Here is a 137,352-nt window from a genome sequence, read left to right on the forward strand (position 1 = left end):
AGGCAGTGTTGTCTAGTGCCTAGAGTGAAAGGGTCTGCCCTAATGAGAAGGAGCACAGGCAGCTTCAAGCCTTACTGACTTTTGGATCACAAACAGGAATAAACAACGAAGAAAAACAAACAATACTGAAATTAAATGGGAAGAAATAAACGTTGCTGCATACAAGTTCAGTTGCCTTAATAGTTCTTAGAGGAAAAATAAAGGAGATGGGCAAATGTAAGAAGCGTTCTTTCTATTCCTTAAGACCTTCCTTGATTCTTCTCCTGTATGAGTAATGGAAGGGCAAATATGTGGAAGGCTAAGAGGTCTCTTCCAGCCCTGAGGGTCTAGGATCCTTAGATAATTTGGAGTGTTTGCCTCCGTGGCTACAGAAAGTGCCAGTTGGGCAGTTTAGCTTCCAGATCTTGACGCTGTCAACTGATGAAGGAAAGAACCTGACAGTGACGGAAGGGATCATCTAAGAAATTTCAGGGCTCTAATGCTGAAAGGGAGTTTGGAGGTTGTTTAATAATGGCATATGTTTTTAGTGGGTTTTGGGATCTGAAAAAAACTGACCTTGAAATTCAACCACTTCCTCAGTTACTTTGTTTGCAAAATAAAGGAAAGAGCTACTTCGTAGGATTTTTATGAGGAATAGAAACAAATATAAAGCCCTCCTTGTAGTACCTTGCATGTGGAAGGTACTTAGTGCATGTGGCTATCATACGGCTCATTTTCATGAGGAAATGGGCTCCGGGAAGTGAGATGGACAGCCCAAAGTCACAGAACTTCTGAGTAGCAGAGCCAGGCCCTGGATTTAGACTTTTAGACTTTTGGCTCAGTTTCCTTTTTAACACCCCACAATGCAGTCTTTGTTCATTCTTTTCTTTATTAAACGAAAAAGCATGCTGCTCCCCCCTTCTTCTTTGTCCTTCTTCGTTTGTAGAGAGATAATCGGGACAGGGACTCTACAGAGGTGCAGGATAGGAGGACGTATTCTGTTGGAGAAACTTAACTGACCTGCTTATCAAAATGTCTTACCAAGCTGATGGAAAACCGGTTGATCCTGGATCCAGCTCTGGCTGTAAGCAGTGAGAAATGTACTTTGAGCTCCTCCACTCCCTCCCCCCTTATTTCCTACTGTGCCCTCAGGCTCTGGTTGGCCAAGACTTGTGAGTGGACGAGGCTGATTTGAGCCAGGATCCTATTGGCCAGCTCTGTTTCCTCCCAACTGGGAGCTGCTGAGAGGAAAATGGCTGGTTGGCCTTTGGGATGTTTCTGTAATCTGCAGAGGGAAGAAGGGAGGAGGGGGTGAAACTGGAAGGTCCAAGGCCGAGAGTCTGACGTCAGCAAAAAAATGCAAGTGTGTGGGAATCCTTGGCTCTCCTGTTGCCGAATTCTGTGCAGAGATTGCCCTGGATGGATAGAGTTGGCAGCACTTAACCCACTCTTCTTCCTGAGTCTCCATCAGGGACTGCTGTATCCTGTGCTGACCAGGATGGCTGCCAGATCCCTCTTCACCGTGACACCCTGTGCCCTGGACCTTTACCTGCCTTTCTCAATAGTATTTTATATTTTCCTACTCCCGTTCCCAGAAGGCTTTATTTCTGTTAGGAGACAGTAAATAAATGAAACCAGCTGATCTTTGCTAACTAGTTTGATTTCTCATTGTATCCTTCTCAGGTGACATAATGCCTGAACATAGGTAAGAGAAGCATGTCTATGTGCAGAAGGCTCTACGTGACTCCGGGCATGGGCAGTTCGGGCAGCGTGGTACCTATAACAGGCAGCATTTGCTAGGCACACACTGACTCTCTCTGACCTCTGCTTTTTCTAGTAGGCACTGTGCTAGGTGCTGGCATAAGACACAAACTCTGGCTTATGGAAGAATTCAGTTTGGAAGGGAGTTGGGCATATTCGAATAGTCATTATGATATTGGGTGTGCTCTGGAGCAGACCATTTGTGTAGGGTCCTATGTAAGGTCAGCTGGGCAGATCCATTAGACATGTTAGGGAGATTGCAGAGCCTCAGTCCAGACCTGCATGGTAGCAGTGGGGGGGCCTGCCCTTTAGTTGTCTATAGAATCAGAATCATGTGGAAAGCGGATACTGTGGTGGAGGCAGAACTCTTCAGGGGAGTTTATGTTGGAACAAGCATAACCTGTGTCTAAGAGGAATTTTTTTTGGTGGAGCAGAAGCCTTGATAGCATTGTTGAGTCACATCCAGGGGTGGGGACGATCTTCACATGCTTTCACCCAGTTCTGGTGTGGCATAGTGGCAAGAACTCTGGGGAATAATATGACGTAGGTTGAAGTCTTCAGTTTTCTTACCTAGAGCTAGAACAATTATAACTTTACTGAGCACCTACCATGTGCAAGGAGGGTATGGGAATCAGGCGTATAGACTCCTTTCCTGATCCCAAAAGACCATAGTCAAGGTTCGGGGCAAAGGCTGCATGGCCTAAAGAGGAGGAAGGATAAGCAATTCAGTAATTACTATTAAAACAACTTAATGGCAGGAACCAAGTTACCTGTAATTACTTTTTTTAAATAGGTATTCTATAGCTCCTTGCTTGGAGCTAGATACTTAGCAAAGCCCTTGGTAAATAGTAGTTGACTAAGATTTGTCATTGAAAGGAAATCCGCTTCTGAGGGTCTTGGTGAAGTGCGTTGCATCATTTGAGAACAGAAACTCCCTCAGCTCTTATATGTGTCTGTAGTGCTTTAGGATCCTTGGAGGGAAATGGTGAACTAAATGCAGATGCCATCATTAGTCCGGCCATGCCATTGGGAAACCTTTGTCCCATCATGAGATGTGACATGCCTATGACTTCAGTCTAGGCCACTTTGGGGTAGAGGTGAGTATCTTGAACCATGAGTCAGAAGGCCTGGCTTCCACTCCCACTTCTGCCGTTGCCAGCTGGGTGAATCTGGGGGAGTTGGCCTTGCAGTTGCTGCGTAAAGGGAATTACATCTACCCTACATTAATATAGTAGTACCCCTTTATCCACAGTTTCATTTTCTGAGGTTTCAGTTACACGCAGTCACCTGCAGTCCAGAAGCAAGATGATCCTTCTTTTGATGTACCATCAGGTCAGTACTGGCCTAGTGCCGCATCACAAGGTCTGTGTCATTCACCTCACTGTTTCATCTCATCAATAGGCGTCTTATCATCTCACATCATGGCAAGAAGAAGAAAGGTAAGAGAGACCACATTCATGTAACTTTGAGTATAGTCTATTGTTATAATTGTTCTATATTATTATCAGTTATTATTGTTCATCTCTTACTGTGCCTAATTGATAAACTTTGTCATAGGTGTGTATGTATAGGAAAAAACATGGTATGTGTAGGGTTTGGTACTGTCTGTAGCTTCAGGCATCCACTGGGAGTCATGCCAATATATCCCCTATGGATAAGGGGGGGGGGGGCATATGGAACAGAAAATCTCCAAAGCAGAGCTTAAAGGATAATGTGTTCCTATCCACAAAGGTACCCTACTCAGAAGCATTCACCCTCTAAAGTATCCCTGCTCTATAGATGAAGTAATGAGGTCTAGAAATGCTAAATGACTTGCAGATTATGTTTTGAGCTGATCATATCTTTGTTTCAGAGAAAGAGATCTTTGCTCAAATGTCACCTTCTCTGTGTTTAAAATTGCCCCTTGCTCCTCCCTCTGCACACACCCCAAAATAAGGCACATACTTCATATATATATATTATATATCAATGTAACGAATCATGTATACAGAGATGGCTTGCCTGCTGGACATTGCCTGAGGGGGCATTTCAGAAGCAGAGGAAAGAGGTGTGGTGTAGTGATTAAAGTTGGCCCTAGACATTTGAGCCATCAGCTCTGTCTTCTGGCTGAGGAGGGATTCTGCCAAATAAATGGATCTTGGAAGCTTGCTTAGCTGGTTTCAGCTTCTAGGTCAAGAGTAAAGCTAGTAGTAGGTAATGTTTGGAAAAAGAGATCTGAGAAATAGGGCTCTTGGGTTCTTTTGCTTTTACACTTGGTCCTGGGTTCTGTCATACTGGTGGTGGCCAAGAGGATCCTGGGGACTCAGCTTCCTTGGAGTGAATTTTCCTATAGGCTTGTCCAGTTAGGAACAAGGCTACTGTATTAAAGCTTCAGGTTTATGCAAGATGTAATGATTAATGAAAGAGGGATTATTTACTTATAAAAGGATTCTGGGCATTTGTGTGCTGTGGATGACAAAACCCTGGACTAAGCCTTAGCAGCCCTAGGTTCCAGTCTCGGCTTTGCAGCTAATTTTCTGGGTGATCTTTGGTCAGGCACTATACTTCCTTAAAGCTCTAGGTTTTAAGAATCATGTAAGATTGCAGCTTTAAGTCTTGAAAGCCTATAAAGGAAGGAAGGAAATTACTGTTAGCATTTATTAGGTGACTCCTAAGAGCCAGCTACAGTGGAAGATGTTTTCATCAGGAAAATCAGCTCATTTAGCCTTCACAACCATTGGAACCATTTTACGACCATTTTATAGATGAGGGAATGAGGCTCAGGGATTTGTCTTCAGAGGGTCGGTAATGTTTTCAGGGTTCTGGGTCTACTGCGTGGGCTCCTACCTTAGATGTGGGTCTTTGCCCTCAAGAGACTTCCAGGTAACCCCACCCTGGCTCCTCCTTGGTTCAGCGCTGCTTGTCCTAGCATGATTCTCTACTGAACTTTAAGGTGAAAAAGTAAATTGTTTTTGTTATTCAGTGGCATTAAAAGGGGGATCATGAAACACAGCAGTCCTAAGCAGTGTTTTCTGTGTCAGCAGCCTGCAAGGCATATATTAGAGTGGTCCCAAGATCTTAGCTTTGTCCAAACACAGCGGGTCTCAACATTTGACCTGTCGACCTCTTCTTCTTGAAACTCTTCTCTCTTGGCTTCTATGACACACTCTCCCATGTGTCTTTGTATCACTCTGTTCCTTCTTGGTCTCTTTTGGCACAGGCACCTCTTCCACCCCTTATATGTTAAGGTATCTTACGAGTCTGCCTCTTCTTTACTTCTCACTCAGCATTTTCTCCCTGGGTGATAGCATTCATTCCCAAGGTTTCAACTCCACCAATTGCCTGTTAATTCCTGCATCTCTATCTTTGGCTCCGATTTCTCCCTTGAGCTTCCAGCTCCTCTATTCAAAATATGCTTGATGGAGCACCTGGCTGGCTCAGTTCTGGTACAGCCCACAACTCTTGGTCTCGGGGTTGTGAGTTCAAGCCCCACATTGAGTGTGGAGATTAATTAAAAATAAATCTTAAAAAAAATCTACTTGATGGGTGTGTCCACCTGGATGATCTAAACAAACTTTAGCTAGACTTCTAGCTTCAGACTTGTACTTTTAGCTTAATTTGTAAAGTCACCTCCATTTTTTCCTCATCAAATCTACTTTTATTCACTCTCCCTAGTAACTATTTCCACTCTCTTCTTGATTGCCAAGCATGGGACCTGAGCATCTTTCTCGGGATTTTTTTTCTTCACTCACCCCTATATACCACCAGTTAAGGAAAGCCGATATTAACTCTCCTATTACCACTGTTTCTGTTCAGTTTCTAGTCATCTCTGACCTCAGCTAGCTACAGCCTCCTGTTATCCCTGCCTCTGGTTTCGTCCCCATTCGAATCTGGCCTCCAGTGACCCTCCACAGTAATCTCTCTGAAGCACATATCTTACCCTCATCTCCTGCTTAAATCCTTCCATTGCCGTCAATAGCCTTCAGGGTAACATTTGCATCTGCAGATGTGGTATATGTACGTGAAGGTGCTTTCTGCTCTGCCTTCTGCATATCTTTGCCTTCTCCTTTATGCTGTGTAACAGCAGTCTGCTCATAGTTCCTTGTGTTCATTAGCTAAATGATAGTGAAATAGCAAATGTGAGACCCACTGGACTAGAAGTATCCCAGACTCAAAACTTCTAGAATAGGATATCAGGGAATGAACTTAGCTAGGGAGACTTAAAGTTTCTCTGAGGGTATGTGTAACCCCAGTGACTTTTCTGCTCTTGATTCCGAGTCCCAGCACTGTCCTGAGATTCAAGAGACTTAGACCTAGTCTTGAATCTGTCATTTAGGGCAACTCCCACCCCATTTCTAGTCCAGAATCAGTAGGTGAGCAAGGCAGTTAGGAGAATGGGCTCTGGAGCCCAGGCTGCCTGATTGGAAAGGACTTCAGCAGCTGGCTCAGTTCTGACTCAGCTCCTTTTCAGTCCTTAGTGGTGGGATTAAATTATGACTGAATAACTCAGTCTTCCCTGTCTATGGAATGGGCAGGAATAATGCTTGCCTCCAGCAAGTTTCCAAAGAGTGGAAGATCCAAAGAAGAAAGAGAAAGAACAGAGGTGAAAGAAGACCTAATGGGTATTCCCCATCCCATTTTGCCTCCTCCACCTAGATGCTTTTACACATAGCATCCCAGAGCCCTCATCTTGTTCCTAGGACCCTGGGACAACTATGCTATCCCTTCTTGCTGCTGACTTGATTCCATTGTCCCAAGTTCTATCTTGAGGATCCAAGAACCTCTGTGCTGAGGTTTGATTGATGGTGATGATGTCACCCCTTTGGGAACATCTGCTTGACAGTCACTGTTCCTGGACAGAGTTGCCCTAAGAAGTAATGCCCTTGGTGGCAGAACATTGAGTCCTCTTCAGTTCTGATCATGAGAGCCTGTCTTGGGCAATAGTCCGGCACTTGGAAGCACTCCAGCTGAGTTGAGTCCCCGGCCACTCGCCTGGTTCGTGCTAGATTTCCCCACATACAATAGACAGAGGGAGATACTTCCATCATTCTAGACATGCTCATTTTCATCTGTTTACTTGCTAAGAGGAGATATTTAAACTTAGCACCTAATTTCTGAAGAAGCTATCAAAAATAGAAGGTTCAGAGTTAGGACATTCTGGGACATGGCTTCACCTTAGCTCCACGCTGCTGCCATCCTCTACTTCCTCGGTTTTTTCCATATTTCTCTAAGTGCTGTTTTAAATTTTTGTAGCTCTATGGAAAGAAATTGGCAAGCCTTACAGATCCATTTCTTTTGGTCCTAATCCTAGGCAGAGCCATATCCTGGAGTTAGGTAGAATCAGAGCAGAGACAGCATTAAGGCTCACTTAATAAGTCTCCTCGCTCTCTGTCTGCACCGAAGTTCCTCACAGTGTGGCCCAAATAACACCTGTCATGATAGTCATCTTGAGGGTTGGGGCAAGTTGTTAAAAATGCTTCCCTGTTTTATTGAATCAGTCTCTGGAAGGTAGTCTAGCAGTAAGTGTTACAAGCTTATCAGGTGATTCTTATGTTTACCCAAGTTGGAGTATCATGGTGTTAGAAGTTGGACTTTTAGTCTGGGATGGCCTAGAATGGGGTCCTGAAGTATGGACCAGAGGTGACCTGACTGAGTGCAAGTCGGGAAGGTGCTTGGGTTCAGCAGTAAACATCTCACTTAAATATCAGGTTTTCCTGAGTGGCATGTTCTTTAAGGCTATGATGAGAATGGAGGAGGATATGGGGGCATCCACCAGCCATCCTGCTTAGAAGGTAGAGAGCACTGAAATGGCAACCCATCTCTCCCTGCTCCCATCCCCAAATGTGAGGTTAGTCAGATAGGTCTGATCAAAACATACACCATTCTAACCTTAGCTTCATTTTTTCAACAAATATTTATTGAGCACCTTCTATGCATCAGGCGCTGTTATTGGTGCTTGGGATACATTCACGAATAAAGCAAATATCCTGACTCTTGTGGGGTTTACATGCCAGAAGTAAGAAATAGAAAATAACAATATACATAATAAAGTCAATTATATGTTAGAAGGTAATAGACGCAAGAGAAGAAAATAAAGAGTAGAGCAGGGTCAAGGGGCTGGGTGGGGGAAGTGTCTGTACTAAATAGGGTGATCAGGTAGGCCTCCTGGGCAAAGAGCACCTGTCTAGGGAAATGTACACCAGCACAGAGAACAGATAGTACAAAGGCCCTGGTGTGGAGAGCAGATCTGGTACAGCCTTAAGTCTAGGGCTCAAGGTCTTAAACCGTTTTCCTAGAAAACTTAGTCCTATGACCCTGTTTCCATTTGGGTGTCAGGCCCTAAAAGAAATGTGCTCTTTAAAATTTTTTTTTTTTTAACATTTATTTATTTTTGAGAGACAGAGCAAGACAGAGCATGAGTCCAGGAGGGGCAGAGAGAGGGGGATACACAGAATCCAAAGCAGGCCCCAAGCTCTGAGCTGTCAGCACAGAGCCTGACGCAGGGCACGAACTAATGGACTGCAAAATCATGACCTGAGCCAAAGTGGCTGCTTAACCGACTGAGCCACCTAGGCGTCCCAGAAATGTGCTTGCTCTCTTAGAAGATGTGCTAAACAGTTGAATTAGAGAAGGTTAATGCTGGACTGAAGTTTAGGTACATTCCCTTCTCTTTAATGCAAATACTGGGAAGTTAAGTGCCATTGAAAGCCTGGCAGAGGGGCGCCTGGGTGGCGCAGTCGGTTAAGCGTCCGACTTCAGCCAGGTCACGATCTCGCGGTCCGTGAGTTCGAGCCCCGCGTCGGGCTCTGGGCTGAAGGCTCGGAGCCTGGAGCCTGTTTCCGATCTGTGTCTCCCTCTCTCTCTGCCCCTCCCCCGTTCATGCTCTGTCTCTCTCTGTCCCAAAAATAAAATAAAAAACGTTGAAAAAAAAAAAAAAAAAAGAAAGCCTGGCAGAGATGGGACTAGAGTATAGGCCCCCTTCCTGTTCGCCATTGTTAGACTTTTCTAGACAGCTTTGTTTAAGACTAACCCTCCAGAAGAACAAGTCAGGACAGAGCCTGAGGAGTCAAAGTAGGCTGGTTCATGTTGGGGGCTGTAGAAGGGGTGGGCTCTGAGGACTTCATCTACCCCAAAGTTTCTGGGCCCCTTTGTTTTTCCCTCTGCCTAGTTTCCCTGCCCCCCAGGGCCATCACTAACCATATCTCCCTCTTCTTTGCCACTAATGGTGGAAAGCTTAAGAGAGTAGCTGTCAAGCAGAGTGATGTTTCTAGAAGACAATATACAGTTTATCAATATTGAATTTTGTAGCTCGCCTCTGCCACTACTATTGTAGGAAGCCGGCCGGGCTTGGCAATGTTATTTGATAATAGAATAATCATCATTTATATCGCAGCTCTGGAGAGCTTCTGCTACTGACAGTGGCTTGGTGCCTGGGTGTTAGAGAGGTAAAACAGGCTCCAGAAGGGAAAGTGAACCGGGTTGAAATCCTTGACCCTGGAAAGCTAGACTTTGGCCTCTGTCACTGACCACTGAGAGGGGGTAATTTAACAAAGATGGCACCCAATAAAAGCAGCCCCAAAATGCTTTCTTTAAAAATGTGTCCTATGAGAACATCTAAGTTTACCTCTGGCTGTCTAGTTGGGTAATTGACTCTACTTTGTCCTCCCTTTATTAGATGGTCCCTCAGCTGGAGGTGTAGCTAGCAGGTGGACAGTGGGTCACACTCAAGTGGCTCTGTCAGCCCAGGGCCAAAGGGTTATCCTGTCAGAAACATGGGAAGAAAGGAGGAATTGGGGTTAGTGGGCGTGTTCATAGACTTTTAGAGCTCCAAAGGAAGGACCTTATCATTCCTGGATATTTTTTTTTTAATGTTTATTCATTTATTTTGAGAGAGAGAGAGAGAGTGTGTGTGTGCATGTGCCACCCAGGTGCCCCATTCTCAGATATTTGGATGTAAATCTTTTTTGGCAAATCAAACTTGTATTTCACAGCTATTCTCTCTTTAAAATGGGGGTGGTGAGTATCTTGTGAAGAGTGTCATCAGTCTTGTGAAGTTGTTGGGGCCGGGGTGGGTGTGAAGTGGGATGGATTTCACATATAGGACCCAGAAGGCAAAAGCAATTCAGTAATGTTCTTCGACATTTGAAATAAGCTGGACTCCACCTTTCTCCATTGTTTCCAGTTCCCTGAAGGGCCTTGCAAGAAAAGAGGGGCTCACACTGTAGCAGGAGGGTGGATGTTCAGAAGCTCAAGGAGGCTGTGGGTCCTGGAAGGTCTCTGAAGCTGGCTCCAGGGTCTCCTCACTAGTGAGTCATGTATCCCTGCAACTTGAAGACAGCCTGCCCTCTCAAAGACTCTGATGGAGAAGTTAAGTGACCTCAGGGACTCCATATGCCAAAGTGAGAAGGAGAGACAAAGGGAACGTTGCTAAGAATACAGTAGGAAATGTCCCAGGAGGCATTTGGGGTTTCTTGACCAGAATAAGGTTAAGGTCATGAGAGAGTAGAATCTTTGGGTTGAAAGCAATAGTATATGGGGGCAGGGGGAGCAGGGACAGGGCACCCTAGAAGACAAGTTCTGAATCCAGGGTATCAGGAGCACTTGGGAGCTTTTGTAAAACACAAACTCCTGCCCCCATCCCCACTTCCACAGAAAGATAGGTTAGACTCTCCAGAGGCAGGGAAATGCTGCAGGGTTCCAAAGGTGGGGGTGAAGAGAGGGGGCAACGGGGGAAAAAGACTAGGCCTGGGCCTTAGTCAACAGAGAGAAGGAGTCTGGGTGAAGCTCTTTAAGAGCATATGTAACTGATAAATCCTATGTCGGGCTGGTCCTAGAGTTTTAAGTCCTCTCCTATTCTAAAGGTCAGGAAATTCTGGTCCTAATGTCAGTGCTGTCATCTAGTGGCTCTGTGATCTTAAGCAAATCACTTCACCTTTCTGAGTCTCAGTTGCTTCTGTTGTAAAATTAAGGAATGGTTGCTAAGGTCTCTTTCCAGCTCTGAAAGTGTAAGTCTATGGTGCTAAAGATTGTTATGGCTTCTCCATCATGAGCTGGTGTATCACATTCAGAAGACCAGAGCCTAGGTGCTCTTCCTTTCTTTGTGGACTGTTGGGATTCAGCTGACCTGGGACCAGCGAGTCTGTCTGCCAGCTTCCAGGCCAGAGCCATGCCTAATTACTTGATAGAGCTTTCCCCAAAGTGGAGCACTGCTTCTGTGTGAATAGAATTAATTAAATTAGAAAATATAAAATGAGGGTTCCATGGCCCAATGAATTTGAGTATCTGGGTTAAACACATTTAACATTTTCTTTTTTCTCAGGACTTTTCAGAGCATCAACGAACCAATATGCATTTTGAATCTCTTAAAGGGGGAATAAACAGAATTTCCCAAACAAATTTGATCGTGGGATCCACTTTTCTAAGGAGCAACCCTTAAAAACAGCAACAACTCCAAGTTAGATGGTCCTTACTCCCTTTTTCCCCAAATTCTTGACCTTCAAGATGGGAAGGAGTGTTTCCACTCTTCCTCCTCTGGAATCCCAAAGGCAGTCAGTCTTTTGTCACAGTCTCCCTAGCGCAGCCTTGCAGGCAGTGCCAATGATTTTTGCTAATTGCTATTGAATTCCCATTGAATTGACACCCCTCACAGTTCCCCATGTCAGTCCCCCATGCCTCCCTGCAGCAGATGCTCACAGATTGCCCCCTTTACCTCAATATCTGAGAGGTAGAGACAGACAAGTCAACATGGGCTCCTCTGAGCCCAGAGCTTCCTCTTGGTGGCTTGGTCTGAGGATCACTGTGGCTGGATTGACAGGTAGTAGCTGTTGATTCTCTGGTTTGGGGTTAATTTTCTATAAGAGACAGGAAGAAAGCTGCCGGAGTCCCTCACCTTAGGAATATATACGTCCTGGGATGGAAAGGTAAGCTTGGTGAGAAGAATTGGCTCTGTCTTATTTGGGCAGGAAAGGTGGGTTGCTCTCCTTTGGACTCCGTTTTTACACCCCATTTTCCGTGTTCATGTCTCATCACTCTGCCCTCTTTCTCCTTCATCCTTCTTGGGTTCTTTTCATCTTCCCCCTGCTCTTCCAAGCAGACTGGCTCTCCTTCCTCTTCCCCCATCCCAATCTCCCAATCCCCTCATCACACCCCCGCTGCCCTCCCAGCCTGGCAGCGTGCCCTGTAGGAATGTTAATTAGCATTCACGATTTAATTAATTCAGTAGCTAATTAATGACGGGGGGTGGAGAGCTGGGGTGCCGGGGAGCTGGGGGCTGGAGGTGGCAAGGAGAAAGCGGAGGCTGCAGAAGGCATCGCAGATGGCTGTGTGGTGGCTGGCACAGTGCCCACCGCCATGGATGCAAACACTCACACGCACGCACACGTACGTACACACACACATACACACACACACACACACACACACACGCACGCACACCAAAAAAAGGAAAGGGTGATCGAGGAATAAAATCAAAAGCAGGGAGAGAAGGGCACAGGGGCCCTGGGAACTGGGGGTGGGGAAGGCTCTAGATCTATTTGAATCTGCTCCGGAAGTGGAAGAGGAGAAAAAAAAAAGAAACCACCACAGGCGCAGAGAGAAGAGAGCTCTCCCGATACCCCACCCCACCCCCACCCCACCCCAGCCACCCCTCCTCCCTGGCATGGGATTCATGGGCACCAGCTGAGGACAGGGTCCCCTCCCTCTGCTTGCCATAAATATTGGCACCGAGGACCCAGACTCAGAAGGACAGGACATTCCCAAAGAAAAAAAAATTTTTTAAGTTGCTTTTTAAAATATACATGTATATATATTTTTAAAACATTGCACCCGTTTTGGTATGAGGGCGAAGGCGAGTGAAAGAAGGTGGCTGAGCCAGGAGGAGAGAGCACAGATGGCTTGGTGGTGGTATGGTGTGGTGAGTTGTGGGGAGGAGAGGGGGTCTGGCAGAGGTTGGGGGTGGGCGGAATGAGGACCCTGTTTTCTTCTTTTCGGTTTGCTGTGGATGAAGGAGGGAGAGAGAAAGAGAAAGGGGGTGGGGAGAGAAGCGAGACAGATGGCAGAGTGGAGAGGCGGCAGCCAGTGCCGGCACTGCCCAGCCTGGGCGGACCCAGCTCCCCCCCCTGCCAGCTTTCCAAATGCCACCCTTCCCCCATCCTCCCCTCACCCCATCCCCCCAGCTTGGCACTGATCTCCGAGAGAGAGGGAGAGAGGCTGGGCAAAGAGCATCTGTTCCCTCCATTCTCCCAGCTCTATCGGCTGCCAACCTAGGGCCATCGCCTGCCTCCATCACCCCTCCGCCCGCCTGCCCGCCCGCCTACCCACCCAATCCCAAACGGGTGCTGGATCAGGTGCCGAATCTGGCTGCCTCCTCGGGTATACCCGTCACTGTGCATTGCTGTGTGTCTGCCACCGCTGCCTGGCACTCATGGGGCCGTGTGTATGTGTGTGTGTGTGTGCGCATGTACATGTACGCATAAACGCGTGCTGTATGTGAGCCTCCTGGGCATGGGTGGGGGTTGGCACTGCGGTTGCCAATCTAGTGTCCAACCAGAAGGACAGGGGGATGGAGTGGAAGGAGGGGAGAGGGTTGAGGCCTGGGAGGGCAGAAGAGGGTGCATGAGTTGCTTCAGGCTGCCTGCTTACACGCATTGGCACTGCAGCTGCCACCCTTGTGCCCGCGGAGATGGGAGGAAGCGAATGGGGAGGGGGACAGCCGCAGGAGTCCTGGTGGTCTGAGAGGGAGACTCGGTACCTGGGAGCCATTGGCATCACACCCGTCAGGCTGGTGCCCCGAGCTGGGGCAGTGGGAACAGGGGCCCCAGGAGGCAGAGAGGAGGGGCAGAGATGTGTTAATGATGTTTCTGTCTCTCTGGAGCTCAGCTCTGAGAAACAGTTGGACTATGAGGTAGTTAGCCTTCTTCTAGTCTGGGAAAGTGAAGTGGTGGAAAGAGTAGCCAGGGAAGTGCCAAGAAAGTGTCTAAGAGCAGGAGAAGGGATCGTGCCACTGCTCCTTGGGGGAGCTCCTCAGGGCTGGCCTTTGTGAAAAGCACGGGGATGTGGGCGTGAAGCAATGGGTGCTGGCACTGCCCATGGAGCCTGGCAGAGGCTCTGGCATTGTGTGGAATGGAGGAGGGTAGAAGTGCCTCTTGCCAATCTGGTTGAGAAGATTGCTGTGTGCCAGGAATGAGAAGGGAGGTGAGATGGTGTGTGTGTGTGTGTGTGTGTGTGTGTGTGTGTGTGTGTGTGTGAGAGAGAGAGAGAGAGAGAGAGAGAGAGAGAGAGAGAGAGAGAGAGTGAGTGAGTTTGGGAGAACAGACTTGTTTTCTGCCAGGACCTCCTTCCTGTTCCCTCTTAGGCATGGGGAGCGGAGCGACAGACGGAGAGAGGCTTGAGGACACAAAGGAGGAAGCGTGCCATTGCCAAGACCCCAAGGAAGAAGGACAGAGAGCGCTGGCAGTCCTGTCTGGCCCCCAGCCAGTTTCCTGCTGAAGATGGCCAAATCCTCTTGCCTGGTCTGTGTATGTCACCGTGCGAGCATGGTGGGAGCGGGGGGGTGGCTTGCTTGCTGAGCTGGGATCTAGAATGGGAAGGGCACCTTTCTGTGGATCTCGTTTGGACTTTCCACTCTAACAAGTGAGGTATCTGATTTTCTCCCTGGTGCCTTCCTCTCCTCCCCCTCCCTCCACTCCACCCCTCTTTCATCTCTGTATCACCATCTGGGTCCTACTGCTTGGCACCCAACCAACTAGATGCCGCCACGCTTGGTAGTGCTGCACTGGCACGTGAACAGTGTCTCAGATCCTGGCACTGCGGCAAACCCAAAGCCGCCAAACAATGCTCACGACCGCCACTTGGCGGCAGAGGGAGAGGGGGCAGCGCACATGGGCACTCCGGGCATCAGGCGGAGCTCTGCTGGGGAGTGGCATGAGATGGCACCCTCAACAGCTTGCTGCATCGGTACTTGCCAGCCAGCCTCAAGTAGACACCCACCTCCCTCCTACCTGCCTCCAAGAAAGGGATTTAACTGCTACCACAGTCAGTGTTTGAGTAGCTATTTCAAGGGAACCTGGAGAACAGAGGGACAAGGGCATAGGCAAGAAACCAAATCCAAGGCTCCAGGCCAGTGGCCTTTACGCCTCTCTGGGCAGTGAAGACAGAGAAAATGCTAGCAGGGCAAATGAAAGCTGTAGAGAGGACAGCCAGCTATGTTGTCACAAAGCTGGTGCCAGAAGAGATTAGAAGAGAAGTAGGAAGGAGGGACCCTCAGGCCTTGCTGTTGGTTGTGGGGTGGTTTATGCCTGTATATATTTTGTCTGCCCTGTATCTTGTGATTGGCTGAGCTGTGGTTGAGATGAACCAGTTCTTCCTCCCTCATTAAAAGGCCCATATTCAGTAATAGTCCCAGGAAAATGAAGAGGTGCTCTAGGCCTAAAGAGGTAGATAAGTATAAGGAAAACAAAGGCACCTGGGACTTGTCCTTCCAGAAAGAGTGTTTGCGGAGATTTAGGAATTTCTCAATGGCACCGCAGTTAGGTAGAATTGGATAAATGTCCATGTCTTTGAAATTCACCCCTGAAAGGGAATCCACAGATCAGCAATGAACCCTCATAGAGAGGAAGGCTCCTAGAAGGAGAGTCCCCAGCATCTGTGGTGACACAGACCAGCCCTGTGCCTTCAGAGGCAGTGCCTTTGGCAGTGCCATAAAACTGCACCTTGGGCCTCAATCTGGAAGAAATTCCAATAGGTTGGGCTTTCCTTGCTTTCTGAGTAGCCAGAGGCTGTGGATTAGTAACTAGGAAGATCTTCAAGTAGAAGATTTGGCTCTGGGTAATGTTGGGGGAGGCTGGGTGGGTCCGATGGAGGAGAAGACCTGCCCAGAAGGAAATCAAATCATTACTATGTTACTGAGCTGCTTAGGGTTGGGGGGAGTTCTGGTTTCAGCATCTCTGGAAGTGGATGCGAGCTTCAGAAGAAGGGAGGTGGTTTCCACAGCAGAGGAGAAAGCAGGGAGACACTCAGCCGAATGGGTGAGTGGATGATGTTTCTTGTCTCCTGTTCAAGAACAGCCTGTTGGCAGAAGACACAGATTTCCCAGATGTTGGATGTGGGGGTGATGGCAGGGTAATGAAGCAAACATTTCCGAGGTGATGCTAGGCGCCTGGTGGGAGCCCCTGGTGTAGCAGGATAGGGCCCTGGGTGCTGGAAAGTTCCAGGCAGGTCACAGACGTATATGGGCTGAGCAGCCCAAATCAGGGGTTCTTAAACTAATCTGAAATGTGTTTCAGGAATGTGCATTTTAAGCCAGCACAGGTGACCACGATGCGGGTGAACAGAACTTTGAGAAACTGTTTTAAGAGACAGCAGTCACCTTGTAGAACAGTTACTCTAGATTGGATTTCTCTAGGCTTTTTGCATCTTTCTTCTTCCTCCCCAACCACAGGCCTGTCTTTATGCTGCCATGCATGTGGGGGGTGTGTAAATGTGTTTTGGGTAGGAGCAGCAGGAGGAATAGGATGGATTGTGAGGTCAAATCACGCAGGTTTAGCTTGTCAGAACGGTGCTTCTCCCTGGCAGTAGTTATCACAAAAGAATCCCTTAGGGAACACTTTCAAATTCTGATGGTAGGCCGCCCTTTGTTTCTGAAACTTTACCACTGAGAACCACCAGGTTAGGAGCATGGCCAGAAGACGGCTCTCTGTGGTCCAGCAAGATTTGTGTGGATTCTATGCTTGGTACAGGATGAATCCTAATTACTCTTCTTCTTGGAGACAGATCTGGGTCCTGGGTAGTGGAAGGAGGGGTCAGCAGAGTACAGGGCCTAGCCGACTGTGGATACTTAGCAAGATGCAGACGATACTGTTGTTTGAGCACTCGGTGGGAATGAGCACAGTGTGGGTCATTCTTCAAGTCCAGGTGAAAAGACATAGTACAAGGTTGAGTATCAGGGAAGGACTGTGGATGTGGGGCATGCTGAGCTCCTACAGATTACCCATTTCAGTGTTTTAGCCATTGTTTGTGTAAAAGTGTGTGTTTGCTTGGATAGGATTAAGAGTTAACCCCAGGAGGGCGCCTGTGTGGCTCAGTTGGTGGAGCATCTGACTCTTTTTTTTTTTTTTTAAGTTTATTTATTTTGAGAGGGAGAGGGAGAGAGAACATAAGCTGGGGGAGGAAGAGAGAGAGGGAGAGACAGAATCCCCAGCAGGCTTCGTGCCATCAGTGTAAAGCCCGACATGGGGCTCAGACTCACAAACAGTGAGATCATGACGTGAGCCAAGATCCAGAGTCAGAGGTTAACTGACTGAGCCAGCCAGGCACTCCACATCTGACTCTTGAACTTGGGGCCATGAGTTAGAGCTTCATGTTGGGTGTAGAGGTTACTTAAAAAAAAAAAAAAAAAAAGAGTCAATCCCAGGGCACCTTTCCCCATTACCTTCCTTCTGGTCCACATAAGCAGGTCCAGCCTGCTTCCCCATGAGTTTCTAGCCAGACAATTCTCTGGCTGGAGAGCTGCAGGAAACACCAGGTTCAGACTACTGACAGGGAATAATGCCACTTACCCCTTTGTGTGGAAGGTTGTCTGAGACCTCTGTATGATGGAGAATGACAGAATGGGACCTCACCCAATTTTATGTTCTTCCTGTATAGTCTTGCCTGGGAATCACTTCCCATCGCTCCCCAAACTTGACGAGTTACGGTCTAGGTCTTTTATGGATGTCCTCTATCTCGCTTTTCCTTCATCTGCCCTTTTCACAATGTATATAAGCTATAATCCTGCAGACTGGGTCTGTAGCCCTTCTTGTTGTAGCAAAGGTTTCCTTGGTATTTGGGGCATTTCTTCCTTAGTCCTAAATGACATCCTCACGGCTCACAAGTTTCTCACTAGTTGCTCCCAGATGGTGGTTTGAGCTTTGCACCACAGCCTAGAGAGAAAGGTTCCTCAGTGCCTACCCTTCCTATAACACAGGGTCCCAAACCAGTTTATTCCTGTGTTTCATGAGTTTTCCCTAAAGTTTCCTCCTGATTTCTCTTCTACCTCTCCCCTCCCTAGTGTCACAGTGCAGAGAAATTTAAAGTCCTTTCCCCATGGATTATAACACTTGGTCACCCTTTCTGATACTGGTTACATATCCCCCTGTTCATAAGCTTTTCAAACCCACTGTTTTTATGTGAAGAAAATGAGTATGTCCTGGAGGGTGGTTCTACTTATGTGAAGTGTAGGTGATAGGTCTGAAGGCATGTCCTTTGTGCCTCTGTGCCCATGGGGCCCTTCTTTAGGGCATGTATGTATCCCTGTAGCTCTCTCCATGGTTCTGCTGCAGTTGCTGACAGTGTGTGTGCTTGTTCCATTGGTGCAGTTATACAGACAGAGTTCTGTATTTCAGGTGCAAGTTCCTATATATATTTCTATTGGATGGAAAAATGCGTCTTAAAACAGGTTGGTGGAGGTTTGGGGGATTGGTGATCTGATTGTTAAGCCCTGAAAGTGACTAAGGAACAAATAGAAGGAATTAAGTAGATGGGTGCTACCATGGCTGGAATACTTGGCTTTCTTGGTTCTTGTGCATGCTTCTGTAAGTACACTCCAGGGGCTAGAGAGCTGGAGAAAGAATGGGTTTCTTTTAGTGGTCCTATTGCACATTCTACCCCATTTGGCTGCTGCAGCTTCAGATTTTGCCATATTCTTGCAGAAGACTTGGAGTTCTGTTCCTAGTTGAGAATGGGGTACCTTAAAGCCATCCCATAATGATTCTGGTTTAGAGCAAAAACAGCCAAGCTCATTTCCACCTCCTGTCTCCTGGTACTGATCCTAGCGGTAAGTAGGGTAGACCAGAATTTGGATGCCTTAGGACCCATGTGTGTCAGACCCTAGACCTTTGCCCCAGGCCGTGGAAGACCAATCATAGGAGCCATGGATTGAAGCTCACTTTAGGGTTGTTGGGGTGGAGCCTATACTACAATATAGCTGTTGATGTGCCAGGTGCTTGAGTTGGGTCTACTGCTCCCCAGGAGAAGCAGCACGACCTGGTGCTCACCTCTAGCATTCTGCATAGGGCCTACTGACTTCTGTCTACCAGAGTGGCCCACTGCGCATTTCTGAAGCAGGAGCACTGCTCCTGTGGACTTCTGGTCTGAGAATGGGGTTAGGGAGGAATGCTTCCGGGCACTGGGAACATGGAACGGGAAACCTAACTCCACAGTCAGCCCTGCTCTTTTGTCTCAAACTGCAGGGTTCCTGGTTAGGACAGTTGCTTAGAGTCAGTTGCTGTCTACTGCTATGCATGTACATGGTGTCTCCAGACCAGGGTATCCAGGTGTAAGGGAACATGTTTGAGGGCAAGAGGAGGAGGAGGGATATCTGGCTCTCTTAACTCCCACTAAAAATATACACAGTTCGAACTGAAGCCAACCTGTCCTGGTTGTGAACTCGTAAAATGCATGACACCACACCCCTAATCATCCCATACCAGGTGTTTGCCATGGTTTTCTTTAAAATGTTTCTTATCTTTTTTTTTTTTTTTTTTGGTTTTCAACTTTTATACACAAGTCATATTCCCTGAAAGCACAGAGTGAAAAAGCTTCTTTTCCCCACACATGTTGCTAAGAAAGTAGTTTTATACACAGAATCTCAACAAGAGAAGGTAAAGGATAGGGAAGGAGGGAGGGCGGGGTGTAAAAGAGATGCTGAGAGGTGGGAAGGTTGGCAGCAAGATTGAGACCACAGTAGGGCCTGCATTTATACCTGACATCATCAGAATGACTGGCTCTGCCCCACCCCAGTTTGCTAGAGTAGGAGCTTTTAATTTTAGAAATGGACCAGAAGTGCGATTCGCAGAACCTGTGGGCACTAGGGACTCAGCTGACTTTTCCCTCCCCCACTCTCCCCTCCCATCTTCTGGGCACATAAGCCACCGCTTTGGTATTAACCAGTTCACAGGGTGGAGTGACGGGCCAGGAAGTCAAAATCCTAGGGCTGACTGAATTTGTGTGTCTGCATATTAAATGGATGATGGTAGCAGAAGAAGCCCGAAGGGAGAAAGTTTGCAGAGAGACTCCCTTGAGAGGGGAAGTCTGGGGCAAGGGGAGTAGCAGAAATTACCTGGAGGACTAGGAGCTTTTGCAAGCTTTTCTTTGTTGAAATAAAGCACCTGCTTTTCTACCCTGTGCCAATTTAGCTGGGCTTTGGGGTGGCCAGTTACCACCTGATCCTGGCAGGAACAATGAGGTTAGAGGTGGGGGACTCTCTTCTAGCTCATTCCTCTTTCGTTGGTCCCCTTGGTGACAGCACCCTATCAGACATTCTTCACCTTGTGCTTCAGTCACCTCCTTGCCCACCCACCCCCTCATCTGTCATGAGCTCCAGAGCCGTGTGGGCCTCCCAGACAGCCTGACTCCTTTGGTGGCACCTCCAGCAGCTGCTGCTTGCTGGTGGGAAAAAAGGCAAGGGCAGAGGATGAGGGAAGAACACGTATGGAGAGCAAGGGACCCCACAAAGGCAAGGAGTCCAAGAAGTGACCAGAAATGGGAAGGGAGATAGAAGCGTTTTGTGAAAGAAGCAAAAGGAAGTGGTGGTTAGCTGCACAAAAGAGAGGCTTATCCAACTGCCCTGTCCACCCCTTTCTTCCTTGGACCTCCGGGATACATCTGGTGGTACTGACTTTTCTAACTAGCAGCTAGGAATGAGGGGATGTTACCTGTCCTGATAAATACTCAGTTCGGGGGCAAGGGTAGGTCTCCCCCGTGTCTGAGCCCGTCTCCCCATTACCAGCCCCCACCTGAGGCTGGGCATGGCCAAGGCCAGGCTGCATGGCTTTCCATCTTGAGGATCACCAAACCCACACAAGGACTTAAAGCCATTAGATCTTCCAAAGACCAGTGGTTTAAAGAAACCCTCAACATGGAGGGGAAGGTAACACAAACAGGAAAAAAACGCTTGTTTGATGGGAGACTTTTCAGTTTTTTTTTTTTTTTTCTGTATTTTCCAAGTTTGTGTTTTACTTTAGTTCATTCCTCTGTCTCCATTTCTCTCCCGTGCACATGTGCGCGCGTGCTCTCTCTCGCTGGTTTTTTTTTTTTTTTTTTTTTTTTTTTGGTCGTGTCTGTGTTTCAGTTTTTTTTTTTTTTTTAAATAAAAGAACTTTGGATTTGCCGTTGGTGGGCAGCGCCGGTCCCGGAGGCTGGACCCCCACGTGGCAGGGATGGGACAAGGGGCAGGCCCACGGCTGCTGAGAGGATCTCTGTGTTTAAAGCCTTTGAGAATATGCTACTGCAGTTCCCAGGGTGCAGGGTGGGGGTTGGCAGAGGGGTTCCTGGCGGCGGCTTCCCCTAGAGTCCAGGCCACAGGGGCTCCCCTGTCAGGCGAGGAGAGGGTTAGGAGGGAGGGGTGTGGGGAGAGTGAGCTGCAAGCACTTCTCCCCCTGCCAGCCTCCAGTTTGGTTCGAGTTTTGTGGGCTCCCTGCCCGTCCCAGGCTCCAACCTTGGGAGCCAACTGGGTATTTGGAAAGTTTGTGAGCTGTGTGACGCTCTAGACAAGGGGGTAAGGAGAAGGGGGAGTAGCAATGTTTGTTTTCCTTACCCCTTCTTTGCCTTGGGTTTTCTTTTTTATTTTCTTCTTTTTTTTTTTTTTTTTTTTTTTGGTGTTTTCTCAGTCAGTAGAACAGCATGGGATAACATGTACTTGTGTGTTCGCAGGGGTTGACTGTGTTTTGGGGGGGGGGTGACTGGGAATTCAGTGGGGAAAAGGTTGTAGGAAGATGGACTCAAGGATAGATCTTGTGTGTGGTGCGCAGGGCAGAGATGAGTGGACCATCAGGATGACAAAGTGGGTGTCTGTGAAGATGGGGCAATGAGCCGCAGAGGATCAGTGTGTGTCTGGGGGCAGGGGAGGAGGCAGGACTCTGCTGGAGGTGGGGTGTGTGAAGCCCACTGAGGGTGGGAATTTAAATATTCCCGTGAGGTGGGCGGAGCCGAGGGTTGGGGTGAGGGATTTGAGCTCCCACCGAACACCCCTTGGAGTAAGGGAGGGAGCCCTGAGGCCTTCCCCTCTCCCCCCATCTTGGTTTATCTGTTTATAAAGCTAGAAGTGTAGAGGTAGTAGTAGTTTTTGGGTTGGAGTCCGTGTGAGGTAATCTTGCTTCCTCTTTGGCAAAAGCCACGGCAGCCGTGGCAGCAGTGGCGGCGTTGGTGACGGTGATGGGTGGGCCCCCTGGGGGTGGGGCCGCCTTGCGCCTGTGGGCCGAGGAGCGCAGGTGGGAGGCCAGGGCTTCGTGCCCACTCAGCAGCACCTCACATGCCAGGCAATGGTAGGTGCAGATGGGCACCCGCAGGGGGGGGGGCACAGAACCCCCCGAGCCCCGCCCAAAGAAGCAGAAGGATCTCTGATGAGCCGTGGCCGGGGCCTCCCCATCAAATGCCATCTTGCACTGGCGGCACAGATAGCGATGGGTCACATCCACGGTGGAGATGCCGGTACTGCCTGACAGCAGCTCATCCGCCTCCCCGGCCTCCCCCTCCCCTGGAGCAGGCAGTTCGGGCGGCTTTGGAGGCGCTGTGGCTGTGGGCTCAGGGGGCTGGGGTGGTGGCTGGAGGAGGGCGTTGGGGAGCAGTCCGATGAGGGTCTGAGGTATCACGGGGTTCATGGGAAATAGCCCCTTCTTCATGCCATAGAGCTGTTGGAAGTAGGCCCCCTGTAACTGGGGGCCAAAGACAGCTGGTGGTGTTGCCCCCCCTGCGGGGGGCAATGGGAAGGGCAGAAATTGGCCCCCCAACAGGGCTGGGACTGTAGCCTTCAGTGCTTTGAGGTTCTTGAGGGCGTCAGTGGAGGAGTTGGTGGGCGCTGCAACTGGCTTGCGCTCACCAGAGACCTTGTCCCCGGAGGGCTCAGTAGGGGGGCCTGGGGCAGGGTCAGTGGTGCCTGCTGTGGAGTTGTTAGTTTGTTCGGGCACAGGTCTCTGAGGTAAGGGGCAGCCTGGGCCAGCAGTCTGGACCACTGTGGTAGCAGGCAGGACTGAAGTGGCGAGGCCCAGGAGGCCCGAGGAGGCTGCAGGGCCTAGGAAGACGAAAGGAGGGATGAAGGGTTAGCCACCTACTGGCCTGGTGTCCATCCTGCCACCTCCAGCCACACCCTCGCCCATTCCCACCACCTAGCTGCCTTGCTCCCTTCCCTCCCTTCTCTCCCCCAAGAGCTTGAAACTAAGGAGGCAACAGGAGAGTGGAGGTGGAAGAGTCCAGGAGAAAAAAGAGGGGCATGTCATTAGAGAGAGATGCTTTCTGAAGTCCAACCCCTCCCAACTGCCCACTCACCTGAATTGAAAGGAGCTAGGCTGCCCAGCGGGGGTTGGGCCAGAGCTGGACCAGACAAGAGGACCGGGGCCAGGCGAGGCAGGGCCGGGCCAGCTCCAAGGGGCACAGAGGCAGGTGTGTTGGCTGGTGGGGCCTTGGGAGCCGGGGGTGCCTCAGGTGCTGGGGCCAACTCGTAGCACTTGCTTTCACTCTTCAGCTGGGCTCGGACTGCCTCTTTGAGCTTGGCCAGGTGCTGGCGGGAAAAGAGATGGCCTCGGCAGGAGACATAGAAATCATACTTGACGTCACAGTAGGGGCAGTCGGTGCGCTGGGCTCCCAAGGGGCCCTCACCGTTGCCCCCAGCCCCACCAACTGCCGCCCCCTGCAGTTTGGCCTTCTTTTCCTTGGCACGAGCATTCTGGAACCAGACCTGGATGACTCTCTTGGGCAGCCCAATCTCCTCCCCCAGCACCTCGCACTCCTGCATGGTTGGGGTACGGTAGGCTTCATAACAGGCTTTCATGATCTTCAACTGCAGGCTGCTCATCTGGGTCCTGTAGCGCCGCTGCCCCATTCCATCTGGAACCCCGACCCCACTTCCTGTTCCTCCACTGCTTCCCCCAGCCCCAGGAGACTCTGGTTCGGCCAGACTGGAAGCAGACGAATCGCTGAGATCCCCTGCAGATGGACTGCAAGCCTCGCTCTCTGGTGAAGCTTTAGAAGGTTCCTCTGTAGCCTCTTCCTCACTGGGTGGAGGGGGAGGTGGGAGAGGTAGAGGTGGCTCTGGTGTTGAGGTGGTGGCCTCCTTCCCAGGTGGTAGGAAAGCCAGGGGCCCGGCAGCAGGAGTAACTGGTGGGTAGGGAAAAGCAGGTGCTTCCCGCTTTGGGGCTTCCCTCCCAGATCCATCATCTACCTTGCCCAACAAGAGGTTGAACTTGGGGAAGGCTGCAGGGGCAGGAGTGATGGGGGGCTTGACTGCTGGATTGGGCACCCCACCAGGGGTGCTTCGAAACTGGCCTTTCCTCTCCCGGGCCCTGGTGTTCTGGAACCAGACCTGCACCACCCGCTTTTTGAGTCCCACCTCCTCGGAGATGCAGTCGAGCATCTTGCGCGTTGGGTTGGAGTCTTGCATGTACCAACGGTACAGGATCTCCAGCTGCTCGGGCAGGATGGTGGTACGTAGGCGCTTGTCCCTGGGGGGCTCACCCTCCCCTCCACCCCCTGCCTCACTGCCCGTTGGGGACAGGCTGCCCTCCTCATGCTTCCGTTTCAGCAGTGGCCCTGGGGCCTGTGGAGCACCTGCCACCAGGGGGCTTCGCTCCCCAAACACCAGCAATGGCAGATCTAGGAGGTGGGGTGCAGCACCGGGCTGCAGGGATGGCATGAAGTGTAGCCGGCGGTGACTGGTCAGGAGGTCTTGGCTGGGGAAAGACATGGTGCACTGGTCACAAGCGTGGACTGGGGAAGGCGAGGGAGGGGCCCTCCCTTCAGGCTCTCTGCCTCCTGGGTTTGTTGCCTCTGCTTGGCTCAGCTCTTCCCTGTCTGCAGGTTCAGGTGACGGGCCCCCGGGCCGTGCGGGGGGTTCCAGGCTCTGTTCCTCCTCTGCATCCTCCTCCTCTACCTCTTCTTCTTCTTCCCCCCTCTCTGCCTCTTCCTCCTCCTCTTCAGGGGGCTGGTCATCATAGCATTTCTTGAGGTGCCGCACCAACTCAAAAACACAAGAGAAGGTGGCATGGCAGCGCCTGCAGCCAGAGGCTCCCCCGCTGCCCCCTCCGGTCGGCACAGGCCCCCCCTCGATGGCATTTTTGCGTGCTTTCTGGCGGGCATTCTGGAACCACACTACCACCACACGGGTAGCCAGGCCCAAGAGACTTGCAAGCCGCTCCACTTCTCCGTCCTTGGGGTAGGCACTGGTCTCGAAGAAAGACTGCAGGGCTTGGGTCTGGAACTCTGTGAACTTGGTTCTGGAGAACCTGCGGCCTGCAGGCAGTAGGGGAGGCAGATTCCCTCTGGAGCTTTCTTCCTCCTCTGGTGGCCAGCGTCCTCCTGCCCGGCTTCGCTCCTCAGAGGGACGGGCCCCCCCTGCCTCAGACTCTGGGACCAGGAAGGGAGGGCCCAGTTGGGGAGCTGGTGAATCCAGGGACCCATCAGGAGGTTTGGGGGGCTCTGCAGGGGGTGGGTATAGGCTATCGTAGCTCTTTCGAAACTGAGCAGCATAACGGCTCAGGGCCTCAAAGGGCAGAAATCGGCGGTGGACATGCTCCTCATGTGTTTTGAGGATAAGCATATTGGAGAAGAGTTTCCCACAGGCCCCACAGGCCAGCTTGTCTCCACCCCCCAGGGCCTCTGGTGGGGGTGGGGTCGGGGGAGGGGGCACAGCCTGCTTCCCCTCATTGTACTGGATCACCAGCTCAAAGCCAAAGTTTTCTAGAAGGGCTTTGGCTGCAGTGCGGGCTGCTTCATTGGGCGTGGAGTTGGGGGGCGAGGTGGGCCCCGCCTCATTCCCCTCTTCCGCCATGGGGGGCCGCTCCCACTCCCGCTCAGCCAGCTCAGCCTTAGAGGGCGGGGGAGGAGGAGTGGCAGCTGGCAGAGACAGCAGAGGTGTGGGCCCAGCCAATGCCAGCTTGGGCCCCACCTTGAGGTCATGGAGGTAGAAGGGCAGGAGCAGCTGTTGCTGCTGGAGCTTAAGCAGTGATTCCGGCACCAGAGGGAAGGGGGGCAAGACTGGTGGGGTGAAGAGGGGTGCTGGGAATCGGTGTAGGTCCAAGGGGGGTGGGGGAGGCGACAGGAAGGGCAACCCAGATACGAAGCCACCAGGGTCAGGGCCCTTCTTCTCTGTGCCAGTCTCCCCCTCAGTCTCACCCTCCTTGGGCTCTTCTTGGCCACGCTCTGGCCCCTCGGCCTTGGCGTCAGTCTTGGTCCCCCGAGAGCGAGTCTGGTGGAGAACTGAGCGCATATGGATCTCTAGGGTGGAGCTCTGGTTGTAGGAGACTCGGCAGACAGTGCACTTAAAGGGCTTGTCTGTGGCAGCAGCAGTGGGAGGCGCAGCACCTGCCTCTCCTCGGGCAGGGCCGGACGGGTCAATGGCAGCCTTCTTCATCTTGTGCAGGTGGGAGACAGAGTTGTAATGGACCAGAAGGATATTCTTCTGTGTGAAGGACTCCTTACACACAGTGCACTTATAGGGCCGGGCAGGGTCAAGAAACTTGTCCAGGGCAAAGTTGGTGGTCTTCCGATAGGTCAGAGGGTGGCGAGAGTCAGATGGAGCTGGCTCTGCAGGGCGGGGCTCCCCCACACGCCCCTCTTCCTCCTCAGCCATGGTGGGTGGAGGGGCCAATTCTTCCGCCAGGACATCAGGCCGAGAGGCTGGAGATGGGGCTGGAGAAGGGGGTTGATCAGGGCTTCCTGGGGGCTTGTCTGGGGCCTCAGCAAAGGGCGGGGGAGGCTCAGGAAGAGGATCAGGACTGGCTTCTGGGGTCAGCTGAGGGCCTTCTGAAGGAAAGAGAAGGGTGCCATGAGAAGGTAACTGTCTGAAGTCAGACCCCACCCACCCCGTATCAAGGACAACTGATCCCTGCCTCAGTTGTCTTCATACCCTCTTGGTCCATGAAGCTCACGTCCCCTTTCTTACCTGCTCCTTGTTCTCTGCTGGGTTCGGGCTCTGGCCCCAGAGCAGGGGGCTCTGGGGCATCCCCCAGTGGGCATAGAGTGGGCCCAGGCAGCACTTTGGTCGTAAAGGTCATCTCTACAGTTGTTGCCTGCAATGGAAGAAAGCCCAGTGACTCCCCTGTGCTGACCCACCCTGCTACTCCTCCCGCCCTGCTCTGCACCTGGGCTTGTGCCCAGCTCCTGTCCAGGGCTCCAGTCTCCTCCTGGAAACACTCCCAGAACTTTGGCTTTTCCCCAGAGGGGAGGGCCTGGGCTGCTGCCTCTCCTGCACCAAAGCCCATGCCTCCCGTTGAACAGCTCTTATCAGGACCTAATGGAAATGAAGGAAATGCTTGGCTTCCTCACCAACATTGTCCCCGCTAAACCCATACTTGCCTGGACGCCCCTGCCTCTTCTTCCCCTCCTGGCCCAAACAGGGCCTCCTGGATGGGTCCTCACCCAGCCAGTACTCACCACAAGCAGCAGCTTCTCAACGCACTCGGGCACCACATTGTGAAGGTGGCTAAGGTGGAAGTGCAAGGCAGGTCGGCCCACCAGCTGCTCCTGGCACAGCGGACACCTGTACTTGGGCTGCACTGCATGCTGGGAGAGGGTGTGAGCCCTCACCTGTTCGGGCTCAGGGCTCAGGAAGCTGCAGTATGGACAGCAGAATACCTGGGGGCACATGGGTTGGGGAGGAGGTGTCAGAGAAGGATGGGGCCCACCATCACCCAGCCCTTTGTGTTCTTGGCCACAGCATGATCCCCCACTCCCAATTTAGGAGTGAGCCGCATTCAGAGGCATCAAGGCATCACCACGGATCCAGCCAGAAGCAAGAAGCTGGCTCCTCCCTCATTTCCCTTCCACTGGGACAAAGGCCTAGGCTAGACTTTCCCCTTGCCTGCCTTCTTTGTCCGGCCCTCTCCCTCCATCCTGGCCTGTCTTTCCTTGGTCTTTGCCTCTCTCTGCTGCCTTGCTTAGTACTCCAGCTACAGTATGACCCTGTACCTATCTCCCTGGGATTTCGTTTTCTTACCCACCCACACCCTGCCCGTGTCTTCCCCGTGAGATGGCGCCCCTGCCCTCTGGCACATCTGGACCCAGAGGCTCCTTTATCTCTGCCTCCCCAAGGTCCCTAACCTGAGTGTCTCCTGAAGAGGGGCCCTCCCTACCTGTCTGCTCAGAAGCCGGTTCATCTCCCAGCAGCTCAGCAGCTCCCACTTTCTTTTCCTTTTCCCTTTCTTAATGTAAACAAACGCCACAGCTCCCCCAGCGGCCCAGGAAAATTCTGTCCTGCTCTGCAGGCACATTCTCGCCCACACCTCTAGAGGGGTGGGGCCAAGGGAAGGCCCTGTCTCCACCTTCGTCACCTGACTGCCTGACCTCCAGCCTATCTTCATCTCCCTGGCTCAGTTCCTCTCCTGCCCCCTGTGCCACTGGTCCAGGCCTGCATACTGGGACAGGATGGCCATAAAGGAAGGGCATCCAGATGCTCATTTTAATGCAGTTGGCCCTGGGAACAGACATCTGGAATCGGTCTGCAGGAGAAAACACGAGTGAGGAGGGTCTGGCCAGCACTGCTTCAGTCTGTGGGAATGTAGTAATCCTGCCTGTTGAGGTCCCATTTGGAGAGCTGTGAGGGAGGGGCAGCATGGAGCCTCAGGGACCCAGTCTGAGAGTCCCCTCAGAATCCACACTCTCAGGCCACAAAGCTAAAACACACAGGTCCTGCCTAGGCCAGGCAGAGGCCCAAGGCTGGCAAACTTGGAGAGCTTCAGGGTTTGCTATCTGGGTCAGTCATCTGGGCTGGGGCCTCTACCCTCAGGAAGGAGGTGCCCAGGTGGTTCCATGCAAGCTTGGGGCCTTCTGCAGGAGATGACCATCCGTGTCTAGTTGTCTTTCTGCTCCTGACAGGAATAGAGAGCTGGGCAGCAGGCTAGCCTTTTGGTTTGGGCTTTCTCTTTTCATTTCTTCACTTTTGTCTTCCCTCCTCCCCTCCTTCCTCCACCTGCTTCCAGCTTTTCCTACCTTGGGACAGCTTCTGTCTTCACTTTTCCCTCAAGTCCTGCCCTCCCTTCTTGTCTTCTCCCTCTGTGCTCCACCCCTGGAGCCAGCTCTGCTCCCTGTATGGTGCTAAACATATAACTGACCCTAGGTGGCATCTCTTAATGTGTTTTGAGACAAGTCACAAGCATGACAAAACTAGGTCTGCCATTAGTCTGAAATCTGGCTGTAAAGCTCTACTGATAAGAAATTCAGGCTTTAGAATATGAACAAATTTCAGTAAAACCAGGCGCTACCCCACCCCCCACCCCCACCCCAGCTATTCCCAATTACCCCAGTTCTGACCGTGGTCTGGTTGGCACTGTCTCCTCGAGAGCCAGACTTGTTCTCGACCTCTTCAGAAGCTGAAAGGAGAAGAGATTAAGAGACTCTGACAGCCTTCCCTCTTTCTTTCTAGACCCCCAGCCCTTAAGATTACCTGACTTGTAGCAAAGAGCCTCCAGGGTAGGGGGCTGGGCTGGGGGGAAAGGGCAGGAAAGCACAAAGCTGTACACAGTACAGGGAAAGGAGGCCCAGCAGGGCTGATCCCAGGTTAGCGGGATGGCCAGATTTAAGCCTTTTGTGGCTCCCCCTCCTTTCCCTCTGATGAGCCCTTTCTTGTATCAGTTTGGCTCCATGCACCTAGGAGGCCTCGCTGGGCAGCTGGATTACTGCAGAATCCCATGTACACCTCAGAATGTATGAGGATGGGGCGGAGGGTGGGGGACAAGGGGCAGGGATAGAGGGAAAATGGACCAGATGAGCAACTCACCCAATTGCTCTGTCTTGTTCTGAGCGTCTTTTTCAGGGGTGGGCAGCTCAGCTAAGGGGGTGACAGGAGGCTTCCCTGTGTGGGATGAGGGGAGAGCCAACTTAAAAGAGTGAAGCATCAGGAAAGGGAGGACATAGGGCAGAGGAAGCAGGACACGCAGCCAGGAGAAGGAGAAAATGGATGGATGAGTCAAAAAGCTGCCAAAAAGAAACGGATGATGAAGAAGTGACAGGGTTGGAGCTGGGAGAGCCTAAGAGATTAAGTACCCAGCCCCCATCATTTAAAGATAAGGAAACAAGTCTGGCCATAGACAGCAGAGACAGGCCAACTGGGCTCCCTGCCTACTGGTCCCAGAAACAGGGAGCCCAGAGACATAAAGGGAGGGGCACTGAAGAAGGAAAGTGAAGTTGAGTGGAGGCAGGTGCGGCAAGCAGGAGGCGGCAGGTCTAGCTGGGAGAGGAGATTACCACTCAAGTAAGAATTGACAGATGTGTAGGAATTTATTTTCGGTGGCAGCCTAATTAAAGTGTTAAAGTTCCTTAACTCCATTCAGCCCTGCGCCAGGATCATTAGCTATTGATCTGGGCCCCTCCGGCACTTAACTCCAGCCAGCATATTGGCAATTCAATTAGCACCAGTCAATGCTGCCTGTTCCTGGTTCCTGCTGCCCGTACCCTCACCCTCACCCACCGCCAGCCCCTACAAAGCCCCGATGCCCATGCCCACCTCTGACAGCCCCTTCCAGGCTCTTCTCCTGCACCCTCTGGATCAATGACGCCTGGCGGGCTGTTCCTGGTCTCTGCTGGTACAACCTCAGCTGCCTAAGGGGGACCCTAAGCCCAGCCTTCGGGCTGAAGACCTCCTAGGAGACAGGAAGAGGCTGGGGAACTTGTCAAGGGCTTCCTATCCCTGCAACCTTCGGGCCAGGCCCACAGCTCCCATCTTCTTCTGACATAACCCTGACCCAGCACGAAGTGGATTCCATTCTTGTGCTTTTCTAGTTCTCTCCTTCCTGACCAACTCCTGCCGCTCCCCACACCCAGTATTGCTGGGACGCTGGTCATGATTCGGAATCAGCGGGTGATTCCTCCTCATCTGCTTTCCTGTTCTCTGCTTTCCACCCAGCAAAGCCCTTGCCCTTCACTGCCTCCTCCCTCCAGCAGCCTCTTGCTCCTTGCTTCACTGGGCAGCCTCACTCTTCCCCAAGTCCGGTTTTATCTCCCCTTCACAGCTGGCCCCTTCCCACTTGCTCTTGACTGCCCACAGACCCGTTTCTCCTCACTGGTATCACCTCACCACCCCCAGCTCCCACACCTGCTGCCCGCCCTGCCCCGTCCCCTCTTCCTCACCGGGAGTCCGGAGCTGCCCATGGCTGAAGCTCAGGATGCTCTGAAGAGCCGAGAGCCCTTCCTCGGCTGCAGGGCCACTCTGCAGCAGCTGCAGACGCCGCTGGGCCTGGGCGTCGCGGTGGGCCGGTGCACGTAGGTGCTGCAGCACAGCCAGGCGGGAGGGGGTCTCCCATGCACACAGCAGGCAGCGGAACAGCCCCAGCTCAGCCCCTGCCGCGGCCCCCTCCATCTCCAGCAAAAACTGGAAGCACAGAAAGAGGATGCTCAGGCCCAGAAGGGACAGACACCTTGAGATCTCACCTCCCCCAAGGGAGCCTGACCAGCAGCAGCCCCTCCCTACCCATCCCTTCCACCCTCTTCAGCCCCCTCCCCTTTCCCTCCTGTGGCCACCTGAATATTACTGCCTTTTCTCCCCTGTCTCCTCCTCTTCCTCCTACCAATCCTGGACTCCACCCTAGTAGGTGAATGGAATCTGGTTCCAACCTCTTGAACGGATGACAAGATGGCCTGAGCAGACACTCCCCTCCAGTCCCGAACATCAGAAAAGCCGAATAAAGTACTGGATTCATTTTATCAGAGTCCACCATCCTTTGGCCTCCCCTCCACGACTGTCTCCAAAAAGTTGATTATCCCAGTACATACTTGCCACTGTATCCAGTCCTGGGTCTTCCCATCGCTCTCCCACTCGGCATCTCTTTGATCCGTCCCCATGCCCTTCTCTTCTCTCCCCCCAGAGGCTCTGTGCTGCTCCCCTCAAGTCCCAGAGGCTCCCTGCCCCACTCTCACCTTATAGATCTGGCTATTTTCTTCATGGGCTGCGCCCCGGGCATGCAGCTGCATCTTCTCCTTGCTGTTGGACTCAAAGTCACAGATGTTGCAGCGCAGGTGCAAGGGGGGAACGGAGCCATAAGGAGCCCCATCTCCCAGGGGCACTGGGGAGGGGGTGCCCACGGCCCCACCCCCCTCCCTCAGGTGGGCTGCCAGCTGGTACTTTTGAGCATGTTTGTCAGTCTTGAGGTGGAGTTGAAAGTTGGCCTTGAGCTGAGTGCCATAGCAGCAGAGCTTGCAGCGGTGGGTGTCACCGGCCACCTCCTTCCATTCGGCCTCCGGGAGGCTTCGGCCCACGCTGCAGTGGTAGAGCAGCAGCTCCAGGTTGTCTGTGCTGAAGGCCTGGCACACTAGGCAGCGGAACACCTTCAGGGACGGGCTGTCATCTGGGGGTGGTGAGGTGGGCAGGCTGTCAGACAAGGAGCCCAGGAGCTGACTTGGAGGCAGGTGGGTGTCCGGGGAGAGGCTGCCAGGGGCTGGGGGACAGAAGCAGGTTAGAGGCCCAAGGAAGGAATGAGGCAGTTGGGTAAATGGGGATAGCGCCGAGGGAGCTGGGGTTACCCAGTGGGGGGATGGCCCTTAGGAGGGAGCAGAGGCTCGAGTCTGGCCCTGGGGAAGGGAGAAGGGGAAACAGGTGCAGACCCCAGGCTGCTTACCTGGTGGGGGGAACTTGCGAGCAGGGGCTCCAAGGTGGTGGAAGCCGTTGAGAAGCAGCTGGGCTTCCAGGGGCTTGTCTGGCCTCAGCCCGGGGCCAGGCAAGGGAGCCTGAGGCTGCCCCAGGGCCTGCGGTCCGAAGTACTGGAAGAGCTCAGGGGGGGTGGCAGGGGCAGCTCCTGCCGGGGGAGGGGGCCCCGGCCCTACCAGTCCAGGCGGCAGGCCCAGCGGCAGCCCCTGGTGCAGCATGAGGACATTCTGCATGTGCTTCTCAGAGGTCATGTGGATGCGCAGGTTGCGGGAGATGTTGGTCTCGTAGCTGCACACCTTGCACTGCCAGGATGATTTGGTCTTGGGCTCCTTGTCCCCAGCAGAGGATGGGAGTGGCGCCTCCGGGGGGCTGCCCTGCCCCCCGGGGCCTGCCTGGAAGCCCTGCAGGTTGGCCAGGTGCTTGTCAGACTGCATGTGGATGCTGAGGTTGCCCTTGGTGGTGGTGGAGTAGTTGCAGACATCGCAGCGGTAGGGCTTGTAGCCACAGTTGTAGCTCTCTCCACGGGCGAGGCGGGGGTGGGCGCCCCCGGCGCTGCAGTAGCTGCAGTGGCTATTGCTCTCCGGGTGCTTTTCCCGCATGTGCACGTCCAGGGTCTGCTGGTACTTGTAGTGCCAGTTGCACTTGGGACACTTGAGCGTCTTGCAGGAGTTGCGAGAGTGTAACAGAGACATGTGGCTGGACAGGCTGAGGCCCTGGAAGGCCGCAGGGGCTGGGGTGTAGTCTTCAGCTAGGCGGTAGGGCTGGGGTGGGTCGCTGGGGTCTTCGGGGGAGCCGACTGGGGCAGAGAGAGTGCCCCCCTCCTTAGAGGCAGGTGAGCTTTGGTTCAGTGGGGGGCAGAGCCCTCCCTCCTCTTCTTGCCCCTCCGGGAACCAATCTGGCCCTGCCTCGCCAGCTGCCATTGGCAATTCTTTGGCTTGGGTTGGGCTGGGGTCCCAGGTGGCGGGAGTTGTTGCGGGGGAGGGTGGGCTAAGTGCCCTGACTTCTTCCGCAGGCAGGATAGGAGCTTCTGCCTCAGGGGGACCATCCTCAGTCTGGGCTACATTGGCCTCTGTGTTCACCATGCTGCTATTATCAAGGGGCATTTCTAAAGGGGGGCGAGCAGGTGGTTTTGGTTCCAGAAAGCTTAGGAAGGCCATGCGGCCCTCATCTCCCACCTGAAGCACAGCTGCATTACTGGGCAGGCCCAGATGTTGAGCAGGGGTTAGCTTCACCCCATGAGACTGTGTGTGACCCATAAAGGCCTGGGCCCTGCTGAAACCCAGGCGGCACAGGAGGCAGAGCCAGAAAAGTGCCCTGTGGTCTCCTCCCCTGCTCCCCATAGGGCCATCTTTGGGATCTCCGGGTGGGTTTGGAGCCAGCTGGTAACTCCAGAAGGCTCCATCCCTTCCCTCACAGGTGGCCGGAGATGGCGCTGAGGTATCATGGGACAGAATTTGGTCAGAAGAGCTAAAGCCTTGGATTGGGTCAAAGCCATGTTGGATGTGAAGGGCAGTGAGGTGTGCAGAGGGTAGGTGGGCAAGGAGGGGCAAGCTGGGCTCCTCCTTGATTCCCACCTCGCCCCAGGGGAAGCCCTTTGGTAACAGGAGTTCACTGCCACCTGACAGGGACAGCTTGGCTACTAGGTAGGCCTCACCACCAACTGTGAAGAATAAATGGTTGCTTAGGTCCACGGGAGGGAGCCCTCCTCCTTCCTCCTCCTGCTCCTTGTCCTCTTGCACTCCTAGGTCCTTTGGTGAGAAGCCACCACAGCCAGCCTCTTCTTGGGGCTCCCCAGTCTCCTTTGGTGGGACGAGGCCACAGCCCGACTCCAGAGCCTGTCCCCCTGGCTCTGAGGGCCTCATGCTCTCAGAGGTGGAGGGGGCAGCAGGGGGATCTTTGGTGACAGGATCAGCAGGGGTGCCAGGGGGGGAGGTGTCCGGAGGCGGAGACGGGGCATTGTGTCCAGGGGTGGGGGTGGTGCCAGTGGTAGAGGATGAGTTAAGGGTGGCCATGGCAGACGGAGGAGCGCCGGGGGTTCATTTCAGCGTGACGGCAAGTACCCTGGGGGGAAACATGGAGAGAGCGGGGCTGTGAGGAGGCAGGAGACACCCAGACAGGCCCTTGACTCTCCAGGTACTCCAGCCCCATTCTCTTCCCTGAGCACCAGACTCAGCTACCCACCTGCCAACCTGAAGCTTCACCTTAGTGCTAACACACTTCAAACATAACATGTCCAAAATCAGAACTATTTCTCCCCCCGAACTCGTTCTTCCCATCTTCCCTATCTCAAAACTTGGGACCACCATTTATCTGGTTGCTAGGCTAAAGACCTAGAAGCTTCCTCTTGCCCGCTCCCCACATACAACGGGACAGCAACCTCTCAGACAGACAGGTGTCCTATCCCTCCGCTAGCATCGTCTCCAGTAGCATCAGCGTCGCCCCAGCCATGGTCTTTCCTGAACCAGTGTGCCGAGCTCCACGGCGGCTTCCGTTTCCACTGCTGCCCCTACAGCCCAGTCTCCTTCCATCCAGCCGCCAGAACGACCTTTCATTTAATTCTCAATTATGAAAAATGCCACACCTATATAAAAGTAGACCAAATAACATAAGGTACCCCTTTGTACTCATGACTCAGTTTCAACAGCCACCAACACATGGCCCATCTTGGTTCATCCATATCTTTACCCACTTTCCCTTTTCCTGTATTGTTTTAAAGCAAATTTCAGGTATCTTAAACATCTTTTAAAAGGTAAATTGTGGGGCGCCTGGGTGGCTCAGTCGCTTAAGCGTCCGTGACTCAGGTCATGATCTCACGGTCCATGAGTTTGAGCCCCGCATCGGGCTCTGTGCTGACAGCTCAGAGCCTGGAGCCTGCTTTGGGCTCTGTGTCTCCTTCTCTCTCTGCCTCTCTGCCTCTCATGCTCTCTGTCTCTCTCAAAAATAAATAAACATTAAAAAAAATTCTTTAAAAAAAAGGTAAACTGTAGGGTGCCTGGGTGACTTAGTCGTTTAGGTGTCTGACTCTTGATTTCAGCTCAGATCATGATTTCGTGGTTTGTGAGATCAAGCCCCACATCAGGCTCTGTGCTGACATTGCGGAGCCTGCTTGGGATTCTCTCTCTATCCCTCCCCTCGCTCTCTCATAAATAAATAAACCAAAAAAAAAAAAAAATGTCAATTGTACTATATCCTTAAGAACCCATCCGTGATTTCTCACTGTACAATGAATAAGATCCAAAAGGATTCTGATCTACAAAAGGATCTATCTGATCTGATGCCGGCCTACTTCTGACACATCTTAATACTCTCCACCCTGCCTGGCTGGCTGCCTCCAGCCCACTGGCCGCCTTTTCTTCAAACACACCAAGTCCATTCCCACCTTAGGGCCTTGCCTAAGCTAAACAGCTTACTCCGTCAGCCAGGAAGACTCTTCCCAGACTTCTGCATGGTGGCAAATTCTCATTCAGGTGTCTGCTTAAATATCACCTCTTCCAACAGGCTTTCCCTTCCTATGGAAGCTAACATGCTCCGGGGGTTACTTTCTTCAGAGATTTCTCACCACCTGATATTTCCTGGTTTACTTACTTCTCCCTTCTAGACGGTAAGTTCCATGAGAGTAGGAACCCTACTTTCTCTATCATTAGCACCAAGAAAACTGCCCGCCACACAGTCAGTATATGTGTGTTGAATGAATGAACTCTAGGAAAGACCCTCAGATTTTCCACTCACTGAAGGGGTAGTTTCCCTAAGTCAAGGTCCTCAAGCCAGAGAGGCCACAGTGAATTTCTGCTGGCCTGCAGGCCCGGTGCTGCTCTCACAGATGCCCTCCAGAGCCATCTCTGGTCACAAGCATGTGAAATAGGCGGAGGCTTCCCTGGCCAGTTGGAAGACAACCGATTCTATGTGATTAGCTTCCTCCCCCACAAAGACATTTAAAAAAATAATAACAGTAATATTACTAAAAGCTATTAAGGTACATATGCCATGGTCCTGGCACTGTGCTAAATGCTTTCATCAATTATTTCATTTAATCTTATTTTGCAGATGAGGCAGCCAAGAAACAGGTTGAGTGAGCTGCTAACTGTCACACAACTCCAAGGAGGGGAAACCAGAGGACTGGCGGGGCACAGAGACCTGGGCCCTCCATCTACCTGGATCGTCCCTCGGACCCAGGAAAGGCCAAATCAGCCTCCAGAGGTCTAGCAGTCAGAATTCCGGGGCTCCCTCCAGCTACTAGAAACGCCAGGCCTCCCACGCTGTTCCCAGCCTTTTTACCTTGATTACCACACCTTCCTCCCCCTCCGCAACCCCCCCCCCACCCTACTTCCCGTCCCCACCAAACTCACCAGTTCCCCATGCTTCACCATCCCATACTTTTCCCAATGTCCCAAGTGGTTTGCATCCACTCCAGGTCTTAATTATCAGCCAATCTCTAATGATTAAACCTTTAGCGTTCAAGCCCATGCTTCCAGAAGGGATGTGGTCTCTCCTCCCTTCCTTGGGCCACCTCTAACGCTCACCTTCAGAATCTTTGATTAGGAATGGGTCTTCAGCCTGGCCCCACCCAGCCTGCAGGCCCCCTTTCCCACTTCCCCCCCTCCTCCTAGGGGGCTAGCCAGGCGTGAAGTCAGAGCCATTAAGTAGCTCCGCGTGGGGCTGGATCAGCATGCTAATGAAAATGCAAATCAGCACCTGGGCAAGGGGTGGAGGGCTGGGGGGTGGGGGGAGGTAGCTGGAGAACCGGGAGGAAAGTAAAGGTATTAGATGGAGGGGTTATCCTAGATAACCAGAAAGCAGAAGCCCGAAACTGGGAGAAAGGTGTCTCTCCTACGGAATCCTTGGGGGTAGGGGGTAAAAGCGCTGGATCACGAGGGTCTGACAGTCCACTGTTACCCCTCACAGTGGGGGCCCACCACCCTTTTGCTGCCCCACCTGGTGGGAAGAAGTGAGGCTGGGCAAGCCGGGCTTCTCCCGGGTCCTGCCACCGAGGCCTAACCCGGGTGGTGCTTCATCCCCGCTGGGCCACCGCGCCTACATCACATCGATCAGCTGCTTCCTCCTGGCTCCTGATTCACAACTCCAGATCTAACTTCAGAGGAGGTGCTAGAACGACCTAAGCCCCAAATCCTCTCTCTAAAGCTTCTACTTCCCAGGACTGGAAAAAGACCCAGCTGATTCTTAGTTAGAAACCAAAGGAGTTTAGCTCTGGGCTAGCTCGTGGGTGAGACCCAGACCGCCAAGGGTAGGTCGGCAGCTGTTTAAAATTGCAAATCTCTTCCCCACCTCCCTCCTCCTCCACTACAGGAAAGAATTTCAATTGCAAATTTATCTCTGCCTCAGTGCACCCCCCCAGCTCCCCCCCTTTTCTTCTCCACGCTTCTCCCATCACCCTCTATTTATTACAAACCTTTAACTGCAGCAATGATTTTTTTTTCACCTTTTCTTTCCTCCTTCCATTTCCCTCCTCCTCAATCTTTTCCTCCTTCCCTCTCTGAATCTCTGTGTCCCTCTCTTTGCCCTTCCTACCTTGAACTCAGTTTTCAGCTCTTTCTGGAGATGATGCAGAGCCGGATGACAGACCAAGTCACCCTCCACCTACCACCTCCAGGCCAAGAGTCCTGTTCACCCTCAGACCACTGCCATTCCTCCTGTAGTTCCGGGCTTTCCTTAAGGGCGTCTCTTCTCCCTTGGGGCACATTTCAGAGGTGGGGAAGGGGAGAAGGCCACCCTCAAGGGCCCTGGCACTCCCGCCTCTGGGGAAGGGAGGGAGGAAGAGGGTGGTCCAGGTGTAGGGTGGACGTGGGGGGACCGTCAAAGGAGAGGTGGCTGCAAGGGCTGGGGCCCAGGAGGAGAGGGGTTAGGGGAGACAGCAGGCAGTGGCGGCGGTGTGATTAGAGCGGAGATTGATGTGAAGGGGCGCCACAGACGGCAGAGAGAGTCAATAAAACGAGAGGATCACATTAGAGGCGACAGAGAGAGCTTTAAATTACAAGGCTGCTGCCACCGAGGGGGATGGGAGGAGGCAGGCCTGGAGCCAAGGGAGGGTGGAGAGTTCTGAGGGTGTAGTCATCCCCTGAGATGAATCTTCCAGCTCCAAAATGGCTCAGTCTCCAGAGCTCCCCTGCTGCCCCTTCATTCCATTTCCATCCCTAATGTTTCCTTCCCTCACAGAGGGAGGAGAGGAGTAAGGGGAAGATGGAGAGAAAGCTATGGAGGAATAGAAGAGTGTGTGTGTGTGTGTGTGTGTGTGTGTGTTTTGTTGTTTTGTTTTTTTTTTTTTTTTACTATTGCCCTCTTCCTCTTTCCAGAGCCAGGTCCATGGTTATTGCTCAGGATGAGAAGGGAAGGCTGGAAGTGCTACTTTCAAAGCTCATCTAGGGAGGAGTTGCCCCCCAAACATAATCACTGAACTGCAAACATTATTCCATGGGAGGTGTGCAGAAATGCACCCAGTAAATAGCTGGACAAGAATTCCTCCTTCTTGATAAATGCTCCCTATTCGGGGGGCAGATCCACCGTGTTTAAAACAGGAAGAAGCCGGGGAGCTGGGAGGCTCCAAGACGGACAGTAGACCCAGAAAGCTACCGAGAGAGAGAAAGATGTTAAGAGATGGACTGAAAGGCTTGGATATGAAGTTACGGACGTCTGAAAAGGTGGGCTCTGAGACCGCACAAGGCAGGGAGAACACAGTGAGGCACAAGAGCCAAAGGAGCAAGGGCAAAGGAAGGACCGAAGAAACGCGGCCCGAGGACAGAGAGACTCTATCCCTCCCCGAGGAGGAACTTGGGCACGGGTGCAGCAAATGGAGGCAAAGCCAGCGACGTGAGCTCCCGTCTGGAGCCCGGCAACACCAGGGCTACCCTTGGATGGCGCCCCCTTCCGCCCCAAGCAGGCCACCGAGAGGAGAAGAAACACTACTGCTCCCTAGTGGTTATGGAAGGAACATCACCAAGGAGAAAACATGCCAGGCCGGGTGAACAGATTGCCTTTCTCGTCCCCGCTCCCCTCCTTAAACCAGAATCCCACTTAAAGCAAAATCCCACTCCCTTCTTTTCTCCAGACGCAAGGACATGGCAAAGACTTTCCCAGAAAGTCTACCAGATGCCACCAGCACATTTGCTTAACATTTGCATACAATGATTTCCACATCAGAGCCTTCCAAACAGTTTTGCCTTTCACTTTTCCAACTGTTGGATCTATCCCCTCTCCCTTACTGAAGAGTCCATTTTTAGGACCTTTCCTCTTCTTCCTTTCTCTGAAATTCTTGCCTAGGGCACTGCCCTCTTCCACACTCATTTTGCCTCTTGCCCCTTTTTGTCTCAACCTGTTGCTTTTAAGAGGCAGAAGCCTTGGAGAAGAGGGGAAAAGAAAAAGGAAATATAGAGTGCCCTGCCTAACAGGGATTGTTTGGTATAGACAATAAACTCTAACTTGATGAGCTTGATTTTTAAAGCAGTGTAAGAACATGGGCTATGGATTCATGCAGCCCCAGGTTCAGTGCTGGGCTGCTTCCCCCACTCACCAGCTATGCAACCTTGGTAAGTTACTTGCAACCTGGGAAAATGGGAAGAATGATCCCTTCCTTCCTGGCCTTCTGGGTGATCAGTCAGGCTGGTTCTTTTCCTTCTCTCTTGGCTAGCTCCTCCCACAGAGCAGAGTGAGGTGTTCCCAGATGGGTGACAACTTTCCTTCTGCTTCACTCCTTCTTGACCAGGACTCATCCTCTAATTTCTGCCCTTTTCAAAAACGGAGGGGAGAGTCTTCAGTGGCCAGGATTTAAAGCTAAGTCTGCCCAACAGCAGAGTTCATTTCTCACTTGGCCCTCTCGATTGCCAGGCCTCGAGACACCCCATCATCCGAGAGCAGAGAATGGAAGCCTTGCCCAGGCTCACAGTTGGACTGGGTGCAAAAGCGGCTAATACCTGGATCAAAACTATATGGCCACTCCCTTCATTTAAAACTATCATTTTCTCAGGGCGCCTGGATGGTTCAGTCGATTAAATGTCCAACTCTTGAGTTTGTGGGTTCCTTGCTGACAGTGTGATGCCTGCTTGGGATTCTCTCTCTCTGCCCCCTCCCCTGCTCTCTCTCGCTCTCTCAAAATAAACAAATAAACTATCATTTTCCCCCTCACACTCCCCCCCCCAAAAAACAAAAAACACTATCATTTTCTATCTCTAAATCTTCCCTTCCTATTCAAAAGGAAACAAGAGGTACTCCTATTCCTCCATTCTTTTTTTTCATATTTCAAGTTTTTATTTAAATTCTAGTAAATAACAGAGGCGCCTGGGTGGCTCCATCGGTTGGGCGTCCGATCAGCTCAGGTCATGATCCCACAGTTTGTGGGTTCAAGCCCCGTGTCAGGCTCTGTGCTGACAGCTCAGAGCCTGGAGCCTGCTTCAGATTCTGTCTCTCTCTCTCTCTCTCTCTCTCTCTCTGCTCTTCCCCCACTCATGCTCTGTCTCTCTCAAAAATAAAAAAATAAACATAAAAAAATTAAAAAAAATAAATTCTAGTAAATAACATATTGTAATATTAGTTTCAGCAGTACCTATTCCTCCATTTCAATCCTACCTACCTCTCCTAGACCTCTCCATCTCCCCCCACCCTAAATATTTGGGAGTGTTTACTTTGTGAAATATGTTTGTCCAAAAGACAGAAAATGAGAGCTGGCAGGGAATGAAGCACTTAGGCAGGAGAAGGTGTGTCATAGAGGGTAAAGAAAGAGACAGCTAAGGTAGAGAGGAAGAGGGAAGAAGAAGGGAGGGAAAGGGAGAGGCAGGGAAGTTGGGGGATGGGGCCAAATCTTGATCCACAAGTGTGATTACTGAATCTCATGGCAGCCTCCCGGCTTTGGCATCAGATTGGGCAGGTGGCCTGTCCCCAGTGAGAGGGATGGAGCCCGGGAACTGTGTCTTACACCTTGCAAGATGCTTCGGGTGGGCATAATGGAACTAGGTGAGATGTGAGGAGAAAGCAGAGGCAGAGAGGAGGAAGATGGGGATAGGCTGGGAGCAGACGGGTCAAAGGGAAGCCGTGGACTAAAACCACAACCAGCTAGTGGAAGATCCATCCACATTTGCATGACTTTGTTGAGTGGGCTGCAGGGTGTCTGCTGCTGGAGGGGTGGACGTGCTGGAGAGGAGTGGACCCTCTTACCCATGCATCTCCTTTAATGACACCACAAGCATTAGGACAGCCGTGTGGAGCTGTGTGATCTTGTAGGTGCCCCTAGGAGACTCGGGCTCGGACAACTCCACAAAGCCAGCTCTGAACCCTTTTATATGAGGGCAGGGAGTAGTGTTCTTGAGTTCAGATTCAGGAACCTATCTGCTCCTGGCATAGAGGACCTCTGTAGAAGGTCCCTGCACTTGAAAGGAATTACAATTCTTTAGAATTAATAGAAAGAATACCATTGTAATATAAATAAAACCTTCTGATTCTTGGAGTCTACGTGAACCTTGTCATAGTAATGGCTCCATTTAAATAGTGTTACAACAAGACAACTAATAATAATAGTATCCTTAAATGTTTACCATGTGCCAGCACTGTGCCAAGCCCTGGAAATTGCATCCCCTAATTCTCCACTACAATCTGATGAAATAGATACAGCCATTCATTCCCATTTTACAAACATGGAAACAGACATTGATGGGGAAAGGAATTTTCAAGGCCTCACACCTGGAAAGATGTGGAGTCTAGACTGGACTCCCGTAGCCTGACCCCAGCACTCGGCTCTTGGGTTAATTTGTTAGCTTCTGAACTCTGGCTGCTGTGCATTTTGAATAAGGTCTTTGAGGTTTTTGTGTGTTACTCTGTCCTATGTGTGTCCCCTTGAGCATATAAGCTGTCAGGCTCCTCTTTGAGCTTGAAGGTGTTAGATGGCTGCTCTCAGTTTCTTAGTAAAAGATGAGCCAGAACAGGACCACTGCTTTGTGCAACTCCAGGGGGTGCTATTCACATTGCAGTCAATGAGGGGCTCTGGCCATTCCTTTTGTGTGTTTGTGTTTGGGGGGTGGCTGGAGATAGAAATCAAAAGGTAGGGGATATGCGTATTAATTTGTGATAATGTCTCTTAAAGCTGGAGGTCTACACATATGCATCCATAATAACATATGAGCTTCAAGACAAGCAGCAGAGCATTCTTGTAGAACTTGGCCTTTAGGGTCAGACAGACCTGGAATCAAATTTTAGTTGTCTGCATTATGTAAATGACCTCAGGTGGGTTGCTTAAAAACTGTTTCTTCGTTATACAGAATGGGGAATAGTTCCTCATGGAGTTGTGTCCGTTGAGATGATCATTAACCAGGCCAGCACTTTGGGATCAATAAATAGAAACGATAATTATTCACTCACGTGCCTTATTTCCTGAGTTGGGGTGTATGTGTGTGTTCACTGCTTTCTGATTGCGTGCGTGGCTGAGGGCGTAGGTGTCTGTCCCGGCACATCTTCCGGGTTCATGAAGGCGCTAGCTGTCAGACCTCCAGCTGGGGCTGGGTTTCCCCAGGCCCTAGTTCTTGCCCGCGTGGGCCCGGGGCTGCTCGCTGGGCCGCGGGCGGCGGGGCTGCCCGGTGCGGGTGTGTTGCCGCGTGCCTGTTTGTGCTCGGCGGCCCGGCTAGCGCGGGCGTGTTTGGGGTGGTGGTAATTACTGGGATGGCCCAGCCCTAATGAGTGTGATCCCGTTACACTCTCGCCGCCTCTAATGGAGCTAACCTCATTTCACAGCCATTAGAGATGGAGATGAGACCCCGCCCACTGGCCCCGCCAGCTGCAGCTCCCGCAGCCCCGGCCACGTTCTTTCCCTCCGGCTCGCCATTTCCCGGTGCCAGCTCTCCTTCTCCCGCCCGGTCTTCTGCTCCTCCTTCCAGGCTTCCCTGCCCTGTTCTCCATTGTTCTTTTCCCTCCCGTCTTGCCGCCGCTCTCTCCTCTCCCCTACTCTTGGCGCGTCCCCTTCCCTCGGCCTCCTCCCTGCCTGAGTTCCTCCTCCGCGCTCGGGTCCGCTCGGCCCCCGCGTCTCCACTTCCCGGTCCTCTCCTCCGCGCCCCTCCCCCGCCCATGGCCCTCCCCTCCCCCACGTTGCCCCGTCTGGCCAGAGGACAAATCTCAAGGGGAAACCAGCAAAGACAAACAAGGAGCAGTGACTTCATTATCGTCGTTAATTTGCCACTTCAGTTCCTCCCACAAGGGTCAAAGCCAGCACGGCTTGAACTCAGGACTGCCACAGAGGCTGAGCCAGAGCTGCCTTTTCCGCCTGAAGCCTCTCCCCAGCCACTCTCCCTCCCTCCTCCTCCCCACAGCCTTCGTTTCCCGGCAGGGGGTCAGGCTCCCGGTTTTGCTCTTCCCATTTCTTTACCCGGCCGCGCAGTCTACCGCCCTCCTTTCTTTTTCATTTAAATTGTGGCCTTCACGTCGGCTCCAAGTCACATGGTTTTTACCTCGGACTCCCTTCCTCGGTCATACTCAGCCTGCCCCCGCTTCTCCCACTCCTCCCTGCCCTTATCCGTCCCACACTCCTTTCTTGGCCTGCCCGGGTCTCTCTTCCTAACCTCACGTGCACTCCTCTCCCGGAAGCACCAGGATTTACCTCTGGGTTTTGAAAATCGGGTAGCTGGGAGAAACAAGATGGAAGAAGGCATTCCGGCCCAAGTAGGCCAGTGGTCCAGAACCTGGAAGTGGCTGGACAGAAAGGAAGACAGTTGCCAGGGGGGCGGACAGGCCCATGAGTCAGAGGAGGTAGCAGAATCTGGATTCAGACACCCCACACCCAAGACACACTGGGCCCCAGAGAAACAACCTCCCAGAGACCAGAGAGAAAAAGGAGGACAGAGCCATAAGACTGAGCTGGGGGGGTGGTCACTAGCAAAACAAGGACTGAAAATTTTGAGGATAGAAAGGGCATGTATCCCATTCGTTCCTCAGGGAACCCCCATCTAACACTTCTGTCCCACCCTCTGCCTTCCTTCACTGAGAAGTCAAATGACTGGCAATTGACTCTTAACCTTTTGTCCGATCCCAGCCCCAGAGGGAGAGGCTGAGGGTAGCTGGCTGTGACTGGAGGAGGCACTAGGGAAATGTCCACACATGAAGTAAAAATTTCTGACCCACACCCATCCTGCCCCACTGCCTGCAGGTCAACACACTACACTGAACTAGACACTGCATACATTTACCTTCTTCTCTGAGAAGAGAGCTCTTGCTACTATGTCCTCCTAATTGCATAGGCGCCTGTGCAAGCACCATTCCAGTGGATGGCCCTGATGTGACTCCAAGGCTAGAAGCTTAGCTTTAATGTAATCCCTTATTCCTGTCCAAACACAGAGGCCGCTCCTGTTCTCTCACTTGACTTTGAAAGAAAAATTTTAAGGGATACCAAGCTGTGTCAGGAGGAATTAGAAAAAGATGTCTCCTTCCAGGGACATGCAGCCTGCACTTCAGTGGTATAGCTTGGTGACAGAACAGGTGGATCTTAGCCCTGTCCCCTCTTAACTGGGCATCCTGAATGACCTAACAGAGTCCCTGGTCTCTGGACTAGTTCCTACAAGAGGGGGCTACTGAGAGCCAATGGGATTACCTCGGTGGTTGCGGGGGGGGGGGGAGTGGGGGTGCTGGAAGGCCCTCTAAATCTTTAACCCCTGTCACATGAGCCTGGGGTGGAGGAGGGTAGGCAGGCAGTCCCCTGGGGCATTCCCCAGAGAGGCAAGGGGCTCTGGGAAAGTGAGTGGTGGGATGACTGAGAAGCCAGAGAAGAAAGATGGAAAAATCAATGAAATGAGTTTCTAACGGTGAGGTAAAGGACCGCCGTGTCGACAGCCTGTCGCCTGCTGCAAAATATGAGCTGCCCAAGTCCATGGTGGCGGCTGACAGTGCATCCAGCCGCCACTGCCCTCCCTTCGGGGTGCCCCCCTCCCCAGGACTCTCCAGTCACCCTGGCCTTTCTTATTATAGCCAGATTCTCTCCCCCAGAGCTCCCAGGTTGCTTGTTCCCTTCCAGGTCTTCTTTCCTAGAGTCCCAATCCATTCAGAGTCCTTCTGACTCTTCACCATAGAAACGGGACAGGTTATAATCCCTGACTAGTGCATCTTTCTCTAAACCTGTGTATTGAGACCTCTCTGCAGATTTCATTCAGAGTTGTGGTGAGCTCTGCATCACTTGCCTCCCTCCCCACCTTCCAGATACCTCTGGACTCTTTCAACAGTGAGCAATCAGGCATCAAGGCCATCCCTCACCGGGTTCTTACATCCAGGTCTGTGCCTCCTGCTTGTTGGCCTACTTGGCCAATGCTGATTTCCTTGGAGTTGCCTGGATTGGGACAAGGTGTTTAGGATGGCCCTGGTGTTGCTTTATGAACTCTTTGTCACATGGCGGGAAGGGCAGGGGTATGATGGGTTCAATTGTGGTTTCATGATTGGGAATGCAGTCGGCCCGGGATGCCACTTCCAATTCAAATCCACCCACTCTGTCTTTGGAAACAGCTCCCAACCTTTTCTGGAAACCACCTCCTTTCTCCACCCTCCTCCACATCTTCCTCTTGGGCTCCTAAGATTGTTCATTCATGTTTTCTTCCTATTATCTCTACAAAGATTCCCCGGATCAGACCCTGGAGTCAACCCTCCAAGTGTGGCTGCCCTGAGCTGACTCCGGGTGTGCCCCTGACCTAGTCTCTCCTCTCTCTACCTGAGATCTCAGTGTTGACCAGAAAACTCCCCTCCAGACCTTTCCTTCAGTTTCTACTTTCCCAACTTGCCCACTTATGCAGACTTAGCCTGAAGGTTGGGGTAAGAGGGAGGTGGGAAACTCTTTTCCCTAGCTTTTCCCTATTATTCAACATTCGATCAACAGATATGAAGCATCTTCTATGTGACAGACGCTGGGCGAGGTGCTGGGAAGACAGTCGGAAAGTAGATGGACAAGGCCCCTGCTCATAAGACCATCATGACTCACCCTGGGTCTCTCACCCAACAGCTTCATCTCTCCAACTTAAAGCAGCCCCAGCCAAATTCCACTGTGCCCGCTGCCATTTCAGAACCCTCCTCTTTATCCCTGCATCAGGTTACATTCACACAGCTCTGATCTCTTCTCTTTGCATTTACAGCTTCAGTCTCCACTCCTAAACCCAGAGCTAGGTTCATCTTACATTTTCAATAACTCTCCTCCCTGCTCATAACGCCCGTCTCATGTTCTGTAACTGCCATTTCCAGTTTTCTTCCTTTTTTGCCTGTCTTTCAGTCCTACAACCCAGTCTTCAATGCCCCCTGTCTCCCAAGTTCCCTTCTCTTGCTCCTGCAGGATCTAGTGAACCTTGGGCAATCAAATACAAGATCTCACTCTGAGCTAAGACCCAGGAATCCTACAGATCAGACTCTGGCCCCGGCCCCCATACGTGTACAGCTCCAGCAAAGCAGCAAGTTCTTCCTCTATGTGTTTCAAGGTAACACCAGCTGCTCTGACATCATGGAGGGAGGAACCCTGTCAGGTTGCCAAGGCAACACCAGCAATTTATGACATCAGAGGCTTGAGATCTTTGGTTCTCAGGGGGCTAGAAAGATTCAAGTTCCTGTCAGGTAAAGTAAATGGGATTTCTACTTTTTTCATCTCTTTGCTTGGGTCCCCCTGGCTTGGGAATGAAATGCAAAGGCCTCTGGTGGGGTAGTGAGGGATGTGCCCAATGGAATGAATGCTCAGAAGCTTCTCTTTCTGTCTCTCTTCACCAGTATCTCTGAGGGCTCTCTGCCTCTCCTTTGGCATCTCTCTCTTGTGGGGCTTCACCCAGTGGTATTTCTGCTATGCCTTTTTCCAAATCACCCCTCCTGCGGCGCTCTCTTTGCACCGGTCACGCTGTGTCCCCCTCACACCAGAGGCATTTGTTTCCTTTGATACCTCATCCTCTCCTTTTTTCCCCCTACCAAGCTCTGTGCAGCTCTGATCTGCTTCAGCACTCCTCCGCTTGCCTTCCATTTACCTTCTTTGTACCATACTCTTTTTCCACCTCATATTATTCTTCAGTTCCTCCCTTCCCCCACTTTACAATTGTATTCATTGCATATTGCCTTTTCTGTTGACCTCCTCTTGAGGAATACTCTATCATTTCTCTCCATCTTCTGTATCGCTATCATGTTTTATTTCATTCTCCCAATCACCCCTCGGTTCCTTCCCTGCCCCCATTCCGCATGGATTTTCTTCCCTTCCTTTTGCACATCCCTCACGTCATGCATTTCTCTACCCCATACATTTATTGCACCCGGCCTCTCCTTCCTTTCTGGAACACTGTTCACCTCGGAAATCTTCCATCTTCTGCCCCTATCTACCTCCTCTTTTTACCCTTCCAAGCTCCAAGGGCTGGAAAACAATGATGGGCTTAACACAAGGTAAACTCCCCAGACTCTTTATCCACCTTTCCCATTCTTTAGGCTGAATGAACCTGGCCTCTTGCACAACATAGCTTCTGTCATATGAATGAAAACGGCCACATAAAGGATCGTGCTGAATCCAAATATGATAATAACAGGGGGGCCAGGAAGAAGATGAACTAGAAAGTGAAGAAAAAGCCACTGATATCTAGAATGACCTGAAGGATGAGAGGCAACCAAGCAGGGTGGAGTTCAGAGTCCTAGAGAATGTCCCCTTACAAAATCAAAGTTGACAGTTAATGGACATAATGGCCCTGACTGACGAAGGGGTTATATGCCCCTGGAAGCCCATTAAATTGATTTCTTGGCCTGTTTATGTGCCTTCACAAACCATACTCCCTACCTCTCCCAGCCCCTTCCTCTCTGGTACCTTTTGCTGCTGAGGTTAAAATGCTCAGTGAGAGGATAAGGGATAAGAGGGAATTAGGGTGATCAAGGAGAAAAGGTAGGCAGAGGGCAGGTTATGGGAACAAAGGTAAAGAATAGGCAAGGGAGACCACGGGAGATAGGAATGCAAAAAAAGGGGTGAAACAAAACGGGGAAATGAAAAAATATACAATGGCCAAGTGAGGGAAGGGAGGAAATCAAGTCAGCAAGGAAGAGGTTTGTGGTGGGAAGCTCCTGGAGAGGCAGATGACACACAGGAGACCAAAGGTCCTGGTGGGTGAGACAGGCACATGGCAAAGGAGACAGTCAACAATGCTAGAAGTTCCAAAGCTTCCCGGGTGAAGGTGGAAGAGGAGTCGGTCCTGGCCATGCTGAAAGGGTACCTGAGTCCTTGGGAGAGATACATCTGCTCCATCCCTCAGACTCTTTGCAGGCCCCTGACCAGTGACTACCACAACCATAAGCATGAAAAAAGTAGCCTGAGAAGGCCAGAGATATCATAAGGACCCCAAAAGAGAGGGCATGGAGTCCTAGATGGTCCTAGACAGACAAGTTAGGGAGCCAAGGCATGACAGTGACAGGGACACACAGCGAGAGGATCACTCGGATAGGAAGAGTCACATGCGGAGACAGTGACACACAGACCCAGGGATGGATGGGTGGGGAGAATGAATGAGGTGAAAAAATGACAAAATCAAGAGGCAGGGACACATGGACAGAGATCAGCGGGGCTACAGGCACATCGAGACCACGCGTGGTCCAGCGCTCAAAAAGGATAGGGTTACTTTGAGAGGGGGGCAGACAAGAGCGCATGGAGAGTTGGGGGGCCAGGAGAGACACACTTCACCTTGAATGGAGCAGTGGCCTCCCCTCACCTACTCGCACCTTTCCAAAAAAAAAGGCAAACAAACAAACAAAAAAAACCCCAGCTCAACTTCAGGCAAAAACGAAGATCGAAGATTAAGAGTATCCATATCCCCTCCCACCCACCCCCACCCCCACCCCCACCCCCAGCACGCTAGCCCATCCATCAGTCCCTCCGCCTGCCGCGGTTCCCGATCCCGCAGCCGGCGGGGGGCGGCCGAGACCGAGGCCCCTCCGGGATGACAGTTCCGAGCCCTCACTCACCCGGCCTCCCCTTCCCTCCGGGACCCCCGCTACCCGCACACCTCGGCGCGGTCCGTCTAGGCTCTCGTTACCCTCCGTCTGTCCGGCTGGCTCCTGGACCAGCCTTGATGCCTTTCCCTTCGCCGTCTCTCCCTCCACCCCTGCATCTCTATCACCCACCCACCACCATCCTCGCTCGCACGCCCCCTCCCCCCTACCCGTGCCCCTCCTCCTCAGGCTCTCGGTCTGTCTGTCCGTCCGTCCGTGTCCCCTCCCCCAGCCCCTTCCCGTCCCTCTCCGTGCCCTCCAGCGGCAGTCTCCAAGCGCCTCCTCTCCCCTCCGTCTTCAGCTTCCAAAGAGCAAGGAAAGGAAGAAGAGAGAGAGGGAGAGGAGAAAAAAACCAACCCAGCAGCATCGGAAATCGATGCACTTACACCTCAGCTGGAAGCAGGGACGGGAGTCGAACCGCGGCCGCCGAGCAGCGCGAGGCGGGGAGGGGAGGGGGCGGCTCTTGGAAGGGACTTCTCCGATGTGTTGATTCCTTTTTTTTTTTCCCCTCCTCCTCCCTCCCTCCAGCGCTCACTCCGGGGCGTCGGGGACGGAGATGGAAAAAAATAAATAAATAAATTCACGGCGGTGAGGGAAGTGAAGGAAAATAATCAATGCTATTTGGCTGCGGCTGAAGTGTTTTCCCGGCTTCGTGAGGGGGTTTCCATTGATTCACCCTGGGCACTCGCTCGCTCCCTGCCTCCTCCTCCTCCTCGCCCTCCTCCTCCTCCTCCTCCTCCTCCTCCTCCTCCTCCTCTCTCCCTCCTCCTCCTCCTCCTCCTCGCCCTCACTCCTCCGCCTCATTCACTGGCTGGAGCCGAGGCGTCCCACACAATGGAATAATCAATACCCAGGCGCCCGGGGCGGCCCCACTGAGCAGGTGCAGCGGCCCGCCCGCCGCAGTGAATGCCGGTAGTTGTAGTCCATCCGTCCCCGCTCCCACCCAGCGGCCAGCGAGCGCTGAGTGTCTGCGCTGGACCTGATACCCCAGGGCAGGCCAGCCAGCGGGCGGGGCCACTTTGCAAGATTGTGGCGCCGGGTCCAAGCCAGTGCTTGCAAAGGGGGCCGGAGCCTTTAAACTCTTTCTGGTGTTTCTCTCTTTTTTTTATCCTACCTACAGAAACCATACATGTGTTTTGTTGTTGTTTTGTTTTAAATCAGCTCTAGAGCAAGCCCCGGCTTTTACCAGCCTCCCAAAGCCACCCCAGGCCTATCTCTCTTTTTTTTTTTTTTTTTTTTTTTTTTTCCACTCCCTTCTTCCTGCCTTATTTAGTCCCCCTCCTTTCCAGTTGGGTATTAGAAACTTCTCTTCCACAGCAGTTACTCTGAAGTCTCTGAGAGCTTGTCTCCACAGAGAGTTGGATGGGGGAAGGGGAGGTTCTGGCTCCTGGTCCTCATCTTCAGTTTATAAGCTCTTTTATATTGTAATAATAATAACTGCTAAGGTTTATTGAGTGCACAGAAACAGTTTCCAAGACCTTTTATGTATATTAACTTACTTAATCCTCACAACTAGTCCCATTTTACGGTTGAGGAAACCAGGACACAAACAAATTAATTAGGTGGCCCAAGGTCACATGGCCATTAAGTGACGGCTCCAGGATTCAAACCTCAATAGTCTGACTCTAGAGCTCACAATTGCTGCTATAACCTACTCCTCTTAAAAATAAAAAAATAAAAAGAACAGGAAGGAAGGAAAGAAAGGAGAGAAGGGAAAAGAAAAAGAACCCTTGAGTTCACAGGAAAAAAGGAAGTAGAAAGAAAGTAACATTTTGAATCTCTAGGTTGTGACAGTTTATCATTGGATCCTCACACACAACTGTGGCAGTTCACATTTTACCATGGAGAAATGAGACGTTTAGGGAGGTGGAGTAGCTTGCCCAAGACAAAACACCTGGAAATCCAAGCTGGGAGTCAACCTCAGGTCTGTCTGGTTCCTGAGTCTGGTCTTTCAGTTAAACTGCTGCCTCTGCCCGACTGGACTGGACATTGTAACCCAGGGAAGAGGACCTTATAATTCAGGGGAAGAGGTCTTTTTTCCCCAGGGAAGAAAACTGCAAAGCAAAGGATGCATGAAAAGTAGGCCAATGATTGGAGCTAGGGGCTGGAGGCCCTCCCCTCCCTGACTATTGGTGCCTGTTATGGGGTGGAGGAGGGATGCATCCAACACATCCCAAGTTCAAGATGTCATGTCTGTGAATCAGTGCCTTCCCCATAGTACTTCCCACAGGTCATTTGTTTCCAAAAAGATACTGGGAAGATGTCCAATGTTGAGAACCTGGCACTTCTCACCCATCGTAGGAGTTGACAAGAGCCACTGTTCCTCAGCAAGCTACCTGACCCAGAGTATCAGACACACAGTGACATCTCCAGGTTATCACAGTCCTCAGAGGAAGTAAGGAGAAGGAGCCTTCTCTATTTTGTCTCCCAAAGCAAAGGGTCACCCCAATGTCTTCCTGTATTTTAAGCGAACATGTGGGGCGCCTGGGTGGCGCAGTCGGTTAAGCGTCCGACTTCAGCCAGGTCACGATCTCGCGGTCCGTGAGTTCGAGCCCCGCGTCAGGCTCTGGGCTGATGGCTCGGAGCCTGGAGCCTGTTTCCGATTCTGTGTCTCCCTCTCTCTCTCTGCCCCTCCCCTGTTCATGCTCTGTCTCTCTCTGTCCCAAAAATGAATAAACGTTGAAAAAAAAAAAATTAAAAAAAAAATAAATAAATAAAATAAGCGAACATGAGTATATTGCTCCCACTCCAGACCAAGCCTGCTCAGGGGCCACTGGCAACTCAGTGACAAATTCCTCAGTCTGGCTGGCACTCGAGGCCATTTCCAACCTACTCTTCAACTGTATTTCTAGCCTCATCTCCTTCGCCTTACACGCTGGCCAGGTGCTCTCCAGCTTCTTGGTCTTTGCTCTTGCTGTTCCTGTCTCCATCCATGTCTCTAACTGTTGAAATCCCACAGTGTCTTTAGTTCCTATCCACAATACTAGTTCCTCCTCTGACAGAACGTTTTCCACCCTTAGCCTAAACTTTCATTCTAGGATGTATTATCCCCTCTAAACCTCCAGAGTAGTTAAACTGGCCTGAGTTATCCCCTTTTTCAACCCACTGCCACTGGCCTGTACTTGTGGGCCGCCATAATAGTCAATAAAATATCTGTTGGGACAGCAGCGTCTGAGTGAGTTACCTGGATTTCAGGCCCATCTGCCTAGGGAGTGTGAGGGGGAGGGAGACAGGACTTGGGCTCAGCTCCTTCCATCCGACTGTCCATACCGTCCCTTCTCGACTTTAGACAGTGTTGGGGCACTAATCACAGCTTTCCTGTCACCATAGCGACGAATGAGGCGAGAAAGCAAAATCTCCCTTTGGAACTACACCTCCCATCATGCACCTGGACCCCCCAGGGTGCCGGGCTCAGCCTGAGGCCTGAGACCCGGGCCGACCCACGGGAGCCGGGAGGGGTCGGACACGAGGAGCAGAGCGCGGGGGGAACCTCTGCGCTCCCAGCCCACCGCCGAGGTCGCGGCACCCCTATCACGTACCTAGCCTCTCAGGCCCCGGCCTGTCCTCGGCACCGCCACATCACGCCTAATATGGCCGCTCGTGCTGGGACCGGCCCGGTGCACAGAGAGCAGGGCCGAGGTCCGAGGCCAGGTACTGCTCCCGGCATTCCTCGCTGGCGTGGTGTGGGGTCCCCTCTCCATCTCCAGGTCCCCGGGGAGGGAGGCCCTCGGGCTTTGAGGTGAGACCCGGGGCTCCGCTACCGGTGCTGTGGCAAAGGGCGGGGTTGTTCCGGGAAGTGAGTCACCGGCCACCCGGGGTAGCAAGGTATAGAAGACAAGTACTGAAAGGAGGATACCCACTACAGTTCTCTAGGAAGCTCTTTGAATTGACATCATGAACGGTGTAAGGGATTACCTGGAGATCTGTCACTGTTGCAGGGCTTTAGAACATCAGAGACAGAGGGGACCATCCATCACTAGGCAGGGAGAAAGGGCTGTAGCCCCAACAGAGAGCCCTGTGACAGTGTGTCCCTCGTAAGTTCTTCCCCGGGGTGGGGGAGGGGGTGGTTACTGAATTGTCCCCCTGCAAGGCCAAGCATCCTTGGGAGCTCAGCAAATTGTTATTGACTGATTGCAGGTATCATGGCCCACGCCTTGATTGAGGTGGAGCGAAAGTTCATTCCTGGGCCTGGCACAGAGAAGCGGCTGCAGGAGTTGGGGGGCACCTTAGAGCACCAGGTCACCTTCTGGGACAGATACTATGACACGCCTGAGCTGAGCCTCATGCGGGCTGACTACTGGCTGCGGCAGCGAGAGGGTAGTGGATGGGAGCTCAAATGTCCTGGAACAACAGGTGTCTCAGGACCCCACCAGGAGTATGTGGAACTCACAGTTGAGCCTGCAGTTGTGGCCCAGCTCTGTGAGGTGCTGGGGACTGAGGTCCTGGGGGCAGGAGGTGTGGCAGCTGTGCTGGGCCCACTGGGGCTGCAGGAAGTGGCTAGTTTTGTGACTAAGCGTAGTGCCTGGAAGTTGGTGCTCTCTGGAACTGATGAAGAGGAGCCTCCACTCAGGGTGGACCTGGATACAGCGGACTTTGGCTACACCGTGGGTGAGGTAGAGGCCCTGGTGCACGAGGAGGCTGAAGTCCCAGTTGCCCTGGAGAAGATCCACAGTCTCAGCAGCATGCTTGGTGAGGGAGACAGGCCCTTGTGTGTGTTCTTTGCCTTCATTATCTGTCTTCTGGGTGTACCCACTGAATGGGTTGATGGGGAGGGTTCGTGGGGAGGGTCTTGGGGTTATTTCTGTACTGGGGATTGTTTGAGCAGTTTTTTGGAAGACCCAGTTTGCTTTTATAGTAGCTGCCTAACCTGAGTCAAGTCCTTCCAGGTCTCTAATCTCTCTCAGTCCTTGCCTCATTTAGTTCACACACCTCCAGCCACTCCAAGTTTGCATCAGTTCTCTGCTTTAATCCATCCACCCATCCTTCTCTCCCCCAAATCCCGTCCTCTTATTTTTACAACTACCTGGAGCACTCATTTAATTTGTCCTGTTGACTTTGACTAAAAGGCGAGAACAGTGTATTTATGTGACAGGCAGCAAGACAAGTGTTGGCTGATTTCTTTTTCTGTAGACAGTTCATCCACAGAAGTATGAGTTTGTGCATCCCATGAAGCCTTAAAGCCGTGGAATGCTGTTCTCGCTATCTCAACAAACATACGCTGAGTTCACCACTATATGCCCAGCATGCTGCCAGGCACTAACAATAAGATACTGACTTATTATGGTTCCATACCACCATTCTAGATGCTAGAATTCTATGTGAGTCCCACCCCACAGCTATAGCTACTTCTGTCATTTCTTCTATATCCCTTGGGTTCTCTGTGTGTACCTCTGCATGTGCTTCATTACCAACCCAATGAGCTTTGGCCTGCCTAGACGGGCTTTAATCTCAATTGAGGGATGGAGCAATAACTGAAATGAGTGGATATTGAGGCACCCTCTTGTCTTCATGGCACCTGAACGCCTCCTCACCATTTCTCCTTGCTGGAGGAGAGGCTCACGCTTGGCTTCCCAGCCCCACTCCTACTTGAAGTGGTCCTTGTAGGCCCCACTTCCACAGGCCAGTCAGGGTGAGGGCTGGTGGGTTATAGAAGCTGGTCGGGTGGCATTCAGAATCCCAGTGCTGCCTTGGAAAGAACTCTGGGGTCTGGCTCTCTGGACAGGGAGCAGAGTCAATGCATTTGAAGCTCTGTCTGGTTCTCTCTTCCTTCCCCTTTTGCCTGTAGGTGTGCCCGTACAGGAGACAGCACCTGCCAAGCTGATGGTATACCTACAGCGTTTCCAGCCTCAGAACTATCAGCGCCTGCTACAAGTACACAGACTCAGAGAGAAGCCACAGGGGACTAAAGATCCTGAAGGCAACTTGGGCTAGGGTGTCACTTCCTCAACAGGGAAGAGTCTGAGTCTAACAGGGTTCCCTCCTGGGCTCACTATGCCTCTTCCCCTGGCCTCCTTCTCACACTGACTCCCCTCCCTCCAGCCCTTCCTGTTCTTTCACCTTACCCTCAGCTATCCTTCCTTGAGCCCTCCCTGGCTGCCTCCTCTCCCTCATCTGTCAGATGCAATCTGTGGGCCGCCCCTCTCCCCTGGCCGCTAAGCAGCCTCCATTGATTTCCGCTCGTGTTTATAGGATTTCCACTTAGCTGTGATCAGTAGTTAAGCACGGGAAAATCCCTTGCCACCCCCCTCCCTTGGTCGATGCCATTGATTCTGCCAGCGGCTCCTAAACCGCCTTACAGCTGAGTTAGAGATGAGGGGAGGGATTTCCCTGCCTTGGGGTGTGGGAAATAGCAGCAGGTTGGGGAAGTGGGTGAGAATCTGTCAGAAATCTAGAAGTTCTGGTTTTACTTTTCGCTCCTGCGCCCTACTCTGGCCCAGATGGTAGAGTGTCTCCTATGGAGGTTTAGGGGCAGATTTGCTCCCCATCCTGGAAGGGGTAGAAAGAAAAGTCCTCGGGGCACCTGGGTGGCGCAGTTGGTTAAGCCTCCGACTTCAGCTCAGGTCACGATCTCGCGATTCGTGAGTTCGAGCCCCGCGTCAGGTTCTGGGCTGATGGCTCAGAGCCTGGAGCCTGTTTCCGATTCTGTGTCTCCCTCTCTCTCTGCCCCTCTCCCGTTCATGCTCTGTCTCTCTCTGTCTCAAAAATAAATAAACTTAAAAAAAAAAAAAAAAAGAAAGAAAGAAAAGTCCTCAATTGTTAAAACAGGTTCCTAAAGCTCAAAGGAAGATACATACTTTAGTTTCTGGATAAGAAAACTCTTCCCTTCTATGATTCATAAACACTTTCTATCTCAAATATACCCAAATATGGCTTTTGCCCTTCAGGCTTTATTGGGCTTTCATTATTGGGAAGGCAGGCCCCCACAGTTTTTGCAGAGGCAAGCACAGGCCCAGAGCACCACCTGCTGGTAGCCAATCACCAGGCTCCAAGTGGCTGGGACCCTGGGCGTGTTCAGGACACAGGAGGATTTCAGACCGTGAGTGGAGGCTGAGTTACTGCCATGTCTCCACAGGCAAGTTGTTCACCTCAAAGATCTCCTGCACCGACTGGCCAAAGTGGTTGTAGGTGAGGCGCAGCTTTAGCCTCAAGGGGGCCTAGGAGTATGAGAGTGGAGACCAAGGTTAGCACCTGTGATTTGTCCTGTCCCTGGGCCTTATCAACAGGAAGGGGTTATGGGTGGGTGCTCTTGAGCTCACCTTGTTAGGATTGAGGATTCTGAGGAGCTGGGTCACTGGAAGGCCACCCTGAGCTGGAAGTGTGTCCCCACTAGGGGCCTGTAGCTGCAGCTGGAAACTCTGAACACAGGAGATTGGGCAGAGCACAGTAAGGCAGCTAGCTGGGCTCAGGCAACCCCTCCACACCCGAGAGTCTCAAACCCTCTTCCCATAACTTCCCAAGTGCTTGTCCCTGCATTGTCATTTCCTTCTCGTTCTTCCTCCCACCCACCCCCTCTACTTAGCCTTTTCTCCTCAAGTGCCCAGGCCACCTCAAATCCTGGTCTTCCACAAACCTTGGGCACAGCAGCCTGGCAGATGAAGTGGGTGACATCAGCTCCTGAGGTGTTGGTAGCAGTGACCATGATTAAGAGCAAAGCAGGAGTTCCAGAGGGTCGAACAAAAGACAGATTCAGCTGTAGTCCTTCCCGCTCAAACACTCTGAGATTTGGGATGGAAGCTGGAATATGGAGAGAGAAGCAGCTCAGTGTATGGGTGAAGATAACAAACTCATTCATTCATTCAACAGAAATGAAGGGCAAAGATAACAAGCTCATTCGTTCATTCAACACTGGGTGCAGGGCAGTGCTTGAGATGCTAGTGACAAAGTGGACAAGAAGATGAAACTCATAGTCCAGTGGGCAGAAAAAAACAATAAACAAGAAAACAACCAAGATAATCACAGACCAATTTGTGCTGTGAAGAAAATAAACGATGTCAGAATAACTGGGGAGAACTAACTTAAATAGGAGTGGTGGGGGAAGGCATCTGACATTGTAGCTGAGGCCTGAGAAATGAGAATGAGCCAGTCGTTTGGTGTGCTGGGCAAGAACATTCATGTAAAAGGAACACAAACTGCCAAGGGCTTCAGATGAGAGGGTCTGAGATGCTGACGGGCCAGTGGAGGGGGTAGCGGGGAAAGAAGATGAGATGCGCTGGGAGAAAGCCGGGCCCCACAGGTGAGGGTAAGAAGGCTGGAACAAAGGGAAAGCATTGAGGGGTATCTGAGAGGGAAGAGGCACAAGCTAATGAACACTTACCTATCAAGAGGGGATGTGATTTTGGCAAAGAAGGAGAACCAGCACATTTCCACCCCTCCTTTTCTTAAGTCGTCTCCCATCTCCCCCTGCTTTCTTTTTTTAAAGTTTATGTATGTATTTTGAGAGAGAGCGTGTGTGCATGCATGTGCAGGAGGGGTAGAGAGAGAGAGAATCCCAAGCAGGCTCCACTGTCAGAGCCTGACATGGGACTCCATCCTGTGAACCTCGAGATCATGACCTGAGCCGAAATCAGGAGTTGGACACTTGGGGCACCGGGTGGCTCAATCAGTTAAGCAACCAACTCTTGATTTCCACTCGGGTCATGATCTCACGGTTCATGGGATAGAGCCCTACGTGAGCCCCGCATCGGGCTCTGTGCTGACAGTGCAGAGACTGCTTGGGGATTCTGTCTCTCTCTCTCTCTCTCAAAATAAATACATAAACACTTTTAAAAAAGAGTCGGACGCTTAACTGACTGAGCCACCCAGGTGCCCCTCCCATCTCCCCTTTGCTGAGGCTTACGTGAGGGTGGAGGTGCACCGGGAAGGTCGAGGAGGTGTACTAAAGCGCCTCCTGGGGAGGGATCCAGAGGGGGTGGGGGCTGGGCATCCCCAGAAGTGCCATCCAGGAGATCTAACAGATCCAAGAGCTTGGAGGCCTAGGGGAAAGGGCAGAAGGAGCAGGGCTGGGTGTGGAAGCCCGACCAAGTCCTCATCCCCCTGTGGCTTCCAGCCTCCTCACCTGGGGCTCTGTGGACACAAGGGCTGTTTCCGAAAGCTGGGCTTCTTTGCTTTCCTTTGCTTTCCCATCAACCTGAGACCCGCCTCTGTCCACAAGAGGCATCTTTTCCAGGATGGCGGCCCTGAGAGAATGGAATACAGGTGTGTCCCTCTGAGTGGACCCTGGGCTTTTCATAACAAGCATGGGGGAGGGAAGGGTGAGACCATGCAGAACCCTGGGCACATGGTGGGTCAGAGTGCCTTTCTGATTTCCTAAGAGGGCACACGGTTGCCAGTTTTCAGATAAGCAAGGAGGGTTGGAAGCCAACTTAGCTTCAGTGAACTACAGGCAGGAGGCTCTGACTGTGAAGGAGTAAGGACGCAGGTGAGGATGAGACCCTTGTGCCCAGAGAGGGGCACTGGGGAGAGGACAGGTGAGGAGGGGGCAGGGGTGTGGGTCCTACGCCAATCGCACCTCATGTGGTCATACTTCTGGAAGAGCGTGTTGTACTCCACAGCCCGCTGCTGCAGCTCCACGTCCAGGCAGCTCCCGTAGATGGACACCACCTGGCGGATGCGGCTGGGCCACAGGGTGGTGTGTGAGTGGGGATGCAACCTGCCCCGCCCTTCAACTCCAGGATATGGCAGGGAAGGGAAAGGCCCCACGGAGCAGGGGGATGCCCACAATACTTGGCTCAAAAAGAAGAACCTAAGGATTGGGGGAACTGGGATGTGTGTATGGAGAGAAACTCAGAAGCCGGTGGGCACAGTGAAGGGACATCTGTCCCTGGAGACACCAAGAAGAAGGTCTCTGGAGGGGCTGGGACCCTTTCTTACTTGCTGTCTCCACGGAGCCGGGTGCTGAGCTTCATGAGGGCTGTCAGGGCATATCCTCGGGTGGCTGGCTGGGACATGTGGGACTGCAGCACCTTTTCCAGCAGTGCCAACACCTCCTCTTCCTCCACCTTCAGCAGGGACAAAGGTAGTAGCCCTGGGGCATCTTGCCTCTCCTGCTGAGTCCCTCCTGGGTGTACTCCCAATGGAGGTCTTACCTGAAGGGGCTCTGTTTCCTCACAGCTCCCTTCCAGCAGGAGGTCCCCGTATTCTCCAATGCACCAGGCTGCCACTTGCACCAGTGGTTGCTGCATGGGATAAGAAACATGGTAGGCCAGGTTCTGGGTCCCCTCCTCAGCTTCCAACACCTGTGACCTCCCTTTATGCAGCACAGAGGTAATGGGGTTTGGAGGGGTGGGGAAAGGGAAAAGTCTTGCCCTGGAACAGTTATGTAAGTTTGTTTCCCCGCTGGCTCTGTCCTGGCTCTTGGACCACTTCTGCCCTCTGGTGGCCACGCATGAGAACTACATGGCTTCATCAAAAGGGGCTCAAGCAAGAGGGTCCTTCCCTCGAAGGGGTACCATGGTTTCTGCCCATTCTATTTGGATAATATGGAGAAATGACTACAGATAGTGGCTGGCTTCTGTTAATCCACTCGGAATTCAAGATAATAAAGCCTGATACATGAAGAAAGAACTCTATCTCATTTGACACTCAAGACTGCTCTGGGAGGTAGACAGCTGAGTACACTGAGCATAAGGAGACTTAAATAAGTCATCTGTAGTTACACAGCCAGTAGATACCAGAGCCAGTTCAAAAGTCTAGGTGCTCTAACTAAAAACAGGGCTGTGTCCTTGAGTGTCTCTGCGAAGTAGGTAGCTGTGACTTCCAGGGAGAAACAGTTAGGACTCCGGTGGAGGGAATAGGTGGCCCAGGAAGGGCTAAGAGGGTTGGGCGGCCCTGGGTCTGGGTGGTGGGAACAGTACTTGGGAGATGTCCTCTGCCAGGGCGCTGTACAGGCGGCGCACAGAATAGGCATGTAGCTCCTGGGCCTCCCCAATCAGCTGGGTCAGGTTGGCCACTGCATCATCCCGTACATAGATGCCTGCCTGGAAGAGGTGAATGGGGCCAAGTCAGGGTGGTGAGCCCTGCCCACTCCCTCCCAGCTCTCTTAGTCCAGTCCCTGCCTCACCGTTGTCAGCACGCGCAGGATGGTATCTATGTGCCACCGCTTGGTTGGGGCAAACCTAGGGGACACATGGCTCTTCAGCCCTGGTGCTGACCCTCCCCAGATTCTACCATCTTTGCTCCTGGTCTTTGCCTACTGGGCACCTGTCACCTCACCTCTCTGCTGCCAGCAGGATGCCTGAGGCACAGTCGGCCCGTAGATCTGGGGGGCAGGATTCCAGAAAGCTCTGCAGCTCTTGTGTCATAGCTCGCACGTTGGAGCTATTCACCAGAGCCAGGCTCAGTTCCAGGGCCCGCCTACCAAGAGAAAGAGGTCTGTCTATACGGAGTAGCCAGGTCACCCCAAGACATATCTCAGGCCCTCCCTTCTCCAGGCACTGGAGCGGCACCTGTCTCCTTAATCCCCCTACTTCAGCTGTCTGGTCCCATCCAGGTCTTGGCTACCAGGTGCTGGGCCCTCTGCCCCATCTTCTCTTTCGTCTGTCCCACTCACCGGCTGAGGGAGGCATCAGGTTCCCGCAGACATTCGACCACAGTGGGCCGGTGCCGCTGCACAGCGCTGTGATCAGACTGTACCATACGCAGCAATGACGTCAGGGCTACATACCTGGCCAGAGTGGGAGAGGCCCTATCACACCATGGCCATCAGCCCCCTCCCTGCCCCATCCTGCCCTGAGTATTGGAATAAGAGGTAGGTGAATCAGGAGGCCCTGGAAGAAGCAGGGGCGAGGGCCAGGTGCTCAGTGGCACAGCCCAGCCAGACACCTGGGACTATCACCTAATGTTCTTGTCATTGTTGAGCAGGAAGCGGCCAAGAATGTTGACGGCTAGAACCTATGGGAGGCAAAGGTTGAGGACAGTCAGGGAAGGAGCAACCGTCCTTGTTAAGGAGTGGGGAACTTCATGGCACAGGATGATGGGTGGGGAGGAGAAACCGGTGAATAGGACCCATCTGCCTGGCTGGGGCTGGTGAGTGGGGCCCCAGTGGGAGAGGCATATGGGAGGATACCCGAAGGCCAGGTGCAGAGCGGATGTCCATGATGGTCAGCACTGTCTCAAACAGGACTGCACTGCCCGCATTTCGGCTGGTATCTGTGTTAGTGGCCACCTGAGTGGGTGGGAGAGAAGGTGCAACTAGAAGGGGCTCTGTCCTCTCCTCAGGTCTCTGGAGGGTATCCACCGTGTCATCCCTCCATCATCTAACGAAGTTCCCTGAGCCCCCACGATGTGTCAGGGACTACCACACTGAGACAGACTGTGTCCCTGTCCTCATGGAGATCCCAGTCTAGAGGGAAATGGAGATGTGACTATACGGCCACCACAGAATGGGTGGTCACGTGAGGGATGCCTGGGGCTGGTGGGATCTCAGAGCAACACACCTAACCGGTGCCCCACTCCAGCCCCAACCTGAGCCAGCAAGTCATTCATGGTCTCACTGCTCTCTTCGTGGTTCCGGCCCAGAATCCGAAGGAGACGAAGTATCCGGACCTGAAGTTGGGTTAAAGGTTGAAAGGTGGAGGGGTTCAGAGGGTGAGAAGTTGGGCTAAGAAAAATCCAACGCTGAAGAAAGTATCATGAGGGGTCTGGCTGGTTTCCTAGAGCTTCCCTGCCCCTGCGTCCTTTGGGTCCTGGGAGATCAGACGTGTGTGAGGCTCAGGGATTTGGAGACAGGCTTTTTTGTTGTCATTGTTACCAAACTGGATTTTCTGACCTTTAGGTATCCCCGTTCCAGCACTGGTCTCGGGATGACCTGTGCAATCCTGTGTCTGCCATCTTCCTGCCTAAGATACTGACTGACCCAAAGCGTTCTCTGGGAGGTGACCGATAGCCGTGGGCTTACTGCTAAGCTCTCTGTTCCAGGGATACAGCAGGAAAGGATCAGCCCACCTGCAGGAAGGGGTCGCTGACTCCAGATATACTGTGTTCTGTGGAATATCCCGTTGTCACCAGAGTCCGGAGGATCTTCACCAGTTGGGGCACCACCTGGAGGGAGGGCACAGCCTTACTGGGCATTCTTCCTCAGCCTTTCAACCTTCAGCCCCATTCCAACCCCATTGCCCCTCTTTTCCTGGACCAGGGCCTGCCCCTTTCACCAGCCCACCTTTCGAAAATGCTTGAGGGCTGCAGGGCTTCGTTCACAGAGCTCCGTGATCAGCGTGATGGTGCCCAGCAGGATGCCTGGTGTGGGGGTAGGGAGTGAATGGTGGGCCAGGGGCACAGGAGAGCCTACTGCGCGTGTGTGTTTGTGTGCACATGCTACCCCTTCTCCTATGGGCTGGTGTTCCTGTCCCATTTTTCACTTCTGTCCATAGCCAGAGGTAAGGCAGGGGACAGGGAGCCCTGTGGCCTTACCATGGTGGCGTTCATGAAGCAGTTGGGCACAGGGTGGGAGGAAGATGTTGGAGAGCTCAGGGACCTTCCGGATCATGTGCACTGCAGTCAGAACAGCCTGCAGAGATCAGGGGGCTCAGAAGAGGGCAGGGATCTGCCAGGATGGACCTCCCACCTTTAACACATGGCCAACAGGACAGTTTCTGGTGGGGCAAGGGCCTGCAGTCCTGCCATCTCACCTTCTTGCGCACATAGGAGCTAGGCTGCAGGAGCAGTTTCTCCACCTCAGTGGCCAGGTCCCGGCACATTTCAGCAGAGCCCATAGTGCTCAGAGTGCACAGGGCCAGGCCTTGTACTGCCTGAATCCCCTGGCTCAGGTCACTGCAGAGTTGGGGAGGGTGGTCAGTCAAGCTCTGAGAAATCTACCCTGCCCAGTACCTACATTAGGCAGCCCCCTGGGATTTCCCAGTTCCCCACTCTTCCCATCTCCCTGATTCCAAGTGGTTCCCAGAACCCTCTCACTTCTTGATGCTGTTGGTAATGAGCAGGTGGGCATCCTGCCTCTCATCCAGTAGAAGCATGGCCCCCAGGTAGCCCACCCTCTTGTCTGTGAATCTGGGGGAGGCAATCAGTTTCAGGCACTCCATCTACAGGGAAGGAGGCAGAACAGGAAGGGGCAGGGGTGAAACTGGGAGGCACTAACATCCCTTTTCTATCTTCTTTACCACCAGATTAACTTATGGTAGCACCATTTCCCATCACCCTCCCTTCAACAAGAGGAAAGGCTTAGGAAATTCAGAGTTCGTGGGTAGTTTCGAGGAACCAGGAGTCAAGGAGGATGGGAGAAGAAAGGAGGTGACTTGAATGGGGCTGACCAGAGAATGAAGTGTTCAGTCCAGCTTATGACCCATAGGGGTTGTAATAAGGACGGCGGTCAGCAGTGCATGCTGTGAGGGAGGGCTCAGAATCTTTGTAGAATTAAAAAAACATAAAACAAAAAAACAAAAAACCCCACAACAACCAGGGCACAACTAGGTGAGGGTGTCCAAGACCCTGCTCTATTAGTCTTCCTCATCAAACTCAGAAGGGAGGAGGGCCTGCCCAATACCTGTCCAAAGTGGGCGGGGTAGCCCAACATGTGGACGTAGAGCAGTTTGGCCAGCTGGCGGTGCCTGTGCAGAGGGTCCCCATCGCGGAAGGAGGCGCGGATGTGGGCGCACTCCTTTTGGATCACCTCCCGCTCCTGTGCCTGGGTCTTGGCCCCACGTATCTCCTCGATTAGATCTTGAAGCTTCAGTGAAGTTACCACCATCCTGAAGGGGCAGAGCCCGGAAATGGAGAGGGCTTTAAACCCCTCGGGCCGAATACCTGGCCTTCTAGTCCAGGCTTGCCCTGTGCCATCCTGAGGGACCGGGCCCCGAAGCTACCCTAAAACCGAACCCATATTTACCTTTGCCCACGTGGGTCTCCACATCCCACCCCTTCCACACTGCGGGAGGAGATTCCACACCACGCATGCGTGCCCGCCCCACCTCTGCTCCCGTTCGTACTGAGCATGCGCCAGAGCCCCGCCTATTCCCCCCCCCCCGCCCCCAACCCAGCCTCCAGCCCCACCTGGTTTCCCATCCCTAGCTCGGCCATTCATTTCCTTTCAGGGCCTCGAGCTACCTCTTTCGTGGTATTCTTCCCCAGGGTCACACCTCAGGCGGCCTCAGCTTCACACCAGGGCGCCAGCCCTAAAGACAGCCTCACCTGCCTGGTCTCAACTCCGCTCCTTTCCCCCCAACGCTTCCGGGTACAGGGCCCGACAGGGGTTGGTCCTTCGACTGGTCCTTCCCTCTTCCCGCCCTCTTCACAGGACCCCGCCCCTCCCGGGCAGCCCCACTGAGCCGTCTAGAGTATAGAGTACTCTGACCTCAGGCCTCAGGCTTTGGAGTGGGGGGAAGGAGCTCTTCTGGCAGCAAGACTGCATGGTAGGCCTGGGGTTCCCCAAGAGGGCTCTTTGTACATTCTCATCACCCAGAGAGCCTCAGAGAGCTTGGATTTGAAGCCATCGCACCCCAAAGGAGATGACAGTCCCCCCCCTTTTTTGAACTTTTTTATTAATATATTTTTTGTTAAATTTCTTTGTATTTTTTTCCTGCAAGACTTGGTGTTGGCGGCACTGTTGTAGTTTAACTTCAATCCCAAATTCCATGAAATAGAAATCAGAAGTAAAGGTTTAGAGGGGAGGGAGGGAGGCAGGCCAAGGAGTAAACAGAGTTTGACTAGAAAAAAAGAAGAGGGTATGTATGGTGGGCATTCCCAGGCAAGGCCATTCCTTGAGGGAGGGGGTTGGCAGGCAGCTTGCGTCTGCCTCATGCAGGGGAGGGAGGAAAGATCCCCTGGGGACCCTACAGAGGGGTCCCCCTCTTCCTAGGGCTTCCTGCCCCCAGGGGAAAGCTATTAACAGGGATCAGCCACAATCTCAAACAGGGCTCTCCACCCACCTCTCACCCTGGTTTGACTGCCACCTCTGCCCTGCCTGGAAAGTGTGTGAGAGATTGGCTTCCTTTGATCCCTCTTTCTGTTGTTTTCCCATTTCACAAGATCCTGATGTGATGGGGGGAAGGGATATAACCCATTTAGACTACTAAACTTGTCACAGCTTCTGCTGCTCTGTGAGTTCCTCTTATCTAGAGTGGTTGTGTTCCCCAAAATGCCTCCCTGCAACCCGCACACCACAACTGCCAGAGTTGGGGAGTGGGGTCCTAGCTCAAGTGCCTCTAACCCTCGGCAATAGAAATGTCTTCTTCAGGCCCCTTAGAAGTCTAATCAAAGGCCACAAGTGAGTCCAGACCAACCAAATAAATTTTAGGTGGGGAGAAGAGGGTGGGAGAGGTCAGTGGGTAGACATGACTGCGTTAGACATTTTCTTTCCTTTACACATTGCTCTTGACAAGGCATGCCACCCTAGGGGGGTTGGACGAGAGGCTGGCTGTTGAGGAAAGGAAGAGGGAGATCCTAGGGAGTCATTCTACTTTTCATCTCCCCTATCTCCTTCAGGGAAGGATGGAGTTAGGCAAGAACCTAGTTCAGTGCTTGGAGGTGAGATCGGATCCTCCAAGGTCAGAGATGGAGGCCATACCTCCTCTAGCTCTTCCACTAGGCCTCAGAGGGACACCAGGCCCCTTGGGTCAGGGAGCCACAGCAGCTCAGCCAGTGCCTTGCCCAGTATACAGTCATCCCTTCTCCATTTTCTTCTTCCTTTCCACTCAGCTTCCAGGAGACCCCTCAGGATACCAAACCCCCACCCTCACCGAAGTTCAGGTCTAAAGAAAAGGCGGGGAGGACATGGGGCAATGGTCTGACTTAGATTTGTGTGTCTCAGAGAAGAGAGCAACTCTGAGCGAGAAAAGCCCTTCATATGTAAACAATCTAGAGAGAGAGGTGGGGCAGGGTGGGGAGGAGAGTGAGGAAGACAGACAGATCCAGAATAAATGAGAGAATCTGAAAGGACAGCTGGAAAGAAAAAGCAAAAGACAAAAACAAAGGGGGAACAGAAAAGAATGGGAAGGGAGAAGAGAAAGAAAGAGAGGAGAAAAAAACAACCAGGAGGAGGAAAAGAGAAAAAGGCAGGTCAAAGAAGTGAAGAGGCAGCAACCGAAGCCAGAACTAGGCTGGGCAGGAGCCTCAGGTGAGGAGCTGGGAGAACAGGAACGCCAGGCTGAGGTCCAGGAGGGCCACGGCTCCCACCACCAGGGGGTTGGCAGCTCCCTAGAGAGATAAGGGGAAGGAAATGCAGTCTCAGTCCCTAAGGACCGTGTCCAGCGACAGGTCCCAACTTCCTGCCCTGGCAAGTGGCAAAGCTGAAGGGTCCCAGGCACCTCTCCTCAGAGGTCAGAGCAGGGGCGTGTCCAACCTTTGTTTTAGATTGCAGAAACACCTCTCTTCTCCCAGGCAGGGCCCCGCCTTCTCTCAGGCTCCCTCAAGTCGGGAACAGCCCTTCCTCCCTCCTCCCTCCACTCCCCTCCCACTAGCAGCATGTCACGTGGCCCAGGCAGAAGGTGCCTGGCCTTAGTAGCAGACGCTGGCAGCAGCAGCCAGTACTGCAGTAAAGCAGAGAGGGATGAAGGGGTGAGGATGTAGTTGCTAGGAAACAGGAGAGGCCTGGCATCCAATCAGAGTAGAGGGTTCTGGGGAAACTCCACCCCTCCCAGTTTTCTGCCTCCTTTCCCATTTCCCTTCTTCCCAGGAGAGGGAGGGAGACTCAGGGTAGGGAGGGAACAAGCTTTTCCTTTTTTATTTCTGGGCACCAAAGAGAGAAACTGTGGAGGTGGGGTGGGGGTGGAGTAGGAAACGAGGAGCTGGAAATGATATGGAAGGAGAACAGGGAAAGATGTTTTGGCTCTACCATTACTTATTGGTAACCTTCGGCAAATTACTTTAAGTGCTCTGGGCCTCAGTTTCCCCATCTGTCAAACGAGGGAGCTGGAGATGAAGGTTTCTAAGGTTGCTTGCAGTTCACAAGTTCCCTTTTTTTTTTTTTTTTTTAAGGTGGGATATGGTCCAAGACTGGGCAGGCAGAAAGGAATCTGAGTCCAAATCGGAGCCCCTAAAGGGATCAGAGAGATGTCTGGAAAGGATGAGAGGCAAGGTTTGAGGAGAAAAGGGGCCACAAAGCGGGGATGGAGGGCATCTCACCGGCTGGACGGGCCTCTCTGTTGCAGCAGGCTCCTCAAACTCTTCCATCAGGCACCCGGCTTCAGGACCCCTTGAGAATGGGCCCCTCAGGACTGGCGTGGCCATGGGCTCAGGCTCCAAGCGCCCTGGGGTTCTCAGCTGGGGCAAGGGCTCTTCGTCTTCCCCTTCCTCCTCTCGAAGACTTCCAGAGCTGTCACTGCAGCCTCCGAGGAGTGGGGAACCGTCTCTGGGCCCTGGCCCTTGCATCCCAGCCTCATCCTCAGCCTCATAGCCAGCTAGTTCCTCTGCCTGCTCACCTGGCCCCCCCCACTCCTCAGGCCAAGCTTTGGGGCTGGAGAAGGGACCCCGGTCCCCTCCAGGAGGCAGTGGGCTCCGGCGGGCAGGGGGTCGCCAGGGTTGGCGGGAGGAGGCAGGACTGCTGGGCAGTTCAGGGGAGCCCTCTGAGGGGGTCAGTCCATTCTCGTATACCCCAGGGCTGTCCTCATCCAAGGGTTCTGTGTCGGAACCTTCTGAGTCTTGCCGGGGTCTGCGGCCTGCAGCAGGGATAGCTGAGAATCAGAGGGGCCTAACTGGCCTTGGGAAGCAAGAGCTATAGCTTTATCCCTCTCTCTGGGCACCTCCCAGGACTTTGCATCCCCAGGCTTACAGCCTCTCATAGCCAGACCCCAAGCCCCTAGTCCTTATTACTAAATTTCATAAGTTCCCGGTTGCACTCTCCAAACAACTGGGTCTGGCCCCCCTCTTCATCCCCTTGGACCCTCATACCTTGGCTTTTTCATCCCCAGTCCTCTGTAGGGACTTCCTTCCCTTTCCCCACACCTGAGCCCCTCCAGCTCCCCAGGCTGCCCACGCCTCACCTGGGGCCTCTAACATGGGTTGCAGGTCCTGGGCTATCAGTTTGGCCATTCGAGCTGCCTCCACAGCCTTCTCAGCGACGCTGCTGGCTGCCACTGCCTTTAGAAGGGCATCTGCCGCCCTGTCGGGTTCCAGGGGCAGGGACTTAGCAGACCTGCTCCGATGCTCCAGCCCCCTGGCCCATGTCCCTGCCACATCATGTCCTCTGGATTTGAGCTCACCTCTGGAATCCTCACTCTTGTTCACACACTGCTGGCTGCTCCCTTCCCTGGCCTGGCAGGGCAGCTGGCTTCTGGTTTCCTCTCCTAGACCTGGGCTGTGACTGCTCTCATCACACTTTCTTGCTCCTTTCATACCTGCCACCATCATGTCCTGTAGTAACACCTTCCTTCTTCCAGCAACAGGGGCCAGGCCCTCCCTGGCTGCCCTCAACTCTGTTATCCCAGCCCCATCCTGCTCCCTTCCCAGGGACAGAGGAGACCTCATGCTCTTAGCACATCTCTCTGTAGTTGCACCTGCTTGGTACTTCCCAGCAGCTTTCCCTGCACTACCCCTTGTTCTGGGCCATCTGCTCCCTGTGCTAGGAGCCTTTGCCTCCTTTCCCCTTACTGCTACTAACCCTGCCTCTTCATTGCAGACTTCCTAACATGAGAATTTCACAGGTTGCTTTTCTTCAGCCTCTTCTGTTATCACACTGTTCTTGCCTCTTGGTCATTGCCTCTGTCTCCCTGCACCATCACCTCCTTTCTGACTTCTGGAACTGGGATAAGCATGGGTCTCCCCTTTCTGTTTTTCCTACTTCTTCTCCCAGCTACCATGCATGCTTTCTCACTATGGTGTTTACATCTTCTGAGGAAGCTCTTAGTTTCCTTCCCTTTCACATGTCTCTCCCATTGTGCCCTGCTCTGTGGGTACAGGCCACCATGAAGCATGATCAGTCCTTTCCCCATGGTTGTTTCCCAGTTCTCCCTCTGATGTCAGATGCTTCCTCAATTTACCTTCCCTTTCAACTTCTGCTGTTAATCACAGATGCCCTGTGATCATTAAATTAGTTCTGTAATCCTGACTGAAGGTGGGGCACAAAGGAACAGAGATAAAGGTAATCAGATATACTTGGGCTTAAATGGATCAAGACCCCTCTGGCCCCAGGCTTGTTTCATCTGGCTTAGGAAGGCAGACTGGGTATGGGGGTAGGGAGAAGTGTGGTGGTGTTCCTTGTAGTCTTAAGTCTATCCCCTCTTGACATACCTCAGGAGATATGGTCAGCCTCCTCCCCTCAAATCTGCTGGGTTAAGGACTTTTAGAGCCTGTTTGGAGGGACCTCAGATAACCATGTTCTTCTGTCTTTGCACTGTTAGACTCTATATGGCTAGTCCCTTCCTGAAAGTAAGCTGGTCTCAGGGTTTAGGGCAGGGGATGATGATCACAGTCTTGGGTTGCATGGAATTCTATCGGCGGCCAAAAAACTGCAACACTGACAACTCGAGCCTGTTTCTGAGTTTGGAGGGTGTCGATGAGCAAGTCCTAGGCAGCAGAATCAGTCATCAGGCTACCTGGCAGAGGCACCTGCTGCTGAGGCTCTGCTGTTTCCATGGTAGCTGGCAACCAATCAGGTTTGCCAGGCCTGTTGCTGGGGAGAATAACCAGCCTCCGCCCACTGACTGATTTCTCAGCTCCTGGGATCAGTTTTTCCTGCCCATGCCTGTTCCTCATCTAGGCTAAAGTGCTCCCTGGTGCCCTGCCCTCCCCCTTCCCTGGCTTAAGGCTCTGGACTCTAACCACCCAGACACTGAGATGTATCTACAGATAGACATCTCTGGCTCAGGCATCTACTTTGGAAATGACACGTTCCTACACATAACTTGATCACCCATTATACAAACTCACTGAAGCGTATTTGGACATATCTCGACCTCTGATCCTCTGAAACAGTCTCAAATTTAAACAAAATCCTTCAACTGTACACTCCCCTTTAAAGAAAATCCAACATATGAAAATCTACATGTATGAGTTATATAAATTAGGGGCCTGTGAATCGCATTACAAATGGGTTTTTGGCTTTCTTTAGATCTGTGCTATCGAATCCAGCATTTATTTATTTATTTATTATTTATTTTTTTTTTTTAATTTTTTTTTTCAACGTTTATTTATTTTTGGGACAGAGAGAGACAGAGTATGAACGGGGGAGGGGCAGAGAGAGAGGGAGACACAGAATCGGAAACAGGCTCCAGGCTCTGAGCCATCAGCCCAGAGCCCGACGCGGGGCTCGAACTCACGGACCGCGAGATTGTGACCTGGCTGAAGTCGGACGCCCAACCGACTGCGCCACCCAGGCGCCCCTCGAATCCAGCATTTAAAATGTAGCTAGTCTGATTTGAAATTATGTGCTATACATATAAAATATATATACTAGATTTCAAAGGCTTAGTAAAAAAAGTAATGTAAAATCCCTCATTAGTAATTTTATGTTGATTATATGTTGAAATCATCAAAATTTGGCTATACTGGTTTAAATAAAAATGTACTATTTAGGGGGCACCTGGCTGGCTCACTCCGCAGAATGTGCGATTCTTGATCTCAGGGTCATTTGGGTTCAAGCCCCGTGTTGGGCCTAAGACTTACTTAAAAAAAAAAAAAAGTACTATTTAAATTCAATTTACCTGTTTCTTTTTATCTTTTCACATGGCTACTAGAAGACTTAAAATTATATATTTGGCTTACATTATATTCCTACTGCACAGTGCTGCTTTAGATAATAAGGTCCTCTATATGCATGGAAATGTAATCTGAATTACAGAAAGAAAATTTCATTTACAGGCAAGCCTCCTCCCCTCAAACCTTTATCAGTTGGGTAAAGGAAGGCAGAGGAGGCAAAGCTGACAGGAACTATCTTTTCATGTGGATAGATCAGCTGTACAAACTAGATCTCCTCAAGGCCCAAGGCTGGAATTCTATCAGTCTGTTGGGCACTCTAGGAGGTGGCTAGGAATGCACACTCCGTCTCCCTGCCCCAGGCTGCTGCCCCCAGCTGCAAGAGGAAGACTAGGGACATGTCTGACTTCCAAGAGGTTTCTGAGCCTGTATAAGCCAGCGCTCATTGCTACTCCCACACACAACAATGACACACATCCCCACAAAAGACACTAAGACACACTTATAGTCTAACACGGCTTCCCTCAAATACCCAGCCACCCACAGTTAACACCCACATCCACCTGTAGCCTCAGATATAAACACTCCCGGTACCCAGGGCTACAACTGCTTGGCCCTAGGCCTGTTCTTCCCCACCAAGCCCTAGGCCTTTGGTCATGGCCCTCCTTTAGGCACTAACTACCCATCCCCCACCCAATTGTCCCCAGGGTACCTTCTCCACTTAGCCCAGCTTTGGCCTCTGCAGCGGATGCCCACCTGGCAGCAGCGATCTCCTGACGCTGGCGGGCAGCGCTCACGGCTCGACGGGCGCCTTCGACAGCCCTGTCCACCTTCTCCTTGACTTTGCCCCGCCGAAGGGCCAGAGGCAGGAGGCTGCGCACGCGCCCCCCGTGCACCAGCCGGTTGCGCTTGTACTTGCCCTCCTCGCGGGAGCCGTCCGGGCGGGTGGTTCGTCCGTAGCCGTGCCGCCGGTTGCCCAGCCACTCGCCCTCGTAGCGCAGCCCGTTGGAGCGCTGGCTCACACCATAGCCGCTGCGCCGGTCGGCGCGCCATTCGCCCGCATACACCTCAGTGGCAGAGCCCTCGATGAGGGCGGGCGGAGCTGGGGCCGGGGGCCCGCTGGCTTCGGAGCCCGGGGGTCCTGTGCTGCCCACCTCACTGCTCACCTCGCTGCGCAGGGAGCCCCGCTTGCTGCCCAAGGAGCTGCGGCGCCCGCCAGCCCGGAGCCCGCTGAGCAGCAGCGAGCGGCGGAAGAACCCGCCGGCCGCGGGAGTGCGCTTGCGGGTGGACGCGCCTTCAGCGTCCCCCGGCCCGGCCAGCACGAAGCCGCCCCGGGAGCCTGAGGCCGGGCTGCCTCCCTCGTCGCCCGGCAGGGGCAGGGGTGGGGGCGGTGTCGGGGGGTCGCTGTGGCCGGAGTCCAGGGAGGTGCGGCGGGGCGAGCGCAGCAGCGCCGCCTGATGGTAGGGCACACTCTGGCGCACCCCGTAGCCGTGGCGCTTCCCGGCCTGCCACTGGCCCTGGTAGGTGCCTGTGGGCGGGGTAGGACGGGGAGAAAGGGTCAGGACCCGCTGCTTCCTGCACCTTAGGCCCCAAGCGTCCCCGAAGGCCCAAGAGTAGGGAGGGAGTGGTGGGGACAGTTAGCGTGGAGGTCGGGGATAAGCACTAGGAGCTGGGACAGGCCAGGTTGGGTCAGAAGGTGTGGGAGAACACGGTGAAGACCGACAGGTAGGAGATCTGTGGATTTGGGGCATGCAGGTAGACAAGGGAAAGGGGTAGGGACGAGCAGGCTGGGGTGTATGAAGGACAGATAGTCCAGAGGGTGTGAGGGACAGGCTGACGGGGTGTTTTAGATAGTCATGTGACAGGCAGACAGGACTATGAGGAGCAAGCTGACTGAGGAAATGTGAGGGGACAGGCGGAGCAGAGGTGTTATGGACAGGCAGGTGGAGAGGGGAGGTGTGGGACAGGCAGCAGGGGTGGAAGGGGCAAGCAGATGGAGGGTGTGAGAGTCAGGTAGATGGGGGGGGGGTGCGGTGTGAGGGACAGGCAGACAGGGAAGAGGTGAGGGCAGGCAGACTGCAGACTGGGTAGAGGGAGAAGCAGGCAGGGGCCAGACAAATGAGAGAGACGTGTGCGATGGGAGGAGAGGGCAACAAGATGGGAGCACGGGGCGCATATGAATGGGGAAGGCATACAGGAGGACAGCGGGGCACGGGTGCAGATGGTGGGGAAGGCGTACGCGGGACAGGCCGACGGGAAGGCGCACGCGGACGAGCAGACAGACAGTAGTGGGCCGGGCCCCGCACCTCCGTCGGAGTAGGTCTCGGTGCCGTAGCCGTCCTGGAAGCCGTCCTTCCAGAGCCCGGCGTAGCGCAGGCCCGACACGCTCTCCCACACGCCGCTGCGCCCCTTCAGCCCGCCCAGCCACTCGCCGCGGTACGTCCAGCGGCTCTTGCGCTCCACGCCCAGCCCTTCGCGCTTGCCCTGCTGCCAGTGGCCCTGGTAGCTGTGTCCGCCGGGCCCCGTGAAGACGCCCAGTGACTCGAAGCCGTGCGCCCAGCAGCCGCTGTACTCGCCCTGGGCGCCGGGCCCCGTGCACACGCCGTAGCCATGTGCCCGCCCCGCCTCCCAGCCCCCCACGTAGCAGCCCCCGTCGTCAAAGTCGAACTTGCCCCCGGGGGACATGCATGTAGTTGGCGCGGCCTCAGCCCCCCGGCGGCTCAGCGCATCCTGGGGCTGGAGAGCCGGCTGGGGGCCTGCGAGCGGGGCGAGGCCTGGGGGCGGGGGCAGTTAGACCGGGGCCGGGCGGGGGGGCCCCAGCGCTGGCTGGCAGGGCCGGACCCTCATCCTGAGTGGCTGCGGAGAAAGAGGGGGGAAGTGGCGAGCGAGGCCCCTCCTCTTTGCCCGCCGCTCCCTGGCCCAGAGGCTCTGGGGCATCAGCACCGCCCCCCAACCCCCCACCCTTCGGCAGCATCTTCCAGCAGCTCTTAAGCTTTGGGGGCATGGGGGCTCCCCCACCCCTCCCTCCTATTGAGAGCCCCTCTCAGGACTTGGGGCCCCAACCCCAAGCAGGAGTCCCGTTTCTCCAGCCTGGAACCCCAAAGTGTCGGGTGTGGATGGCAGTTGCTGGGGCGGGCGGGGGGGGGGGGGGTCCTGAGAGGGGGTTGGGCAGAGTCGTAGGCCGTCCGCTCCTCTGGCTGCTGTCAGGACCCTTCTGCCCCGATTCTCTGGCTTCCCAGGCAAGGGATGGAGGATGAAAATGTGGGGGGGGGGGGGGGGGGAGATCGGACCAAGGTGGGCAGTGGGTTTGGTGGGGGGAAAGATGGGGATGGAGGAGGCTCCGCAGGGAAAAGACGAGGGTGGGGATGGGCAGACAGGCGGAAGGGAGGGGGCAGGTTACTCACCATGTGGGCTGGGGCTCAGGCTGCCTCCCAGGCACAGCATCCATGGCAGGATACCTCCACTCCCACCTCGTCCCGGCAAGTCAAAGCCCCCTCCCCTTCCGGAGAGACTGCTCCTACCCAGAGAGCGAAGGTGGGGGAGCCGCAAGAGAGAGTCCCCTCTCTCCCCAGCTGGAGGAGCAGGCGATGGGGGTGGGGGGCGAGGTAGTGGCAGGGGTGGGGGGGGGATGAGAATAGTGGAGGGGAAAAATTTTGCCTTGGATGGAGATAGGGGAGAGGAGCTGGGAACTGGATGGGAAAGGAGAGGGGGCTATCAAAAGGAGGTGTTTTTTATTATTTTTTTCCCTTCTTATGGTTGGGAAAGGAAAAAAAAAAATCAAAATTCCGATTCCATCCCAGCACAAATCAATGTTTGCTCCATCCCAGCATCACGGGGGAGGCTGGGCCAGGCAGATTTAAAGGGGCAGGGAGAAGAGAGAAGAGGAGAGGGTGGGGAGAGAAGGAGAGGAAGAAGACACAGTGGCGATGTTAGCAGTGTGTGGGGGGGACCCAGGCAGGAAAGGATGGGTGCCGGCTAAATCTGAGGTGAAAGTAGAGGCAGGTAGAGAGGAGAATGAGGGGCACAGAGACCCCCCCTAGGGTGGAAAGAAACCCAGGGATGCCGGCGGGGAGTGGGGTGAGACCGAGGGTTGGGGGAGAGGGGGAGGGGAGCACAGCGAGAGGGAGGAGACTGAGCTGAAGATGGGGAGGCTGGGGGAGGCTGAAGGCAGGCGGGGGAGGAGAGATACAGGCGAGGCTGGGAGAGGGCGAGAGGAATACAAAGAAAGGTGCAGGGGTGAGAGCTAAGGAGGGGGAGATGCTGTGGGGGAGGGAGGGGGGACCCATTCTGGGACTGCTGAGGGTTGGCAAGGAGGAGAGAAGCAGGGGAGGAGGAGGAGGGAGAAAGAAATAGATAGGGAGAGTGCGAGTGAATAAGGGTTGTAAGGGAGAGCGAGAAAGCTCTGCACAGGGAAGGCCTGGCATGGGCATAGAAATCCAGGCAGCTAGAGCCCAAGCAGAGACAGGAGGGCCGGAAGTGGTGTTCGTGGGGCTCTAGGGAGAAGGATGCACCTGCCAGCCGCTTGGACTGAAGCCAGGAAGCCTTTGGGCATGGATGCCTGTGTCCACCAAACCCACTGTCCTCCAGAAGTAACTGCTGCAGGGGGCCAGAAAGCTCCCCTGCTTCCACTTTCTGGGGAAGCCTGAGATGGGGCCCTGCAGGAAGCCTGGCTTCACCAGTGCTTTTCCAGATCTCACCATCTTCCACCTCTGCTGACTACTTCTCCCTGGGTTGTCTCTCCGAAGGGGGAAGGGTGGTATGAGGGGTGTATTGTTTTTGAATGGTGAACAAGGGTTCGTCCTTGGTAGTGCCATGAAGACTCTGGGGCTTTGGAGCCTTTTGTAAACCTAGGGGCTAAGACACATAGACATGTTTGGGTGGGCCCTTATTGTGGTAAGCCCCCTTTGGTCGACCACCACTCCAACCACTCACTAGAGGGGCAGCACATCCTGGGCCTTCCTTTTTACAGACTGAAAAAGGCACATGCTGTCTTACTGCCCCTCAGCTTACTGATGCATCTATCCTGCACCTAAGCATTTAGGAGGGAAGATACTGTCCAATTACACACAATGGGGTAAATAGTCAGATATACCCAACTGCTTTTATTTTCATACAAAGTCAGGCCCATCCATTTTACAAAGAGAACTGAGGCCCAGAGGGGAAAGTCATTCACTGGAGGTTACACAGCTGAGGTGGCAGAGCTAGGATTAGAACGCTAGACTTCAGACCTCTGAGCCCTATAATTCTTCCCAGGATTCCATGTACTTGGGAACCTCCCTCAGACTCAGGAGCTCCGTTTTGAGTACTTTAGTAAAATAAAGAACATGAGGTTTGGGATAAACAGGAATTACCCTTGCAACGTATTTTCCCAAAGATGGATACAAAGTTGGAGAAATGTGTATATTTTAAGGGCAGGGATCGCATCTTCTAAGTGCTTTGCACAGAACAGGGCAGCTGTGAGTCTACTTGGGCCAAGACTACCAAGTCTACTTGGTAGAGAGGACTTTCCTCCCTCCCTCCCTGCCTCCCTCTCTTCTTTCCTTCCTCCCTCCCTCCCTTCCTTCCTCCCTCCCTTCCTTCCTTCCTCCCTCCCTCCCTTCCTGCCTCCCTCTCTTCTTTCCTTCCTCCCTTCCTTCCTCCCTTCCTTCCTCCCTCCCTCCCTTCCTTCCTTCCCTCCTCCCTCCATTTCGCCATTTAGCAGATATTTACATAGTTTACTGTGTACCAGGCACATTGCTAGGTGCTAGAGATCGAGTATCGTCCTCATGGAGCTTACTAGCAAAAAACTAACCAACTCACTAGTAAACTAACAAGTAACTCTAGTGTAGTTAGTGCTATAACAGTTTCGAGGGGTAGAAGTAGAGTAGAGATGGAAACTAAGTTAGGCTGGCTCCCTAGGGAAAGAGGTTTCTTAAAGGATGAATCCAGAAAGGATTCTGGAGCAGGCCAACCACCCTCGCATTCCTCACTCTCAGATATTCAGGACTTCCTTCTCCACACAGGGCCTCTTCCTACTCAGCCCCTAAGATTTTCCTGTTCTCCAAGAAAAGGGAAGAATAAGAAATCTACAGGACTGGTGAGACCTGTGCCCTGTTCTTTAGGGAGAAAGGGTGGGAGGGGTAAGTGGAAGGTAGGAATTGATGCCTGCTCGGTGAAGTGACTCTGGACGGAATTCCAGGCTGCAAAGCAATGTGTAGAGCTGATGAAGCCCTGAAGAAGTCACTGGCAGAACTACCCTGGAACTTGGCACACTGTCCCAGCCCCCATATCTCCCTGAGTGAGGCAGTCTTCCAGCCCCAGTCTGGTTTGTCCCTGCAGATCCTATAATCCCTTCTTTTAAATCAGAGATGCTTTTTTTTGGAGGGTACACTGGTTTGTTTTGCCACAATGTACCATTATGCTGAGGTCATAGAAAAGGGAACCAACCAGTAGAGCAGCTCTGTGCTTGGAGCCGGGCACTGTGTGTGGCACTTTACCTGCATTCAGTCCAATGGAAATGTAACTGTAGGGGCGCCTGGGTGGCTCAGTTGGTTGGGCATCCGACTTCGGTTCAGGTCATGATCTTGTGGTCCGTGAATTTGAGCCCCGAGTTGGGCTCTGTGCTGACGGCTCAAAGCCTGGAGCCTGCTTCAGATTCTATGTCTCCCTCTTTCTCTGCCCCTCCCATGCTCATGCTCTGTCTCTCTGTCAAAAATAAATATATATAAAAAAGAAAGAAAGAAAAAAGAACTGTAACCATAAGCAGACCAGGCTGAAGGGTCTGAGAACAGGGCTTTCAAAGATGGTCAGATCTATGTCTGAATCCCACCTGTACTGTTTATTAGATGGGTAAAACTGAGCACATTCCCTAATTTTCCTGAGCCACAGTTCGTGTAGTTCTTAAGATGGCAGTGCCCTAATCTACTCCAGAGCTTACTGTAAGGATTGAAATGACCATGTATGAATGGTGTGTGTGATTGTATATGCAGAACCTCCCTCAAGCATACTGCCTAGGACATAGTGAAGACCCAGTAAATGGTGCTTGAAAAATAGGTTGGTGTTATGCCAGTTTTATAGGTGAGAAATCTGGGACCCAGATGTGAATTTCTCAATGTTGCATGGCTAATACATGGCAGTCCTTGGAGCTGAATGTATCTCAGACCCCCAAGTTGGTATACTTCCACAAAGGCAATTTGGGGACCTATTTATAAAAGACATGCTTATTGTAGAATTAAGAAAATAAGGGACAATATCAAGAATAGAAATCATCCCTAGTCTCACTGTATAACAAACATGTTAGTGTATTTTCAGATAGTTTCCTTCTATGCACTTTTTATTTTTTATTTTTATTTTTTTAGAGAGAGAGCCAGCGTGACTGGGGAGGGGCAGAAGCAGAGGCAGAGAGAATCTTAAGCATTCTCCACCCTGCCACATGCCTTGATGTCACAATTTTGGGATCATGACCTGAGCCAAAACCAAGAGTCAGACACTCAACCAACTGAGCCACCCAGGCACCCCTATGCACTTTTCATTTAACATACTCAGTTAAATACTACATATGCAATTTTGATTCCTACTTATTTGCTTTGCATCACATAAGCATTTTTCCACATCATGAAAACACTCTTGCATTTTTAATGGCTGCATAATATCCCACTATTTGGATGCAGCATAATTTGTTTAACCATCCCAGCATAGCACTTTTTTTTTTTTTTGCCATTTGCACAGTTTTTGCTATTAAAAATTAACATCTTTTATACAAATCTTTGCATCTATGATGCTTTCTTCTAAAAATATCATGGCAAATTCACAGCATATAGCAAAGCAGACAAAAACAAAACAAAACAAAACAATAAAGAACTGTCATGTAATCATCATCCAGCCTCAGTGATGATCACGCTTGGCTTATCTTGTTTTTTCCTCTCCCATTTATTTCAAATTTTGGGTTTCATATTATTTGAGTATTGATTTTTTTGAAGCTGGATTCCTAACAGAATTACTGGGTCAGAGGATAGAATGCTTAGTAAGATTTTGGATTTATTTTGCTCGGATCACTTGCAGAAGGGTTATACAAATTTGTACTCTCACGAATTGTGCATGAGAGTGCTGGTCTTATTGCACCCTGGCCTGCATTAACTTTTAGTTACACACACACACATTCACACAGACACACACCTCTTTTTTAACACACCTTTTGCCAACTTGGCAGGTGAAAGGGCTTTCTTTATATACATTTGTTTAATTGGTCTCTGGACTTACATTGAGAAGGCACCTGGTGACCACAGTGGAGTAAACCCTCCTGAAAAACCCCTAGGAAACACACTTGTACTTCCTGGGGACCCTAGCCAGGACCTGTGGGGTGGGGGATTCATTTTTCCTGCTATGCTGGGACCAGGGCAGGGAGGAGCTTGGGAAGAATGCTCACCTCATCCCATGGGCAGCCACCAGGGGTCAGGATGGGGCCAGAGATCCTGATGGTGGGAGCGAGGGTAAGAATGGCCAGCAGCCAGACCCTGCATTTCCTCTGTCTGACCACGGCTGGCTGCACACACAGCTCCCCTCTGCTCCTCAGATGGTGATTCCAGAATGTTCTGGATGGCTGTCCCCTGCCTGATCACTCCTGCCTCTGGCTGCTCCAAGGTTTGGCTTGCTAAAAAGAGAAAGGATGTTTGAGAATTCTATTCTGTTTCTCTCTCTACACACTGTGAGACCAAGTTCACCAGGAGCAGGGCTTTTTAACCGGAGGGCCATAGACTAAGGGACTCAAATAAAATGGGCAAGTGGGGCATGAATATCCATTCCCCACCCCTCCCTTGGGGAGAGGACAATATTTGTTTTGTGAGATTCTCAGAGGGGGATCCATGCCCCTCTAAGTCCAGCATTTTCTGGTACCCCCACATGCCTCCTAAGCCCATTTGCTTCCTGTGGGTGCTGTGAAGGGAGCAGGTTAGTGTTGAAAACAGGGGTGGTCTTGGAGGTTATGCTAAGGGGTTGAACCTTCTGTATTATGCAGTGGAGCTGAGAGATAAGAGTCTGGGGGAGCCTGGGTGGCTCAGTCAATTGAGCGTCAAACTCTTTTTTTTTTTGAAAGAGAGAGCAAGAGAGTGAGAGCCGGAGAGGGGCAGAGAGAGAGAGAATCCTAAGTAGGCTTTGCACTGTCAGTGCGGAGAGCAATGTGGGGCTCAAACTAATGAACTGCAAGATCATGACCCAAGCTGAAATCAAGAGTCAAATGCTTAACCAACTGAGCTACCAAGGTGCCCCAAGCATTCGACTCTTGATTTTGGCTCAGGTCATGATCCCAGGGTCGTGGGATTGAGCCCCACATCAAGACCCACATTGAGCATGAAGCCTGCTTGAGATTCTTGATCTCTCTCTCTCTCTCTTTCTCTCTCCCCATCTGCCCACCCCTCTCTTTCAAAATGGGGAGGGGGGAGCTGAATTTTTCCTAGGGTGGGGTGGGGTGGGAGAAGGGAGGTGGACACTCTAACCATCTGAGCAGTCAACGGGGCTGCACTAGATTTGGGTACACACCGACGTACCCTGCCTCACACTGTGTTTATGTGTGTTAAATGACTGGCATGGTGAGCAGAGGATCAGGGGAAGGAAGGCTGATCCCAGGCCAGTGGTGGCCAGTGGATCTTGGAATCTGTACCTCTGAGCCATGGGTGGCAACAGGGACAAGATGTCCAAGGGGGAGATAAACCAGTCAGGTTATTATCTGCCAGGGCACTGCTCTGAGTCTTACCTCAGCACTGCTGGCTCTCACAGCCCCTGCACCTGTGCATCTGCAAGGTGGGGTTAGGGCCCCCTGGGATTCTCAGACTGGTGCTGGCTGGCCCCATGGGTGCAGCTGGGGTCTTGGAGAGGCTGAGAGTCAAGGCCAGAGTTACCCAGCACATCAGATATGAAGGAAAATTCATGAGCATTCCTAAATCCCACGTTAGTACTCCATTTTATTTCATAATAATGGTTTCAATTTGTATGTAAAGATAACCTGAAGATACAGCAAATTGTGATCATTACCCACATCCCTGTTTGGCAGCCATGGGAAGGGAAGGAGGCAACCATTTAAACTACAATGATCATACTTATGTGCATACAGGACATTTGGCTTCAGGCTTCCTGGTGTCTGGTCTTCATTCTGGACTTAGCAGTTCACCCGTCTTATTTTCCAGGGCAGAATTTCATCTCTCGAGGCTGCAACTGCTTCTTCTCACAGAACTTCCTTATTAAATGGGGAACGAGCACATGTGAAAGGCACATTCACATCTAGTTGACTCTTTCTCTATGATGAAAATAGAGAAATTGAAAAAATATTTTAAAAGTGACATCTTCGAAGTAAACTGGGAACGACTGTTCAAAATGCTGTGTGCCAAGAATAAGTGCGGGGAGATTTCCACACCTGGGAAATTTGTTTTCAGGTAAAGAGGTTCCTCCTTCTGGCCTGGGGAGCCTGCAGGGGCCCCACCCTTTCCTCCCTTGCCCTTGTGTGAGGCCTCCTTCCAGACATGGCAGCCGCAGATCCGGTTCCTGCTGTTTACACTCCAGGTTCTCCCTGGCAAGGCTGCTCTTGGTAACCATAGAGACCAGGAGGTGCCCCTGCACTGAGTGTTAGGTGGAAGAGAACAAGGGCTTTCACACCAGGAGGTCACCGTCACCCCCCCCCCCCCCCCCCCCCGCACATACCTCCCTAAGGAATCTCTGTTTACACGAGCACATTTACCTGTCCCATCTGTTGTTTGATTCATAGTCCTCCAACCACCCTGGAATAGGTTGAGATGGTGCAGGCTGATCATCATGTGAGGCACGGAGAAGTTGAAGGCGATTTCACCCTTCAGTGCGGACTAAGCAGCCAGCATGTCCCTGTTCCGTGGTGTGGATCGCTCGCCAAGCAAAACATGGGGCTGTATGCCTAGGTCAGCTCTAGAGTTTCTTATGTGGTATTATTTGTGATTGTGCTGCCCTCCACCCCCTACCCCTTGGCTCTGGAGGGCAGGGGCCCCAATTCAGTGCTAAGCAAAGCCTGAGGAGCAATAAGAAGCCAAAGGCAGTCACATGACCTCCGGTGTTGTTAGCCCCTTCCCAGGTCCCCCTGGGCTACTGGGTTCTCTGGATTTGTTCTAAAATTCAAAGCTCCAGCTACTCCAGCCAAATCCCCACGCTGGTGAGGAGGAGGCAGTCAGGGAGAGGGGAGATGAGGTGTGGGGGCGCAGCAAAGCTGTGACGAGCTGGGGACTGTTCCTTATGCTAGGCTCCAATGGCGTGGGAATCTGCTGCAGAAAGGAGAGGGAATGTTGGTGGGAGGCAGACAAAGAAGCCCAAAGCACTAAAGGTTGGGACAAACCTCTAGCAGCTGTGGTAGCTACGACTGGGCTGGACCCCCCTCCCTTTGGAATGCATTCGTACTAGTAAAACCCATTATCCGATGGGTTTGGGATGTGGCCAGTTTAGGGTGAGAAGGGCAGAAGGGTGGGGGTCCCTGTAGGAGACAGGGGTGGAGTGAGGGTAAGGGGTGAAGTCACTTGACATTCAACTGTCCAGTAACTCCTTATGATAGGCACAACTTGGATGTTAGCCGTGAGCTTGACCACAGGCTCCACACAGGTAGCTGGGGCCCTTGACAAAGCTGCAGGGGCCTCTTCCCAGCAGCCTCGGTGTCTGAACAGGCTCTGGAGTCTGTAGATCGTGTGTTTTGGGGAAAGTTGTGTGACCTCTCTGAGACTCAGATTTATTATCTATTAAGTTGGACATAGTCCTGCCTCATGAGTGTGAAGAGAGTTAAGCTGCACGGCCCGGGAAGAGCCTGGCAGAGTGGTTGCCACAAGCCTGGTCCAGCAGTCCTTGCTCCGGACCACCCCTTCCTTCCTGGCCTCTCGCTCCTGCCACTTAGAGGCCATGCAGCTAATACACAGCTCTCTGCCACAGCTTCTGGGCCAGGAGCTTCGTACCCAGCCCCTGTGGTCTCCCAGAGCCTTTGGCTGGTTGTGTCTAGTCTCCAGGACTCTGCCTGGGGCTCTGGAGCAGGAGGCTGGACACAGAGCCACAGACCTTTGGGAATCTGCAAGGCTGGCATCTCCAAGCTCTGGAGAAGGAACCTTTCCCTGCCTCTTGGCAGGGTAGAAACTGGCTCCAGTCTCTGGTCCAAATAAGCCACTTCAAGGTTTCATTCTCATTGGACCCAAGGCTAGACTGGGCCTCTCTTCTCTGTTACCTAAGAGGGAAGGAGATAGGGATTGGCTGTGAACCTGGACCTGCTCTGACCATGTAGGACCTGAACTTGCCAGGAAAAAAGGCCCTGTTTGGAGGTGGGACGGGGAGAAGTTAGAGCCCTCGACTCCGTGCACCATTCTGCCAACCCTGGCCCTGTTTATCTTCACCTGAGACTGAGACTAGGTTGCCAGTCCTGACCCAAACTGAAGCCAGTGATTTTGGGCTGTAGAGAAGTCCTTTGTATGGCAGGGCAGACATTCCAAGAGTGCATCTGTGAGAGGTGGAGAAAAAGCCCTCAGTTAGAGGGCAAACCAGAAGGGGCTAACAAGAGAGATTTGTGCCAACAGCAGACATAGCTCTCTAGGCGCAATTAACAAAAGATTCGAGCTCCAAGTCCTCATCAGAGACTCTCCTGTGGCACTCTTCATTAAGTTTTACACATGGTAGTTGCTGAATGAATGACAGCATTAGAGGCACAGCCAGAAGAGAAGGGAAAACAGTGGGAAAAAACACTTATGGAGAGAACAGGCCTGTGTGCAGCCTGGGCCGTGGGACAGGTGGGAAGCATTGCAAGCATAAGGCAACTGTGTGCTAGGGGGCCCTGTATAGGCCAAACGTGGCACAGAGTCAGTGTCCTAGTCTTCATGGGTCAGATGTCACATATTGCAGGATTGCCTGGTTTACCACACTACTGTCTCATGGTTGGGGTGTAGACAACTCTGACCTATAGCTTTTCTTCTATTATTCTTGGTACCCAGTCAGTTGAGCACCAGCCTGTATTTGTGGGGTTTGACTTTTATTCCTATCGATAGTAATATTGTTCTAAGAATGGAGGGGTCATCTCAACCCCCTATAGTGTCTTTTCCACACACTAGTCACTGTCAACCTTTTACAGTGAATATCAGATACATCGCTTCTCTGCTCAAACACTATTCTTATCTTCCCCTTCAGTCCATCCACTCTAGCTACACTGGCTTCCTTGCTGTTTCGTGGATGATACCACGCACCTGACTCTGCCTTAGTGTTTCCTGCTGTCCAGAACATTCTGTACTCTCCCACTTCCTTCAGGCCTTTGCTCACTTACTGCTTTATCATCTTTTGCCTGACCTGGCCTGATATGAAACACCCCATCCCACATTCCCCAGCCTCCTCACCTTGTTTTGTTTTGTTTTCCAGAGCACTTGTCAGCATCTGCCCTTTTGTGTTTCTTTCTTGATTACCTGTCTCCCTCCACAGGAATGTAAGCTCCTCCTTGAAGGAATAGACTTTTTAGTTTTTATTTTTTTTATTTTTTAAAAGTTTATTTATTTATTTACTTATTTTGAGAGAGAGGAAAAGAGAAAGAATCTCAAGCAGGCTCCACACTGTCAGCATGGAGCCTGACAGAGGGCTTGGTCCCACAAACCATGAGAGCATGACCTGAGCCGAAATCAAGAGTCGGACGCTTAACCGACTGAGCCACCCCTAATTTAATTTTTAAAAAGATTTTATTTTTAAGTAATCTTTGCACCCACTGTGGTGCTCAAACTTACAACCCAGAGATCAAGAGTAGTACATTCTACTGACTGAGCCAGCCAGGTGCCCAGAGGAATAAGTTTTTAAAAACTCACTGTTGTGGGTGCCTGGGTGGCTTAGTCGTTTGAGCATCCGACTCTTGGTTTCCGGTCAGGTCATGATCTTGTGGTTTGTCAGTTCCAGCTCTGCATCTGGCTCTGCATTGACAGTGCAGAGCCTGCTTGGGATTCTCTCTCCCCTCCCCCCGCCCCCACCCCCCACCCCCCCTCTCTGCCCCTCCCCCACACCAGCTCGCTTGCGCTCTCTCTGTCTTTCTCTCAAAAATAAGATAAACATTAAAAAGAAATAACTCACTACTATATCCTTAGCACCTAGAGTAGCACTTGGCACATAAGAGGTGCTGAATAAACATTTGCTGAATTAATAAGTCATGAAGACTTTGAAAACACCCCTCTTGCAGGGTGTTCCTGGCTGCCATACTATGGTTAGTCCTCTGCAGGGGCTGAGAGGTGGCCATTGGCAATCTGCCTGTGTTTGCCTATCCATAAGGGTGTTACCGGACAAGGGGCCATTGCCCAATGCCCAGTAAGCCAAACACCCACATGGATTTTGTGGCACCACATCAGACACTTCCCTCAAGCTGCCTGCTCTTCACAGTCTCCCAAGAGGAGGCCGAGTCTTTCTCTAGCTTGTTCCTACCCCCGCCATCCCCAGGGGCTGCTTCTGGAAGGTCTGGCCATTCTTCCTCTCCTCTAATCATCTAATCCCCTGGGCCCAGAGGAGCAGCCTCCCAAACCACAGAACAAGGAGGTGCTGTGACTCCTGTGTGGGTCTTTGGTGGCATGCACTTGGTGACCGTGCTGGTGTCTCTAAGGAGGTGCCCTTCAGTGGCTGTTAACGCCTAAATTGGGAGCCAGAGCAGGGCGAGCTACAACTCCTAGGCCAAGTCCGGCTGCCACCTATTTCTCTATGACCCGTGAGAATCTTTTTTTTTTTACATTTTTATTAAAAAAAAATTTTTTTTAAGTAAGCTCTATACCCAACATGGGGCTTGAACTCAGGACCCCAAGATCCAGAGTCATATGCTCTACCGACAGAGCCAGGTGCCCAAAGACTGAGTCTTTATAAGATCTGTGATCATTTTCCTCCTCTTTCCCTTCCCAGAACCATCATCTGGGGTTGAGCCACCATTACCTTTTGCCTAGGCTACAAATATGGCCTAATTAGGGACACTACTCCACGTGAGTTTCAGTCTAGTTCACCCCCTCGTAGTCACCAAGTTCAACTTTTGAATCATCATGTTCAAAGGTCCTCCCAGCTTCCTTTCGTATGGGTTGGCCAGGCATATACAGCTTTCCATATAGTCCAAATGACTACAATTTGGTTTCCCAACTTTGTTTTCTATTTCTTCCTTTCCTATACTTTGATATACGCCTTTCCCCCCCACCCCAGGTTCTGTGCCCTTTACACTCTCCTCTCTGTGGGAATGGATTTGGTACCCATGAAAATTAGTTCAGCTATGAGTGACCGAAAACCCAGTGTAAGGGGCCTGTTGAGATTGTACTGGATCCCCTTGGACCTGTTTATCATTTCCCACAGCTTCTGCATATGCAGAGGGCCTGGGAGCAACCTTTAGCTTGAACTAGTGAGGAAGGACAAAAGCCCAGTCCCTTGTCTCAAATTAAGACAAACTCTGAGGTGTAATTTGTGCTCTGGAGCTCCGTTTCAGGATCAGCCTGAGGCTGGCACTTTGCTTGAAAGCACACCCTTGTTTTCCCCTTTCCTGTCTTGCTTCCCACACTCCCTTACTTGTTCCTCCTGGGAACATTTAATAGTTCACTTGCAAGTGAAGCCTGGTCTCAGGATCTGTTTCAGGCAGCCCACCCTAAGACATAAACACAACAGCAGCTTAAACAAGACCACGGTAGGTCTCATATGGTCTTTATGATTTTCATGGACCCAGACTGATTCAACCCTATAGTGCAGCATTCTCAATGTGTAGCTTCCTCTTAGGTCAAAGGTAGCTGCTCCAGCTCATTATTAAGTTCACATTCTAGCCAGCAGGAGGGAGAGAAAGAAAGGAAGAGCATGCCCCCTGCTTTGAATACTTCCTAGAAATTGAATACCTCACTTCTGCTATATCCTTTTATCCAGAATTTGGTCATGTGGCCATGCCTGGCTGAAAGGGAGGCTGGGAAATGTAACCTTTATTCTGGGTGTCCAGTTGCACAGCTAAAATTTTGGGGGCATGACTACATATCTGATGGAACAGATATTAGGGGACAACGAATCATCTCAGTTACCCCCTCCTTCTTATCTCTGCCTGTCCAGATTGTTCAAAAGTCAGTACAAATGCCATTTTCTTCATGGATTCTTCTGTTAAGAAACAAAATTCAACTCAGTAAATTTGAAGATCAAATTGGCTTATTGAAGGATTCATGAATCAGGCAGCATCTCATCTAGCAAGTAGAGGAGAGCTCCACTGAGCTAAACAAAAGAAGGATTTTCAAAGGCATAAGAAAAAAAAGAAGAAAGGAATTTATTAGCAAGGAGTGCATTGTTTAGGCAATGTTGCCCTCCTAAAGGGAGGGGAAGGGAGCCATCAGGAAATTTTCTAGTATTGGCCAGGAAATTCTTTGTTGATTGGTTAAACATTACATTCCTGGAGGGTTAAAAGTGCAGTTAGGTTAGGCTTTAAGTCTTGGCTTACTGACTTGGGGCCTTAACCTGATTGATGCCGTTTGGGTCCTGTGTTTTGTTTTGTTTTTTAATGTTTATTTTTGAGAGAGAGAGAGGAAGAGAGAGTGCAAGCAGGGGAGGGGCAGAGAGAGAGAGAGAGAGAGGGAGACAGAATCCCAAGCAGGCTTCACACTGCCCAACGTGGGGCTGGAACTCAGTAACCATGAGATCGTAACCTGAGTTGAAGTTGGACGCTTAACCAACTGAACCACCCAGGTGCCCCTGTGGTTTTCTTTTTAACGTAGCCCTACTTGAGGATAAAATTACTCTTTTTTCCCTCAAAAAAAGTGCATCTCTGGGGGGTGGCTGGCTGGCTCAGTTGATAGAGCATGTGACTCTTAATCTCAGGATTGTGAGTTCAAGCCCCATGTAGGGCATGGAGGCTACTTACAAAAAAAAGTGCATCTGTCATACCTTGTCTTAATGAAAAGATATTTTATTTTCCCAGGAAGTAGAGATGCTTATCTTACTTTTAGCAGCTTTTATTACATACCTTAATTAGAATTCTTAACCCTTAGAAACCTTAATTTCTAAGTGAAAACTAATAAGTAAGTGGGACACCTGGCTGGCTCAGTCGGTAGAACATGAGACTCTTGATCTCAGGGTTGTGCACGCTGGGCATGGAGCCTACTTAAAACAAACAAACAAACAAACAAATAAATAATAACAACAACCACTAAAGAAGTAAGTTAATTGTGAGCTGCCTGTTATACTGATGAGGTTTTGGGGTGATGGTGGGGTTTGGAGCTATTGACCAAGAAAAAATTCTTGATGTCTTTGGTGGAAAGATTTTATTGAAGTGGGGATGGGGGGAGTGGGAGGGGAACAAGAGTTGCCCTGGGGTTGTGGAGAGTGGCTCATTATACACTATGGGGCTGGGGGAGGTAAAGACAAGAGGAAGTTTCCAAAGAAACTTTCATATGCTAAAGACTCACAGATTATTGGAGGCCTAGCTATTGTCAAACTAAGGTTGTTTTTCCCTCTAGCAAAGCATTAACATTAAGACAGTAGGGAGTTCCTGGAGAAATGTTTTACTCTGCCTGCCTCAAGTATTTTTCAATGGGCTGCAGGTTATAAGGAAATTTAATTTTATCTGCCATTTCCTTCTTGCCTCTGTTCCCCACATCACTATGGAGGGGAGGGTGATGTTGGGGTTCCAGGAAACTGAGTCTATAGGTTTCTGGAGATTAGGCTATTGATAAGATTGCCTTTTTCTTGTAATTTACCAAGACATTTGTAGACTGATGGAGACTCTGTCAGTTTAACCATTTGTTTTCTTTCCTTTCCTTTGTTTTGGGCAGCCAGGAGTGCCTGAGGAATACCATACATATTCTACCTGGGGGGAGAGAGAGTGGTGTGCTAGCTTGTACTTTGTCCTCAGCCCGCCTTATGCTCCCCCTCCAATACCAGCATTCTTTAAATTTGCAAATGTATAAATACCTTTCATAATTTTTAGAAGCATTTGTCTTTTAAAAATTTTCTAATATAGCACTAACACATCCCAATATCTTTTAGTTTCCCTGTAATAAGAGGTCAAAAGTAGATAGCCTATGTTCAGTAATTATGATGAAGTTTTGGTGTGATGGTGGGGCGCGGCGGGGCGGGGGAGGTGGTTTCATGGGGTCCAGAGCTGATGGTCAAGAATTCTTGAAGACATCTTTGGTGCAAAAATGGTGATTTTATTAAACCATGGAGACAGGACCCATGGGTAGGAAGAGTTGCACTGGGGTCGTGAAGGGGAGCTCATTATATACCCTCAGGTTGGGAGGGGGTCAGGGATTAAGTAAATCTCTAAGGTATTTTGGAAGCAAGGTTTCCTGGACCTTGAGGGGCTAGCTGTTGCTAGGGAAACACCATTTATCACCATTTAATAAAACCCCAGTCATGAGACCCCTCAGATGCATATGGGGGGCATGGGGCATAAACTTGGAGCTTGATTGCCAGCATATATCCTGGGGCAGTTGAGATAAAGGAAGTAGATTTACAGGATTCTCAAGGTTGGAACAATATTAAGCCAAGATTCTCTTTTGCCCCTAGCAAAGTGTCATCTTTGAGGCAGCTGAGCTCCTAGAGGGAGGTCAGTCACTCTGTTGGTCTCAAGGACTTGTCAATGGACTATAGGCAGTAAGGGAATTTAATTTTTCATTTGCCTTAGTTTCCCACATCACTCTGTTGGTCAGTCACTCTGTTGGTCTCAAGGACTTGTCAATGGACTATAGGTAGTAAGGGAATTTAATTTTTAATTTGCCTTAGTTTCCCACATCACCATGGCAAGCACTTAAACCCCTTTCCTTTGTTCTTGGGTAGCTAGGAGTGTCAGAGGAATATCACACGGATTCCACCTGGGGGTGGGGGGATGGGGTGCCAGCCTGTATTTTGCCCTCAGCTTGCCTCATGCTCCTACATCAATTAATGATTTATTATTTTATCTTCTTGGGAAATGGTGCTGAGATGGGGATATTCAATGATGTTAAATGAACTCACCACTTAACTTTTAAGTTTTAGGTTAGCAAAGATTTCAGGTTACTAAAAAGATTTGGGGAAACTATTTAAGTAGACATAAATATTGCTGAGAAGTTCATTGATAAACTTTTATGTTGCTTACATCTATTTAATTCACTTGTTTTTAAGAATTGTTTAGGTTACTGTGATGCCTGGGTGGCTCAGTCGGCTAAGCATCTGATGCTTGATTTTGGCTCAGGCCATGATCTCATGGTTGTGGTATTGGGCCCCCCACACTCCCAGTCGGGGTCTGCTCTGACAACTGTGGAGCCTGCTTGGGATTCTCTCTCTCTCTCTCTCTCTCTCTCTCTCTCTCTCTGCCTCTCCCCTACATGCACACACATGCCTCTCTCTCTCTCAAAATAAACAAACATAAAAAAAAAGAATTGTTTAGGGCACCTGGGTGGTTCAGTTGGTTGAACATCCGACTTCAGCTCAGGTCATGATCTTGCAGTTCACGAGTTCAAGCCACACATCGGGCTCGAAGCTGTCCCCCTCTCTCTGCCCCTGCCCTGCTTGCACTCTCTCGCTCTCAAAAATAAACATTGAAAAAAAGAGAGAATTGTTAGATTACACACAAAAGCTTTATTAAACATTAGACAAAATCAGTCATTATCCCAAGCTATTTTTTTGGCAGATCTTATAAGAGATAACATGAACTTATTTGGCTAGTAAACTCACGCGGAAAAGAAGTTTTATATTTGATGTTAACTCTAAAGACATGCCTGTTTTAATTAAACCAATGAGTTTAAACTTTAATTTACTGAAGATTATCCTAGATCGCATTGTTATGCCCAGAATTCGTGATCCCCAAAGGCCACTAGGGAGCCGAGTCCGATGCAAAAGCAAAAGAGCCTTTATTGGAGCTAGCTCGAGCTCAATCCCCTACCTGCACCGACGCAGCGGTGAGATACCGGAGGGGGGGGGGGAGAGAGAGAGAGAGAGAGAGCGAGTTTCAAAAGCACAAAGGTTTTATAGGGGTCTAGGGGCAGTTGGTGAGGTAATGGCTGTGGCCTCAGCTGATTGGCTGGGGAAGGGTCCGAGTCCTGTTACGCAGGTCGCTGGGCGTGTTTTGATCAGGAAGTTTGAACGGGTGAGCGGGAGGTTACTCAAGGGGAGGAGGCGTGGTCTAGGTGAAGGACACAGAACAAGATGGAGTTGGCCGGCATAGGCCCGTCCTTTCAACGTGAACTTGAAAGACTTTTGGATTAGTTTCTATCTTTTTGAGAATTTTATTTTATTTTATGTTTAAAAATTTTTTTTAACATTCATTTAATTTTGAGAGACAGAGCACAGGTGGGGGAGGAGCAGAGAGAGAAGGAGACACAGAATCCGAAGCAGGCTCCAGGCTCTGAACCATCAGCACAGAGCCTGGCATGGGGCTTGAACTCATGAACCACGATATCATGACCTGAATCAAAGTCGGATGCTCAACTAACTGAGCCACCCAGGTGCCCCTTTTTGAGAATTTTAGAACCTTCAAGTCTTACAAGCACTTACTTTCAAACCAACTAGAGCTCTTTAGAAATTAATTTTAGTAATGCCATCCAGAGGTAGAACAAGACCTCACATGTACAACATATGTATATAGACAAACACACAAACACATAGACAGATATAAAGACCTTATAGTTACTAATATTTGTGGATAAGATTTTTGAAGATTTGTATGTGTCTTTGGACAATGAATCTTAAGGAGGCTGTGCTAGCATTTGGAGACCACAGCCCTTTTAGAAGTTTGTGTTTTAAAAAGGCCTTTTCCCTCTTTTCTCCTTCGGTCTCAGGTGATTGTGGGCTGTGTTTACATATCCTTTTTTTTAAAACTTTTTTAAAAATGTTTATTTATTTTTGAGAGAGACAGAGACAGAATACGAGTGGGTTAACAATGCGAGTGGGTTAGGGGCAGAGAGAGAGGGAGACACAGAATCTGAAGTAGGCTCCAGGCTCCGAGCTGCCAGCACAGAGCCTGACACGGGGCTAAAACTCACGAACTGTGAGATCACGACCTGAGCCAAAGTCGGATGCTCAACTGACTGAGCCACCCAGGCGCCCTTGTGTTTACATTTCAAAGACGTGATAATGGATAGAGAAAGAATAGAAGTTCTTCAAGAATGACTTTGGTTTGCTAAGGCCAATGATTTCCAAGTCTTTTGCATTCAACAAGGTAAGTTTTGGGATTTGTAAAGAAGTAGGTGAATTTTGAATTGCCTCCTAGAGCTGATTTTTGTTTTGTCAAAGATTTGTTGCTCTCACATACTCAAAGAATCGGGTTGTAATTTAAATGCTATCATATCCAATGACATTATCTTCAATTTGCTTCTTTCCCTCTGGGTACCTAATTTTAATTTTAAATATTTCAGGCAATATTGAATAACCCTGCTTGGATCCAAAAAGACGGTGCAAAGGATATTAACTTCTCAAAACTCGGAGTCATTTCCAAGGATAGCCAAAATAAAGAACCAACAATCTGCAAATTCCAAGCCAGCAGAAAGCCAAGTCCAGTTATGCAAACAAGAAGGCAATAACTATTGTTGGGAGAGAAAGAACAAATAATGGGTCTGGATTTGCAAAGGGAGGGATGTGACATTTTATTTTCCTCTCTGGACTGGGTGCTCCAGACAGAAATTTAGAAGAATTGATTCTGGTAAGCATTTTTACCTTTGGCTGGCCTTTGCCAGTTTTTCCAGGATCCCCTCTGCAAGATCTGGTATCTACCAGCATTTCCCCTTGGCTGTTTAAAGGAATAATATAGCAGTTTACCAGGAAATCCTTCAGTTTGGACAACACTAGAAGGGGTTCAAATGAGGCCTCCCTTGAAGGTAGATATGGGGGTGTCTGTAAAGCCATGAACTTGGCAGATTTTTGTTTATGGTTGTGTAGTCTTTTCAGAGTGGAAAAACAAATCAGACAATGAATACTTGAAGGAAGGAAGAGGGGAGCAGTCTTTTCCCTTATGTGCCTTTTATATCTTTACTTTTTCTTTAGCCTTTTGCAATGAATCTTTTGTAATGCCTGAAGTTCCGAAACCTCCCACAAAAGACCACCAGAGTCATAAGTCAAAGCCAAGCGGCAAGGGTCGTTTATTGCAGGTTCGAACCTGGACCTCTGCGCACTCGTTGCCGGTGACGCTAAGAGGCCCCGATCAGGATTGGTACAGCGTTTTTATAGACAGAGACAAATAGCATAGAGGAGGAGTTCCAAATTATGAGGGGCCTGATTAGTTGATTTTAAAGTAAGGACATTTGTTGTTCTCTGATTGGGCGTCCTTTGTCCTTCGGTGGGAAGGCTTTGTCCATTACTTGTGGCGGGAGAAAAAGGGGGAAGGGGGAAGGGGAGGAATGTGTTAAACAAGCAGGTTTACAGAAGCGAGAAATGCCGGTTAGTTCATGTACGATCACTTATTCTATTACATTCCAGACTACATTTAAGAAGTTTTACAACTTACTCTATTATATAGTGGGTTACATTCAGGAAAGGTTTCACAACGCTCGTAGCAAACAGCAAGCAAAACAGACTTCTCAGCAATTGTATTTCTTATCAAAGATCCATAATAAGCAGAAAAGAGAACTTTGCTTTAAACTAAGGCAGGGCTGTCATTTGGATTTAAAGCTGTCCTTTTCATTCCCCCCTTTTCCTTGTGCCTAAAGAGCCAATCTTGGACCTTTAGTTTTCTATTTGTAATGTCTTGAGCGGTTGGTACTGAGTTGGTAAGACCATTAATTGCACAGCATTGAACCTGTCTTGGACAAAATTAATAATTTTGTTTATGATGCAGGGGCCTAATGTGAGAGCGAGAAGTAGAATGGCCAGAGGCCCGAGTAAAGCAGAGAGCAGGGTAGTTAACCAAGGAGACGCGTTGAACCAGGATTCAAACCACCCTGCCTCCTGTTCTCTTTCTCTTTTTCGTTTGGCTAGCCCTTCTCGGATCTTGGCCATAGAATCCCTTACTATTCCTGTGTGGTCAGCATAGAAGCAACACTCTTCTCCTAGTGCTGCACAGAGACCACCTTGCTGTAGGAACAGCAGGTCTAATCCTCTTCTGTTTTGTAAAACTACTTCCGAGAGGGAGGTTAGGGATTTTTCAAGCGAAGTGATGGCAGTCTCAATTCTTTCTATGTCTTTGTCAACCACTTCTCTAAGTATACTAAATCCCTTGTTTTGTATAGTTAAGGCTGAGATCCCTGTCCCTGTTCCGATGGCCCCGAGTCCGAATATGGTGGCTAGAGTTAGAGCCCCTGCAGTAATGAGTGCTCTCTTAGTTACTCTTTTGGGTGCTATCCACATCTGGTCTACATACTCAGTTGTGTGGTATATGATTTTTGGGAACACAATTACCATTACACAGAATTCTGACTGATTGAACATATCCTTATAGAGGCAAGGGGTTAATCCCGCATGAGAAGAAAGCCACCATGAGTTATTTGCTGGAATAATCCAGTTTTCTGAAGTATTGTATATATTTCTGTTACTTATGCATAAGTGGCTATATTTTGTTGGCACTGTTCCTATACATGTCCCATTTCCCGTAAGCACTGGTAGTGTGAGGCCGGGTCTTCTCTGTCCCCAACTGCAAGCGTCTGAGTTGTTTGCAGTGCTATAATTTCCTACTATTGCTACTGACTCGTAAAATGGAGGTTTTGTGGAATAGCACAGCCAACAAGCTTCTGTTTCATTGGGTTTAGTGTGGTTTAAGGCCTTATAAGTGGTATTCATCATTACCCATAAGGGGTCATCTTTGAATGGGATTTGAATTTTTTAGGGTTTTCTTGGAGTAGTCCCGGTTACAGTGACCACCTGAGTGGCCGGAGGATTAGTACCCTCATTTGTGGACCTCGGGGTAGTATTAGGCTTACTTGTGGGCCATACTGACTGGTTTGGCCCTGTTAGTGTTGGTGAAGCTTTGGGTTTTATTTTTAATCTTATCTGAATAACAGTTGCAAAGTAAGGCGGTCCCCGATACAGGTAAATTCCCCAATTTAGTCCCGTAATCCATCTCGTCTCCTTTTTTCCGTCCTCTAGGAATTTGATACGAATAAGGTTACAGGCACGGGTTTGCTTGGGACAGGGGCTGGCAAATTTCATGTCAATATAATGGGGTTTTACCTCCCATTTCCAGCTTCCATCATTGGTAGTGACACAACTCCAAGCCTTACAGTAGAGGGATTCGATTCCTCCACAGGTTTTTTTCATTGCTCCTGTTCTGAACCCGGGACATGCATAAAACCCACCAGATCTTATGCGCTTTTTTTCATTTTCTGGGGTTCCGGTCCATGACGGATTAGGACGCTGGTGGCTTCCGTTGGGGGGAAGTACCCCCATGGTTACGGCTACGTCCTCTAGGTTAAAATATAGATCAGGCCACCAGGCATTTAGGGGAGTATCGTCTACTGTGGTAGTATTATAGACTTCCTGGGTTTCTAAATTAGAAACCTCCCAAGTTAAAGTATAGGGTATATGGGGGTTGCTCGCAATACTTATCAGTCTGTAGGAGGTGAGCAGGAGCACGCTAATGAGTGTTCCTCCGATCATTGTGGGTCCGGAGCTGCTGCAACAGTCTTGGTATGGGACACCCAGGCCTTTGGTCTCAGCCGGTTTTCGAGGTCAGGTTTTCGACGCAGAGTCAATTTTAAAGGATGGGTCTTACTCTGGTCAACCGTCCAGGCGGTGTTGGCTTCCGGCACGAAGTCTTCTCGAACTGCAAAGGGATCAGCTGGCCGGGCGTGGGTGTAATGGATCCAGGTAGCAATCCTGTCGACTTTGAGAGCAGTGGGTGTGGTTAGGATCACAATGTAGGGTCCCTTCCACCGTGGTTGGAGGGTCTCTTGCTTGTGTCTCCGCACGTATACCCAATCTCCGGGTCGGTAGTGATGTGGCTCAGGAGGGGGCCCGTTCTCATAAATGGCTCTCAATCTGGGCCAAACTTCCTGGTGGGTGTGCTGGAGTTCCCTCAGGGAAATAAGAAGTTTATGATCATCAAATTCAGTTAACACATTAGACTGTAGGTTGGGAATTATGGGGGGGGGGTACTCCATACATGATTTCAAAGGGGGTTAATCCCAGTTTGTAAGGGGAGTTCCGCACCCTGAACAGAGCGTAGGGGAGTAAGACTACCCAGTTAGCGCCAGTCTCCATGGTCAATTTAGTTAAGGTCTCTTTTAGAGTTCTATTCATTTTTTCTACCTGTCCTGAGCTTTGTGGTCTATATGCACAATGTAGTTTCCAATCAGCCCCAATAAACTGCGCTATCCCTTGTATTACCTTTGAAATGAATGCTGGTCCATTGTCTGATCCTATTAGGGTAGGGAATCCGTACCTGGGCATGATGTCTTCCAACATTTTCTTTGCCACTACCTGCGCAGTCTCATGCTTGGTGGGGAAGGCCTCTGTCCATCCTGAAAAGGTATCTATAAACACTAACAAATATTTATATCCATATTTTCCAGGCTTTACCTCGGTGAAGTCTACTTCCCAATAGGCTCCCGGCCTGGTTCCGCGGGTCCTGGAGCCAGGGTTTTTCCCATGGTTGGTAGCATTAGTTAGTTGGCAAGCTTTACAGCTAGCAACTATCTGTTCAATTTTTGTCCTGGAGTCTTTAATGGTGATCCTAGCATGTCTTATTAAGTCTTGCATTTTTCTTGTGCCCATATGAGTGGCTCGGTGCATCTTGGATAAGACTTTATTTCCCATTTCTTCTGGGAGGATTATGCTACAGTCTGCTGCTCTCCACCATCCGTTAAGGCACTGAGTTAAAGGTAATTTTTGGATCCAGTTTAGGTCTTCTTTAGTGTAGGCAGGATTTTCTGGTAAACTAGCTGAACCGGGGTCTGGTAGGGTGGTCATTAAAGCACAGTCCACCTGTAAGGCCGCCTCTCGGGCCACCTGGTCAGCCAAATTATTTCCTCTGGCCACTGGTGTGAACGGTTTTTGGTGGCCTGGGCAATGTATGATGGCTAGTCGTTTAGGCAGCCAGAGTGCCTTTAAAAGGGCCAATATTTCTTCTTTGTTTTTGATAGTTTTCCCCTCTGCAGTTAACAGTCCCCTCTCTCTATATATAGCTCCATGTATGTGGGCCGTAGCAAAAGCATATCTGCTATCGGTATACACGTTTAGTTTCTTGTCTTTTCCCAAAGTCAGTGCCTTGGTTAAGGCCACAAGTTCAGCCCGTTGGGCAGAGGTGCCAGCTGGCAAAGGCTCTGCCCAAACAGTCTCAGTTTCAGTTGTGACTGCTGCCCCCGCGTACCTTTGACCCTGATGTACAAAGCTGCTGCCATCAGTGAACCAGGTAACCTCGGCGTCTGGTAGCGGGTGATCCTGTAAATCTTCCTGAACTCCATGAACCTGTGCCAATATCTCAGCGCAGTCATGGAGGGGGGGGGGGGGGTATCCAAGTCCGGGTCTGGTAACAGGGAGGCAGGGTTTAGTGTTCGGGGGGAGCATAAATGATTCGGAGGGGATTTAATAATAGTCCCTGGTAGTGAACCAGTCGGGCGTTACTTATCCATCGGTCAGGAGGTTGTTTGAGGACTCCCTCGATGGCATGAGGGGTTGTAACATGTAACTCTTGTCCCATAGTTAACTTATCAGCATCCTTTACCATTAGAGCTGTAGCAGCAATCATACGGAGGCAAGGGGGCCAGCCAGCCGCTACTGGGTCTAGTCTTTTTGAAAGATAGGCAATGGGCCTGGGCCATGGACCAAGGAGTTGCGTCAGCACTGCTTTGGCTACCCCCTTATTTTCATCTACGAAAGATGAAAGGGTTTGGAGACATCGGGGAGCCCTAAGGCTGGCGCCGACAACAGGGCGAGTTTAATTTGCTGGAAAGCCTGCTCAGTTTTCTCTGTCCACTCAAAGGGAGCCTGTTCTCGGGTGACCAGGTAAAGAGGCTTAGCTATCTCGGCGAACCGAGGTATCCACAAGCGGCAGAACCTGGCCGATCCCAGGAATTCTCTTACCTGCCTTCGCGTTGTGGGTCGGGGGATGCGGAGGACGGTTTCCTTCCGTGCATCAGTGAGCCATCGTTGGCCTTCTCTTAACAGATACCCCAAGTAGGTTACCTCGGATCTGCAAATTTGGGCTTTCTTTGCTGAAGCCCGGTACCCCAGGGCACCAAGTGTCCGAAGGAGATTTTTGGTGCCTTGCAAGCAAGCTTCGGCAGTCTCAGCGGTGATTAAAAGATCGTCAACGTACTGCAAGAGAGTCACTTCGGGGTTTTGATTCCGGTACTTACCCAGATCCTCGTGAAGTGCCTCATCGAACAAGGTGGGTGAGTTTTTAAATCCTTGGGGGAGCCGGGTCCAGGTGAGTTGCCCATTTATGCCTCTCTCAGGATCGGACCACTCGAAGGCAAAGAGTTCTTGGCTTTTGGGGGCCAGAGGCAGGCTGAAAAAAGTGTCTTTTAAATCGAGGACAGTATACCATTGTCTTTCTGGGTTGAGGGCACTTAGGAGGGTATAGGGGTTGGGTACTGTTGGGTGTATGTCCATAACTTGGCGGTTAACTTCTCTCAGATCTTGTACCGGACGGTAGTCTGCACTGTTAGGTTTTCGTATAGGCAGCAGGGGGGGTGTTCCAGGCTGAATGGCAGGGACGCAAGATGCCTAAGTCTAGGAGGTGACGGATATGTGGCGTGATGCCATTTCTGGCCTCCATTGACATCGGGTATTGTTGGACCCGAACTGGATCTGCCCCCGGTTTCAGCTCTATGAATAGAGCTGGGCGATGTTTAGCCAACCCCATACCCCCGGTTTCAGCCCATGCTTCTGGAAACTGCTGGAGCCAGGGCTCTATGTTTTGACTTTGTGAGGGTGGCCCCTGATGGAGTCGATATTCATCTTCTAATCTTAGAGTAAGTATGGTAATGGGTTGGTTGTGAGGGCCAGTCACTTGGGGGCCCCCTGGCGTAAAATGAATCTGGGCCCCCATTTTAGTGAGTAAGTCTCTTCCTAATAAGGGGCATGGGCTGTCGGGGATGACTAGGAAGGAATGGGTGACCTTTCCATTTCCTAGGTCCACAGTCCTCTGGGTGGTCCAGGGATATTTTTTTATTCCAGTAGCCCCTTGGACCCAGGAAGATTTCTCAGAAATTTTTCCATGGGGTCTGATCAAGACCGAATGTTGTGCCCCTGTGTCGACTAGGAATTGAACTGGGTTCCCCTCCACTTGTAGCGTTACCCTAGGTTCGGGGAGGGGATCCGAACCCCGTCCCCCCTATTCTGCATCTTGAGTGAAGAGGGCGGGTGTGGTTTTTGGTTGCCACGGTTTTTGATCATGACGTGGCTTTTTCTTTTTAGGGCATTCTCGGTCCCAATGACCTTTTTCTTTGCAATAGGCACATTGGTCCTTATCTAGGGGCTTTTGTTTATCCAGGGGCTTTTGGACAACAGCGGCCAGGACTTTGGTCATTTTCTCGGTGGCTTTAAGTTGCCTGTCCTCTGGAGTCTCTCTATTATAATAGACACGCTGGGCAATGAGGAGTAAGTCCTGAATCTGTTTTCCCTCCAGGTCCTCTAGCTTCTGGAGTTTCTTTTTAATATCAGTGGCTGCCTGATTTACAAAGGCCATTACAACAGCAGCTTGATTTTCGGGGGCCTTGGGGTTCATGGGGGTATACTGTCTGAAGGTTTCCATTAATCTTTCTAAATAAGCGGCAGGGCTCTCTGTCTTACCTTGTATTACTGAATACACTTTTGCCAAATTAGTGGCCTACGTGCAGCAGCCCAGAGACCCGCCATTAGAGTCTGGCGATAAATGCGCAGCCGTCCCCTACCTTCTGCCGTGTTGTAGTCCCAGCCATCCTGTGGGGGTCGGGTCAAGGGAAAAGCTGCATTAATGAGATCAAGGTTAGCAGTGGGTTGGCCGTCATCTCCAGGAACCAGCTTTCTTGCTTCCAATTGAATTCTTTCTCGCTCCTCGGTGGTGAACAGGATTCGGAGGAGCTGCTGACAATCATCCCAGGTGGGTTGGTGGGTAAACATAACGCTGTCTAAGAGACTTATTAAATCTTTAGGGTTGTCAGAAAATCGGGCATTCTGGGTTTTCCAGTTATATAGGTCACTGGTAGAGAAGGGCCAGTATTGAAGTCGGGGGTTCCCCGTATCATCGGGAGGCCCTATTTCCTGTAAGGGTAAAGCTACGGTGGAGTCAGGAAGGTGGAGTCCTGGCTCATGTGGGGCCCGCCTATGGGTATGTCCAGCTGGCCCTTGGACTTCGCCCCCACTAGGCATGGGCGCGGGTTGAGCCTCCCTATTCTCTAGTTCTCCTATGGGCTGGGCTACGGGAGGCTCTGCCGGCGCAGCAGGGATTGGGGCAGCTTGCGGAATAAGAGGAGGAACCTGGTAAGGGGGAGGGTCAAGGGAAAGTAAATCTTGGCTGTCGGGGAGAACAGGGGGTGCAGTTGGAGTTGGCGGCTTGGGAGGGTTGATAGGTTTAGCTGCTAGAATTTTGCATGGCCCTGTTGTTAAGAAAGAGGCCATCCAGGGAGGTGGGTTTTCTACTAAATCTTGCCACACCAGAATATAGGGAATCTGATCCGGGTGACCTTCTTTCCCTGGTAGAAAAATTCTTGATTTTACTTTAAGGACCACAGGGAGGCAGAAGGTTCCCTCTGTAGGCCAATTGACCCCAAAGGTAGGCCATTCAGAGCGGCAGTAGGTGATCAACTTTCTTTTGCGAATGTTTAGGCTTAAGCTGTGTCCTCCAGCTTTTACATCTTTGAAATTGGTGAGGAGGAGGGAGAGAGGAGTGCTCTGCGTTTGGCCCATGTTATGATTCTGAGGAAGAGGAGAAGAGAAGGGGGCGCGGGCAGCACGGACGTGGCGGGGGGGCGCCGCACGGAGGGGGCCCTGAAGCGGCTGAAATTAGCGGTGGAGGAGTTCGCACAGGCGACTTCCTCCGAGGGTGAGACCTCCGGTGGCCTGGCTGGGCCCCGGGCGGAGGGGCGGGAGGGAAAGCCGCAGGGAGCTGAGGAAGGAGGAGAGAGGAACAAAGGATGGAATAATTAATTCTGATCAGCCGAGAAAACACTTAATTCCAATAAAGCATCCGACCCATGAAAGAAAAACAAGAACTAACAAGAATCTTTCGCAGCGGTTCCAACTTTCTGGTGCCGTCTCTGCCAGCCCAACAGAAAGGGTTATGGCTAGGATGGCGGTAATTACAAGGGCCCAGTGGTGACAATACATTTAGACTGACACAGAAGCACTCGCGTACTCGTCCGTCCGCGTCCCTCGCGGGAGCTTAGGTGCCTCTTAGCATAGGCGGGCAGGTATAAACCCCCTGCTTGGATCAAAAAAGATTTTGACTGCCTTAAGCCATATGAGGATCACCGCGGAAATCGGGTTAGAGCCCACTCGAATCCCGTAGCTTACGCCGTGGGACTACACATAGGGTAAGTCAGGCGTGTGCCTCTGACTCCCAACAATCATTCCAGTCAATTCAACAGACAGACACACAGACACACATCACATCAGAACACGGGTAACAATTGGCATGCCTAGTGATTAGAGGGTTTTTCTTTTAGACGCCTAGAGATATTTCTTAGCACTCTGGAAGTTCATAGAGAAAATGAAAGTATTTAGTTCGCAGGCGCGTTGGGCGTAAGCAGCCCACGGAAAAGAATCCTGATGGGCCAAAAAGGCCCCCCTATGGACCAAGAAGGCCCCCAGATGTCAGTGGACGTCTCCAACTGACCCCGGCCGGGTGCCCTATAGCGCATCCGCCAGGGTCACACCAGCTTCCAGACAGAACCGGTTCTCCAGAGACACAGATCGGAGAGAAAAGGAAGTACGTTAGAGCCGGCTTACTTACTGATCGGAATCAGATACGACCCGTTGACCAGAAGTCTGGTGGGCTCAGGGGATATCTCAGTGGGACCTCCAAATGTAATGCCTGAAGTTCTGAAACCTCCCACAAAAGACCACCAGAGTCGTAAGTCAAAGCCAAGCCAAAGCCACTCGTTGCCAGTGACGCTAAGAGGCCCCGATCAGGATTGGTACAGCGTTTTTATAGACAGAGACAAATAGCATAGGGGAGGAGTTCCAAATTATGAGGGGCCTGATTAGTTGATTTTAAAGTAAGGACATTTGTTGTTCTCTGATTGGGCGTCCTTTGTCTGTCCTTTGGCGGGAAGGCTTTGTCCGTTACTTGTGGCGGGAGAAAAAGGGGGAAGGGGGAAGGGGAGGAATGTGTTAAACAAGCAGGTTTACAGAAGCGAGAAATGCCGGTTAGTTCATGTACGATCACTTATTCTATTACATTCCAGACTACATTTAAGAAGTTTTACAACTTACTCTATTATATAGTGGGTTATTTAGGAAAGGTTTCACAATGCTCGTAGCAAACAGCAAGCAAAACAGACTTCTCAGCAATTGTATTTCTTATCAAAGATCCATAATAAGCAGAAAAGAGAACTTTGCTTTAAACTAAGGCAGGGCTGTCATTTGGATTTAAAGCTGTCCTTTTCACTTTCAATAAAACTGCTTTGGAATTTTGAAGTCTTTGGAGGAGTGTGCTTGCCAATTTAAATGGGTATTCCATTCTGTTTAATTTGGGAACCCTTGCTTTCAAGTGCATGTCTTAAATGATGGAATTGAAACGTTCCCCCATAAAGGCCATTATAATTCCATGTTATTTTTAGTAAAAATTTCCATCTTGCTAGACATCCACAGATTCTAAAATGCTGGTCCTTAGACACAAAATAAGCAGGTGTGCCAGATAGGAGCTGGCCGTGGAGGGGCGTTGGGATTTGTGGGGTGTTTATAGTGTGCCTCATTACATGGAAACTTTCTTGAGATTGGCAGATGACCTAGTGTCAATCTAACCCGTTTAATCAGCTTATCCTAACATGGGAGTCTGAGTTAGGTGACAAGTGTTCTAATAGCTCTTAAATGCCCAACCTGAGCCCACCAAATTTTGCAGCTTTTGGCCTCTGAGATCCCCACTAGCGGTGGCTTTTATTTACACAAGAGAAGCAAACATGTGCAAACAAATCTTAACTCACCTCAGTCACCAAAACATGTCATTCAGATTGTCCAAGAGAAGACCATGCAATTGTGAACGTAGACTAACCCAGCTGACTCCATTATGAAGACTACAGACAGGAAATGGGGAAAGGGCTAATGCAGCAAACCCCAGTAAAGGGTAACTCTGGGCTGGAACTAGGACAGGGTTCCAACGTGGAATTATGGACTGAACCAAGGGTTAAGGAATGACACTCTGTTAGAGGCTCCTGTCAGTCTACACTGACCCGTTAATCCTGGGCTGGAAAGCCAATGAGATCGGTAGCCCAAACACAACAAGAGGATTTGAAACCCACAGGACTTACCAACGGCCTCATGGGGAGAAAGACTGAACTCAAAATGTTTCCTGGGGCACCACCCCTGTGTTTCTCATTGTCCTCAAATGCCGTCACAAGTTTGCATTAGATCTCAATGCTGCCGCCAATCTGTTAAAATACAAAATTCAGGGGTGCCTGGGTGGCTCAGTCGGTTGAGTGTCCGACTTAGGCTCAGGTCATGATCTCACGACTTCCCTCATCAGGCTCTGTGCTGGCAGCTCAGAGCCTAGAGCCTGCTTCGGATTCTGTCTCTCTCTCTCTCTCTCTCTGCACCCCCCCACCCGCTCTCTCTTGCTCAAAAATAAACATTAAAAATAAATAAAATAAAATATAAAATTCAGCTGAGTGAATTTGAAGACCTTATTAGCTTTATTAGATGATTCACAAATGGACAGCATCCCATCTACCACGTAGAGGGGGCTCTGAGGACAAGTACAAAATGGAAGATTTTTTTTAATTATTATTATTTTTTTCAACGTTTATTTATTTTTGGGACAGAGAGAGACAGAGCATGAACAGGGGAGGGGCAGAGAGAGAGGGAGACACAGAATCGGAAACAGGCTCCAGGCTCTGAGCCATCAGCCCAGGGCCCGACGCGGGGCTCGAACTCACGGACCGCGAGATCGTGACCTGGCTGAAGTCGGACGCTTAACCGACTGCGCCACCCAGGCGCCCCAAAATGGAAGGTTTTTATAGGAAGCAGGGTGGGACAAGAATGTTGCTAGCAAAATAAAAGAATTGTTTCAGGCCTGATAGCCTCCCCATAGGGGGACCAGCAGGGGTTCTTATCATGCAGATTACCTCAATTTGGTAGGGGGCAGAGAAGGAGAGAGCCCACGAGGCAGATTCACTGATACTGATCAGAAAATCCCTGACTGATCTGTTAAGACTACATTTCTGGAAGAGGTTAAAACTCCAGTTAGGTCAGGTATTAAGCCCTGGTTTGGGGACTCGGCCCAAGTGATGCCATTTGGGACCTGAGGTTTTCTTTCTAACAGTTCCCTGAACTTCAGTGAAAAGTTATCAACCCCTGAGCAGAACCTCATGGCACTTTGAGTGTCCCTCACTTGTGGTACTTATATTTTGCTACTTTGCTTCTTTGTTATTTGCATATGCATTTCCCAGGAGAGTGTAAACATCTTTAGGGGAGACGGCAAATTTCAATGAATTTCTGGTTTGAACCTAGTAATTCTCCAGTTCCTATACTCTGGAAATGAGGGTTTGGAGTCCAGACCACTCTGGCTCAAAAGCAGGCTTGTTTTGCAGCATTCATTTGTGTATCCTAGGGAGATTAATTGGTGCTTTTTCTCTGCCAGGCTCTGTTAAAGCTGCTATAGACATGGCAGAGGACAATACAAATAAGGGCCCCACTCTCTTGACGGTCATAAAGCAGGAGGATTAAAAGCACACACTTCACAGCCAGATTACTTGGGCTTGTATCCTAGCTTCACTGCTTACAAGCTGTGTAACCCCTGGGCAAGTTACTTTGCCTCTCTGTACCTGAGATTCATCCTCTGAAACATGAAAATGTTCATAGTGCAGCTATTCAGGATTGCAGTGAGGATTAAGTGAATGTTCATGTGTAAAGAGCTTACAACAGTGCCTGGTGCAAAAATAATTGCTACATAAGCATTACTTATTATTATGAGTTTTGCAGAGCTTGTGTCCTAGTAGGGGAGGTAATAAAGAAGAAGAAATATTAGGGGCGCCTGGGTGGCGCAGTCGGTTAAGCGTCCGACTTCAGCCAGGTCACGATCTCGCGGTCTGTGAGTTCGAGCCCCGCGTCAGGCTCTGGGCTGATGGGTCAGAGCCTGGAGCCTGCTTACGATTCTGTGTTTCCCTCTCTCTCTGACCCTCCCCCGTTCATGCTCTGTCTCTCTCTGTCTCAAAAATAAATAAAAAACGTTAAAAAAAATTAAAAAAAAAAAAAGAAGAAGAAATATTAGGCAGTGATGAGTGCTATGAAGAAAATAAAAGCTTTGCAAGGACGTGGAGAAAAGGAATCCTCATGTGCTGTTGGTGGGAAAGAAAATTGGTGCAGCCACTGTGGAAAACCGTGTGAGGTTTCTTAAAAAATTAAAAATAGAAATACCATATGATCTAGTAATTCCACTACTGGATATTTCCCCAAAGAAAACGAAAATACTAATTCAAAAAGATATATACACCCTTATTTTATGGCAGCATTATTTACAGTAGCCAAGATATGGAAGGAGCCCAAGTGTCCACCAACAGATGAATGGATAAAGAAGATGTGGTATATATACACAATAGGATATTACTCAGCCATAAAAAGAATGAAATCTTGCCATTTGCAATGATGTGGCTGGAGCTAGAGAGTATTAATACGAAGTGAAACAAGTCAGTCAGAGAAAGACAAATACCATATGATTTCACTTATGTGGAATTGAAGAAACCAAACAAATGAACAACCAAAGGAAAAAAAGAGACAAACAAAAAAACAGACTTAAATACAGAGGACAAACCGGTGAGTGCCAGAGGGAAGGTGGGTGGAGGGTGGAATAGGTGAAGGGGATTAAGAGAACACTCAATTATCACCAGGAACATTATACACCAGTAATGTATAGAATTATTGAGTATTACATTGTACACCTGAAACTAATATAACACTGGATGTTAATTATACCTTAAAAAAAAAAAAAGAAAAGAAAAGAAAAGAAAAGGAAAGGAAAGGAAAGGAAAGAAGAAAAGAAAGGAAAAGAAAAGTGGAGAGCCTGGGTGTCTCAGTCAGTTAAGTATCCGACTTCAGGTCATGATCTCATGGTTCGTGAGTTTGAACCCAACATCAGGTCTGTTATGACAGCTCAGAGCCTGGAGCCTGCTTCAGATTCTCTCTCTGCCCCTTCCCCTGCTCACACTCTGTCTCTCTCTCTCTCTTAAAAATAAATAAACATTTAGAAAAACTAAAAAAAGAAAGAAAGAAAGAAAGAAAGAAAGAAAGAAAGAAAGAAAGAAAAGAGAATGGTAGGAGAAGTGCTTCTGAGGGTCTACCTTGTGCCGGATGATCAGGGAAAGTCTCTACAAGGAGGTGACATTTAGGGACCATGAAATGTAGGTGGTGAGAGTTTTCAGGAAATAGCAAATGCAGAAGCTATGAAGGCAGGCCTGAGCTGTCAGGTCTGGGGTAGAAAAAAAGCCTGTGGGCCAGAGCATGCGGGCCAAGGGGAGAGCAGAAGAGATGGTCTCAGAGATACTTGGGAACCAGATTCTTCAGGGCTTTGCAAGATGGGAAAAAATTTAAGTTTTGGTTCTAAGTGCAGTGGGAAGACATTGGAGAGTTTTAAACAGAAGAGAGTTCTTTTTAAAAAGATAATTTTAGGGGCGCCTGGGTGGCTCAGTCGGTTAGGCGTCCGACTTCGGCTCAGGTCATGATCTCGCGGTCCATGAGTTCGAGCCCTGCGTCGGGCTCTGTGCTGACAGCTCAGAGCCTGGAGCCTGCTGTGTCTTCCTCTCCCTCTGCCTCTCCCCCACTTGCGCTCTCTCTCTCTCTTTCTCTTAAAAGTCAATAAACATTAAAAAAATAATAATAAATAAATAAATAAATACATAAATAAATAAATAATTTTAGCTGCTCCTGCAATGGTAGTATGGATGATAGAGAACAGAGAGGATTTGACACATGTTTTTGGGGCGAAATCAACAGGAGTTGCTGATGTATTAAATGTGGGACTTAAGGCGAAGAGAAAACTCAAAGGCAATTCTCAAAGTTTTGATTGGAACACCTTCCTGGGATAGGAAGATGTGGAATGACAGATTTTAGGGTGGATGGGAATCAAGAGTTCTACTTTGGCTGCATTCAGTTGGGCAAATCACTTAAGCTGTCTGTTTAAATTTAGAGTATGAAAAGAATACTAATGTCCCCATAGAGAAGGGTATTGTGGTTAAAAGAACAGATATCTGGGGTGAAATCCTGAGCCTGCCATTTATTAGCTCTGTGGCCTTGTGTAAGTTATTTTATCATTTGTAAAATAGGGATAATCAATAGATAGCACTTACTTCAAATAATGGTTGTATAAGGATGAAAATAATTAATGTTTACAAAGTGCTTAGAATAGTTTCTGACACATAGTAAAAGCAATACCAGTATTATGGAAATAAAAAAAACAAATAGGGCAGAATCGAGCCTTGTATTAGATAAGTGGCTTGCCTCCTCAAGATAATCATTAACTATGTGGAAGGAAGGAAGGAAGGAAGGAAGGAAGGAAGGAAGGAAGGAGAGAAGGAAGGAATGAAGGGAAGGAGAGGGACAGATGGACCTGTTCCTCTGAAGCATGGTATATAAATTCAACCAGTTCGACATAATCTCTTGTAGAAATAGAAAAGGAGGGGAAAGTTCTCCAACTTATTTTATGAAGCTAGTATGATCTTGATACTAAAATCAGAAAAAGACAATATTAAAAAAAGGAAAAAGAAAACTACAGCCCAATATCCCTGAATATACACACAAAAACCCTTAACCAAATATTACCAAATAGAATTCAGCAATATATAAAAATTATTATACATCATAACCAACCAGGGATGCAAGGGTTCTTTCAATATTCAGAATAAAACCCATGTAATTTACTGTATTAACAGGCTAAGGAAGATTCTTCTATGTTTTCTTCTAAAAGTTTTATAGTTTTATGTTTTACCTTTAAATCTGTGCTCCATTTTCAGTGAACTTTTGTGTATATATGAGATTTTGGAGGAGGCTGACTTACTAGATGTACCTGGAGCTGGGAACCCAGGAGGGGTGGGGAGCACCAAGGGTGAGCAGGGTCCTAGGACATTCCATATATTACATTGTAAATTAAACACTTCACTGATTCCTAGAGAATAATTTATGACTCAGCAACAATTTGTTGAGTCAATACCTAGAATTAACAGGGAGATTATATCCTCAGGAAAAAGGAGGGTGGAGATAAAATCTCCTAAAGGTCTTTGGTATTTAGGACATGTCCTCAGTCATTTCCCTAGTGACCTGTAATCTCCAGGAGCCTGGCCTGTATTCAACTGGGAAAGGCCTTGGGGTAAATAGGCTTTGATAGACCTTCAGTTAGGGTAGAGTCTCCTAGAGGAGGAAGTTAGACCTTCTTGCCTGTGGGGGTTGGTAGGAACGGGTAGATGTGTGGGGAGCCTGTTCTCTGAGTAATTTCCCTTGTACAGGACCTGGGTGGTCAGGATCTGTGGAGAGTTCTTGTCAAGGGGCCTCACTCCTCTGCCCCTCAGGTGGCAGAGTGGACCTCTCAGATCTGAGAGACAGGGTGGGAAGGCTGGCAGGGGCATGGCTTCAGGAAGTTTCAGGCGGGTACAGGCTGGCAAATAGGATAAAACCTGAGTGAAAATGGAGACCCCCCCAAATAGGCCTCAGGAAGTTTGGGGTAATGGCACCAGATTCCCTTCTCAGATCTTTTGTAAGGCAAGAGACTGCATCTTCCTGTCATTGCTACTCCCCTGCAGGGAGTTGGGGACTGGGCCTTCTCTGTGCTCCAGCATTAGGTGTCCCGAAGAATTGAGGCAGGCCACACAATGAAGGGGAAAGCAGGGGAAAGGGAATTGCCACCTGATCAATGCCTGGGATGCCTGCAAGCACGCTGCTTGGCACTTTGCAGGTATTACCTGATGAACTCACTGCAGTAGTCCTAGATGACATCTTCACCTCCATTTGCAAGAAATCGATGTGCTAAGAGTGTGAATATGCTCATTTTATCAGCAGTGTGTTCTGTTTGCCTGTGCCAACATCACTGTGTCTGATTCTGCAAGCCTTGTCGGAGTGGGTCCAGCATAGCCTTTCTGACCATGCTTTCTATTGATGGTGACAATCCCAGGGAGTTCCTGATTTATCCACATCCACCATCCGAAGGGCACTGTTACCCTGGCCTTTCACTCTTACCCACGAATCAGAAAGACCTATGATAACCACTAATTACTTTGATTTAGAATGCTTTTCTTGATTAAAAAGATTTTCTTGTATTGTATACAAAGAGATATGTATAAAGATGCTTATTGCAGCATTGCTTGTAGGAAAATAAGGGAATAAACAAAATGCCCATCAATAGGGGAATAGTTATATAAACTAGGGTAAGCAGCATTCTCAAACTTTTCTGTCTCAGGGTCCCTACATGTTCTTTTCTTTTTCTTTTTCTTTTTCTTTTTTTTTTTTAAGTTTTATTTATTTATTTATTTATTTATTTATTTATTTATTTATTTGAGAAAGGGTGAGAGCAGGGGAGGGGGGCAGAGGGAGAAAGAGACAGAGAGAGAGAGAATCTTAAGCAAGCTCCAAGGTCAGCATTGAGCCCAACATGAGGTTTGATCCCATGATCTGGAGGTCATGACCTGAGCTGAAATCAAGTGAGAAGCTCAACCGACTGAGTCAGCCAGGCACCCCAGACCCCCTATGGTCTTAAAAATTATTGAGGACTCTGAAGAGCTTTTGTTTATGTGAGTTATATCTGTCAATATTTACTATAATAGAAATTAAAACTAAGAAATTTAAAAATATGTATTATTTATTAAAAACAATAAACCAAGGTGTGCCTGGGTGGCTCAGTTGGTTAAGCGTCCGACTTTGGCTCAGGTCATGATCTCGCAGTTTGTGAGTTCAAGCCCTGTGTCAGGCTCTGTGCTGACCGCTTGCTCAGAGCCTGGAGGCTGCTCCGGATTCTGTCTCCCTTTCTCTCTGCCCCTCCCCTCCTCACACTCTGTCTCTGTCTCTCTCAAAAATAAATACACATTAAAATAATAATAATAATAATAATAAACCCATTGTATGGTCACATAAATAACATTTTCCAGCTTTACTGAGGTATAATTGACAAATAAAATTGTAAGATATTTAAGGTGTGCAGCATGGTGATTTGATACATGTATACACTATGAGAGTTATGTATACATTATGAGAGGGCTTGTCCCATCGAGTTAATTAACACACCTATCACTTCACATAGTTTTCTTTTTTTGTGTGTGAGAATATTTAGGTTCTACTCTTTTAGTAGATTTCAATTATACAATACAGTGTTATCAGCTATAGTCATCATGTTGTATCTTAGATCCTCAAAACTTACTCATCTTATAACTGAAAGCGATACCTTTTTAGCAACTTCTATTTCCCCCACCCCAGCCTGTGGAAACCACTTTTTTACTCTCTGTTTCTTTGAGTTTGGCTTTTTTTTTAGGTTCCACATATAAGTGCTACCGTTTAGCATTTGTCTTTCTGTCTGGCTTATTTCACTTCACGTTGTTGCAAATGACAATATTTCCTTCATTTTTAAGGCTGAAATATCATGTGTATTGCCCCATTCATCCACTGATAGACACTTAGGTTGTTTCCATCCCTTGACTATAGTGATCATATACTGCGATGAACACAGAAGTATAGGCATCTCTTCACGATAATGGTTTTATTTCCTTTGGATATTTATCCAGATGTGGGAGTGCTGGATCATGTGGTAGTTCTATTTTTAATTTCTTGAGGAACTTCCAGGGTGGCTGTATCAGTTTACATTCCTGCATAAACATTATTTTAAATGAAAAATGGCCATATTTTCTAAAATATGAAAATATGAAAATAAAATAAGAAAAATTAATGAGAAGAGTGGCATTGTTGTACATCAAAAAAATATCTTTGATGTCTGGTTTAATAGAAAACAGCTGGAATCTCATAGCTGCTTCTACTTTTAATGTTACGATGTGTCTATTTTAAAATTTTTTAATGTTTTATTTTTTATTTTTTGAGAGACAGAGAGAGACAGAGTGTGAGCAGGGTAGGGGCAAAGAGAGGGAGACACAGAATCCGAAGCAGGCTCCAGGCTCTGAGCTGTCAGCACAGAGCCCAACGTGGGGCTCAAACCCGCAAACCATGAGATCATGACCTGAGCTAAAAGTCGGATGCTTAACCGACTGAGCCAGCCAGAGGCCCCTGTGTTTATTTTTTTAAATTACATCCAAGTTAGTTAGCATACAGTGCAATAATGATTTCAGGAGCAGATTCCAGTGATTCATTCCCTATGTATAACACCCAGTGCCCATCCCAGCAAGTGCCCTCCTTAATGCCCCTTGCCCATTTAGCCCATCCCCCCTACCCACAACCCCTCCAGCAACCCTCAGTTTGTTCTCTGTATTTAAGAGTGTCTTGGAGTGCCTGGGTGGCTCAGTCGGTTAAGCATCCGTCTTCGGCTCAGGTCATGATCTCACGGCTTGTGAGTTTAAGCCCCGTGTTGGGCTCTGTGCTGACAGCTCGGAGCCTGGAGCCTGCTTCATGTTCTATGTCTCCCTCTCTCTCTACCCCTCCCCTGCTCATGCTGTCTCTCTCTGTCTCTCAAAAATAAATAAACATTAAAAAAAAAAAGTCTCATGTTTTGTCCCCCTCCTTGTTTTTATATTATTTTTGCTTCCCTTCCCTTATATTCATCTGTTTTGTTTCTTAAATTCCTCACGTGAGTGAAGTCGTACGATATTTGTCTTTTTCTGACTAATTTTGCTTAGCATAATACCCTCTAGTTCCAGCCATGTAGTTGCAAATGGCAAGATTTCATTCTTTTTGATTGCTGGGTAATACTCCATAGTACCACATCTTTATCCATTCATCTGTCGATGGACAGTTGGGCTCTTTCCAAACTTTGACTATTGTTGATAGTGCTGCTATAAACATGGGGGTGCATGTGCCCCTTCAAAACAGCACACCTATATCCCTTGGATAAATACCTAGTAGTGCAATTACTGGGTTATAGGGTAGTTCTATTTTTAACTTTTTGAGGAAACTCCATACTGTTTTCCAGAGTGGCTACACCAGTTTGCATTCCCAACCTACTTCTATTTTAGCATGTAGCACTCTGTACTACATTTGTTTAATTTCTCCATTAGACTGTAAGCTTCTCAAGGTGGACTGTTCCTTCATTATTTTGGTGTTCACAGTACTTAATGCAGTGCCTGGCAGGAAGTAGGTGCTCATTCAAATATTTGGGCCTAGGTGACAGCCTGGGGTGGTGGGTGGACACCTGAATACAAAAGTACATCTAGAACTCTACAGCCATCAGTCCTGTATAGTGCCTGGGGCCTGATCCCCTGATCTGGCCAGTAGGGCCTGTTTCATGGCTTTGGGGCTGAGGCCTGCAGTCTCTTCTCTGTGCTTGTAGAAATATCTTCATGGCTTTGTACCCAGTGCTGCCTCCCCAGCCGGCTAAGCCTGTAGGCCCCACAGGTTGGGGTCTGTCTGCTTCTATTGTGTGAGTGTCTGGGGACAGGTGGACTGATAGGATTGGCTTCCTGGTGAATGGCGTGAGGGGCATTCAAGTCCTGCATTTTCCCTCAAGCCACTCCCAAGGAGCTTCCTCGCCAGCTGTGGGGGAGGACTTTTCTCATCACTGCCTTTCATAATTCTAGGAAGGTAGATTCCAAGAATCCTTGAGTTTTTCAGATGGAGTAACAGTGCCTGAAACTCAGCCTGTTGTTTCCTCACATCTTCACACTCAGTCAGCTGCAGGCTCCACAGCAGAAGGGCTCCTGACCTGCACTCAGGAACGACGACAAGAGCATCGCCAGGTAAGACCAGAGCAGGGACAATGTGGCCCAATGTAAGGCTGGCTGGGCTGGGGTCCCTGTCACCACTACTGCCCACCTTCACCCTTTTTTTATTTTTTGTGCTGATGCTTCCTTCTCCCTTCTTCTGTCTGCAGCTGTCTTTAGTTCTTCTTTGATTCTCATAATAAAGCTCTTGGGGGCTATCAGGGCCCTTAGGGCCACCCAACTCAGCACCTCATCTTACCCAGGTGCAGATGGAGCCAGAGTGGGGAACAGACTTGCCCAAATCATGCACCTTCTGTTGAAATCTCCCTCATCTCTCTCTTTCCTGATTGTCAATGTTTCTAACTACTAGCTCTCCCCTAATCTTTTCTTTGCTTTTCCCTTTCCTTTTCTCTTTGGTGAGGGCCATCCATCTCCAAGATGGGACTAAGTTGAGGGTGTGTCCACTTGGCTTCCCCACCTCCACTTCTGGGCAACTGAACTGATCAGCATGGTAAGGGGCATCAGAGTGGGCAGTGCCAGGCTCAGAGACCACTCTAAGCTCCTGGGACCTGTGGTTGACTCTGGCCTAGCTGGCCCAGCTGACTGCTCCAGAGGAAAGCAGAAGTGGGGATGAGGGCAGAGTGAGTGGGAGCCTGGACCCTTGGAAGCTGCTCAGTCTCAGGGAAAGAAGGACCTGGAATGGGAAGGGGAACCAAGACAGACAGATGGGGCCTGATCAGTTTCTCCATGCTCTACATGCAATAGGCCACAGCTGCTTTTCCCTACAAGTAGGGAAGCTTTCCTGCAAACCATCTCGTGGCAAGTTTAGAAAGGAGCAGGGCTTGGTAAGGACTGTTGTAGAACAGAGGGGACAGCCACGGACTTGCTGGTATGGGAACAGCATCTCAGATGTGCCATAACTCTGGTCTTCCAGCAGGGGGCGGCCCGTCCTGACAAAATTCGAGTCCCTCTTTTTCCTGCTGCTCTCCCAGCCAAGGAGACCAATTCCCTTGACACTTGGTGGGGTTAATCTGTGCTCACAGCTGGGGGTAGAGAAGTCCCCCAGGGGTCATAACAGTGTTTAGAATCTGGTGTCCTGTTTAGGAAAAGTAGAATAATCAGAAGCTGAAACCCCTCATCCTCTGGAATGGAAAGGCTGTAGGTATGACCTTGCAGAAAAGAGAGAGCATGTGAGAGAGAAGAGAATGACAGCAGCCAGGACAAAAAGGAGAGGAGGTCAAGGACCTGCAAAGGGTGTCTTTGGAAATACGGTATCCGAAGAGACATAAATTTGAAACCGAGGCTGTCTCTCTTAAAGCAGAGCATTTGGTTACCTTCATTATGGCACTGATACAGACTGATATTTAATCTGAAATTTCTCCCTAATTCCTGAGCAGCACCCATTCATTTGTTATTATAGATAAGGACCCCTAACTGGAGGGAACTGGGTTATGTAAAGGTTGGTTGCTAAGGAACAAGGGAGATGGCAGGGGTTGCTTAGTAACAAGGAGTCCCTTGGTGTTAGAGTGGCCAAGGCAGGTCTGGAACAGATGAGGGTCTGCGGACGGTCAGCCCACACCAGAATCTCCTGAAAGTGCGTGTCTGATGGCCCCTGCAGTCCAAGCTGCCAGAGACTGCATCTCTTCAGCTTCCTGGTACTATCTTACACGAAAAGTACATCCCGAGTCGCTGTGTATCCTCAGTGACCCTTTTCTCCAACCATTCCTTCCCTCCCGCCTCCGCAGGAAACAGATCACACTCCTAGATTCGGGACCCCACAGGGCTCCTGGGCAGGCAAATGGGAATCTCACACTGCGGGGAGGCAGGAGCCTCTGGGCTCACATTGATGTGGAGCTGGGAAATTTGGGGTCTTGGCGAAAGAGGATCCCCTACACAAGCATCTCTCCTGTATTTCCAGTTCATAGACAGTGTCTGCATATGTGAGTCTCCCACGCCAGGTCCTCACCCTGCCTTCACACTTGTGCAGACCTACCCCTACCCACACTTGCGAAAGGCCTACCCCTTTCCTTCCTGAGGGTGTCCTGAGGGCATGGGTCTGCACCCTGCAGCCTGGTGTGGGGCTGCCTTGTCTGTCTCAGGCTCCTCACAGCCTCTATGCAATTAGCTTCACTTCAGCACAGCCTGGTGAGGACGTTATGCAGGCGCTCAGAACCTTGGTCTACTTTCTCTGGCATGTTGCAAGTGCTCAGTGCTTGGTCGTGGAATGAATGGGAAGATAACCCTGTCTGCTGAATGGTGGGTCTCACGCTCTAATTTGCCTGTTTTATAAATAGAGAATTTTCACAGAGTTTGCCTGACCTGAGGCTCACGTGTTTGAAATTCACCCTAACTAGCTTGACTCTCTCTGGCTCTCTGCTGCTGGCCTTGTCTGTCTGAAGGAGCTGGAGGTAGATTGCCATCACGCTCACTAATGGCATCAGTGATAGTTGAAGTTGATTCTCTCCTCCAGGGCCAAGTTCAGCAGGAAGCAGAGACAGGAACTGGCCTCCATGCTCCCAACAGTGGCCTGCATCCACAGAGGCTTGTTCGTTCCTGTGCTGGACTCTCTGTGCGCATGACCAGCAGGGGGATAGGCCAAAAGGGCATCCTGGCCAATCGGGTGGCCGTGGTCACAGGGTCCACTGATGGGTAAGTGCCCTGATTGCCCTATGGGTCTTGACCCCTCACAAGGATTTTCGCTTCCACAGAGAGACCTCAGGGTTGTAGATTAGGACACAGCCTTATTGGTTTCCGTGGGTCAAGGGACCACGGTGGCAAGAGGCTGAGGCTGTCTTGTTCCCTCCATTTCTGCCACAGGATCGGCTTTGCCATCGCCAGGCGCCTGGCCCGGGACGGGGCCCACGTGGTGGTCAGCAGCCGGAAGCAGCAGAACGTAGACCGGGCAGTGGTGGCGCTGCAGGGGGAGGGGCTGAGTGTTGTGGGCACCGTGTGCCACGTGGGGAAGGCCGAGGACCGGGAGCGACTGGTGGCCACGGTGAGGGGCCACAGGGGTGGAAGGACATAGGGAGGAGAGTGCACAGAGCCTTTCCCACTTTGCTCAGCCCTGGGTGGGGCAGGGACCCGGATCGGGGTTGGGAGGCCCTGCAACAGTCTTGAAACCAGGATTGTTCATGGTCTAAGCGGGTAGACCTCATTGTTCACGCTGGCTTTCTGGAAAGTGGCTCGTTCGTGAAAGGACCCTCACCCCCACCCCCACCTGGAGAACTGTGGTTGAGGAGGAATCTAAAGGGATTCCCCATCCCGGGTATATAGAAGGATTCCTGGAGAAGACAGACCTTCCTCTCCTGAGGCCCTCAGCTCTGCAGAGCCCGTCCTTGGGCCTACCTAGGGCATTGCCTTCACCAGTGTTTGGTTCTCACACTGGCTTTGTGACCATTCCTGGTTGAGACAGTATCTAATTAGCAAGTGTTGTCTCAATGCCCTGTGCACCTGGCAGCAGTGCTGGGCCGGTGAGGCCTCCTCAGGCCATCTCCACACTTATGCCCTTCATGTCACTCTTTCCCCCAGGTCGTGGAGCACTGTGGGGGTCTCGACTTCCTGGTGTGCAGTGCAGGTGTCAACCCGCTGGTGGGAAGCACCCTGGGGGCCAGTGAGCAGGTGTGGGACAAGGTGAGAGGCCGCTGGGGGGAGCTGGCAGAGGGTCTGAAGCGCTCCCCGGTTGAGCCCCCCCTCCCAAAGTTACTGTAAAAACAGGCACTGACCACTTGTCCCCTGGAGTGTGCTGCGGTGCTCCTTTCCAATTTGTGTGTTTTTAAAGTGGCTTCCTACATTCTTTCTGCCATCTTTTCTCTTCCCATCCTTTTTGCATTTATTCATTTAGCAAATATTTACTGAGGGTTTGCTATGTGTCAGGCACGGTTCCAGGCTCTAGCTTTACAGCTGTGGGAGTAGGTCTCTGCTTTTGGTAAGAGTCAAGAATAGTAAGGTCTCTGCTCTTTGTCAACAGCATATATATTTTCCTTTTTTTTTTTTTTTTTGGTGATTTTGTTCCTTTTTGGTGACCTGTACCTGCCGCTGAGATTCTTTCTTCACCCTTCCTAGATGAGGCTTCCTTACTGTCCCTCAGATGAACCTGCTACACCTGTCAGGCCTGGGCCTGGCCACTGGCTTCCTATGAGCTCAGACATTCCAACCCACCGTGTCCACCTAATGATCCTGCCACCTGAGCCACAGGGTCCAGAAGAGGCCTTGCAAAATGTCTTGAGGTCCATTTTGGGCTTTGTTATCCTATGACTTCTGTTCCATTCACTCCTGTCTTTGGTTCCTGAGTCTGTCAGACAAGACGGACTGCAAAGAAATCACCTTGTTAGCACCCCCCTCCCTACTAAGCATTGGCCAGAGCATTCCCTTCTGCCTTCCCCAGCAATCCGCGCTCTGTAGACATCGTTCTCCAGCCACCTCTCCTGTGCATCTGCCCTTGGCGGCTTGCCCTTTCCTCCATCCTCAGAGATGGCCTGAAATCTGAGCTCCCTGCAGCCGCTGCTAGCAGCCTCCCCAGGCTCCTCAGATTCCTGATGCTGCCGAACGACCATTTGTGATTAGGTGGCTGGGACTGCATGGCTGACCATCTCCTAATCCTCCTGAGTCATACTCCCTTATAGTGTCTTAGGTCATGGGATCATGACTCTCTTTTTCTCAGAACCTGTTTCAAATCTTCTCTCCTGAAGCCGAGCGCACTTGCCCACGGCCCAACCTTACTTTCTCTGCCGCTATCCTGTTTTCCAAGGTCTTGCTAGTCCACAAGCCGTCTGCCCCACTGGGCAGGAGTCATCTCCAGTCACATCCGCCACCACCTCAGAGGTGAAATGGTTACAAAACGAGTGTGACATTGACCTGCTGCTCTATCTGCATGCGGTTTTCAGCAGGTGTCCTGGGAGTTCCTTCTTGTTCACCTTATCCCTGGGCCGGTTTGAGCGCCTCCCCAGGCAGACCCCCGTTTTCTCCAGCTGGTTGGGAAATCTCCCACCTCCCATTCCACCGCCTCTCCTCCAACCTTCTCCTGCCTGAGGACTCTCTAGCACCCATCCTCCTCAGGCCCACAGTCTCTACTCAGGACTTCGTGGCACTCAGAGATACTCTACCCAATTTTCTAATAGGGCAGTCCTCTTCAGCCCGGGAGGGGCTGTAACTTTTCCTTGGCTCATGTTTGGTTGCCAAGTCTAGGAGTGGCCTTGTCTGAGCCCATCACCCAGCCTGACATACATGGAGCTTAGGGCAGCCCGATGGGGTGGTGGGGGTCTGTTTCGAACAGAGAATGACCAGGAATACCCTTAGTCTAACCCTCAATTCCTTCTTATTGGGGATCTCATGCTGGTCCCCCCTTTAGACATCTGAGCCACTTCTTACAGTTTTGGGGGTCATCCCCAACACTGGCAACTTGTCATCACACTGGCCTCAGCAGCTCTCCATCGAAGCATTTCCCCTGCCCACATCCAATGGGGTGGTTGGGTGTGGGATGAAAACGTGGGAAGGCATTGCAGATGTGCAGCCTCACTCCCTAGAGACATAGACGCACTGACCTCACTCGAGGTGGTGCCCCACAGGAGGGATCCTGCTCCCATGTTAGTCCCAACTGGTACTCTGGCCTAGCCCCCAGCCCAGTTTCTGCATCTTTCCCTGTCGGCTCCTCTCATACTTTTCCTCTGTCCCCAGTGCCACCAGACAGAGTTCCCAGACAGAGGGTCAGGGACCCTTAAGTCTGAGCCCAGATCCAGGTTTTAGCTGCAGGCAGGCCCAGCGTGGGCACCCAACTCCCAGAATGGCAATTCTCTGTTGTGTCTCCCTCTTTGTGGTGGCCGTAGGAAAGCTTGGAGCCAAGTTTGCAATAAACTGGCATGCATGTAGGCCCTCACAGCTTGCATTTTTGTGAACGAATAATAGACTAATGTTCAGTCCTTACCACATGCTGTGAACTGTGGGCACCAACCTTACTCTTGCTTTTTCTTATTTTTCTACACTTATTTTTTACTGTTCTCCATTTCTTCACACATAATACCTATTTGATTTGTTTTATGCTGTTGCATTGTGAGTACGCCTTTAATTCTATTGGGACAAGACAAGGACATAAACAAGTAAAAACACAGACAAAGACAACTCTTCCAGAAATCTCCTTTGCTCCCAGCACCTACATTCCCTCCATCTGTTCTACTTTCAGTCTTTTTCCAGTGGCCTCTGCTTATAGCTTCTGTCTGCACAACCAGAACATAGTCCAGTTTCTTTAAAAGGCCTGAACATTGCCTTCCTTCACCCCAGTCCTGAACAATTCACATTTTCAGGGCTCTGCTCACAGGCCTGTCACTTAGCCTGCCTGCCTGTTAAACCATTAGCAAGTGGGAAGCACCTCTTGTCCTGATCAGAAGGGGAACTGATCTCAGATCTGCACATATCTGGGTTTACCGCACAAATTCTAGGACCCCATGTGTCTTATGAGAACAGGTCCTGGGCTGAGGGCTGACTATGTGTCTCTGCCCTCCACCATGCCTCTGCTCTGACTTCAGATCCTGGAAGTGAATGTGAAGGCCCTGGCCCTGATGCTGAGCCAGCTGCTGCCCCACATGGAGAAGAGGGGGTAGGCTGCAGGGTGGGGGTGGGAACTGGTGGGGAGCCAGGGCATGAATTGAGTCTAGAGAACATGGGGCCATAGCTGGGAGGGGAGGACAAAAGAGGTGTCCCTGAGGCCTCCACATCCCCCTCCCTCTGTTCTGCCTCACCTTTTGTACAGCTATGGCTTCTAATTCTAGTGGCCGTATGATGAGGGTGATGTCAAGGGGCTCAGGCAAGCTCTCGTTGGCTTTGACATCACCATGTTTGGGAAAGGGCTGTGCTTTTAGCTCCTTAGCCTTGGGCAGGTCATTTTCACCCTCACCTACTCTGATTCTCTCGCAGCTGGACAATGCCTTTTCACCAACTTACAGTCTGGGACAGGGTCTGCCCCTTTGCTCCCGGCAGGGAGAGGTCCATTCCACGCCCCTCCTCACTCCCTGCTTCTCAGTCTCCAGGGAGCCTGCTGTTCTAGGCAGGACCTGTTCTAGGTCCTGCATATCTGACTGCACTCCACACATAGTCTCAGGGGTCTGAGGTTAGGGACTTGGGCCACCACCTCCCTCAGCACGTAGCTACTCCTCCAGTATGTCCTCCATGCAGACATACCCTTCAGGAACTGGCCTGGGGACTGTCTTGGATAGAAGGAAAAATTCCTGACTCTCATTTCTTGTCTCTTCCGGCCCCATCTACTTGTCAGAGGCCGCCCATTGATAGGCATTCACTGTCACGAAGGCCACTCTGCCCCCTTTTCCAAGCACCTGGCTGTCTGTTCTTCACTACCCCAGGGATAGGCAGAAGAATGTAATGGTTCAAAGTAGAGACATTGGGTCAGAGAGAGATAGGGTTGGAGTCCCAGCTCTGCCACTTATTGGCTCTGTTGCTAAGCCCTGCTGAGCCTCTGTTTGCTCAGCTGGGAAATGGGGATAATAACAGGAACTGTATGGCTGTTGTGAGGACTGCATTATTCAATGACTATAATCATTAAAATGTTATAATTTTTTATCTTTTAAAAATAATAGTGGCACCTAAGTCTGTGGTAAGTTATTGGTTTCCTGTCTCCCCTGTGTCTGTCTGTCTCTCAGGAGGGGGGCGGTCATCCTGGTCTCCTCCATTTCAGCATATGTACCACATGTGGTGAGTTGTTGCTTATGTGCTCCTGGTAGGATTAGGGGAAGGGGTCCCCACAACGCCACAGGGACAACGTTTGGGATAGACCCACACTTTACTCCTGCTGCCCTAGGCTGAGCTGATGCCCATGTGGCTGCTGGGTCCCTCAGATCCAGCTTCTGTTCTCAGACCAGGCTGGGGAGAGTGTGTCTGAGTTCTGTGCTTGGGCCAGGGTGGGATCATCTGTAGGAGAGAAATCCAACTGATGTGTTCCTCTGCTTCCCTATATCCTTTAAAAAAATTTTTTTTAACGTTTATTTATTTTTGAGACAGAGAGAGACAGAGCATGAACAGAGAAGGGGCAGAGAGAGAGGGAGACACAGAATCCGAAACAGGCTCCAGGCTCTGAGCGGTCAGCACAGAGCCCGACGCGGGGCTCGAACTCACGGACCGTGAGATCATGACCTGAGCCGAAGTCGGACGCTTAACCGACCGAGCCACCCAGGCGCCCCTAAAAAAATTTTTTTTAAGTTTATTTATTCATTTTGAGAGAGACAGTGTGGGAGGGGAAGAGAGAGAGAATCCCAAGCAGGTTCTGCACTGTCAGCACAGGCCCTGATGTGGGGCTCAAACCCATGAACCATGAGATCATGACCTGAGCAGAAGCCAAGAGTCAGACACTTAACCGACTGAGCCGCCCAGGTGCCCCTGCTTCCCAGTATCCTAATCACTGTCTTGATTCCCTTCCCAGGAGCTGGGTCCCTACAACATCAGTAAGACGGCCCTGCTGGGCCTCACCAGAACACTGTCATTGGAGCTGGCCCCCAAGGGCATCCGGGTCAACTGCCTGGTTCCAGGAGTAATCAAGACTGACTTCAGCAAAGTGGTGAGGACTGGGGCATGTCCTCCATTTCTCAGCCTGGCTTGGCGAAACCTCCCCAGTGACTAAGTGATGAAGGAGTGACTGGAGCCTCAGATCAGCATCCTTAACAGCTGAGGTCCTTGCTGTCCTCTGAATTCAGCCATGACTCAGTCCCTCTCCCCTGAGAAAGGCAAATCTGCTATGGGATCACCTTGGTTCTGCTCATCTCCTTGTTTTAGCTAGCACTGACTCTTTCATGTTTTCTCTTTGCCCAGGTGTACAAGAATGAGGTTTTCTGGAACAACTTCAAGGAAGATCACAAAGTTCAGAGGCAAGTTGGGTTTGGAACCTCGGTAATCTGGGTACAGTTGGGGAAGAGGGGCTGGTCTATCTCACTAGCTGACCCCTCCCTGGGCACTGGTCATTCCTTTAGCTGAAGTCTGGTTTCTGCAGAGCCCTGGAGGATGCAAGTAGCCCTGCTGGGTCCACCCTGTCCCCTCTTGGAGTCCACTCCCAGCAGAGCAGCAAAACCAGAGTCTGAGATCATTGACATGTGTTCTGTTCTCCTTCTGTCCAGGATTGGGCAGCCTGAGGACTGCACAGGACTTGTGTCCTTCCTGTGCTCTCCAGATGCCAGCTACATCACCGGCGAGAACATCGCGGTGGCCGGCTTCTCCTCTCGTCTCTGATGGAGCTAAGGGGGTCTGGGCCTAGGAGCCTGGGGCTCATGAAGGTCTGAAGCTCTGCCAGACAATAAAGCTGGGGGCTTGTTTGTGCCAGGCTCGAGGAAGGACCCCCAGTATTCTCATCTGCGTGACTGTTGTTGATTTAGCTGCTGTGATTCGACCAACATGTGGGTTCTTGGTGTGGGGCTGTGGAGCTGACTGAGTTCATGGGGCTGGCACTTCGGAGGAACCGTAAGGGAAAGGAACAGAGACTCCTCTGGCAGCAGGCCCCTGATGTATGCTGGCTTCTTCTCTCTGCCTCTTGTGCTTTAAACATTTTTTTCCCCAAATAAACTCAAATTTATCCTCGAGCCTGGAAACTCCTGGTAAGGGCAGAGCCGAGGGGAATGAGGCTGAGGACAGGCCTCTCCTGTCTCCTGACTTCTGCCTGAGTGCGTTCACAGACCCATGTTGGTGGTCAGTGAGTGTTCACAGCAGGCTCTGCTCCGTTCTCTGAGCAGGCTGGTGGGAGTAGCGGGAGTGGCAGGAGGGAGTGGGAGAATTCTGGAACTCCCGTCGGGATTCTCCAGGCTAGCGGTTCTTAATGTTTTCTGGGCCATACAAGCCTTTGAGACCCGAAGAAAAAAGTCCCACCAAATCTTGCATACGATTGCAGGTTGAGAACTTCTAATTTAGACAAAAGAGAGAAGTCAGTGTGAAGTTCTTCTTAAGGTTGTCTCCTCTTGGCAAAGGTTCTTTTTATTGTCCTGAGTCATGTTCATAGGCACCATCCTACTTTGTGTACATGTCCAAGGCTCAGCGGAGTTGGGGAGGAACAGTGGCACTGAGAACACCTCTCTTCCTCTCTTGCCATCCATAAGGGGTGCCTAAGCGAGGGCCTGAGACAAGGCTTCCACCCTGCCCACCAGCCTTCACCTCACCGAAGCCCCTCACCACCGCCCCCTCTCTGGACCTCTTGGGCATGGGTCTTTGTCTTGAGACTGATTCTATTAAAAGCTTTATTTATCCCTACCTTGTACATTGGACCACACAACCCGGAGAACATAAATATAAAAAAGACCCAACCTCCCTCAAGTTCCTTCATTGTGGTAGGAAAACAGGGGTTTAAAATAAGGCAGAATGTATTCATTCATTCATTCATTCATTCAATGAATTTAGTGCCAAAGCACCACTCCCTACCAGGCACCGTTCTAGGAACTCAGGGGGTGACTGTGAACAAAACAAGGATCATTTCCCTACAGAGCTTACACTCTCGTGGGGGAGGGGTACAATAAGCAACAAACATGTTAAAAAATAAATTATATAGTGTCTTAGTAGGTACAGAAGAAAAAGACTAAGAGTAGGGTAGGGGTACAATTCTGTAGCCAATTCTTTTTTTCTTTTTTAATCTGTGTAAATTTTTGTGCTTTTCGTTATTTTTTTTAGTTTGTTTATTTTATTTATTTATTTATTTATTTATTTATTTATTTATTTATTTTTCTCAACGTTTATTTTATTTTTGGGACAGAGAGAGACAGAGCATGAACAGGGGAGGGGCAGAGAGAGAGGGAGATACAGAATCGGAAACAGGCTCCAGGCTCTGAGCCATCAGCCCAGAGCCCGACGCAGGGCTCGAACTCATGGACCGCGAGATCGTGACCTGGCTGAAGTTGGACGCTTAACCGACTGCGCCACCCAGGCGCCCCTATTTTATTTATTTTTTGACAGAGACAGAGACAGTGTAAGTTTGGGAGGGGGAGAGAGAGGAAGAGAGAGACTCCCAAGCAGGTTCTGAGTTGCCAGTGCAGAGCCCAACTTGGGGCTCAAATTCATGAAACTGTGAGATCATGACCTGAGCTGAAACTAAGAGTCAGACGCCTAACCAATCGAGCCACCCAGGTGCCCTTGTACCTAATTCTTTTTTTTTTTTTTAATGTTTATTTATTTATTTTTTTTTTTTGAGAGAGAGAGAGACAGACAGACAGAGCATGAGTTGGAGAGGAGCAGAGAGAGAGGGAGACACAGAATCTGAAGCACCTTCCAGGCTCTGAGCTGTCAGCACGGAGCCCGACACGGGGCTTGAACTCATGAACTGCGAGATTGTGACCTGAGCCTAAGTCAGCCACTTAACTGACTGAACCACCCAAGCACCCCCCCTTGTACCTAATTCTAATGTGTGGGCTCTTCTCCCATACCAAGCAGTTCTCTAACACCAGCTACATGTCTCACAATTCAACTTAATTCTGACACCATCTACCTGGAGATAGGATGAGATCCCATAGGTCAAGGGTTCAGTTCTACAAGACCAGCCCTCACCCCACTAGCCAATCACAAGTCCCTGTTGTCACCTGTGCTCTGACTATAGCTTGGAGATTCCAACAGCCTCCTCCTTGGGTTTGATTAGTTTGCTGGAGTGGCCCACAGGACTCGGAGGAACATTTTTCTTGCTAGATTACCAGTTTATTATAAAAGCTTATCGCTCAGAAACAGCTGGATGGGGGAGTTCCATTGGGCACGGTATGGGGAAAGGTATGGAGCTTCCATGTCTGTTGCCACTCTCCCCAACCCAAAAGCTCTCTGAACCCTGCCCTTTAGGGTTTTATGGAGGCTTCATTAGGCACACTTGTCAACTGATTCAACCTCCAGCCCCTCTCCCCTCCACAGAGGTCAGGGGAGTGGGACTGAAAGTTTCAACCCTCCAATCATATGGTTGGTTTCCCTGGCAACCAGCCCATCCTTAGGTGTTTTCCAAAAGTTACCTCATTAACATAAACTGAGGTATAGTTGTGAGGAGGTTGTTATGAATATTGAGACACCTTTATTACTCTCATCACTTACGAAATTCCGAGGGTTTTAGGAATTCTGTGGCAGAAACGGGGACAGTGAGGTCTCCCTAGGGTTGGCACTTGTCCAGGCCACAGGTGCAGGGCTAAGGTGCCACCAGAAGTGTCCTGAATGAGGCGTCTGAGGTGGGGAATCAGAATACAACAGTAAAGCAAGAGCATAAAGCTCAGGCTGAAGGCCTTGGTTGGGAAGGTGGGGGGCTTGGGCATCAAGGTGTAGTGGGAAGATGCAGACAGGCAGAGCAGGACAGGATTCTACAGGTGAGAAAGCCAGGCCCCAGAGGGGAGACTCTGGAGGTTCCCACAGCTCTAGAATAGCCACGGCAGAGGGCAGAAGCTTGTTATGGGTTCTCCAGCCCCATGACCCCCTCTACACTCTGTGGGGGCAGAGTTAGAGAAAAACAGGGAAGTGGCCAGGCAAGCAGGGACAGTGCTCTTTAGGCCGGCAGGGAGGACACCCAGAGTGGTGCAGAGGATGACAGGGACCCCCAAGGGGAGAGAGCAGCCTGAGGGTGGGGCAGGGGCTGCCGAGCCCTCTCCCTCCCAGGATGAAAGCAGTGGAAGAAGGTGAGGGTATGTTACTGGGAAGGAAGGCCCTAGTTCTGGACCCAGTGCTGGAGGCAGGGCGTTGAGGCTGAGGGAGAAGAGAACTTTGCTTGCAATGGAGCAGTGCTCAGAGAGGGGATTTGGTGTCCCAGTGATACATGCTGTGTGTTTGTTATAGCGAGTGTGTGTCCCTGGTAGAGTGAGACTGACCTCAGCAAGGAGAAGGGGCTGGGAGAGAGAGCAGGTGAACATATTGGGGAGTGAAAGGATGGTTGGCACTCAGTTTATGGCTCTTGCCCTTCTTCTGTTGAGAAGTGTCTGGAAAAGCCCACTCTGGGCCCACGTTGCCCAGGGCATGCCAGGAATGGGAGGGTGCAAGGATGGAGAGAAGGACAGGCCCGTTGCTCTGCTCCCATGCTGTTCTTGCCTTACAGCCACACAAGTGGATGGGGGCTCCGGACTGGGTTGAGTAAGGACCAGGGCCAGACTGAGTCTCCCCCTCCTGTCTCCTCAGGCTGTTTCCAGCCAGGAGACAGCAGGTCACAGACACCTGAACATAAGTTCTTCCTTGGGATAAATAACCTCAGTATTTACTGGGTTCCCAACAGCCCTTGGGTGGCACTGAGATACTTTCACCTGGGCTAATAAATGAAAAACAAAACAACAGCAGCCAAGCTTGGCTCATCAGAGGGTTTCTACTGGCTTGGAGTACTTGTGTGCTTGAGGGACGGGGAAGGAGGGAGAGGAGGAAATGGAGCCGGGTGAGTGGGGACTTGTAATATCTGACTCTCCACCTGGGAGCATTTTGTCTGTATTTATACATTTCAAGTTAACCCCTTCTTCTCTGATTCTTAAGGAAAGATCTGGAGGAAAAAAGTATCAGGGTACTGGGGAATTCTAGGGTATCCAGGGATGGCCATAGGTAAGGATTATGATAAACTGAGTGATGGCAATCCAATCTGAGGATTCTGTGTCTTATGACTCTCGAGGGTACCCAACCTTGATTGGATGCTGTGGCCCCACGGGAATAAAAAGCTGTAGTCCCTGGCCTGGTTTTTTCTTATTTATTTTCCAGACCACACTGTAGTGGGTCTCTTGTCCCACCACACTATATATCACTCACTCCTGCAATGAACATCCAGGCTGTGTCTGTCCAGGTCTCACCTGTAGGCTGGGCTCACAGGTGGGAGGGCAGTTTGAAGGGCAATGCCAAGGCAGAGGGTCCTGGTGCTGCATTGGAGAAGAAGAGGTGGTTCCAGAGTGGCCCGAAGCAGTGGAGCTAAGCGGAAGTTTTGTGGAGGCTGGGTTTTGTGGGGTGAGGTGAGGACAAAAATGGGTGAATGCCCAAGGCTATGCTTGTTCACCGCTGACTCCACCAGCGAAGGTCTTGCATTAGATTTTACCAAGGAGATGAACTCTTTCCATCTAAAGCAAAAAGTCCCCTTGGCCAATTAAACAATGGGGTAAACATTACCAGAATAAACGAAAGATTGAGAGTAGGATGGAAATGGAGGAAAAGAGCAATCAGATGACACAAGTGCCCTTGGGTTTCCTCACCTGTGGGGCTGGGACCCTGGGAGCAGGGGTGAGGGGGGCACTGAAGTTGCTATGCAAGGCTGGGCTGCTGTGTGTACCCTCAGTGGCTGGACTCAAGTTTACAGTTTCTGTTCCTTTAGCCCTTGAAGGCCCAAAGATGTGTTCCTCCATGTAGGAAGGGTCCTCATGAATCCCAGTGGTAAAATGACTCCATATGCTGATCATTTTAATGGGGACCTTTGACATTTCCTAATTGCTACCTGCTCCAGAGAGGTTAGTTTGTGTAGATATGTGCATCTTGTAGGAAGGCATTGCTGAGATTTGAATCCGAGTCTGTCTCTCAACCACTTTCCATGACAAAATGATGGCCAAGGCTCTGTCAGCCTAATTCTCTCTGGCATATCTGTCTTAGTTTGGTTTCTCTTGTAAGTAGAGCCTAAGACAAGAGCTTTCAGACAGGAGATTTGCGGGAGCAGAAGCATGGGGGTGAGCAGGGAAATAAGGGGTCAGCTAGGGAGGATGCCACTGCATGCCATAAGTTCTCTCCATCTCCCAAGAAGAGCATAGACTCCCTCACAAACATACTTTAGAGTATGTCCACCCTAAAGATGGCAGGTGGAGCATTTATCCATGTGCTCTCACCTCCTATCCACTGAGGGCTGCCTCTGGGGATTATTAACTGGGCCACACTTCCAGTCAAAGAGGAAGGTGCTGTCCAAAGTGCAGTGAGTCAGGCCTACAAGAAATGGCTCACTCCAGCCATGTCAGAAGTCATGCAGGTGACAGCAAGAGGGCCTGAGTCAGGACACCGAAAGTGTCTGATACAAGGTCTTTAGGATGTAAGCACCCCAGGTCTCAAATTTGTTTAAGAACCAAAACTCTCAGGGTGCCTAGGTGGCTCACTCGGCTAAGCGTCTGACTTTGGCTCAGGTCAGGATCTCAAGGTTCGTGGGTTTGAGCCCTGTGTCAGGTTCTGTGCTGACAGCTCAGAGCCTGGAGCCTGCTTCGGATTCTGTGTTTCCGTCTCTCTCTCTCTGCCTGCCCCCCCCCCCCAAAAAAAAAAAAAACATTGAAAACAAAACAAAACTCTCAACCCTTTTGCTCTTGTGAAGCCCCAGGGAGAAACAGTCTCTCCTCTTCCCAAAATAACAATTAATCCACTTCCCCCAAGGGACGTCCATCAGAAATTTTCACTGAGGCTTTCAAGCTGCCAGATCTTAAATCTCCAGTTACTGGTTTGAGTGGTGCACGTGACTATTCCGCAGGGTTCCCAGAAGACTGAAGAGAGAGGAAGGCAGGAAAGGAAGATCAGAGAGGAAACTCTTAATAAACTAATCACACACACAAAGAGCTTCGGTCTCTCAACAACTGGATGTTCTACTTGTTAAAAAATGAAAATTTAAAATGTAACACTCAATGTCATTAAATTTACATACCAATTTAAAAACTCTCTTTACTTCTCCCTAAGTAAAAAATCAGGATGGTTTTAGAATGTGAGGTCCTGGGAGGGAAGGAATCCAGGGTCACCTTTGTCCCATTTCTGGCAACCCAGCTTCTGGAGGCAATTGACAAAAGATGCTGGTGGTAAAGATGGGTCCTTGGTGACCTGAAACACCACAGGTGTGGGGATGAGATGTGGGGCCTTGGAGTTTAATGAATGGATAACTCAGTGGCCAGCCCAACCTGAACACCAGGCATTTTGGGTCTTGAATGTCCTGCATCAGATTCTACCAAGAAGATGACGGTCTTCCATCCAAAGCAAGTGGTCCCCTTGGCCAATTAAACAGCTTACAGACAGCACTGTTAGCTCACATCTAGAGAGTGTCTTTCAACTGGCAGAAGGATGGAGTATGGAATGGCAAGCAAAAGAAGCTATTACCCAACCCCCAACTTCAGAATAGCCCACCTCAGATGGAGCCATTTCCAGAATTCTCTTCTACCTCCTTTCTTCTCTTCCCTGTCCTGAAGTTTGTCAGCTAACTAACTTCATGCCAATCCTTTAGGGGACGCTCAGTGCTCCTCCTGTCTTGCTTCATTTGCTGGGGGTTAAGAACTGACGCAGGTGTGGGGAGGTGTAGCTCTCTGAGTCCATGAGATCTAAGCCCACTCGCTTGTCATGGAGGCTGTTTTTCCTGCCAGATATGCTGGCTTCTCTCCAGTGCACCTGGTCTCTTGCTTTTACCAGAAGAAGTTGAAATGGGCTCATCACCTGCCTTTGGAACAGTTGTGCCCCAGAATCACAGAAAAGGTCATACAAATGATCTTTTACTTCCCCCTTCCCTCGCCCTGCCATTTTACAGATGAAGAGACTGAAGCCCATGGAGGGGAAGGAGCTTGGCCAAGTGGTGGGCTGGTGGGAAAACTGATCCAGAGACTAGATTCCCTGATCCTCAGTCTGGGCTTGCCATGAGAAAGTTCTGTGCCTGGTTCACTTTGCCCATTACCTGTCCAACTGATGATCCCCTAAGAAGTTCTCTTTCCCAGGGCAGGAGTTTCTGCATTTGAACAGGGAGTGCTGTGGACTGAAAGTCTATCTACCCCTAAAATTCATATATTGAAATCCTAATCCCTAATATGATGGTATTTGGAGATGGGCCTTTTTTTTTTAAAGTTTATTTTTATTTATTTTGAGACAGAGATAGAGAGTGAGCAGGGGAGGGGCAGATAGAGAGGGAGACCGAATCCCAAGGAGGCACCACATGACCAGCACAGAGCTTAATATGGGGCTCCAACTCAAGAACCATGAGGTCGTGACCTGAGCTGAAATCAAGAGTTGGAGGCTTCATCGACTGAGTCACCTGGGTGCCCCAGGAGATGGGGCCTTTGTAATTTGGGTTAGATGAGGTCATGAGAGTGTAGCCTTCATGATGGAGTGAGTGCTCTTATAAAAGGGACATGAGGGGTGCCTGGATGGCTCAGTCGGTTAAGTGGCTCACTCTTGATTTTGGGTCAGGTCATGATCTCACGGTTCGTGAGTTTGAGTCCCACATCGGGCTCTGTTCTGACAGCGTGGAGCCTGCTTCGGATCCTGTCTCCTTCTCTCTGCCTGTCTCCTACTTGTGCTTGCACTCTTTCTTTCTTTCTATCTAAAATAAATGTTAACAACAAATTAAAAAAACGGGGTGGTGGTGGTGGGATATGAGATCTCTCTCTCTCCACCAGGTGGGGATAGAGCAAGAAAATGGCCATTGGAAACCACGAAAAGTGCTCTCACTAGATCCTGACTAGGGAGGCACCCTGATTTCAGATTCTGAGCCTCTGGAACTGTGAGAAATAAATGTCTGTGTTAAGCCAGCCCATCTATGGTATTTTGTCATAGCAGCCCAAGCTAAGACTGTGGAGCTGACACTAACCCCTGCCCACGTGACTTCGCTATGGTGTTGATGGGTCAGAGAGCCTGGCCATCTGTGCCAGCCACCAGTGGTCCCATTTTCAGGGACCTGCCCCAGCTCAGGCTTTAGAATATACTGTATTAAAGCTTGCTGGTATCTCATAAAAAGTTGCTAAAGTGATCCTTACTTAGTGTTGAGTCCATATTAAAAAAAAAAAATTGGCTCAATTTCTATACTACTCAGGCAGTATAGTAAAAACAACTAATTGAATTAATATCTGTACTCTTTAGTTTGAAGGGTGCCTAGAAAGAGAGGAGCAGCCGCTGCTAGCCTGGAGCTGACTTGGCACAATTAGCCAGGCCTTGGTGCTGATGGCCTGGCCTCCCAGCTAGGTGAGGGTGTTCAGTTAGACATAAACAATTCTGGAGGATACCACCACCAGACAAGCCCACTCTGTTCACTTGATGAATGAAGACAAAAACAAGATCACTCTGTAATCATGTCTGAACACAGAAAAATTATTTTTTTAAGGGAGATTTTTTTTTTATAGTTTACTTATTTATTTTGAGAGAGTGTGAGACAGAGTTAGCAGGGAAGGGACAGAGAGAGAGAGAGAGAGAGAGAGAGAGAGAGAGAGAGAGAGAATTCCAAGCAGGCTCCATACTGTCAGCACAGAGCCTGATGTGGGGCTCAAACTCACAAACTGTGAGATCACAACCTGAGTCAAAATCAAGTCAGATGCTTAACCGTTTGAGCTACCCAGGAGCCCCTGAACACAGACAAATGATTGTCCAAACTACAAAAATCTGAACATCCATCCTCCATCCTGAATAATGAGTGACAGCTGCTGCTTTGTCAACAGCTCCCATAACTTTGCTCTTTTCTTCTCTCCTCCTATGTACAAATTAAGATACTTATGATTAAGATTCTATAGAGTTATCCCAGTATCCAATCCAGAGCAAAGACTTGCTTCTTCGAATCCTCCTCAAAATCACCTGAAATAAGCCTGATCTGATTAAGTCCTTTCTAACATTCTGTTAGTGAGACACCCCACGTCCCCACAGGGTATGTTCTCCCTCATTTGCTAAGAGTCAATAAACCCAATTTTATTTGACTACGGTTGTATTGGTGGTGGTCTTTGGCTGGAGGGTATTGACAGTACATGCATTTATTTTTAAGAAGTATTTTATTTATTTATTTATTTATTTATTTATTATTATTTTTTAATGTTTGTTTATTTTTGAGACAGAGGGAGACAGAGTGTGAGTGGGGGAGGGGCCGTGAGAGAGGGAGACACAGAATCCGAAACAGGCTCCAGGCTCTGAGCTGTCAGCACAGAGCCTGATGCGGGGCTTGAACCCACGAACTGTGAGATCATGACCTGAGCCGAAGTTGGACGTTTAACCGACTAAGCCACCCAGGCACACCTTTAAGAAGTATTTTAAATGAACATGGTAACAAATTGAAGTACTTCAAAAGGGTGAGAAGTGGAAGGTGAGTCTCCCTTCCACACTTGAACTCTAGAATCTGCTTCCCTTCCCTGCAGGCCATCGCTGTTCCCAAAGACAGTCTGGGCACGTACAAGCACATATTGTGTATTTATCAGTTTCAGTGCTCATCTCATCTATCGTTATTACCACTGTTTGGCCTTCCTTTCATCCACCTGTCCACCTAATATTTATTGCACCTGGGACTCCACAGCAGTGCTATGAACTTTCTCAGTGGAATTATAAAGGTGACTCAGGATACTGAGTGGACGATTTTTCAGTAAGTAGAAGAAGAGGAAGAAAGGGCTCATGGCTGGCCGTGTTTTTTTTTTTTTTTTTTTTTTAATTTTTTTTTTTCAACGTTTATTTATTTTTGGGACAGAGAGAGACAGAGCATGAACGGGGGAGGGGCAGAGAGAGAGGGAGACACAGAATCGGAAACAGGCTCCAGGCTCTGAGCCATCAGCCCAGAGCCTGACGCGGGGCTCGAACTCACGGACCGCGAGATCGTGACCTGGCTGAAGTCGGACGCTCAACTGACTGTGCCACCCAGGCGCCCCATGGCTGGCCGTGTTTTAAGCAGAGGCCCAAACTTTATTGGCAGAGAGGTTTGCTGGTTGCTTTCCATTCTCCCTTCACTTCTAAGATAGTCGGGGATATCATCGTTGATGCAGGAGCTACAGCTTTTACAATGATGAGGGGCTACACAGAGGGGTATGGAGTAAGTCCTGTGGTGAAGATAGCTTTCCATCAGCCTCAGGATGAGAGCCAAATTTCTCTGTGTAGGGAACACCTCCTCAGATCCTGACCTCTGCCTCCTTTGTCACTCTGTTTTTTCATTTTGTTTTGCTTAAAAAAAATTTTTTTTTTTAAAGTTTATTTATTTATTTTGAGAGAGGGAGAGAGAGCACACAAGTGAGGGAGGAGCAGAGAGAGGGGCAGAGACAGAATCCCAGGCAGGATCTGCGCTGACAGTGAGAGCCCCCTGCGAGGCTCGAACTCACGAACTGTGAGATCATGACCTGAGCCAAAATCAAGAGTCAGACACTTGGGGTGCCTGGGTGGCTCAGTCGGTTGAGCGTCCAACTTTGGCTCAGGTCATGACCTCATGGTCCATGAGTTCGAGTCCCGCGTCGGGCTCTGTGCTGACAGCTCAGAGCCTGGAGCCTGCTTCAGATTCTGTGATCAGATTCAGATTCTCTCTGCCCCTCCCCTGCTCATGGTCTATCTCTCTCTTTCAAAAATAAATAAACATAAAACAAAAAAAGTCAGCCGCCTAACTGACTGAGCCACCCAGGAGCCCATCACTCTGTTTTTTAAACCATCACTTGCCCTCGGGACCTTTACTCTTGCTGGTGGAAGGATTCACAGTTCCCCATGGGCTGTGCTCTCTCTTGCTTGAGGTCTCCACACACACTGTTGCCTTTGGCAGAACCCATCCTCCAAGGGCAGCCGCTCCTGTGGCACTTACTGCAGTGTGTGGGCATCGTTGTCAGCGTGTTCTGTTTTCTTCTTCAGTTGCCCAGAGATGGTCTTGTATCTCTGAAGCCCCAGCCTCTAGCAGGAAGCTCAGCACCTAGAAACTTTTCAATGCAGGTTTGTTGAATAGTTGACTGGATTGTGAATGAATGACTTCCTCTTCTGGAGGGTGAATCTGGTGTGTCTAGCTCTTCCTGCTTCTGGGAACCCCTTCTTAGACCCTAAATTCCTGGAAATGGCAGAGCCAAACCATGTAAGGAAATGGTTCCTTCTAGAAAAAGCAAGATTTTCCTCTCCAGCCACTCTGGAGCTACAACCCTTTCTGCCTCTTGCACTCCAGAAAAAGTTTGTCTTCCCTTTGGGAAAGGAAGGAAAAACTCTTAAGAGTTTTCTAGACCCAGAACTCAGGCTGCTTCCTCGGGATTCATCTCCCAAATGACTTCCAGTCCTGCCCAATCTGGGTCCTGCCAAAGAGAGGGGGTGGGGTGGGAAACAGACCCCCAGGGCCTTAGTGCAACATAGGTGACCCCCACGGTCCCCAGTCACAGGAATAGTAACTGCCACTTACTGAGCCTTATTCTGGATCAAGAACAGTGCTAAGTGCTTCTCAAGAATTCTCTCTTTTAAAGATAGTAACAACTCTGTGAGGCAGGGCAGATCTTAGCCCCATTTTACCTGTGGAGAACCTGAGATTCTAGAAAAATTCAGTAACGTGCCAAAGTGTGGCCACATCCCCTCAGTCCACCTCAGATGTCAGCCACAGTATAGATGGACAGTACTCGCCCCACAACACCTACCATGAATCATCTGCTTTTCTGCCCAGGGGAGTACACAGGAGTCCTGCATGTCAGGGGCGGGGGGGGGGGGGTGACTGCCAGGGGCAGGGGCAGCCTCGGCCAGTGGGGAACCCTGTGGGAGGAGGAACAGGAAGGCATCCTACTTTCTCAGTGAGTCTGTGTGGAGTCCATTCCCATGGCCCAGAGGCTGCCCTGTCTCTCTTCCCGCCCCCTCACTTCTGTGCCCCATGACCACATCACAAAGGATTTACTTAGGCTTTGCTTTTGGAAGGATTCAAGTAAAGACAGTCACGTAGTGAAATAAGTGGCACAGCTGGTACCTGAACTGAAGTGTACTTGATGAAGTCCTTTCTGATTTGTTTTCAGGAAGTGAGAAGTCCCAGAAGGAACCCAGGATTACTGAGCAGAGGAGGGGAGGGGAGGAAGGGTGGGGTGCCTTCCCCCCTGCAGGCTGCTCGGTAGGTGTGGTAGTGGCTATGAGGCTGTGCTCTTGGGTTGCTAACGAGGAAGCAGTGATATCAGGCAGTGAACATAAAGTCCTCTGTGGTGACACCACGCCTAGCTTTAGTGTAGCAGAATTTTATGAAATCACACTCCTTGGCTTAAGAACTAGAAGTTAAAGCAAAACAGACCCTTTATTGTCCAAGGGAGTCAGCAAGTGCAAAGAAACGCTTTGGAAGAAAGAAGATCCACATCACTTCTTTCTTTTTCTAAGAGCAAAGTCCAAACTCTACTCTTATGGCACTTGTCCTTTGAACTGGTGGCTGAAAGTCCACTTAGGAGCTCATTCCTTACAATTTAACTTCTGACCTCCCTGAGAGAATCCGCTTTTATCTGTCATTGCTCACATTCAAGTGTGAATGCATTTGTGATTCCTCTGTGAGAACAAGGATTGATGGGGAGAGGGAAGGGGTCACTGGGTACCTGAGGTAGGTGGGGGAGACAGATTCCTGCCTGGGAGGCTGAGGTAGAAAAGGCCATATCTTCTAACCCAGCCCAGCCTGATTCCAGTTGTGCAGGTGTCGGGTTAGAAAGGGATTAGGAGCAGGGTGCCTGGGTGGCTCAGTTGGTTAAGTGTCCAACTTCGGCTCAGGTCATGATCTCACAGTTCACGAGTTCGAGCCCTGTGTCAGGCTCTGTGTTAACAGCTCAGAGCCTGGACCCTTCTATGGATTCTGTGTCTCCCTCTCTCTCTGCCCTTCCTCTGCTTGTACTCTGTTTCTCTCCCTCTCAAAAATAAATAAAAACATTTAAAAACTTAAAAAAAATAAAGGGATTAGGAGTTTCAGAGAACCCTAGTGCCCTCCCTGTGGGAACCATGCCAAAGCTGAGATTCGTGGTGTGAAAAGCAGAAAGAAAGGCACACATGCAGGGCAGAAATGTCTCCCAAGGACAGCAGTGGGCTAGTTGAGATCTGTTGTTCTTATTATGGAAGATCCTATGATAACACACAAGCATCTGGGGGCAGGGGAGGCACTGTTTCATCTGTATCTGCTCACACCTTAGCAAGGAGGAGTCGGCCCAGGGTCCTGTCAGATGGGAGAGAGACTTCGAGAAGAAGCAGAGCGGGCAGGGAAGCTGGCTGTGCGGCACAACCGGGCCAGGCATTCTCCACACCAACCGTGCTGTCCAGACCAGCAGTTTTTATGGGTTCAGCCAGGGATCTGGGTTGGGTTTCCTCTATGGCTGGAGGGTAGACAGAGATGGTGGCATCGCTGTTGGAAACCTGAGCTTCCCAAGGCTGCTGGAATGGCTAAAGAACTTTGTCTCCACGAGGGGCATCTCTCCTGACCTCTCAGGAAGAGCTAATTTCCCAGGAGGGTTCTTGTGAGTTCATTTCCAAGGCCAACGTCCTTCCTCCACAGATTCTTTTCATTGCCATGGAGACAGTCTGCTGCTCTGTCCAGTGAGGAGTCTGAGCAGCAGACACCATGACAACCTGTGGGGGTTGGAAGGACAGTTCTAAAGCACCTCGCAGACCAGAGCAAGGACAGAGGGCCTGGGACATTATGATTGTCACAGGTGCAGCTGATGAAAGGTGGACAGCTCTATTTTTTTTAATGTTTATTTATTTTTGAGAGAGAGAGAGAGAGAGAGAGAGAGAGCTAGCATGGGTGGGGGAGGGGCAGAGAGAGAGGGAGACACAGAATATGAAGCAGGCTCCGGGCTCCAAGCTGTCAGCATAGAGCCTGAAGTGGGGCTTGAACTCAGGAACTGTGAGATCACGACCTGAGCCGAAGTTGGACGCTTAACTGACTGAGCCACCCAGGCACCCCAGGACAGCTTGATTTTTGACCTCCTTCTTCTCAGTGAGCAGTGAGGGAGGGATGGGCATGGTGGATGGGCCTGGGGCTGGCAGCACTGAGGTCTTGTGCTGCCAAAGGCAGTCAGCTTCATTCTTTTTCTGACTGCATGTTTTGCTTGTCCAGGCCAGGACAGCAGATTCGTGCCTGGAGACATGTCAAAGCCAGAGAAGAGCAGATCTGTCTAGCCCTGGGTGGGGAGAGGGGCTGGGGAGGACAAAGTAGTACATTCTTAGGAGATGACCCACAGCAAAAGCAGTGCTTTTCTGCAGAAATCACGCCACCCCTCCCAAGCTGGTGGAGGCAAAGGGCTTGCTGTCGAGTTGAAATGAAGCAAATCCCATTCCCATGTTGGGACATCCCAGCTTCTCCAATGGGGGAGGTTTGTTTGTAGTATGAGGCCGGACACCTGCCACACCCTCTCCATTTGTCCCCAGTGTTTGCCTGACTCCTGCTGGAACCTGCCCGACATAGGGGGATCCAGTGACCTCTGTGTTCAGCCCATAGCTGGTTACTCTGCAGAGCCCATCTCCTTCCTTCCTTCTCAGCTGTCTTTCCATTCCGTCTGCCTCAGCCCTGAGCTTCCTGACTCCTAGGTCAGTGCTCTTACTCCCACTATTCCATGGTTGGGTATTCAGAGAAGCAGCTTATATCTCTACTGCAGTCCAGCCCTCACTCTGGAGGGCCAGGGTGGAGCAGCATGGTACTGAGATCTGCCCATTCCTAGAGGGGTTTAGGAAAGTCTCAGACATGGCCATCATCCTGCTGGGGGTTATCCTTGTGAAGACCACATCTTAGGGGACAGCAGGTGATCTGTAAAAGCATCCCCTAGGGTTAAATGGATGATCAAACTTTGATAATAGATGCAAGTTATGTGACTTCAATTCTGGAGGGTTAACCTCTCTGTGAGTCAGTTTTCTCTTGTATAAAATGGGGATAAATTTGCAGGGCTGTGAGGGGAATCAAATGAATTAATGCCTGGTGTGGTTACGGTAGATATTAGCTGTTATTATGATGTCTTATTCCCAAGTCCTTATGCAGAGCTTGGAAACATGACTTACTGTTCAGTTTTTCCCTGTAGATGCCCCCACCCCTGCCCAGCAAGAGATTCACTTGTTCCCAGCAACTCCAGCACTAAGGAGAAGCTTTTGCCCTCTTCTGCTATGCACACCGATTACTTGGGGATTGGCGAT

General features: G+C 50.5%; 5 protein-coding genes and 4 long non-coding RNA genes across 37 annotated transcripts; 5 read left to right on the top strand and 4 right to left on the bottom strand.

The window, feature by feature from the left end:
• Positions 1-9,845: 9,845 nt before the first annotated feature.
• LOC123583418 lies at positions 9,846-39,764 on the top strand. 10 transcript variants are annotated; one of them, XR_006704861.1, is made up of 6 exons: positions 9,846-11,639; positions 14,072-14,234; positions 23,534-23,703; positions 35,819-35,921; positions 36,365-38,025; positions 38,629-39,764. It is a non-coding gene; the product is annotated as an uncharacterized LOC123583418 (long non-coding RNA). The 10 variants fall into 10 exon arrangements; XR_006704858.1 differs by lacking the exon at positions 9,846-11,639 and adding an exon at positions 11,646-12,631 and having other exon boundaries at positions 14,048-14,234; XR_006704856.1 differs by lacking the exon at positions 9,846-11,639 and adding an exon at positions 12,689-13,089 and having other exon boundaries at positions 14,048-14,234.
• On the bottom strand, positions 21,121-52,557 carry ZFHX2 (zinc finger homeobox 2). 10 transcript variants are annotated; one of them, XM_045450443.1, is made up of 10 exons: positions 52,455-52,557; positions 32,292-34,381; positions 31,594-32,111; positions 30,808-31,048; positions 29,459-29,533; positions 28,981-29,051; positions 27,118-27,318; positions 26,627-26,753; positions 23,017-26,487; positions 21,121-22,762 (listed from the first exon to the last, which is right to left on the bottom strand). In XM_045450443.1, exons 2-10 carry the CDS (start codon positions 34,330-34,332, stop codon positions 21,783-21,785), a joined length of 7,725 nt encoding a protein of 2,574 aa, XP_045306399.1. In that variant the 5' UTR covers positions 34,333-34,381; positions 52,455-52,557; the 3' UTR covers positions 21,121-21,782. The 10 variants fall into 10 exon arrangements, with proteins under 10 accessions (XP_045306399.1, XP_045306407.1, XP_045306397.1 ...); XM_045450451.1 differs by lacking the exon at positions 52,455-52,557 and adding an exon at positions 49,657-50,002 and having other exon boundaries at positions 28,993-29,051; XM_045450441.1 differs by lacking the exon at positions 52,455-52,557 and adding an exon at positions 49,657-50,002.
• LOC123583422 lies at positions 46,794-48,042 on the top strand. The gene is made up of 2 exons (XR_006704868.1): positions 46,794-46,882; positions 47,729-48,042. It is a non-coding gene; the product is annotated as an uncharacterized LOC123583422 (long non-coding RNA).
• Positions 52,558-52,674: 117 nt separating the features above from the next.
• THTPA (thiamine triphosphatase) lies at positions 52,675-55,363 on the top strand. 2 transcript variants are annotated; one of them, XM_045450459.1, is made up of 3 exons: positions 52,675-52,921; positions 53,408-53,959; positions 55,056-55,363. In XM_045450459.1, exons 1-3 carry the CDS (start codon positions 52,861-52,863, stop codon positions 55,199-55,201), a joined length of 759 nt encoding a protein of 252 aa, XP_045306415.1. In that variant the 5' UTR covers positions 52,675-52,860; the 3' UTR covers positions 55,202-55,363. The 2 variants fall into 2 exon arrangements, with proteins under 2 accessions (XP_045306415.1, XP_045306416.1); XM_045450460.1 differs by having other exon boundaries at positions 52,899-53,009.
• Positions 55,364-56,137: 774 nt separating this feature from the next.
• AP1G2 (adaptor related protein complex 1 subunit gamma 2) lies at positions 56,138-64,626 on the bottom strand. 6 transcript variants are annotated; one of them, XM_045450452.1, is made up of 22 exons: positions 64,325-64,626; positions 63,765-63,969; positions 63,179-63,303; positions 62,896-63,037; positions 62,678-62,774; positions 62,427-62,503; positions 62,213-62,308; positions 61,733-61,813; positions 61,335-61,433; positions 61,104-61,159; positions 60,819-60,932; positions 60,482-60,622; positions 60,330-60,384; positions 60,124-60,246; positions 59,356-59,445; positions 59,141-59,268; positions 58,779-58,883; positions 58,326-58,446; positions 58,107-58,242; positions 56,841-57,004; positions 56,527-56,625; positions 56,138-56,424 (listed from the first exon to the last, which is right to left on the bottom strand). In XM_045450452.1, the coding sequence occupies exons 2-22, from the start codon at positions 63,966-63,968 to the stop codon at positions 56,323-56,325; spliced, it is 2,355 nt and encodes a 784-aa protein (XP_045306408.1). In that variant the 5' UTR covers position 63,969; positions 64,325-64,626; the 3' UTR covers positions 56,138-56,322. The 6 variants fall into 6 exon arrangements, with proteins under 6 accessions (XP_045306408.1, XP_045306409.1, XP_045306410.1 ...); XM_045450453.1 differs by having other exon boundaries at positions 64,271-64,626; XM_045450454.1 differs by lacking the exon at positions 64,325-64,626 and adding an exon at positions 64,107-64,193.
• A 112-nt stretch (positions 64,627-64,738) lies between these two features.
• Positions 64,739-76,381, bottom strand: JPH4 (junctophilin 4). Of its 2 annotated transcripts, XM_045450458.1 has the most exons (6): positions 74,251-76,353; positions 73,153-73,702; positions 71,603-72,374; positions 68,197-68,315; positions 67,340-67,872; positions 64,739-66,412 (listed from the first exon to the last, which is right to left on the bottom strand). In XM_045450458.1, exons 2-6 carry the CDS (start codon positions 73,529-73,531, stop codon positions 66,329-66,331), a joined length of 1,887 nt encoding a protein of 628 aa, XP_045306414.1. In that variant the 5' UTR covers positions 73,532-73,702; positions 74,251-76,353; the 3' UTR covers positions 64,739-66,328. The 2 variants fall into 2 exon arrangements, 1 of the variants encoding a protein (XP_045306414.1); XR_006704851.1 differs by lacking the exon at positions 64,739-66,412 and having other exon boundaries at positions 67,757-67,872; positions 71,559-72,374; positions 74,251-76,381.
• An 86-nt stretch (positions 76,382-76,467) lies between these two features.
• Positions 76,468-92,792, top strand: LOC123583421. Its single transcript, XR_006704867.1, has 4 exons — positions 76,468-76,922; positions 81,004-81,249; positions 81,579-81,744; positions 92,155-92,792. It is a non-coding gene; the product is annotated as an uncharacterized LOC123583421 (long non-coding RNA).
• On the bottom strand, positions 77,481-83,199 carry LOC123583420. Of its 4 annotated transcripts, none has more exons than XR_006704864.1 (4): positions 81,552-83,199; positions 80,929-81,432; positions 79,251-79,475; positions 77,481-77,530 (listed from the first exon to the last, which is right to left on the bottom strand). It is a non-coding gene; the product is annotated as an uncharacterized LOC123583420 (long non-coding RNA). The 4 variants fall into 4 exon arrangements; XR_006704862.1 differs by lacking the exon at positions 77,481-77,530 and having other exon boundaries at positions 77,547-79,475; positions 80,929-81,113; positions 81,231-81,432; XR_006704866.1 differs by lacking the exon at positions 77,481-77,530 and adding an exon at positions 80,574-80,695 and having other exon boundaries at positions 77,547-79,475.
• A 22,303-nt stretch (positions 92,793-115,095) lies between the features above and the next one.
• On the top strand, positions 115,096-122,207 carry DHRS2 (dehydrogenase/reductase 2). Its single transcript, XM_045450461.1, is given in 9 exon segments — positions 115,096-115,191; positions 115,194-115,287; positions 115,456-115,633; positions 116,167-116,268; positions 119,157-119,227; positions 120,285-120,336; positions 121,061-121,195; positions 121,447-121,502; positions 121,749-122,207. Coding segments are annotated over 9 exon segments (843 nt in total). The 5' UTR covers positions 115,096-115,148; the 3' UTR covers positions 121,861-122,207.
• The last annotated feature ends 15,145 nt before the right edge of the window (positions 122,208-137,352 follow it).

This window comes from Leopardus geoffroyi, chromosome B3 (genome assembly GCF_018350155.1).
Source record: "Leopardus geoffroyi isolate Oge1 chromosome B3, O.geoffroyi_Oge1_pat1.0, whole genome shotgun sequence".
Lineage (NCBI taxonomy): Eukaryota > Metazoa > Chordata > Mammalia > Carnivora > Felidae > Leopardus > Leopardus geoffroyi.

What these genes read in the sequence shown, in the direction of transcription:
- ZFHX2 (XM_045450443.1), bottom strand. Translation starts at nt 34,332, where the DNA reads ATGGCCACCCTTAACTCATCCTCTACCACTGGCACCACCCCCACCCCT. An exon ending in TTGAGAAGCTGCTGCTTGTG is followed by an intron (nt 26,754 to 27,117) that starts GTGAGTACTGGC and finishes CTTCCATTGCAG; the next exon opens with GCAACAACTGTAGAGATGAC. An exon ending in CCTAGCTCCTTTCAATTCAG is followed by an intron (nt 22,763 to 23,016) that starts GTGAGTGGGCAG and finishes TCGTCTTCCTAG; the next exon opens with GCCCTGCAGCCTCCTCGGGC.
- THTPA (XM_045450459.1), top strand. Translation starts at nt 52,861, where the DNA reads ATGGCCGCTCGTGCTGGGACCGGCCCGGTGCACAGAGAGCAGGGCCGA. An exon ending in GGGCCGAGGTCCGAGGCCAG is followed by an intron (nt 52,922 to 53,407) that starts GTACTGCTCCCG and finishes GACTGATTGCAG; the next exon opens with GTATCATGGCCCACGCCTTG. An exon ending in CAGTCTCAGCAGCATGCTTG is followed by an intron (nt 53,960 to 55,055) that starts GTGAGGGAGACA and finishes TTTTGCCTGTAG; the next exon opens with GTGTGCCCGTACAGGAGACA.
- AP1G2 (XM_045450452.1), bottom strand. Translation starts at nt 63,968, where the DNA reads ATGGTGGTAACTTCACTGAAGCTTCAAGATCTAATCGAGGAGATACGT. An exon ending in GCTTCATGAACGCCACCATG is followed by an intron (nt 62,504 to 62,677) that starts GTAAGGCCACAG and finishes CCCCCACACCAG; the next exon opens with GCATCCTGCTGGGCACCATC. An exon ending in TGAATGACTTGCTGGCTCAG is followed by an intron (nt 61,434 to 61,732) that starts GTTGGGGCTGGA and finishes CCACCCACTCAG; the next exon opens with GTGGCCACTAACACAGATAC.
- JPH4 (XM_045450458.1), bottom strand. Translation starts at nt 73,531, where the DNA reads ATGTCCCCCGGGGGCAAGTTCGACTTTGACGACGGGGGCTGCTACGTG. An exon ending in CGAGACCTACTCCGACGGAG is followed by an intron (nt 72,375 to 73,152) that starts GTGCGGGGCCCG and finishes CCCCGCCCACAG; the next exon opens with GCACCTACCAGGGCCAGTGG. An exon ending in CAGGAGATCGCTGCTGCCAG is followed by an intron (nt 68,316 to 71,602) that starts GTGGGCATCCGC and finishes GGAACCCGACAG; the next exon opens with GGCGGCAGATGCCCTTCTAA.